The sequence below is a fragment of the Podarcis vaucheri genome (genome assembly GCF_965113315.1).
Source record: "Podarcis vaucheri genome assembly, chromosome: 7".
Taxonomy (NCBI): domain Eukaryota; kingdom Metazoa; phylum Chordata; class Lepidosauria; order Squamata; family Lacertidae; genus Podarcis; species Podarcis vaucheri.
Window position 1 is genome coordinate 61723664 of NC_138765.1, and position 130374 is coordinate 61854037.

Sequence of the window (130374 nt, forward strand, 5' to 3'; positions counted from 1 at the left end):
GGATGAGAACAGAAATCGTGCTCCAGCAGCACAGCGGCAGCAGGAGGCCCCATTAACTAAAGTGGTACTTCAGGTTAAGAACAGTTTCAGGTTAAGAACGGACCTCCGGAACGAATTAAGTACTTAACCCGAGGTACCACTGTAATACATTTTATTTATACCCCACCCTCCCCAGCCGAGACCGGGCTCAGGGCGGCTAACACCAGATAAAACAATTGATTGAAATACAACTTAAAAAAACAACATTAAAATACAACATTAAAATGCAGCCTCATTTCAGCAGAAACTCAAAAACTTTTTTGGGGATGAAAACGTCAAGTCTTCACCAAGGCTAACTATCCAGACTGGTCCTACATGGGCCAGACAAAAGCCAGGGAAGTCCCCAAGTAGGAGTTCCATTACAGAAGGAAAAAGGAAAAAAGAAAGAGGGGGAGGGGTCAAGTTAATTCCAAGCCAAAAGCCAGGCTGAACACCTCTGTCTTACAGGAAAGAAATCAGATCCTGCAGGGCCCTGGTCTCATGAGGCATCCCCCCCCCCCCCGGACAGAATGTTTGGGTTGGTATTTCTTTAACAGGAATCAGCACTGCGGAAGGAACTTTGCATGGATGTCGGAATGTTCCTTGCAGGTTCAGAGTGACCGTTGAGCAGGGCAGTTGGAAAGGGAGAAGCTGGTCTGAGCGGAATGACCGAGACAAAAGCTTCCTTCCAGATGGAAGCGAACTAACATGGCAAGCAAGTGAGAAGAGGGACGGAGGGGAAGCCATATTAGAGCACCTTGAAGAGAAGATGGCAGAGCAAGAAAAGAGATAAGTGCTGAACCCACTCTAGCCAAGGGCAAAGCTAGAGATTACAAGGGTGGGCAATGGGGTTCCCCACTTTGTGAAACATTTGCAGGAGGTTGGCTTAAGCAGAGAGTAGCCTGCCCAATAGTTTTCTGTTTCAAGTCCCTCCAAGTAATTGTATTACCTTTATACAGTTTCTCCTGAATGGACACACTTTTATTTCGGAGCCCACCAGGAGGAAAAATCGGTTCAGGGATGGGAGGTATTTGCAGGGGAGAATTGACTGGGGAGGTTTGACTGCTGCGAAGAAAAGCCTGCTGGATCAGGCCAATGGCCCATCTACTCCAGCATCCTGTTCTCACAGTGGCCAACCAGGTGGCTGTGGGGAACCCACAATCAGGGCCTGAGCACGAGAGCCCTCTCCCCTCTTGTGGTTTTCAGCACAGCATGGAGGCAGAGCAACAGCCATCATGGCTGGTAGCCATGGATAGCCCTCTCCTCCATGAATTGGTCACTGCCTGCTGTCAGAGCGAGTTCCATACTTCAGCTACGCACTACCTCCAATCCACCTCTCCTAAGCTCCACCCCCTTTGTGAGAATGACATCCGAAGGGCCACCACACAGGAGGCCATGGATAGTCCTTCAGTCTGGGATTCTGAAATGGCTGTCAGATGAAAAATGGAGCATGCTTGTTTTCTGCTGCCCCATTGCGGGGGGACCCGAGCTAACAGATTCAAATGGCAAGAAAGGAGATTCCAGTTAAACATTCGGAAGAACTTTCTGGTGGTAAGAGCTGTTCACCTGCAGAATGGATTCCCACAGAAGGTGGTGGACTCTCTCTCCTTGAAAGTTTGTAAATAGGGACTCGGTGGCCACCTATCAGGGATTCTTTCAGTGCGATTCCTGCATTTCCAGGATTTGGATTAGATCAGGCTTCCTCAACCTTGGCCCTCCAGATGTTTTGAGACTACAGTTCCCATCATCCCTGACCACTGGTCCTAGCTAGGGTTCATGGGAGTTGTAGGCCAAAAACATCTCGAGGGCTGAGATTGAGGAAGCCTGGATTAGATGATGCTTTGGGTCCCTTCCAACTCTATGATTCTATGATTCTAATTATACTATCCCAAGGAGCAGAAGCAGTACAGTGGTACCCCGCAAGACGAACGCCTCGCAAGACGGAAAACCCGCTAGACGAAAGGGTTTTCCGTTTTGGAGGTGCTTCGCAAAACGAATTTCCCTATGGGCTTGCTTCGCAAGACGAAAGCCCATAGGGAAATCTCCGGGACAGCAGGGGAGCGCAGCGCGTCTTCCCCACTGTCCTCGGACCTCCTCCGAAGGCTGGCGGTGGGGTGGAGAGACCTCCTCCCGCCGCCAGCCTTTGGAAGCCTGCTCCAAAGCCTGGCGGCGGGGCGGAAAGACCTCCTCCCGCCGCCAGCCTTCGGAGCATCCTTCCGAAGGCTGGCGGCGGGAGGAGGTATTTCCGCCCCACCGCCAGCCTTCGGAAGCCTGCTCCAAAGCCTGGCGGTGGGGCGGAAAGACCTCCTCCCACCGCCAGCCTTCGGAAGGATGCTCCGAAGCCTGGCGGCGGGAGGAGGGCTCTCTGCCCCACCGCCAGCCTTTGGAAGGCTGCTCCGAAGGCTGGCGGCAGGAGGAGGTCTTTCTGCCCCATCGCCAGCCTTCAGAAGGCTGTCCTGAAGACTTGCGGTGGGAGGAGGGTTTTCCTTCCCACCGCAAACATTCAGAATGCTGTTCTGAATGTTGGCGGTGGGGAGGAAAAACCCTCCTCCCACCGCAAGCCCCGGGAACAGAGGAGAAGCGCTGCGCCCCTCCCCCTCTGTTCCCATACCTGTCCTGAAGGCTTGCAGTGGGGAGAAAAGCCCTTCTCCGCACCGCCAGCCTGGCAAGCGGTTTCCATAGGAACGCATTAATTGATTTTCAATGCATTCCTATGGGAAACCGTGCTTCGCAAGACGAAAAACTCGCAAGAAGAAAAAACTTGCGGAACGAATTAATTTCGTCTTGCGAGGCACCACTGTAAGCTGGTTAGGATGGAGCTGCTATGCTGGCTTCCCAACAGGTGGGTAACTGTTTCTTCCTGGTAGGGGGCAAGGTGAGGCAATGGAGAGGATGGTGCAGTGCAAATGCAGGAGCTGAACCAGTCTGGTGCTCCTGGTCACCACTATATTTATGCTATGTTGACCTCCCACAGTTTTCTCATTCCCTTTGTTACTCCCTTTGTCACTCCCTTTCCAGGTAAGCAACAGTGAGAGCCTTGTGGCCCCAGCTAGTCTGTCAATGCCTGGGCAATCCCCCATCTGACTTCCATACTCTTTGGGAAGAAAGGATCGTAGCCGAACAGAGCCAATAAATGGTGCCCTGTCAGTTTGGGATCCTTACTTGCTCAAGACCTAACCAACTCTTTCTGCCACCCAAATGAAAATGGTTTCTTGCAGATGGGCTCTCGGAATTGATAGTTGTGGGTATCTTGCCCCACAGCAATGGCAAACAGAGACCTCTCTTGCTCCAATGATAGGAAAGTCAACTAAGTTTTCAAAAAATAAAAGCTAAAGTTGGAAGGCCATGTGGTATGATCCCTGAAGGCACAGGAAACCCAGTGTTACATACACCATCCCTGATAGATAGCCATTGACCTTGTTGTTGTTGTTTAGTCGTGTCCGACTCTTCGTGACCCCATGGACCAGAGCACACTAGGCACTCCTGTCTTCCACTGCCTCCCACAGTTTCGTCAAATTTATGTTAGTGGCTTCGAGAACACTGTCCAACCACCTCGTCCTCTCTCGTCCCTTCTCCTTGTGTTCTCAATCTTTCCCAACAACAGGGTCTTTTCCAGTGAGTCTTCTCTTCTCATGAGGTGGCCAAAGTATTGGAGCCTCAGCTTCAGGATCTGTCCTTCCAGTGAGCACTCAGGGCTGATTTCCTTAAGAATGGATAGGTTTGATCTTCTTGCAGTCCATGGGACTCTCAAGAGTCACCTCCAGCACCATAATTCAAAAGCATCAATTCTTCAGCAATCAACCTTCTTTATGGCCATCAACCTTAGTCACCTCCTAATGATGGATGGTCCACTACTTCAGAAGCAGCCTGTTCCACTCCCTTTTTTCTTTCTCATTGTTAAAGTAATAGACTCTCTCTCTCTCCCTCTCTTTTTACTTCGAAGAGAAATCTGACCGTAAGCGATGAACCATGGGATCTGCAAGCGGGCAAGGTGTATGTGTCGGATTCTTGCTTGAGTCCCGGGTTCAACACAGTCACTGCCAAAAAGTCCTTCCACCAGAAATATTCTCCAAGTTTGGAAACCATGATCCCCATCCGCCTGAAAGCAAGGCAAGTTGTGTGGCATTAGGAAGCTGCCTAACGAGTCGGACCATTGAGTCCATCAAGCTCAATACTGTCAACACAGGCCGGCAGCAGCTCTCCAGGATTTCAGGCCTTACCTGGAGATGCTGGGGACTGAACCGGGGGGGGGGGGGCTCTACTGCAAGCAAGGCAGATGCACAACCACTGAACAACATCCCTTCCCACTGGAATGCAAACAGCTTAACAAAGATTGCTTTGAATAGCATTTGCACCCTCTCGTTCTTCGCTGGAAAAAGGCCAGCAAAAATAAATAAATAAATAAATAAATAAATAAACCTCAAACTTGTGGGTCGGCATAAAACTGTGCACCTTATTTATTTATTTATTTTGAAAGGTGGATTTCTTTTGTGAATTGCTGGGCTGTAAAAATACTCCATCCGTTGAAATGTTAAGGCGTCTCCTTAACACTGATTGATGAGAGACAGACCTTTTGAAAGGATTCTGTTTATGGCTCTCTCTGTTCAATGCAATGTTACCATGATATTGAACAAAAGAAGTCCTATTTTATTCCATTGACGTTTATCCCCCTCCTTTCTATGATAAAACCAGAAACTTCCTGAAGCTAGCAGGTCCAGATCTGGTCAGTGCTTGGCGCTCTAGATATACCATTCCGAGTTCTGCCAAAGTCAAGAAATAAATGAATTATAAATAACACACGGGTGTGCATAAAAAAAAGGGATGCAGGTGGTGCTATGGGTTAAACCACAGAGCCTAGGACTTGCTGATCAGAAGGTCAGCGGTTCGAATCCCTGCAAGGGGGTGAGCTCCTGTTGTTCAGTCCCAGCTCCTGCCAACCTAGCAGTTCTAGAGCATGTCAAAGTGCAAGTAGATAAATAGGTACCACTCCAGCGGGAAGGTAAACAGCGTTTCCGTACACTGCTCTGGTTCGCCAGAAGCGGCTTAGTCATGTTGGCTACATGACCTGGAAGCTGTATGCCGGCTCCCTCTGCCAATAAAGCGAGATGAGCGCCGCAACCCCAGAGTCGGCCATGACTGGACCTAATGGTCAGGGGTCCCTTTACCTGTACCTTATGCATAAAAAAGCCATTTGCAGAAGAGATGGTGACCCTCATTATGTTTCTTGCACTCCAACTCCCATCAGCCTCAGCCAATGGTCAAGGATGATGGGAATTGTAGTCCAACAACATCTGGAGGGCCACACCTTTTCCACCCTTGGTTTTTCATGATCTGGGTCTGTGCTAACAAGCATATTTGCAAGTAGAAATATAGGGGAGAAAGAGTATATGTACATATGAACAGTGGAATGATCTGCGTAAGCAACAAAAGGATAGCAAATAAGAAGTGCCCAATTCTTTTGGCGACCTTCAGCTGGGGTGTGACTTCCCGTATTAAAAAGCAGAAACTTTAACTTATCTTATCGCTTTCAGAGCTACTTCCTTTTGGCCACATTTATTTGTATTTAGCTAATTATTGGTTAGGGACGCGGGTGGCGCTGTGGGCTAAAGCCTCAGCGCCTAGGGCTTGCCGATCGAAAGGTCGGCGGTTCGAATCCCCGCGGCGGGGTGCGCTCCCGCTGCTCGGTCCCAGCGCCTGCCAACCTAGCAGTTCGAAAGCACCCCCGGGGGCAAGTAGATAAATAGGTACCGCTTACCAGCGGAAAGGTAAACGGCGTTCCGTGTGCGGCTCTGGCTCGCCAGAGCAGCGTTGTCACGCTGGCCACGTGACCCGGAAGTGTCTCCGGACAGCGCTGGCCCCCGGCCAATAAATGTGAGATGGGCGCACAAACCCCAGAGTCTGGCAAGACTGGCCCGTTTGGGCAGGGGTACCTTTACCTTTACCTTTAATTATTGGTAATAGCTATTGATTTCTTTATGAATTAGTTACGGCACATCTGTGGCAGGTGAAGGTTTGTACATATTTGGTAAGTAGCTATCTATAAATAGCTTGTGCTTCATATTTCCTTTACCTTTATGTTTTCTTTAGTTAAGAATGTGTTTAAAATATATATATATATATCATGCAGTTACTGGTTTCACTAGATCAACTTCATCAACTTTGTCAAATTAATTAAGCTGAATAGTTTTAAATGGATTTTGAATTAATGTGCAATTAATTGTTACTGTTCTGAATGATGTTTTTCATAGGATAGAGGGCATTGGGGATACGTTTATGGAACCAAGGGGCTGTGACCCTAGAAAATTTGCAAACCACTCAGTTAGACATTAGGAGAAAACCCATGAGAGTTTTTGAGTTTGGATGGACAAACTGCCTGATGCAGCAGAAGGCAGCTTGCTAGCAATGCAATAGCTTTTTGTTTTATTTTACTCTCTCCCCTCTCCCGGGCAGGTCAGCTGTGAATCCAATAGACAACGCAGGGCTGCTCTCATTTGCGACATTTTCTTGGCTCTCGTACCTCATGCTCCGAGGATTCAAGCACAAACTCAGCATGGACTCCTTGCCTCCTCTCTCTCCCCTTGATAGCTCAGAACCAAACACCAAAAGGTAGCAGGGTCATACCTCGCTTTATGTTTGCTTCATGTTACGTTCTTTCAGGTTATGTCCCGCGGTGACCCGGAAGTACTGGAAAGGTTTACTTCTGGGTTTCGCTGCTCGCGCATGCGCAGAAATACAAAAAGACGCCACGCGCATGTGCAGAAGCGCCGAATCGCAACCAATGCGTGTGCAGACGCGCCACTGTGGGTTGCGCTCTTTTCATGTTGCGAACGGGCCTTGGGAACGGTTCCCGTTCACAACCAGAGGTACCACTGTATATCTAAGAGCGTTTTCTGCATGCAGGGAACGATCATTTGCATGTCCTCATGCCCATCTCTGCTCTCGAGAACTTGAGTATAATAGGCAGTTCTTAGCTAGGAAATAACACTATTTGCAGCTTCTTGCTCCTCCACTCATGTAAAGTTCAGGGGAACAGGATGGAAGGCCACTGTCCCCCCCCCCCCCCGATCTTTTGTTGTGCATGCAATGTTATGATCCTGATTTCATCCAGTCTCCCTGCAATTTTTCCGTGCAGAGTCACCTTATGAGCAGGGCTGGTGCCATGACCTGGCATCTGTGAACACCCAAACCCAGGCACCCCAGTAAGGCCTGTTCCTCATTCTTTAGTTCAGGAAGGCTTAACACAGGAATACAAGAAGGGTCCAGCTGCTGCATCAGGCCAAAAAGACCCAGCTGCTCCAGCATCCTGTTCTTACAGTGGCCAGCCAGGTGGGAAGCTTGGAAGTAGGAACCTGAGCACCATGGTGCTCTTCCCACTTGCGATTCCCAGCAAAGTGGCATTCAGAGGGCATGCCGCCTCCGAAGGGAAGACCTCTTAGCTAGTAGCCAAGCTGAAAGGCCTCTGCATCTGCTCAGAGGTACGGTCTTCCTGCTGCTTCACATATCATTGGAAGGAGGAGCATCATGTGCTGACAAGGAAAGTAGCCATAGCCTTGTGTTCTTCCATCCCTATTTATCTTGTGAACCACTGTGAGATATTTTGGTATATAAATCCAAGATTAATTCATGAATACATGCCATAGAATTGATAGCTCTGTCCTCCAGCCACGTTGGCCATCAGCATGGCATCTTTTGCCTTGACACTGGATATTAGAATTCTTAGTGGAGCATTTGCTTCAGCGTTGATACAGGTCAAAATGAGAGCTTATATTTGAGCTGGAGGTGCCTTCTGAACTATCAGCGAGGCCCTGATCTAGGCAGGTGCCTACATATGCCTCCCCCTTCCTCCCAGGTAGTATCACTCATGCCTGAACTTCCTCCCTGGCTCACTGTCCCCTTTACTCCTATGACCCCAGAGGCAGGGGCATAGGAAGGGGTGGGGGGGGCGGCACGCCCCGGGTGTCATCCCGGAGGGGGGTGACAAAATCCCCCCTGGCCTGATCGTGCCACCACACTGTGATAAACCCTCTGCCAGGAGGATAGTGCTACCACACCGTGATTGCCCCCCCACCAGGAGGATCGTGCCACTGCAATTGGCTCCCCACTGGGAGGATCACGCTGCCATGCCACGATCACCCCCCCTGCCGAGAGGATCGCACCACTGTGCTGTTATCGGCCCATGGGCTGATTGTCCCGCCCCTGGGTGCACAGCACATGCCGCTCTGGCGCTCGCTTTCCTCCGAGTCCCCGCCTGGCACAGAGCCGTTACCTTCGGCCATGGGGTGGCTTCTCACCCTCAGAAGCGCAAAAGGGAAGGGGCACCTCTCTGAGGGAAAAGCAGCCCAGCAAAGCTGCTCCATCCGTCCCTCGCTCCCTCCCTCAGCCCGGCAATACAGAAGCCGGCTCCACCGTCCTTCCTGCCAGTTAAGAATACAGAGGAAGAGGCAAAGAATTCAGTCAGGTGTCCTAGGCACTTCGGTGGGCAGCATCTCCCTCAGCGCAGCTCTTGCCTCAACCGCTAAAAACACACACATTAGCAGCAACCCCAAACACGCACACACACACAGAAAAAGTTTTATTGTTGTTGGTGTGACATTGCGGCCCCAAATGCACACAGAAAAAATGGCAGCAGGGCAAAAGTCTCTGCTCCTGAGGAGCTTACAGTGTAAATGTGTCTTTGGAGAGATGAAGGTGAGCGGTAAGCGGCATTTCACTTTAAAATGTGTGCCTGCATACCTGGAAGCCCATTAAATGTGTGGAATTAAATGTGTTTTTAGCTAGCAGCAGCACTTTTAACATGCTCAGAGTAACTAACTTGTGCAAGGAATTACTCCCATAGAATTGCAAAGGTCATCTGTTCAGCACTGACTTTGTAGCTAGCCATAAGAAGTGGGTCTCTTCCAACCAGCTTGCGAGTGGAGGAAATGTGCAGTGCTGTTGTTTGCCTTTGACAGACTGCAACACCTTTGGGAAGAAGAGCTGGCCAAAGTCGGTCCCAATAAAGCTTCCTTACGCAGAGTGGTGTTTAAATTTCAAAGGACCCGGATTCTGGTAGACATATCGGCTAACATCATTTCAGTTATTATTGGTGCTTTGGGCCCGGTGAGTAGCATGGAAATACAATTTATAAACACGCTTGAAATGTGTGTTTTGAAGGTGGGTGGGGGGATTGTCGGGCGGCATTTGCCAACCTGGCTCTCTCCCGAAGTGTTTGAACTGCTGCTCCCATCATCCTCAGCCAGCATACCTTCCATTTGGCAGATTATCTCCCCACCCTGAAAAGTAACCGAGAAACTCTTTTGCAGACAGTGATCATCCACAACATCCTGGCGCACAGTGAAGACGACTCCTGGGACGTCATCCATGGGATTGGCCTCTGCATAGCCCTTTTCATCACAGAGTTTTCCAAAATCTTCTTCTGGTCAATGGCCTGGGCCATCAACTACCGCACCGCTATCCGATTAAAAGTTGCCGTGTCGACCCTGACATTTGAGAAGCTGCTGTCATTTAAGACTTTGGCACGCATCTCTGTCAGCGAAGTAAGTTGGCTTTATTTTATCTGTAGCTCACCTTTCCTCCAAGGAGCTGAAGGTGGTGGACATGGTTATCTTCCTCCCATTTTTAAAATCCTCACAACAATCCCACAAGGTAGGTTACAATGAGGGATGGTGACTGCCCAAGATCAGCAAGCAAGTTTCATGGCTAAGCAGGCATTTGAACACTGCTCTTCTAGCACTCTGGCCACATACATTCAGGGGTGAGGAATCTCAGACATGAGGACCATATGTGGTCCACCAGGCCACACCCCTCTCCTCAGGCCACACCGTCCACTGCTCCTGCTGCACACTCTCCTCTATCTGGAATGCTCCCTTGAAATGTGATAATGCCTCTTGCATGCCTAGGTGGTGTGTGTGTATATATAGAAACCGGAATGACTAGCATGTAACTTCCTGTCAAATTCATTGCCCCACCCATTTTCCCTCTGTCCCCACCCACTACAGCCATACAGCCCTTAAAATATTTCTCATGTGGGAACATGGCCTTCCAGCTGAAAATATTTCCTTCCCCCTGCTCTCATTAACTTACCTCCTAGGAGGCATTTGATTGGTAAAACTTCTTTGATGAAAGGTTTAGAAAGGATTGTTCTGATCACTGGGCAGGGGTGCCGGCTATAGAGGGCCCTGAGGGCCACGAGCACACACAAAAATTTTGTTGAGGGATGCTCAGTACCCACACCGCAGGACCCCCAATGTCACTTCCGGTGCCTCGCGAAGCACCGGAAGTCACGACCGAGGCCTCTTGAGACCTCAAAGATGCTGCCCGAGGCCTTGCAAGACCTCAGAATCTGACTTCCAGTGCCACCTAAAGTCAGGTTCTGAGGCTGTGGGGTGCATGACATCATGACGTCACGTCACATGTGCTGGGCACCTACTGCATTGGCCCAAATATAAGCCACACTTTCCCTCCAAATTCTGACAGCTAAAAGTTAAAGTGTGGCTTATATTCACGACCTTCCCTTTCCCCCAACAGCTCCGTGGAGGCTAGGGAGCAGCAGGTGGGCTGCACGCCGTTGCCCCATGCTCCCAGGCTGCTCTCTGGGGAGGGGGGAGTAGCACCGCTTTGCTGGCCATCGGGAGGAAAGGGAAGGCCACCGGCAAAGCGGTGTGGCTTCTCCCCCCCCCCCGAGAACAGCCTGGGAGCACGGGGCAATGGTGTACAGCCCTCCCACTGCTCCTAAGCCTCCCTCAAGCCACTGGAAAGAGGGAAGGGAGGGAGGCTGCTGGCGGACCGGGGGTGCGGGAAAATGTTTTTTTTTCTCCCCACCCCTTGAATTTTGAAATTGCGGGTTATTTGTGAGTGCAGTTTATATTTGGGCCAATACAGTATAACCTGGGGCCCAAGTTGGCGTCCCTGTCACTGGATAAGGCTATGAGTGACTGCAAGTCATGATGGACCAGATGTTTCCTCCAGGTCTAGAGCCAGCTATTGGTGGGGGACAACAGTGGGAGAGGGCCATTGCCCTCCTGTGTTACTTGCAGACTTCTGTTTAGTCCTGCTGGGCAGCAGAACGCTGGACTAGGTAGGCCTTCAGGAAGATCCAGAACAGCAGGCTGGCATTAAAAACCATGTGGTTATACATCAGCCGATTCAGGTGTTATACATGCCTTGACAATGAATTGAAAACCTTTGATTACAAGATCACTTCTGACTAGAGACAGACAAATTTGTCGACTTTGATTCTCTGAGTTTCTAATTTTTCCAGTCTGCATTTCCACAACACTCTTCTAATTTTTTTAACGCCCTCATGAAAACTTGACATATTAGTGCAAATTTATCTTAACAGATGTAAGCAGTTTAAACTAATAACACACATTTTTGCAAGCCATTTCCTCAAGATAATGCATTTTTTGTATATTTTTATTAGTGTGAGATTTCTGTGCACATGTACCTTTATTATATGCATTTTGGTACACATTACACGTACAGGAGAACTTCATTGCAAAATTCAGAAAAGTGGAAACTTCAAGGATGGCTCGCACATTGTTTAAGAAAGTACAAATTTAGTAGGTTCATCTTTAAATGTGAACCAAACTGAATTTCTCCCTCATTCTTCCTTCTGACTAGTTGGTCACAGCATCATTCTTGGTTCCTTTGTATCTTTCAGATGATCAATTTGCTAAGCAATGACGGCTATCGAGTATTTGACGCTGCTTTAGTTTGTCCCCTGCCGCTTGCTGTACCTCTGCTGATGATCATCGGCACAATCTATTCCTGCATCATCCTTGGTCCCTCGGCACTCCTAGGGCTGGTTCTTTATATTATATTCATACCTGTACAGGTAACACAGTTATGTCCTACATAATAATGGTACTATTTAGTGGGAAGAAACTCCAATGAAAATCCTCGTTATTACATATTTTTTACATGGCTGTTTATCTGTATATATTTGAAATTTTTATATATGAATGTTTTATGATCGCCTATATTTGTAATGCCTAATAAAGGTTTGGCGAGGTAAGTTTATGTCAATAACTGTTTTAGAAAAAAGGTCCCTAGATGGGTGGGCATTTTTGGTGGGTATATTCTGCAACATGTCATTGGCCTCATTCACACCATACATTTAAAGCACTCTGGTCCTGCTTTAAACAGTCATGACTTCCTCCAAAGAATCCTGGGAGCTGAAGTTTGTTACAGGTGCTGAGAGTTGTTAGGAGAACCCCTCTCTTCCCCTCTTAGAGCTACCATTTCCCAGAGTTCCCTCAGCATAGTTAAACCACACTGGGAACAGCCGCTCTGGGAGGGGAGTAGAGGGGTCTCCTAACAACTCTTTTGTTAAGTACCCTTAACAAAAGACAGCTCCCAGAATCCTTTAGGATAAGCCACGGCCATTTAAAATGGTGCTTTAAATGCCTAGCGTGTCAATACGGCCCCTGATGCAATAATAGTGGTAGATTTATCCCTGGGCATCCGCACACCACTCCCCTTTATTAGTTGTTCTGTGATGCTTCCCCAATATTATTGTGTTACTGCCGCCTGGGGCGTCACCCTATAGTACAACATTCGTACAGCACAACCTGGAACATTGGTAGCGTGAAATGTCACAGGATTTCAGCAGGAAGCTACAGGAGTGGATATGAAGCGGTATGTCCTTCTCAAAACTTTTTCAGGTGCAAACAGGGCTGAAAGCAAGATCGTGTGTAATGGTCCCCATACCATCATGAGCCCAAATAATTCTGAACGCATCGTGTCTAGAAGGGCCCATAGTCTATTCACTGGATGACACTGGACTTATTTGTACTCACCACTGTCATGTTCTTGTTGAGGGTCAGGAAGTTGAACAAGAACTTTCTGACTGGTGTGTCCTCTAAGCCAGAGGTTCCCTTTTTTTTTTCAGGCCACAGCCCCCTTGGTTCCATAAACCCATTCCTCTGTGTGCCCTACTCAGCCCTACGAAAAGCATTATTCAGAACAGTGGTTTGCACTGCACACTAAGAAAGATCATGGCACAATAAAGTTCATAACCGTAACAATCAATTGCACATTTATTCAAAATCCAGTTAAAACTACAGTGAAACCTCGGGTTGCGAACGTGATCCGTGAGGGAGGCACGTTCGCAACCCACAGCATTCACAACCCACAGCGCCGCGTCTGCGCACGTGTGGGTCACAATTTGGCGCTTCTGCGCATGCACAAAGGCTGATTGCTGAAACCCAGAAGTAACCTGTTCTGGTACTTCTGGGTTCGGCTCGGTGTGCAATCCGAAAATGCGTAACCTGAAGCATCCATAACCTGAGGTACCACTGTATTTAGTTTAATTGATTCAACAAAATTGATGAACTTGATCCAGTCATACAAGCTTTCCAAAGTCTGATAGTAATTTAAACCCCCAGCGTCCCCTGCCACCCTCTTGCCTCATAGTCCCTGCCCAAGTAATCCCACTGCCCTTTAGCGGCACTACCGGGCTACTTCGTAGGGGGAGAGGCACCTTCTCTGCAAAGCGTGTGCTCTACCACTGAGCTACTTGGACCTTCCCCAACACTGAAAGGGCTTTAAAAAAAAAACAACAGGCCTGTTAGTATTTGTCTCTTATATTGTTTGCTCTCTTCGCATTTTGCCTATTTGCTGTAGATGCTCATAGCCAAGATAACATCTGTATTCCGAAGAGCCGCCATTCTGAAGACGGATAAGCGTGTACGAGTAATGTCTGAGATTTTAACATGCATCAAGCTGATTAAAATGTATGCTTGGGAGAAATCTTTTGCGAATACCATCAAAGGTATGGGGCATGGCGGGGGAAGAGTTCTTTTGCATCTCAGCTGAGTTCCTTAAGTGGATTGTTACCTGCAATTGTCTTTGTTTCAGTGGTCATCCGAGATTATAATTTGCAAAATAGCATTCCATTGTCTAGAACAAGTGGTGTGGCCAAAAGTGGATGTCGCTGCTGCACACCTGCCATGTGGCAAGTACAAGCACACAGCCCTCCTTCTCCGCTGATCCATGCAGGTCTGCATGGGAGGGGCATTATATACAAATGACGACAGCCAATGTTCAGATGCCCCACAGTGAAATATGCCACTATTTGGAATTATTAGTAGCTCTTCAGCTTCAAGGGAGAATATAGGATCCCCAAGGAGAACATCCTGATACCTAAAGACAGAACAAAGCTTTAAAAAGGACAGGTCACAAGCCTCCAATCCCAATAATTATTCTTCCCAGGGATTGTGAATGCGGCAACCTGAATTTGTACCTTTTCCGTAGGTTTGCTTTTCGTTCAGTTCTCTCTACTGTATTTCTTATATGTTATCAAATTATATGTTTTTGATAAAATAAATGCAGATAAATACATTTCAAAATATGATTTTCAAACTGATGACTGGGGAAGGAGTGATCTGCTTCCCCATGAGGGCACCTAGGCTTGGAAAAGGGGTTTAAACCCATTCAACCCAGCTCTGTTAGCGGAAGGGTTACCACTGCCTCCAAAATCAGTGGGGTCTTGTCATTTGCTTGCAGTGGGGTAGCTCATCTAGGGTATTGGCATTCCTAGCCTAGAAGGTTCTGTGGTTTACCACTTTGCTAAAATCATAACAGCTTGATATATGTATTTTGCACTCCCCAGGCACCAGAAAAAAGGAAAGGATAATGCTGGAAAAAGCCGGATATGTACAGAGCATGAATTCTGCCCTAACTCCAATCGTGTCCACCACGGCGATTGTCTTGACATTCACCTTCCACATTCTTCTGAAGCAAGAGCTAACAGCCTCTGTTGTAAGGCTTAGCCCCAATTTACATTTTGTCAATGATCATTTTGTCAGTTTCATATTTTGACCCTGATGATGTTGACATTACTTTTCTGCCACCCTAAAACTTAGGGTCAAACTAACATTATTCCAGCTTTGTATGTGGTTACTCATCTGTTCACCATGTAGTTCACCATGGATGACCAGACATTCTGTGATGGTGAGTGCATTGCATTCCTTGGAGGTAAGAGTGAGAAGTTCAGTGGAGGAAAAATAGATCACTCCATCCCTTGTCTACCAGCCTGCTTTGTTTCCATGCTAGATGTGGAAGAAGAAAAGTCTCTTCATCCACAACCTGCACACAAAACAAGCATGGGGGGTAGAGATGAGAAAGATCACTCCATCCCTCCTCCAGTAGTCCACTTGATCGAATGCCTTTTTAAAAAAATATAACCCCCCCCCAACATTCTAAGAGGTTAGCTGGAAACCTCTTAGAGGGGGGCACACAGAGAAGGACCTCGGATGCTGATTGTAGGGTCTGGGTAAGTTCATACCTGGAAAGGCAGCCCTTGGAAACCTTGGGGTATTGGGGTCCTGTGTTGTGCAAGGCTTTATAGGTCAAAACCAGTATTTGGAGTTGGTCCTTTTGTCTACATACCTGTGCTGATGAGCTGGATTTCTGGTTTACCTCCTTCCACAGCAAATTCAGAAGGGCCATAGATCAGTGGTAGGCACCTGGTTTGTATGCAGAATTATTATTATTATTAAGAATACCATGCCCATCTGGCTGGATTTCTGCAGCCATTCTGGGCAGCTTACAGCATGAACAGAATGTCTCAGATCCAATCCCTGGCATCTCCAGGTTGTGCTGGGAAATTCCTCTGTCTGAAATACTGACAAGCCACTGCTGCTCAGTGTAGACAAAGCTAGATGGACCAAACGGTCTGACTCAGTAGGCAACTTCCTATGTTCCTATGAGAGCTGCTGCTAGACCCTGTAAACAATACTAAGCTAGACGGACGAGCACTTTGACGATAAGTATAATGCAGCTCCTTATGTTCTATATCAGTGTTCCCCAACCTTGGGCCTCCAGCTGTTTTTGGACTACAACTCCCATCATCCCTCGCTAGCAAGACCAGTGGTCAAGGATGATGGGAATTGTAGTCCAAAAATAGCTGGAGGCCCAAGGTTGGGGAACACTGTTCTATATGGCAAAAGAGCTGGAGAAGGAGTGGGAACAGGAAAAACTGTGTCTCCCAAGCCTCCATCAGAGAAATTCAGTGCAGCATCAAAATTCATATTGCAACCTGGCAGCTTTAGTCCATGTTGCCATTGTCAAGGTGGTGTAGCGGTTGGAATGTTGGGCTCGGACTGCAGGGAGCGAGGTTTAAAGTCCCCGTCTGCCATGATACCAGCTGCCTTTTAACTCCTTTCCCTTTTCAGGCCTTCAGCATGATTGCTATGTTTAACGTCATGAGGTTTTCACTTGCCATTCTGCCGTTTTCTGTGAAAGCCTTTGCGGAAGCAAATGTCGCTATTAAAAGAATGGAGGTAAAACAACAACAACACAAATGTTTTAGGTTTGTTCAGCGGGAGCATGAGAAACAATGGCCTAGGCTGAGGTTCCTGGGCTGCACCACACTTTTGCTGTAGCAATGTGCACTTTAATCTATTATTACACCGGAGGCTGCTTGCTGGGGAAATTACAGGAAACTGTACAAGTAATTTTACTCTGTTCATAACCCTTTGCTCTTGATTTTTTTTAAAATTATGTTAGTTCTGACATTCAGGCTAGTTCCCAGAGTTTATTTATCCAGTGACTAGACACACAGCTTCTGGACATCCCATTTTACTCCAAGCATACCTCTGCCACAATCACATAAGGAGTTAATTCTGTGCATTACTTTATTGGGTGCCATCCTTGACCTGCCTCTCTCCTTTTTTTTCCTTTAGAAAATTCTGCTCACCAAAACTCCCCCTGCCTATGTGATGGCACTGGAGGACCCCCGGAATGCTGTCGTCCTGAAAAACGCCACTTTGTCCTGGGTGAATTTGCCTAGTGAAAGCACCACTAGAAGTAATAAGGAGAATGTCCTGAAAGTGAAAAGTGCACGCAAGCCCCAATCCACGACTGGAGTCGCCACGTCTCACTCTCAGATATCAAGTTCTGGGAAGGAGTGCAGTAGTAGCAATGTCCTGTCCAACATCAGTTTTATGGTGAAGAAAGTAGGTATACCTGAATGATAATTTGCAGAAGAGTAGCTGTTTTAAGTCCAGCAAGGAAGAGCTGTGTGGCACCTTGAAGACTGACATGTTTCTATGGCATAAGCTTTTGTGGGCTGGTGTCTGTCAGATGTATGAAATGTTACCCCGAGTTGCTGATACATGCACAGAACACAGGTTATACCCAGTGCTATCTTTACTCAAAGCAGACCCATTGAAATTGATGGGCATGACTAACTTAGGTAGATTAATTTCAGTGGGTCTACTCTGATTAAAACTTAGTTGGCTATGGCCCGTGGTTGGGTGAGGGAACGGTAAAAATTTGAGATCAGAGGGAGATTAAAGTGTCATCTGCACTGTATATCTATTGCATCCCATTGAACAGTCATAGCTTCTCCCAAGGAAAACAGAAAACAAGGACCAAAAGAATTGTTTCTCACAGGAAGGAAACAAATCACAGATTTCTCATGTCTTACACACAATTTGTGCATAAAGTTTTAGACACGGCGATGTTATTGATGGGCCTTTCTCTGAAAGTCTAGTTTTCATGGATGTCAGAACTTAATGGGCCAATGTTATCCATGATGCAGAAAATAGTATGTCCCAGAATCCTTTGGGAAAAGCCATGACTATTTAAAATGGTATGATACTGCTTTAAATATATAGTACAGATGGGGCCTAGATCAGGCATCCCCAAACTCAGCCCTCTAGATGTTTTGGAACTACAGTTCCCATCATCCCTGACCACTGGTCCTGTTAGCTAGGGATGATGGGAGTTGTAGTCCCAAAACATCTGGAGGGCCAAGTTTGGGGATGCCTGGCCTAGATGAAGTAAAGTAGACAGTGATAGCCAGTGCTTTTTTCTGGGAGGACGCAGGGGTACACATACCCCTAAACATTTTGTGAATCTTTGTACTTTTGTCCATTCACTGTATTTATTTCCCCCAATTTGAACTATAAAATGGTAATTTTCTTGAGTCAAAATGAGAGTACCCCTAAACATTTTTTTTTTTTAGAAAAAAGCACTGGTGATAGCTATGCACTTAACTGGGGTAATTCATTCTATTTCTAATAAATATTTTCTAACATTTCTTTCTGACTTCGATGTGTTACGTTTAAGAGTTAAGCAATCACTCTGTGCATGTTCACGTGGCATACCAGTTGGGGAAAAATGCACAATTGCTGTTTCAAAATAAATTTTCTTCGTAGGGCAAGGTTTTAGGGATTTGCGGACACGTTGGAAGTGGAAAGAGCTCGATCATGTCAGCGATATTGGGGCAGGTATGCTACCTTTTAAACATTTTGCAGAAAACGCACACTATCTAGTGGAGTTGCTTGTAATGTTGTACATTTTTCTGTATTAAATTATTCTGTGGTTGTATTGGTCGAATAAGAATATCAACCTCAGCACTTGCAAAGTACAGGCGTCATGTGTTGTGCAGTGTCTAAAGTGTCAGCCTAGGACCTGGGAGATCAGGGTTCAAAACTCCACTCAGCTTCTGGCAATAGGCAGGGAGTTCCAAAGTGTAGGTGTTGCCACACTAAAATATTGATTTGTTGCAAGTGAAGAACAAGTATCCCATGGCACCTGTAACAGTGCAAGTTTCACAGAATGGAGTGGCCGAATGGGCACATAGAGGGTAAGGGAAAGGTAACATGTTGGTAACAACCAGTGCAGATCTCTGAGAGAAGTGTTACATGTCAGCAACCATGCTACAACATTGTATTATTATTATTATTATTATTATTATTATTATTATTATTATTATTACTACCCCACCCATCTGTCTGGGTTTCCCTAGCCACTCTGGGCGGCTCCAACAGAATATTAAAATCACAATAAAACACCAAACATTAAAAACTTCCCTAAACAGGTCTGCCTTCAGATGTCTTCTAAAAGTCAGATAATTGTTTATTTCCTTGACATCTGATGGGCGGGTGTTCCACAGGGTGGGCACCACTACCAAGAAGACCATCTGCCTGGCTCCCTGGAACCTCAATTCTCACAGTGAGGGAACCACCAGAAGGCCCTCGGTGCTGGACCTCAGTGTTTGGGCTGAATGATGGGGGTGGAGATGCTCCTTCGGGTATACTGGGCCATTTAGGGCTTGAAAGGTCAGCACCAACACTTTGAATTGTGCTCGGAAATGTACTGGGAGCCAGTGTAGGTCTTTCAGGACCAGTGTTATATGGTTTCAGCGGCCGCTCCCAGTCACCAGTCTAGCTGCCGCATTCTGCACTAACTGCAGCTTCCAGGTCAAGCACAAACGGAAGCCCTACAATACAATGCATTTCAGTAATCCAATCTTGGAGCCACCAGTGCTTGAACAGCTGTGGTCAAGCTCTCCTGATCCATTCTGGGAGAAAGGCCGACATATTTATTAATAGCTGTGGCTAGCAGACAAGCTCCTCCCTTCCTCTTGCATGCCTTGCCCACCAAAACTAACAATCCACTTCTGTTTCACTTAACATTTTAGCCTGTCCCCAAATGCAGCCCCAAACTGCACTGAACTCTCCAGGTGAACGCAGAGCACATGGTGATGCTTTATATAAACAACTGAAAATTGTGCTTGCTTTCTGAGGCCCATTTTCCTTATTACAAATGTTTGCACCTTCTTCTTTATTTAGTATACACTGCTTAAGTTTCTCTAGACTGGCGGTGGGGAATGTGCTGTCCTCCAAATGTTGTTGGATTCCAACTCCCGTGAGCCCCAGCTAGCTTTGCTCATGGGGGGGGGGATTGTGATCCTTTGGCACCTGGAGGGCCACACGACCCCACTTCTGCCCTGGGCGGGAAGGATTGCCTATAAAATATGGAAATTCAGAAATGCATGCCACTGAATTAGGAGCAAGAGGAAGAAAAGGAAGCAGGCAGCTAATCTGCTCTTGAAGCTGCTCTCCGCCACTATTACAAAATCTGTGTCACTCACTTAGCACTCAATTTCAATTAGATGTAATCAGGGCACCTCTCTATGCATTTGATTTTCTGTAATGGAGTGATTAGGAGGATCCAGACTAAACACCAGCAGTGCAACAGTGTCCTCTGAAGCTGTGCTTTTCAGGGTGAGTAGCATGTGCTGTAGACATCAGGCAGTTTTTGCAAGGCAGTCTCTCAAGTTTGCAGTCGTACGGGCACTTACTTGCAGGTAAATGCCACTCAGCTCAGCTGGCGCTTCCGAGTAAGCGTGCATAGGATGCAGAAGATCACCCTCTTCTTATCCTGAATTGTTTGATCCTGCTCCTAGGTTTATTGCCAAGGTAGGGACCCCCCTTTTTTCAGCCCAAGGGCTCTCCCATGAAACCTTCTGAGGGCCACATTCCAGTGGTGGGCAGGACCAGAAGCCAAAGTGCGTGGAACAATAAATATGAATTTTATTTTTGCACAGCAGGCTAGTTGCTGCAGCCACAAATGCGCCTGTCTGTCCTCCAGCCAGGCAATCAAGGAGCGTTATCAGAGTTCAAGGACACATTTTAGCCCTGCAAAAACTATCAAGGAGGGTGGGAAGCAGGGCCAAAGAGGGGGGTGACCTGGGGAGAATAGGTGTGGCTAGGAAGAGTCTCAAGGGTCAGAGAGAAAGGCCAGGGAGAGCCGCACCCAGACCTGAAGTTCTCAACCCTTGGTTTAAAGTCTGAAACTTATTTTTGTAGCCTGAGCTGGGATTTTTTTTATTTTAATGACATTTGCTGATTCTATTGTAACCATCTATTCTTCAATGATACGTAATTTTAACTTTGTGTAATCCATTTTGAGCTGGTTCTGCTTAAAAAAAGGGGGGGTTAAGCAAGACAGAACGTTTTTAGCTGATAAAATAATTATGCACTCTGCTTTTTTCAGATGTACCTCCATGAGGGGACTGTTGCGGTGGGTGGGACTTTGGCATACGTGTCTCAGCAGGCATGGATATTTCACGGGAGCATCAGAGACAACGTTCTTTTTGGAGAAGCATACGATGAGCAGAAGTAAATATTAAATTAGACAAGAGGATAATGAGGTTGTCACCGTGTGTGTGTGTGTGTGTGTGTGTGTGTGTACCTGCCTCAGAAACATTGCAGGTTCCTTCCTAAACATTAGCTTTCTCTGGTCATTTTATGTGAAGTGTGCAGGCAGGTTTCTACCCAACATATTACTAACATATTACAACTTAAATAACTATAAGGCTGTGATCTTATGGTGTGTCACAGCTCATTCTAGGTGGCCACATGTTTATTTTGGGATCTTCTTCTCCCAAGGAGCAGGGAGAGGCACCCACCCTTAGAAAGGTCAACCTGACTTTGTCAGCCAGGGGGTCACAATTTTTTTTGCAGCCCATGGGCTCACTTGGAATTTTGAGGAAGTGGCTGCCCCATGTGTGGCATGGCATAAAATGGCTTCCCCGTCTAAAAGAGTGAAAGGAGAGGCAGAGCCACAGAATGGGGTGAATATACCAGCCATCAAAATGTGGTAAAGGCACCTACCTCAGCCACTGTTGCCATCATCCATGGAGAGAAAGTCTTTGCACCTTTCCTTTGTTCAGAACAGGCAGCAGGCCTCTGTGGACATTTTGTGACTGGTGGTCAGGGATTGACCTCAGAAGCACCCTGGAAGGCCCATTCCCTCACAGGCTTTTAAACTCAGGGGGAGAATTCCACCTCACACATCAGTGGATCTTGGGGAAGTGTGGGGTTTGTGTGTTCATACCAGAGAAAGACTGCTGCTATAGTTCTTAGTCTGGTTTGTCTTCTCAGCTGGGTGCTTCTCATTCCAGCGATCCGACATAGCGGTCCTCATGTTTCAATTATCACCCCCCCCCCGTTTGTATTGTCGTGTGGTGTGTGTCAGATTCCAACTGCCATGGGTTGTGCTTTGAAAGTGTAGAATAAGAGGGAAATAATAATAATAACGATTCGTAACTCTGAATGTGTTAAGTCTGCCACTGGCTCACCAACAGAGGCATCCCTCAAAAATCAAAAACAGCAGCTAATGAGACATGGCATTGCTAATTAGTGTCATTTCAGTCTATGCATATTGCTTTTTAATTTGGGGAGATTAATTAAAGCCAGCTTTTTAAACGGAGCAAACTGCCTTGTGGTGAGTGACACCCATCCATCTAGCCCAGGGGCAGGCAACTTTTCTTCCTCACCCCACTATCGATGGCCACATTTCACCCAGCATTGTCTTATCAGGAGTTCCAGGCACCCAGAGCACCTTCAGCACCTTGGAGAGCTCCTAGGCTTCTGCTGAGCTAGCTTTGCAAGTTGTTGTCTCAGCAAGTGCCCAGCTCCAACTGAAGCCTTATATAGGCTGGCTGGACCATAAAGCAGCAAGTGTTGCTTACTGCTGCAATTCTAACCCCACTGACCTCAGAGCATGTCCCATTGAATCCAGCATACTTCTGAGTAGACATGGTTAGGATAGCCTTAATCTATTTTATACAATAAAACCCAGAGCAGAATAGCAACGAGGGAGACAGACTTCAAACCAAGCTAAAAGCTAGCCAATTTACAGTTCATCTAAAGTTGAAGAGATGGGTCAATGTCTGGTTCCACAATTGGGGTGCCACCCTGACCATTTGGGCCTCTGCAAGGGGCAGGGTGCTTGGCAGGACTTCTGATGCTGTGGGAAATGGGTGAGCAGAGCAAATGGGAGGTGGTGGTCCTTCAACTATCCTGATCCCATACTACTTAGAGCAGTGCAGGTAAAAACCAGAGGAAGAGCCATAGCTCAGTGGTAAGGCATCTGCCTTGCATACAGAAGGTCCCAAGTTCAAGCCCTGGCATCTCCAGGTAAGCTTGAGAATGTGTCCTGTCTGAAATCCTGGAGAGCCCCTACCATTCCATATAGACATGATGGAGCTAAATTGACCTAAGGTGGCTTCCAACATTATGTTAGTTCCACTTTGAATTTTGCCTGGGAGCGAACTGAAAGCCAGCGTGCTATTAGTGATTTTTATGTATTAGTATACACTTAGTTCATATCTACAAAACTAGCACAGGGTCTCTTGCTTGGAAAGAAATAGTGATTTGCAAGAGTCTGAATGCTCCATTTTTTAAAAAGGTACAATTATGCCATTGAAGTCTGCAGCCTGAAGTCAGATATGGACCTTCTTCCAAACGGAGATATGACTGAAGTAAGTGTCTCAATACAAGCTGCATTTAACTTGGCCATTCAGCGCATGCTATCGAGCGCCATTTTCTGACAAATGCCCTCCTGTAAGGGCTTTAATTCATAGTAAAACAGCTTTCCTATTCTTACCCTATTTGTCAAGGCATTGTCAAATTAATCTTGCCAAGTCCCTTTTTATTTCACGGGCTGGGGCTGGGGGCTGGGGAGGTGCATGAAAGCACACAAGGGCAACAATCAATCTTGCCTCAGTGTACACTTCCTGACATGTACAATAAATTGCTATGTGGATTAGACGTCCCTTACGGGGAGTGCCAGGGTGGCAACCGTGGCACACATCTGCCTGCAGAGGCCTTCTCTAGTCCACTCCTGCTGTTGAATGAAGCATTTTGTTGTAGCCAGTAGACTAGGTTGCTCTCTGTGTTTCCCCACAACAGTTTCTCTGGTTTACAAATTGGCCCGCAGGCCCAAAATGGTCAGTGACCACTTGTGACGTGTCACTCAGCCTGTGACATGACCATCAGGACATAAGAATATAAGAGGATTCCCTACTGGATCAGGCCAATGGCCCATCTAATCCAGCATCCTGTTTTCACAGTGACCAGCCGGATGCCTGTGGGAAACCCGCAAGCAGGAGCTGAGCGCAAGAGCACTTTCCCCTCCTGTGGTTTCCAGCAACTAGGATGCAGAAGCATTACTGCATCCAGTTGTGGAAGCAGAGCATAGCCATTGATAGCCTTGTTCTCCATGAATTCGTTTAGTCCTCTTTTTAGAGTCATCCAATTTGGTACAGATCTCTGCCTCCTGTGGGAGCAAGTTCCATAGTTTAACTATTTTCAGGTAGCCATGTTGGTCTGACGCAGTCGGGGGGGGGGGAGTCCAGTAGCACCTTAGAGACCAGCTAAGTTTGTTCTGGATATAAGCTTTCACGTGCATGCACACTTCTTCAGTTCAACTATGTGTTGCATGAAGGAACACTTCCTTTTATTTGTCTTGAATCTTCCAGCATTAATCTTCTTTCCTTATGCCCTTCTAGTGTTATGGGGTAGGGGAACCAACCACTTCTCTACTCACTTTCTCCATGCCATGCTTCATTTTATAATTTTTTTTCATGCCTCCACTTACCTTATTCTGCAAACTAAAAAAAACCCTCTAATACCACAACCTGTCCTAAGACTTGTTAGCTAGCAACCCAGGGTGTGGGTGGGTCCTTCCCACCTTTCAAGGCAGCCTTATGATTGAAGATGAGACTCTAATTTGTCTCAAGGCCAAGACACCCTTTGCATGTTTTGTCTTGGACAATTTAACGGGAGCAGAATAGGAAAGCTCCGTCTGGATCTGTTTTATTTTTTAAGCGCCTCACCTAATTTTCAAAAGAGCCACAAAAGCAGCAAACAAAAATCCCAGGGTCTTCCTGTTCCATTTCCATCTGGATTGCTCTGTTTTTCCCTGTGACTGATTACAATGAAAGCAGGTCCATATTTAGGGAAGGGAGTAGGGGGTTGGGAGGATAGAAACAGTACAATAATGGATTTTGGCACTGTGTCCCCCACAGGCCACCTTGTCAGTTTAAATTTATATTAAGGGCACTCTGTACCTGGGATTATTATTATGTGTAATCTACCTCGGAACTCAATCGCATTTGAGCTATTTCTGTACTGCCGTGGCAGATATTTGAAAAAGACACCAGGTGCCTCATTGGAGTGTGTGTCTGCAGATCTGTCCAAGTGTCTGCCATGGGACATATCCCCAGAAGAATAATCTGGAGAAGCACACATGCAAGCTCCCTTTATAGACATCCCCCTATAAATAGATCTCCTCTTCCATCTGAGCTGCTATTCGCTGCAGAAATGTAGAGGTATAAGAATGTGTATTTATATAGTTGCACACTACCCCATTCTCCAAGCCGTGAAAGTCTCCAGGGGTTCCTGTGCTTATCCAGGGTTCAGTTTCCTTGGAATGAAGGTCAGTTGAGACTGTGGTGGTGTTAGGATACACATCTATGCAACCTCTGCATACGATGAAGGGCTCACAGCAATAATACCCCACCAGACCTTGCTTCTCCATTCTTCAAGCACAGAGCAAACATGTCTCTGTGTATCCAGCTTCCAGCCTGCATCCAGCTCAGCTCACGCAGACCACTCTAGCTGCTGTTCTCCTACCCAGCAGCTGCAAGGGACGGTGAGAGAGGAAGGCGCATCCATTTGCTCTGTAGCACAGAGCAACTTATCTGGTTATGCTGGTTGCGGTGCTTAACTAGTTGGCCAAAGCCACTACGTAGGCAAAATGGACTGGTTTGGCAAGCTGGCTCTTGGTTAGCGGGCAGAATGGTTTTAATGTTGCACAACAGAGGAATCCATTGCAGCAGTTGCTCTCGTGGAAGCACGTTGCACAACACCCTGTGCATTCCATTGTGCAACAAAGTAACCAGCTTGCTTATGCATTCCCTTGTGCAACAGAGTTCCAAGGGTGCAAAACAGTTCCTAGCGGAATAAGGATGCTGCTAAGGGACTTTATCTAAGCACTACGTTGGATGCATAGGAGCGAACTCCTAGGGGCCGAGGTCCCTTCAGCCCCCCTCTCAATAAAATATTTAAGGGAGCCAGCCCCCCCCCATGATGGGCATTGCCATCAAATGGTGTTTTTATGTGTCACATCTTGGGATTGATTATGCATGGGGAGGGCCTTTTATTTTATTGATTATGCATGGGGAGGGCCTTTTATTTTATTTGATTATGCATGGGGAGGGCCTTTTATTTTATTGAAGTTGGCACCCCTGATTGCATACAACACATTGTATATATATATTGAATATGGCAATTCTTCCCTTTTAAAGATAGGGGAAAGGGGGCTCAACCTTTCTGGAGGCCAGAAGCAGCGAATCAGCTTAGCTCGTGCTGTGTACGCCAACAGAGATATTTACTTATTGGATGATCCCTTGTCAGCGGTTGATGCACATGTTGGCAAGTATATTTTTGAAGCATGCATCAAAGAAGCGCTACGAAGGAAGACTATCCTCCTCGTTACTCACCAGCTGCAGGTAATGGAAATGGAAGGGAATGGGTTTCAATAGCTTAGCATATGAATTTGTTTTTAAGTCTTACATAGGACAGACCCAGCGGCTGGAACAGAGGAAGCTGCCTTATAAGAGGTAGGCGATTGGTCCATGTAGCTCAGTCGTTTCCAAACTCACTGCCAACATTTCTCTGGGGTTTCAGGCAAGGTTGTCTCCCAGCCCTACCTGGAGACGCCGGGGATTGAACCTGAGACCTTCTGTATGCAAGGCAGATGCTCTGTTTCGTTGTTTCATTGTTACTCTCCTGCCACCAGCTTGATAAAAATGAAATAACAGCAATACACCAGCAGGGGGCACAAGAGCCACAGCTCAAAGCTTAAGGGGCTCAGCTTTAAAAAAAAAAAAAATCCAGAAGAGAAGGAAAGGTATTTCTTCTCAGCGATGCTGGAAATTTGCTGTTGCTTGACATAGATGGAGCCATTCTACGCACAAAATATGTGTGCAGTTCAAGCTAAACACACCCTTAGACTTCCCCCCTTCAGTAATATTTAGTTCATCTGCTGCAGACAGGTGTGGGAGCAGGGCCGGCCCTAACATTAGGAAGAGTGAGGCAGACACCACAGGTGGCACATGCTGAGGAGTGAAAGTGCTGAAGGGACAGTGCAGTGTGCTACATGTGTCCAGTCTCTGGTTGGACCACAACTTGCATTTATTCCAGATCATTGGCTGAGCATACTGGGAATGATGGGAATTGTACCCCAGCAGCTTCTGGGGCCTCAAAATTGAGGAGTGTTGCCCTAAACTAGCCTCAGGTCCAAGTAGACAATATTGCCTCATCATCTGCATTGTTGATAGTAAGGCCCCCATCTGCACTGTACATTTAAAGCAGTATCATAGCATTTTAAAGAATAATGGCTGCTGAATTTTCATGATTTGAATAGTGCAGACAGGTGTGGGAATGTGGAGGACTGAATTTAATTCTGGAAAAACGAGAAATGGAGGGAAACCAAAACTGGCAGATTCATTCATCCCTAGGCAGAACCCAGCAACAGCCTGCTGTCTCCTTGCAGTTTGCACCAAACTCAAAGTACTTTTCTACCTTTATTGTTCCTGAAGCATTGCAGTCTTTACACGTCTCTAACAACTTTGGGAGGGAGGGAGAATTGGGACGCGCTCTCTTCCTTGCTTTGCCTGGTGTGCAGAATGTAGCATTTTTTCTATAAACTATAATTATTATCCACAACAAGGGTGCACGACGGCAGAACATTTGATGTTTTCTGAACTACAAACTGAAACTTGTCTTTATTCTGAAAATGCGTTTTGCAGTGCGTTTTCCCTTCAGCTCATTTCCCGCTTAACCAATTTTCTTTCTATCCCCCCCCCACTCCCCATTGCCTTTAAACACACACTCCAGTACTTAGAATTTTGTGATGAAATCATATTGCTCGAAGGCGGAGGAATATGCGAGAGTGGTACCCACGCAGCGCTGATGGCTGCGAAGGGGCGTTACGCTCATCTCATTGAAAACCTGCACTTGGAGGAAACGCCGGTGAGTTCCAGTCCTCAACGCTGACATACCAGGACAAACAACAAGAGGAAGCGGTTGTGTGCCAGATTTTTACAGGGGCCATCTTGCTGATGTCTGTCAGTCACCAGAGGCTGGGTTTGCTGAGCCTTTAAAGGACTCAGGGAGGGAGGACAGGGCTGCCCAGAGAAACTAACCATGATGGCTATGGTCTGCTTCTGTGGTCAGAGGCAGCAGGCCTTCTGAAAACCTGTTGCCGGAAACCACAGAAAGCTGGGCTCCTGCTCATAGGCCTCCCATTGGGGCATGTGAATGGCTGCTGTGAGTACAGAATGCTGGGCTTTCGCCTGATCCAGCTGGCTCTTTGTATGTTGTTATGACTCTTCTTCCTTATATACTTAACAGCTAGAATAAGAGTGGGGGGCCTTTGTTCAGCCCGGGGGGCGCATTCCCATGGGGGAATCTTCCAAGGGCCAATGCTAGTGGTGGACGAGGTCCGGTGGGGGAAAAACACAGAGCAATGGAATGGATGTGACTCTTACTTTTTGTATAGCTACATTTCAAAGGTCTCCCTCTTTCACACACACACACACACACACACACACACACACGGCCCTCTCCATCTTCCATGCAGGGAAGCGAGAGGCACAATTATAGTTCAAGAACACATTTCTAGCCAGGAACAATTATATAGATTTGAGATGCAAAGCAGGGCTTGGGGGGAGTCTGAAGCGCCAGATAGAGTGACCTGTTGGGAGAGGGGAATGCTTGGTACCTAGGCCTGAGTTTTCCCCATCCCTGCCTGATAGAACCATCATTTATTATTTCAAATGCCTAATCGGACCTTTCTCAGGGGAGGGCAGCTCATCATAATAAAACAACAACACAAAAACAGTTTAATGCACCATAATGCCCTGCAGACAACAAAATGAGTCGTGTAAGAACTCCAGGAGACTATTGTCCAAAAGCCTAGACAATTTAAAAATAATAATATTGGCATGTTTCCTGAATGCATGCGTATGGACTGTTTGATTTCTCTGGGGAAGGAGTTAACAACCATTTCCAGTAGCCATTGATAACCTTCTCCTGCATGGACTTGTCTAATCTCCTTTAAAAGTCACCCACGCTGTTGGCCATCACTGCCTCCTGTGGGAGAGAGTTCCATATTTTAACTTCTGTGTGCTTCCCTTTGCCTGTCTTGAATCTTCCAACATTCAGCTTCATTGCATGGCCCTGAGGGCCAGGGTTATGAGAGTGCATGAAAAATGACTCCCCTTTTCTCCACACAACACATAATTTAAACACCTCTATGGTGTCACTTGGACTTAAGCTAATAGAAGGGATTGCCTTCACAACCTGTTTCAAGGGGAAGCTTCCCACCATCGGAAACTGGATGCTGGGTTACAGGTGACCCTGGTTTGCTCCAGCCGGGCTTCTCTTGCAAAACATTCACTCCATGTAGTTCTCTATTTCAGGTTCCACACGATGCTCTTCTTTATTCAGACACGGTGGATGTACGTGTGGAGGAGGATCAGGAGGACGTCCCCGAAATCTCTTACATAGGAACCGAAAATCCCGGTGAGATCATTTAGTATCGTAATCTTCTTTTCGAAATGGCTTTGACTGCTCGCCTGACAGTTCTCTCGCATCCCCCAGCTTTTGGCATTTCTGACGAGCCGAGCCAGGAATCCAGGAGCGACCACAAAATGAGAAGAGACACAGGTACTTTGTGCAATCTCTTGCTAATTGGTTTAAATCGATTAGGAATTTAAATGGGTATCGCTGTAATGCTTGCGGGGGGGGGGCTTGAGCTGGGGGTGGGTGGTTCCTATGCACCCAAAAGCTTTCAAGGGGTCTGGAACTGCCAGGGTTCGGTTTACATGGATGGCTACATGCGTGCTGTACACGCGAAGGCCCCATCACTACAGAATCTAGCCCTAGCTGAATTATACTGACATTTTTCCATGCCACGGATTTCAGAAAGGAGCATGTACCTGCTTTGCTTTGCCCCGGACTTTTAAGTTCAGTGCAGGATCCTTCTCTTCCTGCTCCTCCTCATTATTGTTACAGAATCGCACAGAATCACAGAGTTGGAAAGAACCACGAGGGTCATCTAGTCCAACCCCCCACAACGCAGGAATCTTTTTGCCCAGCGTGGGACTTGAACCCATAACCCTGAGATTAAGAGTCTCATGCTCTACCAACTGAGCTATCCCAGGTTAATTTGTTTTGTTTCTTGCCATTCGCCATTACGTTCCAGAGCAGGCAGCAGCCATTTGAAATTCAGTGCTGGAAACAGTTTAAAACCAACTGCAGTCTCAGGAATAGGGTGGGTCCTATTATATATAAATATGCTACTGGTGTCAAAGGCCGGGATGAAGAGGTGTGCCTTTAGCATATAACTGCAACTGTATAATGAAGGTTCCAGGTGCACCTCTGTGGACATGGAATTTCACAACCTAGGACTTGCCACAGAGAATGCCCTTTCCCAGGTTGCCTGCCCCCAAAAGTCTGAGGGCCGTGGAGAGAGCTCCCTCTGCTGATCTTAACACCCAAGAGGGTATGCAGAGAAGGGGGCGGTCTATCTGATGTTTGGGACCTTAATCGTTTAGGGATGGGAGTTAAGCAAAGTTCTGGCCTAGGGTGTTGCCTGAACTAAGGGTCGTGCTGATGGCTTCTCTTCCTTAACTACAAGCTTCTAGATTCAGGTAGGTAGCCGTGTTGGTCTGACACAGTCGAAATATATACAAAAAATAAGAAAATTGTCCAGTAGCACCTTAGAGACCAACTAAGTTTGTTCCTGGTATAAGCTTATACCAAGAACAAACTTAGTTGGTCTCTAAGGTGCTACTGGACAATTGTTTATACACACACACACACACACACACACACACACACACTACAAGCTGTAAGCCTACAGCAAACCTTGGGCTACACAGACAAATGATCTGGCTTGGTATATGGCAAGTCCTTCTGTTGAATGTTCAGCCTGTGTCCTTGATTCTCCACCCTCCAACTTTTACTGCTTGGAGAGACTGGAAAATATGGCTCATCTCTTATACTCAATGTATTTCCTCCCCTAAAACATTCTCAGACAAAAAGTGTGCTGAAGATGCTTTTCGAGCTGAACAAAAGTTATGGGAACACTGTAAAAACTTCAGAATGAAGAAAAATAATTGACAGCGATGTCCCTGTTTCACATGAACAGCTTCGTAACAAAACCATGCTGGAGTGAAAAAGAGAAAGTGATCCCTTCGCTGAATGTTTTCCTTTTTCCTTTTTTGGGAAAAAAAGCTGGGTAAAAAACAAGGGTATCTTGGAGCAAAAAACACCATGGTGGTTGTCACCCATGGAGGCCATGAGTGTAAAAAAGGTCAAAATGGGAAACGATTGGGCAACATAAAAGGAAATCCTGTGTGAGGAAGAAAACCAATTGAAACTTAAGAACTTTGACGAGATAAAAAATAAGGTGTCAAGCTGGCTAGAATAGCACCAAGTATATGAGTTATTTAAACAAGACAAAAAGAGGGGTTTCGGGAAAGAGTGTTCAAGATTTGAGCAAGATCTATTGTATAGCAACCAGAAAACCCTATCTAAAATGTATAAAATCTTATTAGAGTGGTCAGTAAAGGATGAGGACATGAAGGCAGTTATGGTAGAGTGGACAGTGGACTTAGGAGGCAATATACAGCTGTCAGAATGGGCGAAATTATGAAAGGAGTTTTGGGATCTAATTCATAACGAATGAAAAAGGATGTTTAAAATCTCATTCCCCCGCAAACCAGAAGCATTTCTTTTAGGGATTGTGGGAAATGAGATGCCAAAAGATTTAAAGAAAGTATTCATGTACGCCACCACCGCAGCAAGGGTTGTGTTTGCCAGAACTGGAAAAGGGAATGTTTACTGACCCAAAAAGATTGGTTGACCAAATTAATGGAGTACATGAAGATGGACATGTTGACTGGGCAGATAAGAGATCAAACAAAACAATTTTTTAAAAAAGATTGGAACATATTCAAAACAATATTTGAAAGACTATTATTGGGAAATTGAAATTTTGACAGGTTTAGAATTACTTCTGTAAGAAAAAAATAATCCTAAAATATAGTGGAGAAACAGGAAAACAGACTCATAGACATGTTAAGAGAGGCATTCAAATAAATGAAACAGAGGACCCAAGTAAGAAGGGGAGGGAAGTCAAGTATAAAAGAAATATGAATGAATCAAGCAATTAAGCACAAATTTTTGTTTTTGTTTTCTTTATTATTATTTAGAAATACATGCTTAGCCATAGGAGAACTAAGATGTTATAACGTGATTCTACGAATGTAAATTAAAAGAAACCAATAAAGATGATTTGCAAAAAAGAAAAAGAGAAAAAGAAACTGGTCCCTTTGCTGAATGTTTTCATTTTTCCTCTTTTTTTTGGAAAAAAAGCTTTATATTTGATCAGAAAGGAGAACAAGCACATCAATAAGGTTTTTCATTCAAAGGCTGGGGAATATTGATCACTTTTCCGTCAAATCAATGCCCTTTCACTTTTTTAATTCCAGTCACGGATTCCAATTCATTCGACAGCCATTAGGAAAACAGAGGTAGAATTTACCATATGGTTTCATCTGGGGGAACCTGGCAGTGAGAGAGCATTTCGCTGAGGCTCCTGTGAAGCCTCAAATGTTTATTTTAGTTGATAGACTCGAGTGACGTCCAATTTTACTTAAAATGCATGAGATTTGTCAGTGCTGGATAACATTACAGCGTGAATAAATGCTCGATGGTTTCCGCTCCAGCTCCTGCAAATCAACTCGTTCAGAAAGAGGAGAAGCAAGAAGGCTCTGTTAGATGGAAAACCTACCACGCTTACATTAAGGCATCTGGAGGTATATCCTGCAACAAGCTTCTTTTCCCCCCAAATAAAACCTTTATTTTGTTATTGTAGATTTCTGATAAAATGGAACCTCTTAAAGTATGTAAATATGTAAGTGGGGAACTACTCAGGAATCAATCCTGCCCAGAAAATCCACTCTTGATTTTATGTATATGTTGGGACTGGCTCCCTAACTACTAAGCACTGAGGGCAATGTACTCAGCACATGCTCAGAGGCTATTGAGAATATCTCCTGTACAAATTGGTACAGACTTCTATGTCCCCCTCCCCAAGAATCCTGGGAACTATAGCTGATAAGAGTGCAATACATGATCTGTTAAAGATCCATAGCCCCCCTTCCTCTCCTAGAGAACTACAGTTCTCAAGGTTCCCTGGAAGACAGAATTACCATGTGAAGACAATTAGGTTGGCAGACACAGGGAATAAACCCCCTCTTGATGGTTGCTGCACAGTTGTGAAATTCGGTGCGAAATCAGGCAAGCCCTGTCCCCCCAGTATCACCAAATGAGACTTAAAGATCCATTGTTCTTTTTTTGCTGTGGCTTTCAGTGACTAATTATAAACCGAGATTCAGAAGCAGTGCTGTGGTCTGGTTTTAGAATGTCTGAGTTTATGTTGTGTGTGTGTGGTTTGTGTGTGTGTGTGTGTGTGTGTGCTGGCCTTTAAGTAGACATGGATGCTTTAAATGTTCACACATCTGGGGGACAGAGCTAGCATGAAACTAGTTCTGCCTGTCGTGGGCCCTGGCTCCACTTAACCCCGGGTCGCCCTGCCTTCCCCTCCACCAGTCTCAATGGGCACCAGCTCCTCCTGTCCCTTTTTAAAGGAAATGTGCAGCAAATTCCCATGCATTTTTCAAGTTTCACTGACGTTCGTGGGACTTTGCGCCTAAGGAAAATGCCTATCTGATTTCAGCCCTGAATGGGCACTCACCAGTGCATTGTGTTCACTCATTCCCTGTTTACTAACTTGGCCTGATGGTCCCTTTTTAGGATTCATTCTTTGGTTCTTCATTGTGCTTCTCTTTGTTCTGATGATCAGTTGTTCAGCCTTCAGCAACTGGTGGTTGAGTTACTGGTTAAGGCAGGGCTTACGGGTAAGCACACCTTTCAGCATTATAATGTGTTTTATTTGTATACATTTATCTATTACATAAGGGACACGGGTGGCACTGTGGGGTAAACCACAGAGCCTAGGGCTTGCCGATCAGAAGGTCGGTGGTTTGAATCCCCGCGACAGGGTGAGCTCCCGTTGCTCGGTCCCTGCTCCTGCCAACCTAGCAGTTCGAAAGCACATCAAAGTGCAAGTAGAGAAATAGGTACTGCTCTGGCGGGAAGGTAAATGGCATTTCCGTGCTCTGCTCTGGTTCGCCAGAAGTGGCTTAGTCATGCTGGCCACATGACCCGGAAGCTGTATGCCGGCTCCCTCAGCCAATAAAGCGAGATGAGCGCCGCAACCCCAGAGTCGGTCACGACTGTACCTAATGGTCAAGGGTCCCTTTACCCTTTACCTATTTATTACATATAAAGCCCACCTTTCCTTCAAAGAGCAGAAGGTGGCAAAAACAGTTCTTCTCCCTGATTTGTCCTCACAACAACTCTGAGGTTGGTTAGGCTAAGAGGTGGTGATAGGCCCCAAGTCATCCAGTTGGCTTCATGGCCTGCAGGGATTTGAACCCTTGTCTTCCACTTTAAATTATCTACAGTTTAGTGTTACACCCAAACCATAAACTGAGGTTCATCGTTAACTACAGTTTCTTGAAACAAGCCAGCTTCTTAAATTGTGGCTTGGAGTTGCTTTGTTTAAGCAAATCACAGCTATGATTCATCATGGCCTGTTGGGTTCAGACAACCTGTGGTTGATCTAAAATGAAAATTGAAGATTTCAAAGTCCTCCCTGTGGCTATGCTGGTGAGGAAGTGGGTGAGTCCAAGCTTGTTCTTGTTGTGCTAAACTATTACCGTATATAGACATTATGTCTGAACTGGTCCGATCTCAGACTACGCATAGAAATAGGAATGTATATTTTAATGGAAGTGCTGCCCAAGTTCACACAAAGAATACGAAGATGGTTATATCGGTAAACAAGAGTTCCTACTCTGCCAAATATTTTAAATGTTTACTGCAAAACTGTTGGGTTGTGTTCTGTTTGGCGAAATCACTAACTTTCCTGTTGGAGTCTTATCTCATTATATAGTCCAGATAATGGCCCCTTGTTCCTGTGTCTCAATATGTCATTATTTTAGAGAGAGAAAAGTAATCTGCTCTCAATTAGTTTTCTTTGAAAATCCATTCCTTAAAGGCAAACTACAGCTTCTACCAACTCATCTATGGCATGAGCATCGTTTCCATGATTATCCTGAGCTTCATCAAAGGCTTTGTTTTCACTAAGACAACATTGCGGGCGTCATCGAGACTACACGACACCATGTTTCACAAGGTATCGCAAATCTCCAGCTGGCAAACAGGGTTGTTGCATATTTAACAAGCTGGCTTGATTTTTATCGTCCAATTATGTGCTGTCAGAAAGTCACGGGTCACTCTTTTTACCTAGAAATTATGAAAGGTGTGCTTTCAGAACAGCACTGCATTTTAGCATGCAACCCAAAAATGGAGAAAAATCGACACATAGGTGGCAAATGGCAAGCCTGGATTTTGGCAGTATTGGGGGTCAGCCCGAAACTACAATTTTTCACAGAGCTTGGGGTCTTGAACTGGAGCACATGCCTGGATGGAAGATGGAGAGACATCTGTGATAGCTCCTTGGGATGATCACTGGGAAGCCGAGAGGGAGAAGGAAAGCGGGTGCCATAAATAGAGAGGTGTTGGGCACATGTTATTGCTAAACAGAATGGTGGCATCTAGGCGCTCTGTTGAGCTATCCGTGGACCCCATCAGTTACCTGACCATAATGACCATTAATGCTGGGCCTGGGCAAACAACCAATAAAGCTACATGAACAGAGGCAGTCCTGCTTCTGAATACCAGTTGGTGAAAACCGCAGGAGGGGAGAATGATCTTGTGCTCCCATCCTGCTTTCAAGTTTCCAGAGAGCCGGTGTGGTGCAGTGGTTAAGAGCGGTAGATTCGTAATCTGGGGAACCGGGTTCGCTTCCCCACTCCCCCACATGCAGCTGCTGGGTGACCTTGGGCCAGTCACACTTCTCTGAAGTCTCTCAGCCCCACTCACCTCACAGAGTGTTTGTTGTGGGGGAGGAAGGGAAAGGAGAATGTTAGCCGCCTTGAGACTCCTTAGGGTAGTGATAAAGCAGGATATTAGATCCAAACTCTTCCAAAAGGGCATCTAGTTGGCCACTGTAAGAAATGGACGCTGGACTAGATGGGCCCTTGGTCTGATCAAACAGGCTCTTCTTCTGCTCCTACGTTCAGTGGAGAGAGTTGCCTGGGAGAGGAGAGACTCAGTGAAAGTTTCAGGGCCAGATAGAGAATCTTAGAGGACCTCACCTGCCCCCTGGTTTCCCCTGCACCCTAATGCAGTTTGCTGAAGCGCCTGGTCATGCTTGGACTGCATGAGCTCCCACCATGGGTTTCTCTGCCATTTTACATTTCATTACGGCAAGGATTCCTCCCATTTTGAAACCATTCCCATTCTGAACAGAATTGTTTTACATCCCCACTATCGCAATTGCAGTGCTGAGATTCTCGTGCACGCTTCGTTTCCCCCCCTTAACTGTTGTGGTGGCGATGGTGAGAAATGAAACCACGATTTGTGCTTGTCCTTTCAAGACTGATTTACAAAGAAGACCCCACCACTACCACCCCAGCCGCCAAACGAAAACAACAGCCCAGTACTGTATTCACACCACAGCTCACATTAAGCTGGCACAGAGCTGCGACCCCAAACACCGAGTGCCACAAAAGATATGTCTGCCATCCCAATTTGTTGTTGTCATTTTACCGCACCCTCCCCTCTTATCCGCAGATCTTATGGAGCCCCATGAGTTTCTTTGATACGACTCCCACTGGCAGAGTAATGAACCGCTTCTCTAAAGATATGGACGAACTGGATGTGCGGCTTCCGTTTCATGCCGAAATGTTTCTGCAGCAGCTTTTCATGGTCCTCTCCATCATTGTCATCGTCGCCATTGTGTTTCCTTACCTCCTAATTGGAATCGCTGTCCTAATGATTCTTTTCATTCTACTCTTCCAGTAAGTTGGACGTTCCCACCCCCTCTCTCTGGTATGTGGTTGTTTTTCCTACCCTAGAATTTCTTTTGAAAATAACAACAACCCTGCAGTGTGTATTTGATCTGTGTGCTCATTGTGCCCATTGCAAGTTAAGGGGACCCACTGGTCTCTAATTCTACCCTCCCCTCCTGTCAGTTTGTAGTTCCCCCCTTCCTTTCCAGAACACAGTCTCTAAGGGACAGATTCCATTTTGGGCTCCTCTAATTCCCCAAATATCTCCTTTATCCCAACTACAATGGTACCTTGGTTCTCAAACACCTTGGCTTCCTGAATGCCGATAACCCAGAAGTGTTTAGGTTTTTGAACTTTTCTTCGGAAGCTAAACGTCCAATGCAGCTGTCGGCTATTATTTCTGGGGCACCTGTACCAATCAGAAGCTGTGCCTTGGTTTTCAAACATTTCGGAAGTCAAATGGACTTCTGGAAAGGGTTACGTCTGGTGCTTTTGTTTTTGTTATTGATTTTGCATTTTTGTTTTTGAGGCTTTTTCAGTTAATTTGTTTTTGTGACTCTGTGGAACCCAGTTCAGCTACTGATTGGTTGATTGTGTGACCCTGGAAATGGATAAAAGCCCCCCATCCAAATAATGGCTATAATCAGTGCAGATAAGATTTTTTTTTAAAAAAAAAAAAATAACATCTACAATACTGTCTTATTTATTTTATAGCACAGTACATTGATTATTGCTTTCATTTTATGGATCAATGGTCTCATTAGATAGCAAAATTGATGTTAAATTGCTGTTTTAGGGGTTGCTTTTAAAAGTCTGGAACGGATTAATTCATTTTGCATTACTTTCTATGGGAAAACACGACTTGGTTTTGGAACACTTTGGTTTTGGAACGGACTTCCGTAATGGATTAAGTTTGAGAACCAAGATACCACTGCAATTGAACTTCTTCGATGCTGAGGTCAGCAGAGTCAGCTCTCTTGGCATTCCTGCCACCCACAGTGAGGAATGACAGCCTGAGAGGGGCATCCTCTGAAGTGTAGAAGTCCCTCCCCACAAAGGTGCCTCTAGGATCTCCATTTTGTAGCTTCCACTTTATTTGCTTAGCTTCTTGCAGTTCAGGTATGCTTCAAAGACCCACCTCAGCCTGCTTTCTGTAACCCATTGCATGCTGCTTCCTTTTTGAATCATTTCCCTTGTTTTCACAAATGCACAATGCTATCCTGACCCGCCCAGAAACCTTATGTACAGGATAAATTCATTATCCTACAGATAATTATCTTACAGATAATTAAAATAGATCTGGCCTAAGTCTACAATCCTACACCCACTCTCCTGGAGAAATCCCCATGGAGCCCACGGCTGATCCACACTTTAGCTTAACCTGTATTTTGATTGTATTGTATACTAATTCAATTCCCCTGGTTCCAAGAACTTCTCTCGTTGTTCCGCAGCGATGCCTTGCGAAAATCCCGGTGAACTGAATCTCAGTTAAGCAGAATCTCTCTTTCTGCATATCTGATAGGATCTGATTTAGCGGATAAGATTGGATTTCCGTAAGGCTCCGATATGGAACAAGAAGAAAAGCTCTCAAACCCAGAGGAATCAATTGGTACACAATATGTTCAAAACACAGGGTGAAGCCCAAGTGTGGATGAACCCTCTATGGGACATACTTCTGAGACAGGTCTGAGGTTGCACTGTAAAACTTCTCTTGGATGTGGTGGCCAACTGCTTCAAATTTGGAAATCCAGAATACTCATTAGGAATATTCATTAGGAAGGGATTCCAAGTCCCCTTCCAAAGCCAGGATCTAACTCTGTGCAATCTTACCTGCATTTTGCTGCAGGATTTTCCAGAGCACCATCCGAGAGCTCAAGCGATTCGAAAACATGAGCAAGTCTCCATGGCTTTCCATGATCATGTCCACTGTCCCAGGCCTTAGCACAATCCACGCATACAATAAGAAGGAAAGCTACAGCATTCGGTAAGTTGCCTGGCCCCAAAGTCACATTCTTTCTGTCTCAGTCCCTCGGATGGTGCGGATCAAGCTGTGTCGTTCTTCTTCTCTTGACCACCAATCCTGCATCTTTCCCACCTGCCGGGCCATAGATGAAGCCGCTCCATAAGCACTGGCGTCCTGTGGCTTTTCATTTGCGGGAAATGACAAGCTGTGGGGAAGCTTTCCAGATTACGTCACAAATTCTTAGCATTGTCTCGAAGAAAATTGTTACATGTGCAGCCAAGTGATAACCTCATTTGCACCCTTTATAACCCTCCCCATCCACACAAAGCATGAAGCTATTGGCAAGACCTGGTTTTTAAATCGCAATTATTCAACACGTCCATGAGTCTTCTTCCAGTTCCCTTGTAACCTGGAGTCTACCAGCAGAAGGAGGGCACCTAACCATCCCAGTTTCCAAATCCTTTCTTCCCCGAGCTGGTGGAATTTACAAAATGGGTCCAAAGAGAAGAGAAGGTTCGGTGATTACCTGTTCAAGTCGGCCTGCAAAATCCTTACACCCAGAAGCTGGAGTGCATGGGTTTGGAGGGCTCTTAGTCAATGGCTATCAATGGCTACCATCCATGATGGCTATGTTCTACTTCCTGTGATGGAGGCAGTTTGCCTCTGCATATCTGTTTCTGGGAATAACAAATAGGGAGAGTGCTGCTGAGCTCAGGCCCTGCCTGCAGGCTTTCCATAGGCATTCATTTGGCCACTGTGATACAGGATGCCGGACCAGATTATTTATTGCAATTGTTAAGAGTAAATTTCTGTTTAATTATTATTTGCTGATATTTATTTTTATTGTGTGCTATTATGTTCTAATAGATTAATGAATATTACTTTATTTGATATAAGTTGTTTCTTTTAAAGTTATGTTTTTAATTATGACATTTTTGTATTGGATCAAATCAAGGTGTGCAATCTTTTCTTCCGCTTGTAAACCACACTTTGTACATAGGAAGGCGGCATACAAATTGATATAGGAAGGCGGCATACAAATCCAAAGTGAAATGAAACGAGACGGGATGGGCTTTTGGGGGCTGATCCTCAGGACTCCTATGATGTCCTTATGTCTGTTCCTGACCGCAAGATGTTGTGGCCACAAACGTGGACAGATTCAGAGGGGGAATAAAACAAATTCATGGAGGATAAAGTTTTCAGTGGCTGCTATTCACAATGGTTGTACACAGCCCCCAGTATCAGAGGCAATGTGCACCAGTTGCTGGGATCATGAGTTGAAGAGTACTGTTGTGCTCATGTCCTGATTAAGGGCTTCACATAGGCATCTGGTTGGCTTTTGTGAGAGCAGGACGTTGGACTAGATGGGTATTTGGCCTGTCAAACAAGGCTCCTCCTATTTTTAAGCCAGGGGTTGAAGTTGGTTTGCAAACCACAGTTTGCCCTTTGTTCTCTCTCTCTCTCTCTCTCTCTCTCTCTCTCTCTCTCGGAAATGATAAGAAAAAATAATAGAGGATAAGACCCTCAAGTGCTACTAATCCCAATGGTTGCATGCTCTTGTGCTCATGTTCTGTGTGAACTGACTAGAGAAAGCTTTTATTTCATAAAATTCATATGCTGCTCGATTATTATTTTGTTAAGAACCTCAAAGCAGTTTACAAAAAAGCTAAAACAACAAAATTACCAAAAAGAAGAACCGACGACAACGATTTCAGGCTTCCGAAAAGCCAAAACAGCAGTAGACTAAAAACAGATCCAAACTCAGGCCAACTTTCTAAGTACTATCCCTGATTTTGGTTCCAGTTTTAGAAAGCTGAACGACGAGAGCTCCAGTCACTTCATGCTGTTCAACTATGCGCTGCGGTGGTTTGCGTTGAGGACGGACATGCTCATGACCGTCATGACTTTGATCGTCGCCCTCTTTGTCGTCCTCAGCCCTTCTTCCATCAGCACTGCGGAAAAAGGCTTGGCTTTGTCTTACACTATCCAGGTAAGTGAATCGCCCGGATAACTCAGGCTTCATTCCGACACACTCCAAATCAGACCTGAAGTGGCCCATTGCACCAACCTTGAGTTCAGTTCTCCATGTTTCCCCATTAGTTTGCAATTATTATTATTTTTAAAAAGTCCTCGTGAATATTCACCAGCATTTTAATGCAAATTTCTCCTCTTAACATAAACATTCCTCTATGTGTTTTTCGCCTAATGTACACAGTTTTCCAAACCAATTTCCCCCTACCATAGCGTGTTTTATATATTTTCCCACTAATTTATTTGTTTATTTTATTATCATTGATTTAATTGCCTTCTAAACAACTGTCTTGAGCCAATTTGCCCACAAGATTATTTTAAAAACATCTTAAAACATCAAATAAATTTGAAACAAGACCGAAACCCTAACAAGTAGACACTCGTGGCAAAGACCCATTTATCTAGCTGGGAAAGCCTTTTGGAACAAAGTGTCACCAATTGTTTCCAGAAAGTGCAGATAGTGTGTACTTTTTGCACACTTTGCCCTAGTGTATACATTTTCCTACATGTTCCTTGACTGGACAACTGCACTAAAATTTTTGGAGAAGGGATAGCTGTGTTTCGGTTTATGCATTGCTCTGGAAAGCGTGCATTAGAAAGCTTTGCCTTTAAATAAATGCAAACAGAGGCCCTTGTGGTAAACAACCATGAAAGAACCTGCCCTCCAACTGTACCGCTTTAATAGGCACAGAGCATGTTTTCTCGCTGTATTTGTAAGCCCAGCTGCTGGAACCCTTCAAATACATCCGGTTGAGTTAGCTTTGCAATCTAACCCCTTTTTGCTAATGTCAAGCACGGATTGAAATGCTAAACACATTGTTTTGGGGGAGCTAGTTTGTTGCTCTTCCAAAATGTACAGATTTGTGGTATTCGTTTGCCATGGTAAATGGGGCAATTTGTGCCTCTGTGCATTTTCTTGAGTTTTCGGCAGCTGTTAAAAGTGTGAAAAGGAGGCATGTGTTAGCAAAAAAACACAGGAGATCCACGCTGAAGGAGATGCAGACAACTGGGGATCTTGCCACCTGCCTGCTTACCGTTTGCCCTCCAGTGCTTTGAAATGTGTCGCCGTTTTACTTTATGTGGTGTCCACCCTGCCACATAAAATGGTGAAGTGGACCTGAGTCCATGCATTGGAAGATGCAAATCTGAAGATGGCGGAGAATGGCCCATTGGGACAAATAAGTCACTGCCCCACCACTCTCCTCATGCCTGCCTCCTTCTTCCAGGGCCGCAGCTTCCTTCCCCTCAGTCTCAGTGTTGCCTTTGTATTTTTTTTTAAATGATATTTATTAGAAGTTTTAAAATTACAGAAAAAGAAGAAAACAACAAAAAATTTAAAAAGGAAAAACATAAAAAACAATACAACAATACAGCAAAAAAGAACAATAACATTAAAACACCCATCCAATATTCCATATCATTATCTTTCATTTACTTGTTTCATTGGCCTCCTCACACCTCCTTTTTTGTATTCTAGTTTAATTAATTGTTTCAGCAAATTCTTTCCATCTTTCTCAATTTTTGTTGTATAACGGTCTAACCTATTAATTAACTCAGCAAATCCTTTCCATTTTTCACTATATTCTGTCATTAAATTTACCTTAATTTATTTTAACCTTTTCTTACCATAAAAAGCCTTAAAACTTAAAACTTAATACTTATTTGTACATAACTCCTTATATCATTTCTACTAAAGCCAAATAGTTTCATTCCAACATTTTTCCTAACACTCATTAATTTTACACTAATTCTCAAAATAAATTTTTTAAAACTTTCTTCCAATCTTCATCCAACGTCTCTTCTTCCTGGTCTCGGGTTATGTCAGTCCTTTCTATCCATTCCATCTAGTCCATCAACCTGGTGATCTTGTGTCCGAGGCTCTTAAGTCTTTTCCATGTCCCTTCTGCAGATCTTCTTCTTGTTTATACCTGCACTTTACTTTGTCTTTTGTTGATCTTTTTCTTAATTTCTTTCCTTTCTAATTGAGGAGTAGATCTCGGGGAGACTCCAACCCAACAATATCTCCGTCCCCCCTCGACAGGTCAGCCCATTCTCCACAGTCAGCACTGTAATCCAGAAAGTATTTAAAAGCATGTTTCAAAGTCCCTCCAAAGTTAAGAGCCCCCACAACTCCAGACCCGCCCTGGCCCAAAACCAAATCCTAAAAGCCAAAACGTCCCTGCCTAGGGGGATCCAACCAACTTCCCATCTCCAAGCCAAACAATACCCCCTCTCTCCAAATCTGACTTTCTCCAGGTTCAGTCTTCAAAAACAGCAGCTTATGCTCCTGCAGGGCCTCGGGTTTCTCCATTTGTGTTACTTGAGGTTCAACAGCAACCTCCTCCATTATCTTCTGCACTTGCCCTGTCAAAACAGATTCCTGGGTTGGTTCCTGAATGGTTTCTATGTGAGTATTCACTGTTTGTCCAAAATTATTGACTGCAACAGTCATCAAATCCATCTTCTCATGCAGCTGCTCCAACAAAGCGCTTGTCTTGCAAAGAGCAAGCACCAAAACTTCTTCTAAACACATTCTTATCCAAGGTCAGAGTCTGATCTCACGATCCTTAATCTCCACAGCTGTGAAATTCCCCAGATCGACTCCAGCAACAGTTTAACAAGTTCCCTCTAGAGGAGAGAATTTCAATTTGTATCCATCTTTTGAAAGCAGGTCCAACAAAAAAAAGTTACTTTCATTTTTCAAATATTTTGTTTCTTTTGGATGCAAAAGGCAACATTGGGATCAATATGTTTCTCTTTTTTAACTATCTGTCAAAAGACGTTCCATTCACAGTCAATGAACTTCCCCAAAAATTTCTGTCTCTGACACCCTGTTCCCAGGTTTGAGACAGTGGAAATTTATCTTTCTTTACTCTCTCTCCTGCAGGCTTAAACAATCTAAGATCCCCCCCCCTTCTCCTGCTTCCAAGAGGGGTTTTGGTGGTTTTAACTGAAGGAAATTTAGTCCTTTATATACGACTTTCCAGACTTTAGCTTGCAAAATTTTTGCTTCAATCTATTTACAAAAGCGGAAGGCGGACTTCCTGTTTAGAACCTTCCCGCTTCGGTGCCAAATTAAAATGTTTCGTAGTCCAATTTTCCGTTCTACTCATGGGTACTTGTTTAGAGTCCAATTGTCCACAGGAAAAAGTCAGCGCTCTCCGGCAATGGCTGTGCGGATTCACTCCGTAAAAGTAGCAGTCGATTCAAAACACCGCGCCACTCACCCCACTTCGCTTCGGATCCCCGAAAAAGGGTTTCCCTGCGAGTAGGGGAGGTGCTCTTGGTGTCAGCCGAATCCCACGTTCCCAGGCTTCCTCCGCCTGGGATTTTTGAGGGGTCTCTGCCTTCGCCACGGCGGCAAGACCCGATTTTCGCGGAGCGGGTTCCTCTCGGTCAGAGGAACTCCACCATTGCCGATGGCGCTAACCCGGAAGTCAGTGTTGCCTTTGTAGAACTTGGAAGAGGACATGGATGAAACCAGAATTACAGGCAACTCCCAATTTACACAGGGGTTACGTTCCAAGGCACTGCACGTTTATATGAGATCTCTTATATTTGAAACACCATTAGAAAAGCCTGCAAACACCCTCTAAACCTCTGGAAACCCTTGGGAATACCAGCAGCATTTACCAGTTGTCAAACTCTGCCAAATTCCACCACAATGGCTCTTTCCAAATTTCCTTGACTAAACTCCAACTCTTCACAGTCCTCAACGGTCAGTGCAAGAGCTCCTGGAATTGCACTTGCAAAGGCTTGTGGGATTGCTAGGGGCTGTTTCTGCTCCTTTTTTTGCCCTGTCTAGCTCTTTTAAGGCTGTTTCTGCCATTTGAAAAGCTTCCAGATTCAGCATGATGCGTCAAGTGGACTCATGTAAATTGGCTGTTGCCTATAGTTGGCTTTGCCTGCCATAGGCTTCTCTGGCTCCACCTACTGTTGGTCTCCCTTCCACTCCCCCTACCAGTCCCAAGAGGAATCAGCCACCACTATCTGTAGATAAAAAGCCTTCTTACTAAGGCACACCATTGGTTCATCTAGTCCAGTGTTGCTTTACTCTGACTGACAGCAGTTCTTCAGAGACTCAAATAGAGGTCCTTTGCATCACCTGCCACCTGATCCTCTCTGAACCAGAGATGCCAGGATCTGAACCTGGGACCTTCTAAGTGCAAAGCATGTGTTCGGCCACCGAACCGCCGCCCTTCCTCACATGATGTCAGTGGTCCAAAGTTTGTGGCATCCATAGAAGCAGTCGCAACAGTTGAGTGACAGATGTGGAGCAAGTGATTGATTCTTACAGAATAATCCGAGTAGTCTGGAAAACAGCCATGGTGGGGGATCCATCTTCCACAACCCTCCAGAAATTTGTGTGAACCGAACCTCAGGAATGGAGGGCTGAGGATGGGGGCTCCTTGGAATGCCTGAAGTCAGTGACCTTCCATTTATTTTCTTTTTTAAAAAAGGTTTCTTTCCCCCCCAGGTTCTACAAAACCTTTCTTTGGGGCAAAGAAATGCAGTAGGATCTTCCTTCTGTGATTTTCATCTTACATGGCGATCGATATGTTATTTTCTTAAGTCATCTTAAGCATCCTTATCGCGAAACACTCATCATATGCTCCCCCACCCCTATTCTCCATCCTTAACCTTTACACTCTCAGACTAGTGATGGAAATACATTTCCAGTTGTAATGGATCTCTCAGAGGCAACAAATGGTTGCCTGTATTTGTTGGCTTAACCTTTCCTCGTCCTGACTCAGAAACTCTGTTCCTGACATTTAAGCTTCTATACAGTGAATGCAAGGAGCCATCTGTTATTATCGCAGGATTAATGATGTGTCGCTCATGTCTATGCTTTATGCACGTTAGCACATAGGGAGAAAGACAGATTTAGCTTAAAGTGGTGCTGTTTTCCCTAAAGTGTGAGGCATTTTTATTTTTATTTTGGTCATGGTAAATTGCAAGTCCCTTTATTCAATTCACTTTCCGAAAGGACAGCTCTTTCCTGGGAGTCAGCAAAGCTGCCAGCAAAGCATAGGCCCCTCAAGTCAAATTGTGAACGATATATATATATATATATATATATATATATAGAGAGAGAGAGAGAGAGAGAGAGAGAGAGACTGTAGTTAGTCATTCTCCACGGGCAGTTGTTAACTAGTTCTGAAATGGCCTCGGGGGTTCATCGTTCGAGAGTGTTGCTGCCGGGCCTGTGACTCACTCTCTTTTCCTTAGCCTCCTTTTCACTTTGAATATTTCCTGCACTTTGCTTTACCCAGTAGCCATCCATGAGAGCAGATGAAGAGGGGCTTCCCAGAAGCTGTAGACAGGAGCGTAGGAAGAGGGGGTGGGGGGTGGCGACCAACCCCGGGTGTCTTCCCTGAGGGGTGTGTGAAAAAAACTTCCCTGAGAGGATCGCCGTGCCGCCCTCCTGGGCGCAGATCGTTCCCCTGGATGCCAACTGCTGCACCAACCACCCCCAATGGGTGCCGATCACCCCCAAGTGCCAATTGCTGCGCTGGTCACCCCCCTCAGCAGCTTGCCCTGCCCCCTGGGTGCATGGCATGTGCGCCGCTCTGGGTGCCTGAGCGGTTAGCTCCACCGCTGGCTGTAGAGCCAAATTTGGATAAGCAACAGGTTGTGAGATGATGAGTAAACACACCTATTTGGGAATGAACGATATGAGCTGATTGTCAGTATTTTCATCCCTCCCATTGCAAGGATCACCGGACTTTTATCCCTTCCAGACTTCTATCCCTAGTACAGTGTGGCTTTTTCTTTGATCTGTCTAGAGACAAGATGGCAGTATGAGAGAGCTGTTTCTCTCGTACATGTTTGTTATTGAAATATACTCAGAGTCGAGAGTGGATTTCATTCTCTTTATTCAGCTCATAGTGGTAAGGAGGAATGCAATTTCCCCCAGAATGTCTGCTTTATATACATTATTTACACAATGGGCCCCACGTGATTGGCTAATTCTGGGATTCTCCTGTAGGCCAATCAGGTTGCGGATTCACTTCTACTGTGAGCTGGATTAGGTGGCTCCTGTGGACCAATCAGACTGCTGCATTCTGAATCCTATTGTTCTAGGACCAATCAGACTGCTGCATTCTGAATCCTATTGTCTAGGACCAATCAGAGTGCTGCATTTTGGATCCTATTGTCTAGGACCAATCAGACTGCTGCATTTTGGATCCTATTCAACTCAGTACATAACAGTTATGTTCTTTTATTTGTTTAATTAGAAGAAATAAATTAGGTATGCGACAAAACCTCCACAGCTTTGCTTCCGTTACTCTGCTGTTTTGAGGTGCTCACATGAGCAAATGTGAGTCCACTGCACCAGGACTTATTCCTCGGGAATGCTGTGCTGCTGTTCCTACGTTCCTTTGACCGGAAGGTCAGAGAAGGTGTTCCCGAGAGCCAGCCCATGCAGGCGCTGAAGACGTGGGCTGTACATGGGTGTACGGAAACTGATCCCATATGTCATGGACCGGTTGGCCACAGAAGAATGGTGGGAGGAGCCAGCTGAGGAACCCCCACAAGAAAAGAAGGCCCAGAGCCTGGGAATTGGTGGTGGGACAACGATGAGTGGTCAGAGGGAGGGGAAGGAGAAAACAAGGAGGAGTTGTCGGTAGCTGAAGAGGTAACAGGGCTTAGTGAGGGGGGGGGGAGTCCGTGGCATCAGAGGTAGAAGCTGAAGTAGGGAAATGGGATGAGGGAGGTCAAGAGGCAGGGATAACTCTTTCCATGGAGGCAATAGCAGGCAGTGTGGTGGTGGCACTCACCTGACCGCTGGCTGGTCATGCTACTGCCAATACAGGAAAGGCGGTGAGGTGCAGACACACCAGTGGGAGGACCAAATTGGCTCCACAAGTGCGTTTGCACCATGCCAACCTCACACCCAGTACTTCCCGGGAATCAGCAGCAACAGTGTGGTGGGGCGGTGGAGCTCACCTGACCTCTCAAAACTGGCGCTGACTCCGGCAGATTCCCAGGTTCCCGTGTGGGAGAATAAGATTCTGGTATATCCTGCAGCGACTGCAATGAATAGAACTGAATTCTTTCTGCTTTTCTGTTTGGCGCACAGGTAGCTAAATATCCCCCTGCATAGCTTCCTGATCTTTCCCCTTCCTCTCTTCCCCTCCTTCATAGTTGAGTGGACTTCTGCAAGTGTGTGTGAGAACGGGATCTGAGACAGAAGCTCGATTTACACATGTCGAGCAAATTATGGAATATATCACGGTAAGAAGGGCCCCTGGTGAGAGTATTTAAAGCAATTCTAGCTAGGCCCTATCTGTACTAAAGCAGTTTGACACCACATGGAACAGCCCCCAAAGAATCCTGGGTAGTGTAGTTTGTTAAGGGTGCTGGGAGTTGTTAGGAGGCACCTAGGTAAAGGTAAAAGGTATTCCCCTCTCAGAGCTACAGTTCCCAGAGTATCATGGGAAGAAGATTGGCTGTTAAACTACTCAGAATTGTAACTCTGTGAGGAAAATGAGGTGCCAGCACTCTAAGTCCCAGGATTATTGTGGGGGGTGAGCCACTACTGTTTAAAGTTTTTAATGACTAATGTTTTAATGTACAGTGGTACCTCGGGTTGTGAATGGGATCCGTTCCGGAGACCTGGTCGCATCCCGAACAGAACGTAAGACGTGACAGCGCGTCTGCACATGCGTGTGTCACTTTTGCCGCTTCCTCGCATGCTCGTGACGTCATTTTGCCCGTCTGCGCAATCGTGAGCGGCGAAACCCGGAAGTAACACACTCCGTTACTTCCGGGTCGCCGTGGAGCGCAACCCGAAATCGCTCAACCTGAAGCGTATTTATCCCAAGGTATGACTGTATTTTTTTATCTTTTGTTGGAAGCCGGCCAGAGTGGCTGGGGAAACCCAGCCAGATGGGAGGGGTATAGGGGTATAAATTATTATTATTATTATTATTATTATTATTATTATTATTATTATTATTAAGGTGCTGCTTTAAGTGTATAGTGCAAACTGTAGATAGACCCACATTAGTTTGACCTACCAGTGCAGTGCAGTGCAGCGTTATGAGGGATGCTGAGAGGAAAGTCAGATCAGAAGTGACATTCTCAACAATCACCACAGCCCTTGAGGTGTTGGTCCATTATTTCCAGTGTATATTGACTTCCACGCGAACACAAACGCACCCCCTCATTATCACAGCTCAGTGACCCCTTCCTGCCTGGCAATAGCACTTGAGGTACAGTGCAGTTGGTAAGGATTGTGGCTTGAGGAGAGGGGTGTGTGACCAGTGTGGAGTTGAGTTCTGGGGGCTGGAGAGGGCTGCGCGTGCACACACACACACACACACACACACAGTGGGCCCCCATCAGTAACTGGGACTGCACTTGCCTTGATAGCTGGTTACGGAAAACGTTTGCACCTCTTTAAAAAAAGCCCAGTCCTTGACCCAAGTTGTTGTGATAGCAGATGAATCCCATCAGCCCCCTGCTCTGCTTTCTTCCAGAAATGTGTTCCTGAAGCAGCAGAGGGCAAGGCAGTTGCTGTCCCTCCCCCAAACTGGCCTTCTCAGGGTGAAATTACCTTCAAGAACTACCAGATGAAATACAGAGAAGACAGCCCCTTGGTGCTTCATGACCTAAACATGAACATTCACGGCAAGGAAAAAATCGGGATTGTTGGCCGGACGGGCTCTGGTGCGTTACTTTTAGTTCAGTCCTGCTGATTTATTTGCTTACTTTGTGGCTGGGGAGGGTGAGTGAAAGGAGGGCTTCTGTATTTCCCTGACTCTGCATAAATGCTCCAGATAGACCATTGGGTCCTGATCAACCTAGGCCAGGCCACCCACCATATCAGCAGCACAGGGCAAAAGTATTGCCCCTCTTGCAATGTTTTCCCGAAGTGGTTATTATGCAAGTAAATGGGTATGTTAAGAGTCATTATCTGAGATGGAGCTCAGCCTGCCCTGTTCGCTTCCATCCCCTACCAGATAAAGTATCTGTTTTGAAGGGTTTTTCACCGTCCTTTTTAGCCATGTCCCAGACTGCAGTCCCTTGATCCCATCCCATCAAATCCAATGGGAGTCACTGAGAAGGAAGCATGTCCCTATTTGCATAGTCCCACCCCTTCATCTGCATAGCTAAACTCTGAGTTCTGTTTCTTGGTGCAATGCTGTGTTCCATGACGGGATCTTGGCGACACAAGTGTGATGGAATATTTGCTTCTTAAGATTCTAACGGTCTTACTCAGATTAGACCCAATGAAATTAATAGATTTCGGTGAGCCATGTCCATTGACTTTAATGAGTCTACTTTGAGTTGGACTCTCATTAGGTAACACCCTAAACAAGAGACAAACTGTTTGAAACTGCTTAATATATATTATGTAACATGAAACTCCACCAACCATCCAGCTAATCATGGGAGTCATTGTCCCTATCTGCATAGTCCCACCCCTTCATCTACATAATTCAGTCCAATGTTCCATTTCTTGGTCTGATGTTGTACTGTGGTGGAATATGGGCTTAAGAAATGGAAAAAGCGTTGAAAGTATAATATGTTTTGTTGTATGCATTTGTGGAATATGGATAGGATGGGCAAACCCAGGGGTATAGGAAGGGGGGCAGTGGGGGCGGTCCGCCCCACGTGTCATCCCTGAGGGGGGTGACAAAATCCCCCTGGGTGGATTGCCACACCCCCAGGTGCCGATCGCCGCACCAATAGCCCCCAATGGGTGCCAATGGGAGCGCCGATCGCCCCGCTGTGCACCAATCACAATGGGCACTGACCGCCCCCTGCACACCGATTGCTGCACCGATTGCCCCCAATGGTCACCAATCACCATGCCAATCGCCCCCTGGGTGGCTCGCCCTGCCCGCCTGCGTGGCTTACCCCACCCTCCAGGTGCACGGCATGTGTGCCGCTCCAGGTGCCCGGGTGGCTAGTTTCGCCACTGGGCAAGCCGTGCTGGGCTCATTTTGGATTGCCTTGGATTAAATAATTTGCCTCCCACCCAGAATCAGGAAATAACTTGGCTTAATCTGAAAGCATCAGACTCCATTTGGATCCCATTGTGATTTCAGTTCATTACATGATGGAATCCAATCTTCATCCCATGGTCCTCCAGCCAAGCCCCTCACTAATCTCCAGGTTTCTGGAGGGAAATGCTGGTCTACCCTCAGAAATCGCCATCCTGCACACTTGATCTAGAACTTTTTTAGTAGGATGAAAATCCGTGCATTTGGTTTTTTAAATGCTGCATTCTTCTTTCAGGAAAATCATCCTTAGGGGTCGCCTTGTTCAGACTAGCGGAACCAACTGCTGGCACCATCCTCATTGACAATGTTGATATCCTCACTATTAGTTTGGAGTCTCTAAGGACCAAGTTGTCGGTCATTCCTCAAGATCCCGTTCTGTTTGTAGGTACAGTAAGGTAGCTGTTGTGACGATTATCAAATTAACCTTTGCTGCAAAAGTGAAAGCTAATCAACTAGTGCTGGTTTCAAAATCGCTCTGTAAGGGAAGGGGAAGAGCATTAACATGATTTGCCCTCTGCTGCAGACCGGAGGTTGAGAGAAAGTAGTTTGCATAAAGTAACCCAGTAAGTTATTGGCTCGGGTTGGGTCATAGAGGAAGCGGGGGAAGGTACAGTGATGCAGAACCTGAACTTCTGGTAAACAAGCGAAAGGCAGACCCTGTGAACATCAAGTGGCATCTCTATGGTATATGTACTTTGCATTGGAAGTTAGAACGGAAAACCAATTTAAGAAATTATTTTATTGATTTATTTATTTAGGGCATTTGTAGCATACTTTTTAGCCAAAAAGGCTCCTGGAGTGGCTAATGTGCAGTTTAAAAAAGACAGTCTGTGTCTGCAGGCTTACAGTCTTTAAAAAAAAGACACCTGTTTTACAGGTAATTAAGGACCATTATACAATGGTCATGCAGTACAATGTTATCAGGATTTCTTTTCTCTCTGGACTCCATTGGTGTTATTTAAATGATCTTGCTAACACCAATAATGTTGGTATTTTGGTTAATAAATTGGCTTAAAATAGTAGAATGAGAATTCCCTGGATGCCGGTTTGGGGCAAGTACTTGTTGTTGAGAAAGCCCCAGCAAAGATTTAAAATCACAAAACATGCAGCAAAGTAAAGTGTGGAAATATAGGCTGTTAGACCTTTAAAATATCCCCTTCTAAGTTTATTCCAAAGCTCCCCTTTAGCATAAAAAGAGACCACACTGTTTGGTAAGTTAAAAACGGTTTACTTACAAACTCTTCAAAGGTCAGATTCATGTGCTTTTCCATACAGCAGCAGCAACAAAAGACAGGCAGTTTAACTTAGCTTCAAAACTGGTAAATGTTTCTAAATTATTTGTATAAAAACACAAATATGGCTTGCTAAACCCACACAGTCTGGCTTGGAGTGATTAGCCCAGACATCCTTTCTCGTTGTTTTCATGATGGAAAAGAGAGAGAACAAAGGTTTTGGTAGGTAACACTTCCTCCCAAGGTGAGGGGGTGTAACCTAGCTAAGCCTGGCAGGACAGTTTACTCTATGATCTTAATCCTTTCATGCCTTAACTAGAGCTATGCGTGCTGTTTATATAAGAGTGATATATCCCACAGATAACTTCTTAAGAGCATAGATGTTGCCTTTCTCAAACAAACCAAAGCCCATCTAGTCCAGCATTCTGTTCCAAACAATCAGATATCTCCAGAAGCTCACAAACAGGACATAGCAACAATGTCCCTCCATCTTTCTTGTCCTCAGTCTCACCTGTGCAATAATAATGACTCCAAGGGTCTAGTCCACAAGAACTGCAGCAGCAGGCAATGTTTTCTTTCGCAGGGGCAATGTGTTTCTTTCATTCTCATTTCTACCTTACAGGTACAACTTAGATCCATTTTCAGACCACACAGACGATCAAATTTGGCAAGCTCTGAGCAGAACATTTATGAAAAACACAGTATGTTTTATATATATATATATATATATGCATTTCTTTGTTTTCCCAATCTAATCTATTATTGCCAGATGTAAAATGACAGCATATGAAAAATTTTGATTCCCTGTTAACCATGCATCATTAATCACAAGATACCAAAACAGTAGTGAGAATAATGTGGCTAATATTCAGTCCCATTTAAGATTTGAACAATTAATGTTCACTAATTACATTCTTAATTGTCCTTTTTATTTTTTTTTAAGGCAGAAATAATTGATGGCTGCAGAATGGCATTGCAAAATTCGGAGAAGTGTAGATTTTGAAGCATGGCTGTGTTTTGGTTCTTGTATTGTTTCAGAAAGCGCAAATACGTGTGTGTGTGTGTGTGTGTGTGTGTGTGTGTGTGTTAGGGTTGTGTCTTCAGTTGTACAAATGCAGCCCCCATGTTGCAAAGAGACAGTTCTGCCTATTCCCAACTCCCTTACTGCCACCCTACCATTTACACCTATTGGTGACCACTCAAACTACAGCAAGACAACTTTTCCCCTTGTAAAAAAAATTACATAGTATGAGATGTATACCTCATAACTCTACATGAAATAAACTCTACCTCATAGTGTTCATAAGGCTGTCAGGTTCAAAAGGCAGGGATCTGGTAGCTCGGGACAGGTAATGAGTAGGCAGAATACCGAAAAGGGAGGAAAATGGGGAATTTAGCTGATTTAGAAGATTTAGAAAGAAGTGGAATAGAACATGTCCTCTAGAGTCAATCAATTCCTGGGTCAGCAGGACTATGGGCACTTGCCCAAGTATCCCAGCTTGAGTTACCTGCAATTTCTCCTCCAACCAGAAGCATGGGATGAGCAAAGAATTGCTTGGAGGCAGTAGCACCTGTCAAAGCCTTAGAGCAGCTCTAATAAAATTGGCTCCCCCGCCACCCCACCTTGATTTTAATTGTAAAACTATAAATGTTTACACAAGCTGCTCTGAGCATTTGCCCAGGTGCCGGAGGATTTCAATTTGTTGTTCTGCTTTGCCACCAGTGCTCCATGTGAGAGGAGGGAAATCCAAACAGATTAAGCTGGGATATTGACTCAGCAGCCAATAATCCTCTGGGTCCAGGTCAGGGATGGGGAAACCTCCTGATGTGGTTGGACTCCAGCCAGCATGGCCAGTGTTGACCAATTATGGGAGCTGTAGTTAGGAATGGAGGAGAAGTTGAATTTGGTTTGCATTTAGAAATGAACCGGTTTAATTTGCACTTTCTGAAAAAATACAAGAACCAGAACACAGCCGTCCTTCAAAATCTACACTTCTCTGAATTTTGCAATGCCATTTTCTAGCCAGGTAAATTTTACAAAAATGAAAATACTGGGGTAAAGGCTGTATATAAATACACATATATTCATGGAAATAGCATACAAAGATGCATTATATTAAAGGAAATCGCTTCACAAAAAAATTGTGTGTTAGACAAAATTGCAAACAAACTGTCTATATTAGAAGAAATTCACACTTAAATGCTGATGGATTTCCATGAGGACTTTCACTTTTTTTAAAAAAATGCAAACTCATGTGGAAATGTGCAAAACTGAGAGAGAGATACAGAGATTCACCCCAACTTGTACTTCAACTGCATCTGGAGTACCACAGGTGTTCTCCATCCTTTGGGAAGCAAATCATGTTGAAACCAGAAAGAGAGGTTAGGGAGGGAGAGAGAGAGTCAATCTATTGGCTGGTAGTTAGTTTTACATACATACGCGTGGAAGAAATACGATTTCTAATTTTTTCATTTATTCCTTTATTTATTTCAACAGTTTGTATACCTCTTAATCACATTCATTTCTAAGCGATGTTCAAGAGACCCAATATAACAGGGCTAAAAATGAGTTAAAACTACAGAATCCAAGAGTTCAATTAAAAAGCCTGATGGAATAAAAATATAATAAAGTATTCATTCCCTAAGCACCAGATGTTCAACAGAGAGGGGCCCGCTCTGTAAAATTGGTCCCACTATATGGGACACATGGCTCCTTGTGGGTGTAAGTCGTGCAACTGAGCCATGGGGACCACTAACAGCGATTTCCCCCAAAGACCTCAATGATAGAGCAAGGATATAAGAGATCAGGTGGTCCCTGAGCCACCCTGGACCCAAGTTGTTAAGGGCCTTGTAAAATAACACAAGAACCTTGAGCCTGGCCGGGTGGTGTATGTTTTCCATACGGTATCACCACTGTGCAGTGATTGTTTGCTCAAGACAGAATCTGGTGGCCATCCCAAAACGTCTCCATGCCAGATCTTTTATTCACATCACTCCTTCGTCGTTCTGCCTCCCCTTCAGTTGCTTCCCCCCTCTCTCACCCTTGCCTGCCACCTTTAAACATTCAAGCAGCTTTTGCCTCTTCCCTCTTGCACACCCATCTCCTCCTACTTTACAGGGTTCAGTGATGTTGTGTCAAAGATGGTTTCCTGCCCTGTTGTTGTTGTTGTGTGTGCAACAAATAATAAAATGTGTAATCATGGTGGTGTTTCTCTTGTATCCTAGGTTTCAAAACTGCCAGGAAAGTTAGAAGCAGGGGTGGTTGAAAATGGAGAGAACTTCTCCGTGGGGCAACGGCAGCTGCTCTGTATGGCGAGGGCGCTCCTCCGAAATTCAAAAGTGAGTTCCCGGAGCGGTCGCTGTTTCTCGACTGCTCCAGAATGCATAAGGCACCTTTGGTCCTAAAAACACACTTCTTCCTGCATTTCTCCTTCTTTGCATTCGTTTCTAAAGGGAAGGGCTGTAGCTCCATGGTAGAGCATCTCCCTTGCATGCAGAAGGTCACAGGTTCAATCCCCAATTGCATCTCCTGTTAGGGCTGGGAGAGACTCCCCATCTGGAACCCTGCAGAGCCCCTGCCAAGTCAGCGTAGACAATACTGCAACGCAGGAACACTGACCACCATGAGAACAGGATTCTGGACTAGATGGGCCCTTGGGCTGATCCAGCAGGGCTCTTCTTGAGCTCTTGCTTTCAGTGGGAAGCCTGCTAGCAGGACCTGAGCACAACAGCACTCTTGTGATTACCAACAGCACTCTTGTGATTACCAACAAATGCTGTTGTTGTCTAGTCATTTAGTCGTGTCCGACTCTTCGTGACCCCATGGACCAGAGCACGCCAGGCACGCCAGGGGTCTAGCCAGGACAGAATTGTTATTGTTGTTTAGTTGTTTAGTCGTGTCCAACCCTGCGTGACCCCATGGACCAGAGCACGCCAGGCACTCCTGTCTTCCACTGCCTCCCGCAGTTTGGTCAGACTCATGCTGGTAGCTTTGAGAACACTGTCCAACCATCTCGTCCTCTGTCGTCCCCTTCTTCTTGTGCCCTCCATCTTTCCCAACATTAGGGTCTTTTCCAGGGAGTCTTCTCTTCTCATGAGGTGGCCAAAGTATTGGAGTCTCAGCTTCAGGATCTGTCCTTCCAGTGAGCACTCAGGGCTGATTTCCTTCAGAATGGATAGGTTTGATCTTCTTGCAGTCCATGGGACTCTCAAGAGTCTCCTCCAGCACCGTAATTCAAAAGCATCAATTCTTCGGCAATCAGCCTTCTTTATGGTCCAGCTCTCACTTTCATACATCACTACTGGGAAGACCATGGCTTTAACTATACGGACCTTTGTTGGCAAGGTGATGTCTCTGTTTTTTTAAGAAATGGTACCCAGGGACATTTACTGCCTCTGACAGCAGAGCTGCTTGCAGGGATGAGTGAGAGAGACCTGGTTCCTTTGAAATCCTGCTGGTGGCCTTCCCAGAAGCATCTGCTGGAAACAGGATGCTGAACCTAGATGGACCTTCGACATGATCCAGCCAGGGTTCTTTTTTACATTCTGTTCCTGAGCTTGCCAGAGCCCCCAGAGCCGATTTCAATAACTTTCTGTTATTGGACCTCATTCAAATGTTCTTCCCATTCATTCCTCCCCTGCTGTGTTGATACCTCCACCCCGCTTTATTTGTGCTGCTGCGCTGATTTATGTTGCCTCATTAATATGACAAACTGCTGAAATTATAGCACAGTTCAAGAGCTATAATAATAAATTTGGGGCACATTTCACGTTCATCATGATGACACACCACCATCATGGAACTTGTCAAAGCAACTGCAAATATTTGCAAATGTTTCAGAGGGTCTGGTGTGGGTGGGTCCTGCTTCCTTCTCTATTGGTGCTGCTACCTGAGCAGCCATCCTTACCCTAAGAACAAGGTGGTGCTATTGCTTTAGATGACTAGCACACCCTCTTGTCCTTTCCCCCTCCTCGAAAAGATGTTGCCTTTGTCTGCCCTAGCTAATAATGAACCCCAGGATTGGTTTAAGTGGATCTTAAGGGATACTGAGGGGACGCGGGTGGCGCTGTGGGCTAAAGCCTCAGCGCCTAGGGCTTGCCGATCGAAAGGTCGGCGGTTCGAATCCCCGCGGCGGGGTGCGCTCCCGTTGCTCGGTCCCAGCGCCTGCCCACCTAGCAGTTCGAAAGCACCCCCGGGGGCAAGTAGATAAATAGGTACCGCTTACCAGCGGGAAGGTAAACGGCGTTCCGTGTGCGGCTCTGGCTCGCCAGAGCAGCGTTGTCACGCTGGCCACGTGACCCGGAAGTGTCTTCGGACAGCGCTGGCCCCCGGCCAATAGATGTGAGATGGGCGCACAAACCCCAGAGTCTGTCAAGACTGGCCCGTTCGGGCAGGGGTACCTTTACCTTTTTAAGGGATACTGAGCTTAGGCTCTACCATGGCAATCACAGTTTATGGTACCAGATCCTCCTAAATGCTAAAAAACTTCACCACGTCCCTCCTTCAAACAGTGGGAAGCCATGATTTGTTTGAAACCTGTAAACCAAATTATTAGCTAGCACTGGGTGTTCACCAGCTGCACTGCCTCTTGGCTTGTTTCTGGGTCCCAGTCCTGATGCCTCTAACACAGTTCAGAACAACAGCAGTTTCTGTATACCAAGTTGGTCCATTGGTCTATCTAGTGTTGCCCACACTCACTGGCAGCAGCTCTCAGGGTTTCATATCTACCTGGAGATGCCAGGGATTGAACCTGGGACCTTCTGCATGCAAGGCAAATGCTCTACCACCAAGGCGTGGCTCTTTCCCAAGCACAGGTGGCACATATTTCATTCTGTTACAGAATGAAGTTGCAGAATGACCAAGCAAGATGGCTGTTGGTGGAGGCAGTTCAGGGCAGAACCAAATGGCAGCTGGATTCTTCCTGTGCTGCAGCTAGACTAAGCTGGTCCCGACTGAGCCTATGGGCAGAGCCTCTCTGTCTCATTCTCCCTCTGCTGTGGCCAGATGAAGCAGACATAGATGGGGCCTGTTCACGAAGGGGAGGAGTCAAATGGCAGCTGGTCTCCCTCTGATGAAGGCCATAACTGCTATTCGCACTGAGCTCCTGTTTACACACATTGCAAAGGGAGCGTGAGAGTCAGGACTCTTTTATGCCTGCTGAGTCCTAAATAACTATAATAACACAATAAACATGCAGAAGGGAGAATGTCTGCTTTTGGCAGGTGAAGTGTGTCATGCAGGGGAGAGGAGAGGTGCACCTGTTGAGATTTCAGCGACGCACACCTTAAGGTGTGTGAAATTTGCACACCCCCACATCAGTTTCACCAGGTGGTTCTGTGCTGGGAAGCTGTAATTGGTTGCCAGTTTCCAACGGGTGTCTGTTAGTCCTTGCGAAGTCTGTGTCCACGGCAGTGTCTCTCTGCCATTTGGGAATGTTTATGTGTATCGCTTGCTACTCCCACCATTGTTAAAGGGCAGTATCTGGTTTCCCAAGCAGAGACACCACTGGCTTTCTATCATTACGTTATGTCTGGAAAATTGAGCTGAAAGGCATCAAATTTTTATTTTCTTTTTAATGGTATATGAGAACGAAGACCTTAGCAGACCCACTGAGAGAGGCTGTTTTGGACTGAAATGTGTTTGGATGTTTATTGTATATGAAACAACTCCTTTTATTTTATTCAACTTCAAATTTGTTATACATTTCTCTTATAATTTGACTTCCCACACTCCCTTCCATGTTGTTTTTATACCCATCCCTTTTATATAGGGCATAATACCATACTTTTCATCTAATACACATTTCTCCATTACATCACACATCTTATCTAATATATGTTCCTCTGTTTCATATATTGCCATTTCTTCTCGTATATGAAACAACTTCTGATTATATGCCCTAGGGCAGCGTTTCCCAAACTTACAATAACCTCATATCCCCTTTTTGAGAGTTCCGTTTTACTACCATGCCCCTTTTCAAGCAAAAGTAATTTGGGGGTGCTTCTAATAATACTATTTTTAATTGCTTTGTGTAGCTAAAAACAACTATGGTCAAGTAAAATAAAATAAAAATTCTGCCTTATGCCCTTTGAAACCCTTTTGTGTACCCCCAGAAGAATGCACAACACACTTTGGGAAACGCTAACCTGGAATGACTATTATCAACTGCAGGTTTTCTATGAGGTGTTTTACGTAAATTTGTCTTAGAAACACCCCCCCCCAATGGTCACTCTTTCTTTGTTGCTATGAAATGTATCGGGGGATTTTCAAAGCCCTGTCTGACCTCTGGAACATCTGAATGGGATTTACACATTCAGATGTTCCAGAATGGTACATATTTACACATGGCTAGGTGTGCCCCATGGTGTGGGAAGAGCGATGGTAAATTTAGCCCTGTGACATTTCGCCTGCGAAAATGTGATGGTCCCCACTTTCCAGCCTTCTGCAATGCTTGCTGGGGTGTATGTGTGGCTATATTCTAAAATTCAAACATCATTACTCCTGCAGATAATACTTCTCGACGAGGCAACTGCATCCATCGATTCCGAGACGGATGTGCAGATTCAGCAGACCATCCGGGAAGCTTTTGCCGACTGCACCGTCTTGACCATTGCTCATCGTATGAACACCATCCAGGAGTGTGACCGTGTGTTGGTGATGGATAAGGGGAAGGTACTTAGCCATAGAAGTAAATAATAATAATGATAATTGTCAGGGAACTGCCAACAGCTCAGAGGCAAGAGGTGGAAGGGCAGTTGTGTTACAGGGAGCCTCCGAAGATTTTGCAAAGCAGTTCCTCCTCTGGCGAGGAGGGAAGCCCCACCTCCAGTAGGGAGGGGGTGCAGGGACTAGAAGATGCTAGGGAGAGCCTCAACATTGAGCCTGAGCAAAGCAGAGGGGAGGCAAGTCCCCCTTTACCAGCGCCCACTCTGCGCAGTAGGTTTGGGCACAGAGAGGGGAGGAGAAGGATGGGGGTCACACGACTGTTATGCTGGGGAAGGTATAAGGACCTCCCACTCCCAGATTCTGCTAGTGACTGAGCAAACATGGACGTGCGACGCTCTGCACTGTAAATAGTTTGTACTAATAATAAAGCCCAGAAAAGACAGGTTGGAGTTTTGCCTGTTTGCTCTTGAGCAACCACACCAACACCTGGCAAGAATGAGAATGATAATAAGTTTCATAGCTCCTACCGAGGACCAATAAAATTGGTCTGGAATTGAGCTATCTTCTAAACATAGTTTCTAAAGCTTTTGCAAGAGTCTCATAGCTCTTCTCAGGCAGACAATATCAGCGGACCTTTGCTCTTGCATCTCTTGGTGGAGAAGGCTGTTGGGTGCTCCAGGGGAGGTGTGGCAAACTGCTGGCCTCCTAATGTTCAGGGATGATGACTGGAATTGTAGTCCAGCAATATAGGGTGGGGGCACAGATTAGGCACCCCTGCCCCAGGGGAACAGTGTCGTAACATGTCCTCTCCCTTGCCCTTTCATTGCTCTTGTTGCCTCTCCAGATCTGCAGTGGCCATAGGGGAGCAGCCATCCTGCCCTGGAAGTCTATTGCTAAGCACCAGGCCCAAATTATGCAAAACCTGAGTGTCCAAAGAGGACAAGGACATTTTTTTTTAATATAAAGAAATTGATGTTATTGGTGGGATATAATAGAGACAATCTTTCACATAAGCAGCATGGACTGATACAATGGGTTACCAGTATTTTAAATGGGAGGCACCAATTGCAGATGAGGCAAGGAAGATTGTTAATTTCCTGGTGGCAGCAAATATGGTTTTAGCCCAGCTTTAGAAATCAGCATGACACCTGAAACCTCACAGAGGGAGCTGGGATGGCCCAATACATTTTTCTTCTTGAGGCAAAGGATAAGATGGTGCCCACCCCACCCACAGCATTCCATGTGCAGAGGCTGAATGGAATTTCTCTCCCATCCCCTTTCAATGCTGGCATTGGGATATTTTCCTCCAGCAAACCTGAGTGCAGAGGCCGGCATGGTGGCATAGCTCTGTGCTCTAACACCTTGCTGCCTGTTGCTTCATCTTGTCTAAGGCAGAAAAACATACAAGTTTAGCACATCAAAGAAATAGCCTTCTAAGGCAATGTGCTTATTTTCAGGAATAGTAAGTAAGTCTTTGTGCTTACTTTGGGGTAAGTGATGCTACCAAAAGGCTGAACATATTTTTTTTTTAAGGTGTAGGCGCGCGCACACACACACACACACACACACACACACACACACACACGTATTCATCAGTAATGTAGACTGGGGGACATTAAACCAAAGGATCTAAAGGAACTGAAAGCTGTAGGCAAACTGCACACTCCACAATTAATTTTAGAAATCCTACTACAGACAACTGGAAACCAGGGCAAAGGAAACCCACAATAAAGGAACGGAACTGAGAAAATCCTTTCTTCCCTATTACTATGTATCCCCCCCCCATTGCTATTCTCCTTCCCCAAGGCAATTTTCACATGATAGGATACTCATAAAAAAACGACCCCAACTGCACTGTATTCTTGCTTCATACTTGACATTTGCTAACGCGCCTGACATTTGTTCAATTTCTTTCCCAATGACTTTCAGATAGTGGAGTTTGGCAAACCGGATGAGCTCCTTCAAAAACCCAATTCCGCATTTGCATCACTCCTAGCTGCTACAAGCAACATCGGACCCTAGGACGTGAAAATATTGAATGGTGCTTTCTCTGTGGACTTCAGAAAAGAAGGCTTAATATGGACAGGAAGAACAGAATTCATATCTAACGTCTTGCCAACAAAGAAATATGATAACCTTCACTGAAGGTCACATTTAAGGGCAAACTCTGAAGCTTGATAGAACTAGGGGCAGCTGAAACTAAGAACTAAATAAGGGGAGCAAGAAGAACTTTGCAAAAACACATGGCATTGGACTGCTGATTTTGGAATTCATTCAAAAATGTAGCCCATCTGCAGGGAAACCTGTTAACATGGTGTGTTGGATCAGCACATTTTCAGAGGGTGCTAACATGATTGGCAGACTTACCAGAGGGTATTCACCCTTAGCATCCCACAACAGTTAAACATTGTACGTTCCATACAACCTTTAAAGGCAAATGATGTAGACCTGATCACTGCATAGTCACAATGGCTGCAACTCAGCCAAGGTAGGATGTGACTGAGCCCCACCAAAATCAGTGCAACGAGTTAGTTACAACTAACTCAAGTCCCAGGAATTTCAGTGGAACTTGTGGCAACCAGTCTCTGTTGGATCGGAGCCACCACGTATCACTTAGGCAGCTCAAAAATTCCGGCTGGTTTTTAAAGGAACAATTCATCTATTTGGCTGTCATACTGTAAGCAGATGGGCTTCTTCAATTCCATTGACTACAGTGGGATTTAAGGAGCCTAGCTGGGTACAGCTTCTGCCTTTAGCTTGTACCTGGTGCTTGCAAGGAAAATGCACGGCAGTGTTTGGGTAAAAGGAGCCCATGCAAACCAGCCTGTTGAGCACCTGAATGGTCCAATAGATTTCAACCGGAACAGCGTAAGTATATGCTTATCTCACCAATTGGAATCAATCGTCAAAAAGCAAAACAGAACACCAGACACTTACCTTTGGCTGCATTGTGCCCAGCACTTCTCTGCATACCATGTGATCTGTTTTCCAAGAAGAGAAGAAAAGAGAAAAAGATACATAGGCTCCAATGGAGGAAGCACTCTTGTAGTTTGTCATTGAAGTATGCAGTAAAGAATACCATCCACTGTAATGTCACTTGTTAATTCATTTTTCTTGCAGTTATAGGTTTTGGAATTATCACCTACCAATTTCTTATTTTCAACAGACATATTTCATGTTGGCACATGCCCGCTGTTGCAAACATATGCTTTTGTTCTCTGCACAGTACTACAAGCAAAAGCATTAATATTGCATTATTATTATATTATATTATATTATATTATATTATATTATATTATATTATATTATATTATATTATGATCTGTACTGCCTTTCTCCCAAGCTGGGATTCAAGGCAGCTTAAGACATTTAAAAACATTATATAATACAAACTAATAAAAACAAGCTAGTGAAAAGCAATAGTTAAAATACCTCAGAACCCAACACAATTAAAACCAGCAATTAATACAGTTTCCCCTGACAGCAGCCCAGCGATAGGCAACACCTGCACCTCAGTTTTCAAGTATCCATCTTAACAGGGAGGTCTTAACCTGCCAGTGGAAGGACAGCAAAGAGGGACCTCTTCTGGGAGGGAGTTGGCCAAAAAACAGCTCAACTGTGTCCAGATTTTTATGGCAACCTTAATAATATGGGAGAAGAAAAGTCTCTCTATCACCATCAGCTGTGCTTCCTATGTTGGTGGGACTGAGAGAAGGTGCTCACTGCCATGTGGCCTCCAAAAGGTTGCCCAGAAGGGAATGTGGCCCTCTGGCCGAAAAATGTTCCACATCTTGATGTATGACTTAACTGCTGGTGCCGCGGTGGCTGTTGCCAGGGTCCTGGGGCTGAGGGCAGCTACCCAAGGATTAGAAAAGTTTTCAGCAGGTGTTTACAAGTTAACACAGAAGGCAGCTGCTGAGACTCTGTCGGCAGGGCAGCCACAGGACGACGGGCACTAAAGACTTCTCATTGTTGTCAAATGAGCCTCGCTAACTGCCATTCCTGCAGATGATCTCAGTGACTGAGCTGGGATATAAGAGTTCAGGGAGCTGGACTGAGGTACCCTAAGCCTAAGTTGCTCAGGGCTTTGTAAATTTATACATCAATACGTTTATAATTTCCATTTTAATAGTGTTACCTCTAGGGGGTAAGTGAATTCCCACACCAGTAAAGACAATCTCAGTGGCTCTTGAGTTATTAAAGACCAGCAAAACTGCAATGCATAGCTACCCTCAGTGAAATTGACATATCTTATGGCTGTTCACATGGGATAAACAGTCTTGTTGGGAAGTCTGAGTATATTAATTTAGTTAATATTTGTCTGTTTCCATGGTTTGAAAGCTCCCAGGTTGCCAGCTCTGTGTGTATCTCTATTACACAAATTGGCTCAGGTTCTATATTAATTCCTGGCTTTGAGTTACCCCAGGTATCTTTTCTCTCTCCCTTTTTTTCCAGTCGTTTCACAAAGCCGTTCTTTTGTTTCTTGCCAGCACTAAGGAGAACAGGAAAAAAGAGCAAAAGCTGTTTCCGAGCAGCCATAAGCGGAGCTCCGGGTGTGAATCTAAAATGCTCCTAATGGATACTGAAGCTCTACATTGCATGCCTAAGGGATAGCGCACAATTGCAACAATGACAAGAGTCTCATCTGGATGCCTTCAGAAGCTGCAGCAGCATCCAGAGCTGAAGGGAGGAGACCAAACCCTCCTCTGCTAAATTGATACTGGCTGCATGACTCATCCACAGAGATGGAAGTTCCCAAGGGAGGGCAGCCCACCAGCCAGGGAAAATGATTCTTTACCAGAGGAGGCAGCCAGGGATGCTGGCTGACAATTTGTTTGTTAGGATAATAGCCCATCAGATGGTCCATCAGTGGGAGAAAATGGCAGGAGATGGCCTCCTGAGAGCTGGAGATATACCCCGAGTGTTTTGAAGGGGACAGTTCTGATGTGCAACAGAAACGTGACAGAGTGGAGTTTACCAGTCCAGGTGCCCAGCCAGTCAGGCACGTCTCCCTTCCCAGGATACTCCATTCTACCCCCACCCTTTTCTGCAAAAGGACTTGGGTTTCTCCAAGCCCACTCATACCTCCCTCAAGTGTGGATGGTGCTGTTTTGGCTACATTTGGAGAGTGAAATTTATCTACTTGCACCCGGGGGTGCTTTCAAACTGCTAGGTTGGCAGGTGCTGGGACCGAACAACGGGAGCGCACCCCACTGCGGGGATTCGAACCGCCGACCTTTCGATCGGCAAGCCCTAGGCGCTGAGGCTTTTACCCACAGCGCCGCCTGCGTCCCTTTTAACTAGCATAGCTAACAGCTAAGTTTCCCCTGAGAAACAGAGCAACAGGCTTTGGCTGCGACAGAGATGAAATAATAAGCAGTCACCGCTCCCTTCCATCCCCAACATGCAGCTCGTACCTCCTGCCTCAGCTCCTGTTCGGCAGTTCGGTGCAGTATACCAACAGAGATTCCCCTTAATGCATTTATTGGCAACCGTCTGCCAGCTTGAACAATGGCTGTCAATACATTGACTAATCTCTCATCATGCCTTGAAATGCCAGCAAAAAAACCCCGACAAACACACATAATCTGCACTGCTGCAAAATGAACTCCATCAAGCCAGCCTGGGATCGTCTCAGCCACCTCCAAGATCACAACATATTCCTGAGCCCTTTAATGTCTTCATAAATTTGTGCAGCCCTAGGAACACGTACTAACAAGTTCTGTGGAACTTGGTGCAACATACTTCCAAAGAGTTCAAGGAGAAGGAAAGTCTATTCGGGGGGGGGGGCACTGAAAGTGTCTTGCGCTTCCCAGAACCTGGTGTCAGCACTAGTTTGTGGAAACTTGCCCACTTGAAACATATGTATGTTTTGCATATACACACAATCTTTCTTGTTGACTGCAACCTTTGAGTCATCTCCATGTGCTGTTCTTTAAGTCTCTAGCACTGCTTGGGGCTCCCAATATTTTGAGCAGAAGAGGCTCAAAATATTGCGCCTGTAACCTCAAGAAACAAAAACTCTCAATGTGGATTTTCCACAACATACATATCTGCAAAAGCTGGAGATATAAGCATGGTAGCAATTACATCTTGCAGATAATTACAGTTTCTACCCAAATATGACACTTAGCTAGTTACTATCCAAGTGAGACCAATCTAGTTTCAATGAAAGAGGCAGCACACACCTGCCCCTCTTGTGTAGAAACCTCTGGATTTTGCACGGATAGCCTTCGGCGCAAAGATAAAAGTCACCCCCAACACTTGAAAGCAGCCCCAGAGAAGATGCCTATGAAGAAATGAGGTCCAAGCACAGGAAGCCTCTCACCTCTTGTGGCTTCCAGCAACTGGCATTCAGAAGCATTGCTGCCTCTGATGGCAGAGGCAGAGCATAGCCTTGACTGCTAGTTGCCATCAATATCAATTTCCTCCATGAATTTCTCTAATCCTTTTTAAAAGCCATCCAAGTTGGGGGCCATCACTACCTCCTATGGGAACGAGTTCCATGGTTTATGTACATGCTATGGGAAGAAGTCTTTACTTTCATCTGTCCTGAATCTTTCAACATTTAGCTTCATCACAATAAATCAATAAACCCTGGAACTGTGGCTTACAGCTTACAGATCTGCAATTCACAGCACCCTTAGCAAACTTCAGCTCTCAGGATTCTTTGTGGGTGAGGGACATGTGCTTTAAATGAGCTTTGGAGACATGGTGCATACACAGTTGGAGCCACCTGGGCCTGGGACAGACTTCGAACATGGGCTTGTAATGATAAGAGCTTAGGATTCAGCGTGGATTTAAATGTGCTTTAAATGTGTGCTGTGCATGCAGCCTCAGCGAACAAAGGTTCACTAATAGGGCAGGAGACAGCTGTAAATTATAGACACTGGGGGGGGCTGTCCTCTGCTCCCCTTTTCCAATTAACTTCCCTCTCCAGGACCCATCCCCATGACCACTGGCGGAGGAAGAGGAGTGGGGGAGAGCGCACCGCCCCCGACAGTGCAATCCCGGTGGGGTGCCATTGTGGCTGCCCCCTGTGCTGGGTGCCACACCATGCCCCCAGGATGCATGCCAGCCCCACCTCCACCTGCTGTCCACCCCTGGTGCCGGAGCATGAAGCTCTGCCACTGCCCATGACATCTCCAAGGACTGCCCTAGGACTCAGGTCTGAGTCCTAAAATCTCAGGATCTGGGTTGTTCCAGACCTGGCAACCTTATTCAGTACTAAGTAAACAGTTCAATTGGTACCTCAATGAAATATTATCCAGGTAGGCATTGACTTCTGGTATTGCCACAGACTAATTCCTTGTTTCAGCGTTTGAAGGTGAGATGATCAGTAGGCAAAACAACCTGCCACTGGCAAGAGGAAGCCCTACCTGAGGGCGAATGGGTGCCAGGCCCAGATATCACCCATGCTACAGGCTCAGGAAGCAAGGGTCGAACGGGTGAAGCAATAGCGAGAAGGGGAAAGCCGATGAGGACCCATAACAGCAGGTTAGTTGCTTGATGCCTGGTTGACATTGACACAAGGGGAGCTGTGCTATCGGATGACAGTGATGTATAGCAGCGATTTCCAAGTCCTGGCAATATGAAGTGAAGATAAAGGATAATAGACGAGGAAATAAAATATGTGAGAAGGAAAACAGGAAAGTGAGTGCAAACAGGGATTGCCAGCTGATTCTCTTTTTTCCCTTTCTCTTAAACTGCGTGGGTGCAAGGCAGTGATGTTTCCCTGGAGCAGATGCCTGATGCTGTAGAAATTCTGGTCCTTGATCAGAATGAAAAACAGGGTCGTTTTAGCAGCTCCAGCAAAGAGGAGGAGGAGGGGGTGGGGGTGGGGGAGGTGGCAGATTGATGTGACAGCAACCATAATTGCAGTATAGCAGAGAGCAAATTCCCCGTAAGGCCCATCAGGAAGCCTGGCATTTCAAGCCGCCGTGAATTTAGCATCCCTGCTTCCCCCACCCCTCCAGCATACAGCTGATGGGTGCCACATTTGCAATGGGGGTGGGGTGAGAGGCGTTTCTGGGTGAGGGTGCAAATGCACACTGGTTTGGCAGACAGAGTGACAGGTCTGACACAGGGAAGCAGAGTTCATCTTAGCACCACACCATTACTCTACATGAAGGCTAAGGGAACTGCGCCTCCTGCCTGATGCTGCTGAACTACAACTCCCATCATCCCTGATCACAGACCGTGTTGGCTGGGGCTGATGGGAGCTGGAATCAGGGGCAGCCTGTCCCATTTCACCACCTGAAGTGAAAGAGAATTGCCACCTCCTGGCCTGCCACACCCTACTTCTGGCACCTCTGCTCCCCAGCTTTAGCCAGTGGTGTGCAGCCAGTGGACTAGGGAACTAGGCTAGTCCCCTAAATGTCCCCCTGCTGCCTCCTTCCCAAAGCCCAGGAGGCTTCTGCCTGGCTTAGGGAGGGAGCCGTGGTGCTCCAACGGGTCCAAGAACTTTGAGGAGGTAAACAAGGGAGGAAAGAGATGATACCTGTTTAAAATCTTATCTGTTCACCCTGGTTTTTTCCCAGCCTGATTGAGCTATGTTGCTGTATTAAGCTGAACCACCGATTCGCAGGGCCTTTTGCATGTGGTTTGATGAATATCATTTTATTGCTGATCTTTCGCCATTCACTAACATGCTATTCTTCTCACCCGTCAATATGGACTTTATAGAAATGTTGACAAGTAAATAAAGAAGACGTGCTCAGAATAGACCCAATGAGATCAATGGACTTGAGTAACGGACATCCATTCATTTCAATGGATCTCCTCTGAATACAGCTTAGTTGGAGATAAGCCATATAAAAAGAGAGATGTTAAATAGGGGATTGGGGAGCTGGGGACTTGGCAGGTCTTAAATTCACAAATGTGTTGGGGAGATGTTAATAGAAAAGGTGAGAAGGGGGAGAAAATGAATTGAAGGAGGGCATCAGCGAAATGGATGAGAGAATTGAATTCACTGTCACAATTCTTACATGCATTTGGTGTTTGTTCTCTGTCAGACACACTCCATCTTTCTTGGGCAAACCTTCTGAGCACTTTCTCACAGTAGTTTTGTTTTATTTTGCTGTCTCCTCCAATGTAGCCAGTTTTTCAAAATAGGTTTTTTTTTTAACCTATTGATGATACCAAAGATATACTAGGTTACACCATTGCCATCCTACAGGGAATAAATAAAACAAACCAATGTTTTCATAGTTTCTGAACAGGTACACATACACCCTCCAAATACTTTAGAAGATAGAATCAGGATTCAAGATGACCTTAACAGCAGAGGCAGTTTTAAGGTAGTATAACCAGTGTGGCTGCACTGAGCATCACACTGCAGGGGGCATCACAACAGTGCTGTAGAACAGAGCGCAAAATGTGTGTTTGTGTGTGAGGTGTGTGTGTGTGTGTGTGTGTGTGTGTGTGTGTGTGTGAATTTTAGCATTGCACAGGGTGCCACTGAAATTTGAAAGCCCCAAGTCCACCACTGTTAACAGGTTGGAGAACTGGACCCAAACTAACAGAATGAATTTCAGTAGGGACAAATGTCAGGTTGTACAGTTACAACAATAAAAAAACAACACGTAGGCTAATAGTTAGTAGAAAATATATAGTAGAATAAGGATATCATTCAGATTATAGGAGTAAGCCAGTCAAAGTTCATATGTACAATATAACAGAGTGGTACAATGTGCTTGCAGGTAGCTCAGTTTTGTTATCATTCATCAGTTGTATGTATTGTATCTTATTTTCAGCTGATGAAGACTATTACGAAACAGTAGTGTCATTCCGGAGACACTGTCCTTTTGGGGCTTTTGAGACGTCTTCCATTGAAACTTTTGACATACTATTGTGAGACTGTCCTTAGACATCTGTTTTGATTGGCTTACTCCTATAATTTTAATGATTATCATTATTCTACTATATATTTTCTACTAACTATTAGCCTACATATTGTGTTTGTATTGTTGTGATTGGTTCTTACTGCAACACAGGGGTTTGTTTTAGGTTCTACAGTTAGGCAGGAAAAAACAAATAACCAAAGGTGCACAAACCAGGAAGCGGGGGGTGGGGGGTGGGGGTGGGAGGGGCACCTGGCTTGGCAGCAAAACTTGTGAAAAGTAACACGCTTGATGTGAGTCAACAGTGTGATGCAGCAGCAAAAAACAACAACTGCTGCAATCCTAGGCTGCATCAATAGTAGTCACGAAATTAAAAGACGCCTGCTTTTTGGGAGAAAAGCAATGATAAACCTAGACAGCATCTTAAAAAGCAGAGATAGCACCTTGCCAACAAAGGTCCGTATAGTTAAAGCTATGGTTTTCCCAGTAGTGATGTATGGAAGTGAGAGCTGGACCATAAAGAAGGCTGATCGCCGAATAATTGATGCTTTTGAATTATGGTGCTGGAGGAGACTCTTGAGAGTCCCATGGACTGCAAGAAGATCAAACCTATCCATTATTAAGGAAATCAGCCCTGAGGGCTCACTGGAAGCACAGATCCTGAAGCTGAGGCTCCAATACTTTGGCCACCTCATGAGAGGAGAAGACTCCCTGGAAAAGACCCTGATGTTGGGAAAGATAGAGGGCACAAGAAGAAGGGGACGACAGAGGACGAGATGGTTGGACAGTGTTCTCGAAGCTACAAACATGAGTCTAACCAAACTGCAGGAGGCAGCGGAAGACAGAAGTGCCTGGCGTGCTCTGGTCCATGGGGTCACGAAGAGTCGGACACGACTAAACAACTAAACAATAACAACAACAAAGTGCTGGTAGAAGAAGAGAGAAGAGTTTGGACTTGATATCCCACCTTTCACTCCCCTTCAGGAGTCTCAAAGCAGCTAACATTCTCCTTTCCCTTCCTCCCCCACAACAAACACTCTGTGAGGTGAATGGGGCTGAGAGACTTCAGAGAAGTGTGACTAGCCCAAGGTCACCCAGCAGCTGCATGTGGAGGAGTGGAGACATGAACCCAGTTCACCAGATTACGAGTACACTGCTCTTAGCCACTACACCACGCTGGCTCCCATGCTGGTAAACAAGTTAAGAGAAGACTCCCTGGAAAAGACCCTGATGTTGGGAAAGATTGAGGGCACAAGGAGAAGAGGACAACAGAGGATGAGGTGGTTGGACAGTGTTCTTGAAGCTACGAACATGAGCTTGACCAAATTGTGAGAGGCAGTGGAAGACAGGAGTCTGTCATGCTCTGGCCCATGGGGTCACAAAGAGTTGGTCACAACTAAACAACAACATTTCTGCCCTGGCCAGACCCCACCTGCAGTCCTGTGTCTAATTCTTGACACAGCAGTTTTGGAAGAATGTTGAGAAGCTGGAGGTGGATAATGAAGATTTTAAAGGGTCTGGAAACCAAGCCTTATGAGGAATGGTTGAGGGAGCTGGGTATGTTTAGCCTGGAGAAGACAAAGCTCAGGCTTTTTGTTCCTTTCTCTATGTTTTATGACAATGCCATTTGGGATTTTTGCCACCACTGTCCCTGTGCTTGGGAGACCGTGAAATGGTTATAAAAATGTTTGCAAATAATAATAATAAACAGATGTCTTTTGCAAAAAAAAAAAAATCTTGTTAATCACAGCTAGAGCTGTATGGGTGAGAAAATGAAAATACTCTCATGTCCGTCTTTGGGGAAATGGCTTTTGAAGGGCCTTTTAATTAGCAGAAACAGACAAGTTGACAGATTTGGTCCATAAGAGAAATGACAGTTCCTAAAATAAAATAAAAAAATGTTTGACAGGTGGTCATACTTTGCAAATTATTGTGAGACGAATCTGAGAAATATTAGGCATGAAAGATGTTTATTTATGTAGATATGGTTTGTGTAAATCTCTAAAATAAAATAATTATAATAATTTTAGATTTCAACCTTCTTTTTTGTGTTTGGCATAACCTTGACTCACGTTCATTCCTACAACTATAATCCTGTGTATACAGAAGAGGTATTTTCATTCTTGACTGTAACTTTTGAACTATGCAATATAGAGCAATGCCATTAACACAAGATTTGCAGAGTTTTTATTTACCCCTAAATTCTTACAGCAACTGATGTTTTTTTTATTTTCTTGCTTTCCCCACTAATGCTGATCTAAGAGTTTCAGCTCTGCAGGTTGCCACATCCAACCCTCTTCCTCTCCCCCACTCCCCACCAAGATCTCCTTGACCAAATTGTCTCAACGGTTAAACACCGCCTTTCATTAGCTAACCTCACTTGAGAAGACTAATTGCCATCAAAATTATACATCTCAGTCTTTAGCTTGCCTTGAATAAACGGGAACGTTTCTCCATGTCAATTAAGTGCAGATCAAGAGTTACAGTTCCGCTACTCAAAATGTAAATTTCCCATCAAATGGAATGCTAAATAAGAGGTTACCCCTTTGCACGGAACAGAAAGATAATATAGAAATCCAGTAGAATCAAAGGGCCAGGGATGCAAGTCGCTTAAGGGGTGGAAATCAACTGAAATGCCTGAAAGAAGAAATGAGCATGCTATGCAAATGAATTTCCCCTGGATTAAGTTAGCCAGTTATATAAAGGAAGGATAGAAGGTTGGGTCCACCACCTTCCTGTCCACCACCATTCTCTAGTCTCAAGAAAGGACTCATTGCATGAATGTAATGGACTTGCTTCTTAAGAACATAAGAAGATGAGAAGAGCCTGATGGATTGGGCCAGTGGTCCATCTAGTCCAGCATCCTGTTTTCACAGTGGTCAACCAGATGCCTATGGTGGGAAACTAGCAAGCAAGACCCAAGCGCAAGAGCCCTCTTCCCACCTGTGGTTTCCAGTGACTGGTATCTAGAAGCATGTCTGCTTACCAACTTTGGATGCAGAGCATAGCCCTGATGACTATTAGCCATCAACAGTCATCGCCTTCTCTTTCTGTACCCCTCTGCCCAAAAGGTTCCAGAGACACAGGTTTGAACTGATCACTTGCAGATGTGTTTGGACATTTTCCCACTCCACCCACAAGGGGTTTTAGGGGTCTAATATTTTGATATTCCACAGCAAGGATGAATGTGGCCCTCCAGTCCTCCTCATCTGGCCCTTGGATCTCTCCCCAGGCCAGGCCTCTCACTGACCCTGCTCTGTGCCCCTTTCATGTGCTTTCCCTTTGTTAAGATATGTGATAGGATGCCTCTAGCTTGCCTGGATGGAAAGGTTTGTGTGTCTGGAAACCTCTGGTTTGCGCATATCTACAGCATAGCCTGCTATACAAAGGGAGAGTCAGATCCTGTGCTTTTTGTATGGTGCTCACTGGTACTGGTCACTTTATTTGCTCTTGACCAGGGGTCAGCAAAGCTTACCAGGCATGGGCCGGATCACTCCCATGGAGATCCTCTGTGGGTCAGGCCAGTGCAGCGCGGCGCCAGAAATTGCATCTGCACGTGTTTGCGGTGCCAGAAATCACTTCTGTGCATGCCCAGATGCCGAAAATCATGCCTGCGCAGAACCAATTTTTGGCATCTGGGCATGCACAGAAGTGATTTCTGGCACCGCAGACATGCGCAAATGCAATTTCTGGTGTCCGGGCATGTGCAGAAGTGATTTCTGGAGCTGCAAAAGAGAGTCCCCGTGCCATGCTGCGCGGGTTTAGCGCAGAGCGTGGGGACTCGCGAAGCAGGTGGCTCGGTTAGGGGGTGGCTTGTGAGCCGGTTAAACGGCCTTCATGGGCCACTTTCAGCCCACGAGCCTTAGGCTGCCAACCCCTGCTCTTGACCCTGCCCACTGCTGGCATGTGGCTGCTGGAAAGTTCCCCATGAGGGAAAATGTCCTCTGGGCTGGAAAAAAGCTCCCCCACCCCTGTTCTATGGGGGAAGAAGGGAATTCAGTACAGTTGTTTTGTTTCATAGAAGTGTAGAGTTGGGAGAGATCCTAAGGATCATCCAGTCCAACTTCCTTATGCAGCTGACGCATACAAGGATCAAACCTGCAACCTTGGTGCTATAAGCATCACACTCTAACCAACTGAGCTATCAGTTTCTATAGTGGCTAAGAGGAATTTCAAGTGCTTAAGAGAAACTCCAGTTAGCATTTCTCCTGAAACTTACAGAGATACTTTAAACAATTAAAAAAACAGTCAAGGGCTATAAATGTCTGATCAAAACGTTTGCAATTAAGGTGCTTCAGGAGAATATATGTATGCAAATGATGGCGGCTCTTTGCTCATCCATGCTGATCTGGCTGTAAACGCTACGGAATGATTCCATGCATGATCAGAAGCCGTCACACAAGGATGCAGATCAATGGCCCATTTCAGCCTTGGGGTTCTTTTTCATCTGCAATGTGTGCTGCTCTAGTTAGAGCGCCAGAAGAACACCCAGAAATGTTAAGGAGAAAAGGGAGAAACACAAGTGCTTACTTTTTGATGGGAGTAGCTGCTCAGTTTCAAGGTTCTTGGTTCCCAAAGTCCTAAGCTAGGCTGGTTCACACGGGCATGTACTTTAATTGCTTGATGATTGCTTAATTATCCAATAGCCAAGCATGTAAATTGTGGACTCCACCGAAGCATTCTGCTAGGGCAGCAAGGGGGAACCAGTGACTCTCCAGATCTTGTTGAGCTCCATTTCCCATCAGCCCCAGCCAGCAAGGCCAATGGTCAAAGAAGATGGATGCTACAGTGAAACAATATCTGCAGGGCACCACACTGGGTATCCCTGCAGTAGACCAAGTGTCTTATATTGTGTTTATCATTTAAGCTTCTCCATAATTGTATTCATAAAATCTCCAAGACCTTCTGTTCTAACTGAGATCTGAAATGAATAGATACTGTTCTCACAAAGGAACAATGGGATCTATTTGATGCCAGGTCATACAGAAGAAGAAGAGGAGGAGGAGGAGGGGGAGGAGGAGGAGTTTGAGTTTGGATTTGATATCCCGCTTTATCACTACCCTAAGGAGTCCCAAAGCGGCTAACATTCTCCTTTCCCTTCCTCCCCCACAACAAACACTCTGTGAGGTGAGTGAGGCTGAGAGACTTCAGAGAAGTGTGACTGGCCCAAGGTCACCCAGCAGCTGCATGTGGAGGAGAGGAGTCATGAACCCGGTTCACCAGATTACGAGACTACCGCTCTTAACCACTACACCACACTGGCTCCCAGTAGTGTCTCCTCTGACTGGCAAGAGTTCTCTGGGGTTTCAGGCAGGGGTCTTTGACATCATCTGCCACCTCCTTATTGGGAAAGGGCAGAGTATCTGCTGTAGGTGCAGATGGCCCCAGGTTCAAACACCAAGTAGTGTTGGGAATGTCCCCTCTCTGAGACCCTGGAGAACTGCTGCCATTCTGTGCAGACAGCACCAAGCTAGATGGACTAATAGTCAGACATGGTATCAGGCAGTTTCCTGCATTCCTACTAACTGGTGATGCCAGGGATTGAACCTTGGACCTTCGGCATGCAAGGGAGTTACGATCCCACTGAGCTATTGTACCACCTTCATTCCAGACACCAGTTGGAGCTGCCACTTTCCACCTGCTGCTGCTCAACACCACTGTAACGTCTCCAGCTGCCAAGTCCATTGGGTTCTCTGAAAATAAATGAGCAGCCTGCCCAGTTCCCCCACAGCTGAAAAGAGGAAGCACAGCAAGAATTACAGCGCCTGTCTCAGGGCACGCATCTCGGTTTAAATAACCGAAGCAAAGGAAGTGAGTCGTGCCTGAAAGATGGATGCAGGGGCTGCACTGCGAACGATAGCTGCCAAGTCTCCTCTCCAGCAACATAAACATGAAAGGAGGAGAATGTGAGGCTATGGAACTGAAGGTAGCGGTTCCTAACAATGGTAGCATGAGCAAAAGCTGCTTAACATCTTCCACAAGCGAGAGCCAAACACTAGTACGAAAAAGGTGTTAGAAATAATCCAACAGTTTGGCCAGGTAGCTGGATTTAAGTTGAATAAACAAAAAACTAAAGTTCTAGGAAAAAATTTAACAGATATGGAGAAGGAGAAATTTCAAGAGGAGACAGGGTTGACGGTGGTCAAGAAGGTGAAATATCTAGGGGTTTATTTGACAACTAAAAATTTGAATTTGTATAAGGATAATTACGAAAAATGCTGGTCAGAAATCAAAAAAAGATCTAGAAATATGGTCAAATTTGAAATTGTCAATGTTAGGCCGAATTGCAGTGATTAAGATGAACGTATTGCCTAGAATGTTATTCTTGTTTCAGACCTTGCAGATTCTTGACAAGATGGAATGTTTTAAGAGGTGGCAGAAAGATATCTCGAAGTTTGTCTGGCAGGGCAAAAAACCCACAATCAAATTTAAAATATTGACAGACGCTAAAGAAAGAGGGGGCTTTGCCCTGCCGGATTTAAAACTGTACTATGAGGCAGCAGCGTTTTGCTGGCTGAAAGAGTGGATGCTCCTCGAAAACACAGACATTTTGGATCTGGAAGGCTTTAATAATGCATTTGGTTGGCACGCATATTTATGGTATGACAAAATTAAGCTGCATAGCGCCTTTAAAAATCATATTGTTAGAAAAGCATTGTATAATGTTTGGATAAGGTATAAAGATCTGTTGGAAAACAAAACCCCTAGATGGGTGTCTCCAGTGGAAGCTAAAGCAGTGAAGAAACTCAATATGGAGGTCGGATGGCCAAAGTATTGGGAAATTTTGGAACAAAGTGAGATTGCAAAGTTATGAGAAAATGAAACATAAAGTACAAAATTGGCTTCAATATCATCAAATAATGGAGTTTTTCAAACAGGATAGGAAAATTGGCTTTCAGGTGGAAAAATCAAAATTAGAGACTGAGTTGTTAGAACCCAATACTAAGAACTTATCAAGAATGTATAACTTGCTGCTGAAATGGAACACACAAGATGAAACAGTTAAATCGGCTATGATTAAATGGGCACAGGACATTGGTCATAACATTATGTCTGCTGACTGGGAATGGTTATGGAACACTGGTATCAAATTTACGGCATGTAATGCCTTAAAGGAAAACATTATGAAAATGGTTTACAGGTGGTACATGACCCCAGTCAAGCTGGCAAAAATTTATCATTTGCCTGATAATAAGTGTTGGAAATGTAAAGAGACTGAAGGTACCTTTTATCACCTTTGGTGGACATGCCCGAAGATTAAGGCCTTCTGGGAAATGATCTATAATGAAATGAAAAAGGTACTTAAATGTACTTTCTTGAAAAAACCAGAGGCCTTTCTCTTGGGCATTGCTGGCCATTTGGTGTCAAAAAGGGATAGAACTTTTTTTATGTAAGCTACAACAGCAGCAAGAATACTCATCGCAAAGTATTGGAAGACACAAGATCTACCCACTCTGGAAGAATGGCAGACGAAGGTGATGGACTATATGACATTGGCTGAGATGACAGGCAGAATCCGTGACCAGGGAAAAGAGACGGCGGAAGAAGAATGGAGAAAATTCAAAAGTTATCTTAAGGACCATTATAAACTTGATGAATGTTAGAATGTTGTGGTTTTCAGGATAAAGGGATACAGTGACATAAGGTCAGAATAAAGAAAAGACTAAGATGACAGAGGGTAGAAAGGAACAATTGGGAGTTGCTATAAAATTTTGGACATTGGGATGCAGAAAGGGGGGGGTATGGGGGAGTCCCGGAAAAGAGGTTTATGAAAAAATGTTATGAAATTATACGTGTTTGTATGTCTTTTTAAGTGTTTGTTTGTTCTTAAAAAATTCTGTAAAACCAATAAAAAATTTATAAAAAAACAAACAAACAACATCTTCCACAAGCGGCTGCCCCTGAAGATGATCAAGACATTACAGATTGCAAAGCAAAGTATAACCCACATCAAGCCTTCCAGAAGTTGTGGTCAACTCCCACCATTCCTGACCATTGGGTGTTCTAACTTCCCTGCAGGGAAGCTCCCCGCGAAGGAGCAACAGCCTGTACCCCACAGGTTGGAATCCCCTGCTTGCCCCCTATGCAGGGCTGCTTCAGGGGGTGTGGCATCAGGCAGGAAGAAGGAGAGGCCAAGTAAGAAGGAGAGATTCAGTGGGAAAGTTGGCACCCCACATCCAAAGGCATCCACTTCCCCTTCTTTCTGGAAGATGCAGCTGTTGAGGTATGTTGCTCTTCTCTCTCTCTCTCTCTCTCTCTCTCTCTCTCTCTTCGTGTGTGTGTGTGTGGTTTCTTGTTCTCTCCACCAGATGCCTGCCTCTCTTTCATCTCTGATACCCCCTGACAGCCCCAGATCTCTCTAGGCCACCCAACCTGCAGCAATCTGGGGCTATCTCAATCTGGTTCAAGCAATGCCCTTCAGACTGGCCCAATTCAGTTCTGGGACTTCAATGGACGTTTTATATTTTATGTCAACTGCTGAGATTTTTTTTGTTAAAAATTGTTTATGCACCTTACTAAATAAAGTAAATAAAATATATTTGTTGGGTGTGCTGTTTTAACTGTTGCATACATGCACTCCGGAGCACTGATAAAACAGCACCTCTCCTCAAATAATCTTGATGTCATTGCATCACAATTCTCCTCCATCTCTGAGAAACGGAAGCTGCTGCAAAGGGTAGGAAAAAAAGGCTCTCGGGCTTGGGCTGCCTTCTGTGACGTTCCTCTCCCAGCTCACTCAAATGAAAAGTGGCTGCATGAAAGGTAAGATGGAGGAGTGTTGGGAGAGAAGGCCCAGGAGATTTATGAGCAGAAGGGAACAGAGGAAGGAAGAAGGAGGAAAGGACAAAACAGGGAAAGTAAGAGGGAACCTGGAAAGGCAGCAATTCGAGCCAGAACGGAAAGGGGTTTGTTTCTTATTATTGTCCTTGCTTCATAAACATTTGAGCTTTACTGCTTGCTTTCTGCTTGGTGAGTCCATAGACTGAGATATTCTGGGAGCTCTGCTTCCTTCCCAAGGCATTTGCTGTCCTGCCTTCACTGCTAGCGGGCCCTGAAGTGGGTCATCTGTTTGCAACAGATCCTGTGGGGGAAGAGCCACTCAGCCGTTGAATGCGTCCCTTTCTCCAAGAAGCAGCACAACTGTTCAAGGAGAGCAATGGAAAACACACCAGTGGTTTTTTCTTTTAAGTTTTTTTGTAGAAACCAAATGGCCTGTGAGAGAAAGATCAGGAAAATCCGCAACAACACCGAAAAAGAAGCAAATAAATAAATAAATTGGCAGGCTGCAAAAAGAGTGGGGTAAAACATTGGCTAAACACTGATGACCAGGGAAGACAGTCCCTAAGGACAATACACCAGTCACCGGAGGAAACAACCAAATGGCATGCCGCACCACACCACACCCACTTAGAATAAGAACAGAGAATAAAAGAGCAACAAGCCCGAAAAAGCCAAAGCAAAAGGCGAGTAAAAGGGAAAGTGGTAGTAAGCTGATAAGGGAACATTGCAGAATAGCATGGGCAGGTGAGGGAATGACTATGCTATAGAAAATTAGACACAAGTGTAGATAAGAAAGTCCTACACCTTGGAAATAAAAATAGAAAAAGGGGTCCTGTGGTGAAAAAGGCATTTCCAAGCTCTTGCATTAAGTTTCCCACCAGGCAGTCTCTGGGACTAAGGATCCTCAGGACTTAACAAAGAAGCTATCTGACCTTTGGTGGACGTGCCCAAGGATTAAGGCTTTCTGGGAGATGATCTATAATGAAATGAAAAAGGTACTTAAATATACCTTTCTGAAGAAACCAGAGGCCTTTCTCCTGGGCATGGTTGGCCAATTGGTGCCGAAGAAGGATAGAACTTTCTTTATGTATGCTACAACAGCAGCAAGAATACTTATTGCAAAGTATCTGAAGACACAAGATCTACCCACTCTGGAAGAATGGCAGATGAAGGTGATGGACTATATGGAATTGGCAGAAATGACTGGCAGAATCCGAGACCAGGGAGAAGAGTCGGTGGAAGAAGATTGGAAGAAATTTAAAGACTATTTACAGAAATACTGTAAAATTAATGAATGTTAGAATGATGTCGGAATGAAGTTAAGTGGTTTTAGTAGCAATGTTACAAAAGAGTATGTAAAAATTGGATTGTTAACAGGTGAGAATCTAAAGGTATAATATATTAAGATAAAGGATTAAGTTAAAAACAAAGAGGGAAAGGATTTGCTGAATTAACTAACTGAACTGGAATACAAAAAAGGGAGGTGTGAGGAGGTCAGGGAAACAAGTAAATGAAAGACAAGACATGGAAAGATTGATTTGTTTTTAACTGTTTTTAATTTTCTGTATTTTGTATTTTCTTTTTTCTTTTTTTTTCTTTTCTTTTAATTTTTGTAATCTTTTCTGAAACTTTAATAAATATCATTTAAAAAACAAAAAAAACAAAGAAGCTATCTGACAGCTCTCGGTAGAAAATTCCAGGTTTTTTCCCCCCGTTAAAAAATGTTTAAGGGTACTCTCATTTTGACTCAAGAAAATCACCATTTTATGGTTCAAATTGGGGGGAATAAATACAGCAAATGGACAAAAGTACAAAGATTCACAAAATGTTTAGGGGTATGCGTACCCCTGTGTCCCCCCCCCCCCGGAAAAAAAGCACTGGAAAATTCTGAAAGCAAAACACAGAAAACTGGAGAATTCCTAGCACATGACTCCACTTGAGGAACAAGTGTGGCTATTTCAAAATTCCAGAACCCAGTAAGGATTTTTTAAATGAGGCTTTTGGAAGCATCCCTAGGTGTTTCTGACTTCCCAGTTCCCCATCACACCACTCAATCCAAGTTTGCTTTCATAATCAGCCTCTGCAGGCTTGATCAGTGAGAGAGCACCGCAGTCCTGACATCTTGAAATGGATCCAAGTGAACAGTCGCTGGACTTAATGTTGTTCCATTAATGCTCTGGAGGGAGCTGAACATGAACAGCTCTTTGGTCCTGTGTCAAGTGGAAAGAGTGACAGCAGGAAGCACCATAAAGCACAGTTCCTAACTGGCTCTTCCAGTCAATGAATCTCTAAAGATACATAATCAAATGCATATACATGCTATAAATCCTACCTCAGACACTTTGTTTTCATACTGCTCCACCATCTAGCATTTGGTGAAAGATAGGAAGCTACATTATACCAATTCCAATTATTTGTTCACCTAGCCCACATATTATTCTTTTAAGGACATGCATTTGTCTTTACATTTCAGGCACAGCCTGTGAATAGCACGCGTGTAATACTTAGTCATGCACTTACTTTCCCCATTGTTTGCTTTACTGGCCCAAACATGATATGCATTTGGTACCCAATAATTACAATGTATATTTTACTACCTGTCAATGCACTCAAGACAATTTTCATACTTCCATCACTCTGTTACTTAACTCAGCATCTCCTGCTGGGATGCTGTAGTTCTGGAGTGGCCAACGTGGTGCTGTCCAGATGTTGTTGAACTCCAACTCCCATCAGCCCCAGCCAACATGGCCAAAGGTCAGGGATTATGGGTACTGTAATCCAATACTTTCTGGAGCGTACCACAGTAACTACCCCTGACATTTTAGATCCTGAATTGACTGGAGACCAAATTCCCTTCCAGCTCTGAAGTTCTATGACTCTATGAATACTGTATACCAGTAACTGCAGTCCAAAATCAGCTTCTCTGTCTCAGTAATATTTCCCAATTGCTCCACATTTGTAACAAGACTGCTGTTCTCAAAAATTGTATGGCTGAGTCGGTTTGGAAAATATTGTCATTTGTGTATGCCTTGCTAAGTAATCAATATTTGGCAGGTCAGGTCAACACGCAGGATTTCAATGTATCAATTCAGTGTGTTAACAGCAATGGGCACCATTTATTATTATGTGCAGCTTAAATAATGGATTCTCCAAAGTTTCTTATGATTGATAAGTGACCTGGTGTGGCAGATGTATATTTTCTCCCTTTGACAGTTTTGATATCCACAGGAATTCTTATGGCATCATGCTGAAATGACATTTCCTAGCAAGTCCTGTTTGGGTGGCCATTAAACTAGCATCACACAAGCTCTGCAGCCTGCTGGAATCTTACTAAAACCACCAGGGGGTCTTTCAGATACTGACATCCTCATACACATTTGCTATAGAAATATAATAGAGAAAATATTGGGTGTGTATGTTTTAAGATGTGGAAATAGAAAGAAAAGAGTTTTTGAAAGAATAAAGAAATAGCCTTCTTTCTTGTCTTCTTTCTAGTTTAAAGCTGGAAATGATTGACTTTTGAAACACACTAAGCTTCTCCAGCTACAGCCCGTACTGTCAAACTTGCTTTTCCACTCGGCAAAATCCTGTCACGAACCCTAAAGCTTCTCGACTCTGAAAACGCATGGCTTTTTTCTCCCCAGCACTGCACTGATTATTATTTTATTTGCTTCAAACACATTAGCCTTTTGACCAACAGATTCACTCACACACTGGGAGGCCTTTTCCCCCCTTTTCTTTTTTCAGAGGAGCTGCCCACCCATCACCCCCAAGACACAAATAAGTTTTCCCTTTGTTATAGCTGACAGTAGACAATTATTCATATATTCTCATTGGGAAACCATTTTGGGACAAATCTTGTTTTCAAAGCCTCAGAGAGAACAATTCCCCTGCAGTTACATCCTGCTTTCTCCATTGCTCAGAGTTCCTCAGCCAAGATTAGGTGCCAAGTATATGGAATGATACTGTGGGAGACTCCTGGTTGCAGGCTGCTGGTTGTAGTTGCCAAAGGATTGCTACTGGGTGGAACAAGGACTCTCTGGCAAGGCCAGTTCCGTTTGTTGTTGGGATGGGAGTTGGGGTGCTGGTGGGGAGCCTCTTAATGGCACCCCTTCCCAAAATGCACCCATATCCTCCTCCTCCTCACCCATTTCTTTCCTTTTCCCTTCAAGTCCCATTAGCAGCAGCATCTCACAAAATGAAAGGACAACGTGCACCAATATTGTGCCAAAGTTGTCAGCACTGAACCACCCGTGCTTGCTGTTATAGGGACTGATGTGAAAACCAGCATTTTAGCACAAATATCACACCTTTCTATATGTAATCACCTCTTATACAGGGTGAGTCCTTTAAAAGAGGTCCCGTGGATACAGAGTGCACATGTTCCACGGGGCCTCTTTTAAAAGACTCACCCTGTATATGCCAGGAGCTCAACCTACACTTGAGTACGAACCTGGCAGAGACACATGCCCGACTGGCATGTTCTCCCCCTCCTGGTTGATCATTTGGGAGATTCAAAAGCTTTCTTCAGCCCGAACATCACAGCGACCGATGCCAACAGATATCAGCACACTTAGGGATCCACAGAGTATTCACAACTTGCGCGACAGACCTCAGCAACTCAGCATTTTGGCTAATCTACTTTTATTTACCTATAAACACACACGGAGCACTGCAACATGGCTCCCTCTCTCTCTAGCATCAGACAGCAAAGAAAAATGAACAAAGGACAATAGTCTCACTTCACGGAACACAGTAACACAAACATCCTGTCTCCGTCACTTCCCACTCTGTGGAGTCAAAACATACCATGTCATGTGAAAGACAACAGTCCCATGACTACAATAATGGAACAGGAATTCTAACAGTATATACACTCTTTTTTATATGCAAACTTTGCCCCCTCCCCCCACCCACCTATGAGACCAAAGTACTGGGGAAACAGTTCTGTATTACTTGGAGGAACTGCAAACAAAATGAGTCAAAAGATGCCAATCCAGAAAGTATGAGCAGGTGGGGACTTTTGCTAACTCTGGTAGGGAAGCATCCCTCCAGACCCTGGGGCATGTGATAACAACCACAGATTGTGGTTCCCTAGCAAAGGATGGGGGAGTGGGGATGACTCCCTCCTTGCTAGGTGAGCCTTGAATATGAACCCAGCACATGTGCCCAGGCCCTGCTGTCCAGCATTCACCCAAAATAGGCACACCAGGTGTAAAGGGCCAGAGGGGTAGCTCAGTTGGTAGACAATGAGACTCAGTATTAGGGTCGTAGGTTCAAGCCTCATGTTGGGCAAAAGATTCTTGAATTACAAGGGGCTGGTCTTGATGATTCTAGTGGACCCTTCCAACTCCAGGATTCTGTGAAAGGACACCATCCTCCAACAAGTCCTACCAATTATATTATTTATCATTTATTTTGCTTTGCTTATTATCCACCCTTCAGCATAAGGGTCTGCCTTCTGTGTTGAAAGCCAACCACCATGAACTGGCCTTACGAAACTGAGCAACAACCCTGTATGGCAGCAGCTATTGTTAGCTTGGCTTTCCTTCCCGTTCCCAATCCATATAACGCAGAGAGCAACAAACACGTCCTTTCAGAGCCCACACTAATTCTGATAAATTGAGCGGCCATGAGACACGACGGGGCTTTAAGGAGACAATTGATCAAAAGCTGCAAAGTGCTGACTACGTCGTGGGTGGCCAATACGGATCAGCTAGAACATTGGAGTCTCTGGCAGAACTGCAGGGATCAAGAGAAATGCCTACGGAAGCAGAGCCCCATGATGCAGCAGGAGGGGCCTCCCCAAACTCTAGGATATTGAAGGAGACAGTCGCAAGAACAACGAACAAAGGGAACTGCCTTATTCCAAGCCAGACAGACACTCCATCTAGCTCAATACTGTCCACACTGACATGCAGCAGCTCTGCAGGGTCTGGGGTCTTTCTCATATTTATCTGACTATGCCAGGGATGGAACCTGGGACCTTTTGCATGCAAAGCTGGTGCTTTGCAACTGAGCCACAGCCCTTCCCCTGTCAAGCAAAGGGCAACGCAGTGTGTTGCAGACTGTATTGAAGAAGTCATCTTCTGTGTGGATTCAGAGTTGGGAGAAAAGGAAGTTCTACCACCACAAGTTCAGCAGTTATTAGGGGAGCCGAAGGGATGAGCTAAGGAGCCACAAAATTAGGCATTGGAAAATCAGGTGCAGGGGACATTGTTTGCCTAGGAGGGACACATGAAGCCGGTGGGCACTCAGTGGCTTTCATGTGCCTTAAGGTTTAAACTGTGGGTCCTCCATCTATGCTCAACCTGTCTATTTGAAAATGCACCAAATATACAAAACACCGGTACAAGTCTCCAGCTACTTCCTCCCAAAGGGAGCCAAAACCAGTCAAGCACTGGAACCCTGAAAATTCTCCGTGCTTGGGGAACTCTGGTGCATGTAGCATTGGGCTCATCTTTGATCGCTGAGATAAAGTAGTCCTGAACTCCCCCAAATCTGTTTTGTCCCCCCCCCCTGATAAAATACCCAGTGGAGCTCTGAATCCTTACAGCATTTGTTCAGGGGTGGCTTATTGCACAGGATGGGGCACCATTCATTTTCTCACAGAATGATACCATTTCTGCTTCAACAGTTGGCTGGCAGAGTAAAAAAAAAGAAAGTAACTAAATGCAGAGGGTGGTGGGGAACTCTGCAGAAGACAGCGAAGCTGCCCTTACTATTGATTTATCACTACAATTGTAAATTAGATATGTCTGAGCGATGTACAGCATTATGGCATTATTGTCAAATTTGTAGCTAAATTACAGTCTTAACTCATGTAGTAATTTAATTGAGATCTTGCTTGTGCAGTGCTGCTGGACGATGCAGGATTCTTCACTCAGATATTCATTGCAAATAAATATAAATGTGGCTTTCTTCTTCTTAAGCTCTGAGAGAAAAGCTCAGGCTGTATAAATATGCCCTTTATTCCATTAAATTAAATTAGCTACCCTTCTTAGATTAAGAAAAAAAATGCCTTCCATCAGGAGACGGCACAGCAAAGAGGTTATAACAAAGAGCCTCACCGAGCCCAGCTATAAGAGCAGTCATTCCGACAAAGTGACATTTCCAATTTCCTTCTTAGGAGCTGAGCGAGCTTAGAATTTGGAAACACATGTTAACTTACTGCACAAATGCTCAGCCAGTTCGTAACAGGCTGGATTTATAAATGCTTACAAGTCAACTGTCTCAGTTGAATTGGTATGGACTCCCAAGTTTCAAAGGAGTGTGCTATATAGCCCTTGGAGGGGGGGTGTCATCCTGACCTGGAAGAGAGCATCAAAGGCTTCCGGAAGTGGGTAGGGGGCAAAGAGAAAACCAAACATTCCTGACTTAATCTCAGGACTGTGGGCAGTGGTGAGAAGCACAACAGAAAGAACAAGGGTGGCAATGTGAGAACTTACAAACATAGGACGAGCCGTGCTAGAACAGCTAAAGCCAATGGGAATTCTAATTTTGTCTCCATCTTCCTTCCTGCTGATTTTTACAAGGAACAAACCTGAGACTAAAGGAGAAAGCTGACAGCCCTGGCCACCCTCTGGACTGGTAGTAGGCAAGAAGGCAAGCAGGTAGGGGCTGGCTGAGGACTGTGTGGAGTTGGTAGGGCAGTGCCCCGTTTGCCCTCATGGACCAGCCCCCGGTGGTAGGCTACATTCCAGCCATGCAAACACCAGAGGTTTCTCCACCTCCCCATCTTTCCATCCTTCATCCAGGCCAGCGAGAGCCATCTGTTTAAGAGCACATTCCAACCAGTCAAAGGCACTCAAGGATGTGTAGAACCAGTGAAGGGTCTGCTTGGGGCAGAAGCATGACCTGATGTCATGGGTTGTCTGGATGCAGAGGAGTGATGGGAGGAACCAGCTGGGCAACCTTCAAGGGAAGAAGGCTCAGGGCCTGGGGCCTGGTGGTGGGCCAACGATGAGTGGTTGGAGGGAGAAGAGGGAGCAGACTGAGAGGAGGTGTCGGAAGCTGAAGAGGTAACAGGGCTTAGTGAGCGGGGGGAGTCTGTGGTAGAGAGCAGTCCAGCATCAGAGGTAGAAGCTGAAGTAGGAGAGGAGGGAGGCCCGGAAGCAGAGATGAGTCCAGCTTGTGAAGAGGCCTCAGTGTCCCTCCTCCTGTGGCAAACTGCTCTCCCCTCAGTCTCCCAGAACCAGGGGCAGCATGAAGAGGGCAGAGGAGAAGTTAGCTACATGCAGGCACAGTCTCAGATTGCTTGAGGAAAACAATGGAGAGGGGACTTAGTAGATGAGGGATCTTCCGTCCGAGCAACTGCTTCATGGGGGCAAGACTTGATAGCGACGGGTGGCTGTACTCATTAGGCTTGACACCTGAGGAGTATCCCCAGGGCTATACAGAGAGGGCACGTGGGCTGCATTTAGACCCCAGGCCCTAACCCATATCCACATTATTCATTTTCACTCAGCTTCATTAGATGGAAAAGAAGGGGAGAAGAGAAAACCACAACCAAAACAGATTAGAAAACAGCGTCTTCCTCTCTACCCTTCCTGAAGGAGGGAAAAACAGAGGAGGAATCAAATATTGTGCACAACAACAAAAACTGGTAGCCTAATCCCACCACCACGATGCATTTGTGCTTCCACATGTCTGAGATTCACTTTGACCCAGACCTTCACCTCTCATGTTGAAATGCTATTAAAAACTTCCAGATCTATTCTGTTCCCTTCCTCTCACACTGTGTGGCACCATTCCCAACAACTTAATGGCAAAAAGGTGAGAATGGGAGAGGTTGCAGCGCTTTAGTGTGGTTAGACGCAGTGGTTCTTTCCCCCTTGGCCACATACTTCTATTCGTTAGTATTGTTTCCATCACTCCAGCTTGCTCTGAGAGACTCAAAGACAAAACATGTTCCTTTGGTTAGTTTTGTCTAAATTTGGGTTCACAGAATGGGGCAAGAGAGATATACTGCCTGGCCACCATCCTGAGAACTCAAATACATGTCCAGCCTCTGGAACAAAGGCCCATTCATTGTAAGTCTATACAAGTAAGAAGCTCTAACTCCCATAGGATGCTTTGAAGAGCTTTGCCAGTATTAACAGTATCCAGCAGCTATTTCCTAACCTCTGCCTGTTTAATAGAATTCCATCACTATAAGGCAATAAGGCTATGGTGGGTGAACTTCTGCACCAAATGAATTCATCTTTTGGGGGAAATGAAATGGATTTTCCTGACAGTGGCATGTGAAAATCAATAATAAATGTCCCTTTATCTATCATGCTTTCCTTCTTTTTTCCTTTTTTGTCCAATGGCCTCAACAAAACATGAAGTGGCAGCAGTGATTTTTACAGTGCTAGAATTTTGAGGCAAGTGTGAAAATCATAACGCAGAGAGCATCCGTGGCATAGTAGGAGCATACCTGGTTGTGGAGAACAATAAGGATTACTGGGGAAATTTGTGTTGCGAAGTGAACGTTGGGAGGGCTCAGAATTTGTCCTTATCTAAAGATGTTTATTCAATTCTGGCTGAAGAAAAGTAGAGAATTACTAATCGGATCATAGGTTTTTAAAACAATTTTTGTTAAGTTGTGGGTGAACATAGTAGACGACACAGCGATTCTTCAAACAGCTCTTCTTTATTCAGGTGTCAGAACAGAACTAAGCTGAGGAGCTCAGTCAGCCTGCTTATATAGAGCTCCAGAACAGTGTAACTGTTGCCATTTTCTAAAACTATCCAATCACTGAATGTCACTTTTTGATCCTTCATTTGCATAACTATCTACAGTATCCCCCTGCTGGCCCAGGGTGAGAACTTCAGTACATAACAATTTTTATTCTAGAAAATGGAGTTACTCTGACGTAAATGGCATGCCAGTTGCAGCCTCCTCATTTTCCCTACCCCCCAAACTTTCGAAGCTTCTCCTCATTACATCAAACATACAGATGGATGAGAATCTTGTTCTGTCTGCATTTTAAAGCAAGCCTACCAAACCTGCCATTCTGGGATTATACTGTACATATAGATTAGATGAGAGAGAGATTAGATAAAGCAATGGCCTATCAGATTAACTCCTCTGAATTTTGAGATGCAGTTTATGTTCAAATATATACAAACTGCATGCTACTGGAAGGTGTGTGCAACAAAATTGATTTTTTTAGTGGAGCTGCATTGAAAAGCATATAAAACTGCTTTTATATTTATATTTATATTTTATTTGTGTGTCAAATGTCCACTTTTTAAAGTCTTTAAAAGTCTTTATTTATTTATTGCATTTATATCAGGCATAGGCAAACCCCGGCCCTCCAGATGTTTGAGACTACAATTCCCATCACCCCTGACCACTGGTCCTGTTAGCTAGGGATGATGGGAATTGTAGTCCCAAACATCTGGAGGGCCGGAGTTTGCCTATGCCTGATTTATATTCTACCTCCACCCCCCACCCCCCAAGGAGCTCAAAGTGGCATACAGGGTTCTTGTCATCTTCTCCATTTTATCCTCAGAACAACCCTGGGTTAGACTGAGAGGATATGGCTGGCCCAAGGTCACCAAGGAGTTTTATGGCCAGGTAGGGACTTGAACTCTGTTCTTCCAGGTCCTAGTCTGACACTCTAACAACTACACCACACTGGCTCTATGGGATGGAACAGACCTCTGACCCTACACATGCAAAACTAACATTGAATGGAATTAGGTGAATCACTGCATCCCAAATCAAAACCAAATCCATGCAGTAGGTGTGCCCCAGAATTGTTCTCATAACTACAAACACTTACGAAACAACTTTGTTCTTCTCTGTGATAATTAAGGTAGCAGGAGTGGATAAGAAATTAGATTCAGTTTGCATTTAAGGGTGATTTTACATCATTTGCACTTTCCTAAACAAGGTGTAAACCGAAACACAGCCATCCTTTGAAAATTGCACTTCTCCAAATTTTGCAATGCAATTCTCCAGCCCACTGATGTGCACAAAAATGCATGGAACTAGAGTAAAGGGTGCATAGGAAGGCATATATTAGTGAAAATAGGATACACGGATACATTCTAGTAAGAGGAATCCCTTTGCAAAAATGTGTATATTCTGCAGAATTGCGTACAAAGATATGCGTATTAGGAGAAATACGCACTAAAATGATGATGTATTTTCATGATATTATTATTATTATTATTATTATTATTATTATTATTATTATTATTATTGCAAGCTGATGTGGAAATGTGGAGAATGGAACTTGACATTGAAAAAATGGAGGTGTAGGGATAAACTAGCTTGTATGAGGTTCCTCTCGTCACCTAACTGGGGATGAATGACCTAAAATGCTGCAGCAATGTTGATCAAGGATGTTGCAATGTCCTCTCTGACTTGCATAGCTATTTATTTACAAAGACTTATGTTACTCCTATCTCCTGCCAACCTAGCAGTTCAAAAGCACGAAGTGCAAGCAGATAAATAGGTACCGCTCCAGAGGGAAGGTAAAGGGCCTTTCCGTGCACTGCTCTGGTTCGCCAGAAGCGGCTTAGTCATGCTGGCCACATGACCCGGAAGCTGTACGCTGGCTCCCTAAGCCAATAAAGCGAGATGAGCACTGACCTAATGGTCAGGGGTCCCTTTACCTTTACCTTTATGTTACTCCTTTACACCTCAGTTTGGCTAGGTGATGATGATTTATTAACTCATAAAATAATCAGTTTTCTCAAACTGCAGAGTTGCTTTGCATTCAGAATCTCCTTCCCTTGGCATAATTAGATGCTAAACTTGCAATGTCAGAACATGCATCTTTTTATCTGTACTGATTTCCTGTTACATCTAGGCTTAATCTCTTTAGTTAACTTAATGCTACTTATACCGAAATGCTTTCTGAATATTAAAAGCATGCTGGTGGATAAGTTAGTCAGTGTGGTATAGAACGGGCACTGGCAAATTTTATTAATTATTATTATATTATTATTAAATGTGGGCAAGTTTTATTCATTATGATTGCCATTATTAGGAATAATTCAATTTATTGGTTGCTTTTTTTAAAAAAAAAAAAGCCTTGAAACAAGTCGCACAGCGGAAAAATTCATTATAGCACAATTCAACAAATATAACATGAAAATCAATAAGAGCAGATTAAATGTAATCTTCACTAATAAATAATGAATGTGCTGCTTCCCCCCCATACAAGATGATCAACAGAATCCTAAATAAAAGAGCCGCTGATACCATCACAGTATACACTCAAACATTGATTTTAGGCTTACAGAATCTCCTTAACTTGTTTACCAGCATGGGAGCCAGCGTGGTGTAGTGGTTAAGAGCAGTGGACTCGTAATCTGGTGAACTGGGTTCATGTCTCCACTCCTCCACATGCAGCTGCTGGGTGACCTTGGGCCAGTCACACTTCTCTGAAGTCTCTCAGCCCCATTCACCTCACAGAGTGTTTGTTGTGGGGGAGGAAGGGAAAGGAGAATGTTAGCCGCTTTGAGACTCCTGAAGGGGAGTGAAAGGCGGGATATCAAGTCCAAACTCTTCTCTCTTCTTCTACCAGCACTTTGTTGTTGTTATTGTTTAGTTGTTTAGTTGTGTCCAACTCTTCGTGACCCCATGGACCAGAGCACGCCAGGCACTTCTGTCTTCCACTGCCTCCTGCAGTTTGGTCAGACTCATGTTTGTAGCTTCAAGAACACTGTCCAACCATCTCGTCCCCTGTAGTCCCCTTCTCCTTGTGCCCTCAATCTTTCCCAACATCAGGGTCTTTTCCAGGGAGTCTTCTCTTCTCATGAGGTGGCCAAAGTATTGGAGCCTCAGCTTCAGGATCTGTCTTTCCAGTGAGCACTCAGGGCTAATTTCCTTAAGAATGGGTGCATTTGATCTTCTTGCAGTCCATGGGACCCTCAAGAGTCTCCTCCAGCACCATAATTCAAAAGCATCAATTCTTCGGCAATCAGCCTTCTTTATGGTCTAGCTCTCACTTCCATACATCACTACCGGGAAAACCATGGCTTTAACTATACGGACCTTTGTTGGCAAGGTCATCTAAGTGCTACTAGCACTTAGATGTTCACTAAAACCCTATCTGCACCACAAATTTAAGGCAGCATTATATTGCTTTAAGCAGGCATGGCTCCTCCCCAAACAATTCTGGGAGTTGTAGTTAGTTAAGTACAGTGGTACCTCAGGTTACAGACGCTTCAGGTTACAAACGCTTCAGGTTACAGACTCTGCTAACCCAGAAATAGTACCTCGGGCAGTGAGCGGCAGTGGCACAGCAGCAGCAGGAGGCCCCATTAGCTGAAGTGGTACCTCAGGTTAAGAACGGACCTCCAGAATAAATTAAGTTCTTAACCTGAGGTACCACTGTATGCTGAGAGTTGTCAGGGGGTCCCTGTTCCCTTCAAAGAGCTGTCACTTCCAGAGTTCCCTGGGATTGTTAAACTACTCTGCAAAATATAGCTCTGCCAACTTTCCGCACCCTTCACGGACTACATTTTCCAGGATTCTTTGGGAGGGGTGCAGTGGCGTAGCGTGGGGGGTGCCAGGGGTGCCGGCCGCACCGGGCGCAACATCTGGGGGGGGCGCTCGCTGCCTCCGGAGTCGCCGAAGAGCCTCGGGCGCAGGCTGTAGCGGAGCCGCATGTCTCGCGGAACCGACGAGCTGTGCGCGCGTCCGGGCTGAAGGCGCCCGGCAGGCAGCGGCTCTCAGCGCTCGCCGCGGAGGACGCGCCAGGCAGCCCCTCCTCACAGCCCCGCCTCCGCCGGTGCTGCTGCAGCTGCTGGGCCGTTGCATTTTCCTTGCCTCTCTGCCCCCCTCCTCCTCCGGGCAAGCGGCGTCGTTTAGGCGGCAGCGCCAGCGGCAACTCGCAGGTTAGGGGTTAGGGGGGGGCGCAAATTACTTGCCTTGCCCCGGGTTAGGGGGCGCAAATTACTTGCATTGCCCCGGGTGCTGACAACTCACGCTACGCCGCTGGAGGGGTGGGAGCCACAACTGTTTAAAGTGACTTGAGGCTGCTTCAAATGTATAGCATAGATAGGGTCTCTGTGCATATAAATGAGTCCATGCAAATTGAAATGGCAAACTAAACTCAATATTGAATTGTGACCTTTATGACCTCTGGGGGTGTTTTCTGTTTCGTACTGTATAAACGTCGCTGTGGAAATCTACCTGTAACCCGCTCTCTGGGGAACTTTTCTCAGGTGAATAAGATAAAATGAAGATGTTTTCAGCTTTCCCATTCATTCTCTTTGCTGCATTCTGGATGTGATTGGTGGTGATAAAATGCTCCCCAGGGGTTTTCCATCTTTTTTGGGGGTGGGGGAAGGAGACTGTTGCATGTACTGTTTTTAGGGCTTTTGACATTGTGCTTCGAACACTACAAGGCTGGAAGTCAAGGGAATCATATAAGTTTCACTGGCTCTTATTTCATATTAGCCAGCCTGAGATTTTTAAATAAAGGTTTTGATTCTTTGCAGTTTCGTACCTTCATTGGTTATGCAGCAATGATCTATTTGCCTCTGTGTGCTGTTTCTGGAGGCATATCAAAGCTTTCACTTGATGTTTCTTTCAACCCCAAATGAAGATAATTGCTAGCATCGGTTCTGAATTATTTCAGGGAAAGGCCATAGCTATGTGGCACAGCAAGTGTTTTGCATACAGAAGGCCCCAGGTTCCATTCCTGCCTTCTCCAGGTAGGGGGTGGGAGAGAAATCCTGGAGAGCAGCTGGTGGTCAGTGTTATACAGAATACAACGCTAAGATGGATAATGTGAAAAATACTAAAATGCACATAATGATGACATGATTGTTCAGAGAGAACTTAGCTCAGTGGTGGAGCACATGCATGGCGTGTGAGAAGGTTCAGTCCCCAGCATTTACCCGTAAAGCAGTAAGTCATCAAATGATTGGCTGCACCTCTAGGCAGACTATGTAGAGATGCTGGCAACATTGGGCAATACTGGGCCAGATCAGTGACTGTCAATGTGGTGCTCTCCAAATGTTGCTGGACTAAAACTCCCACTATCCCTGACCATCGGCCATGCTGGTTGGGGCTGATGGGAGGATGAGTCCAACAACATCCAGAGGGTACCATGTTGGTTAGCCTTGCACTAGATGACCAAATAGGATGACCTGGTGCATGGCAGGTGTCGTATGTCAGGTGGTGTGTGTGGACCCAATGAAATTTATGAACCTGCTGTGTCTATTAACTTCATTGGTTCTATCTACTCTGAGTAGCACTGGCATTGAATATCACTGTTATTTTTCAAGAAACCCTAAGTGGAACACCAATACCATGCAACTCCCCCAGCTACCAATATATTTATTATTATTATTATTACTACTACTACTACTATTATCACTACTACTATTATTATTTAATTAACCACCCTTCACCAGCCATCTCAGGGCAGGTTACAACAATTTACAATTCAGAATTAAAAACAGTTCAAGCATATTACATTCACATTAATAGGGTGGGTCCTGAAAACACAAATCTCATATGTCAAAGGCCAGGGTAAAGAGGTGTGTCTTCAGCATTTCTCAAAAGCTGTATAATGAAGGTACCAGATGTACCTCTACAACTTAGGGGCTGCAACAGAGAAGGCCCTTCTTCAGGACTGCTGCCACTCCAACCCTCTATGAGAGATGCAGCTATCACTGCTGATCTTAACACCTGGGAGGGTCTGTAGGGATGAAAAGTGCTTTTTTAAATAGAAAAAAGCTGCCATACTCACCATGAAGTTGTTACAGTAAGTACCACACTTTTAACATTTTTTTGTGGGGGGAGGTTCAGGCACTGCATACTCGTGAGTACCCCCAGAAAAAAGCACTGGGGTGGAGATGGACTTTTAAGATATTTGGGGCCTAAGCCATTTAAGGCTTTAAAAACTAACATCAGCACCTTAGATTGGACCCAGAAATTAGCTGGCAGCTAAGACAGTTACTGTAGAAAATTTCTTAAATGAGTTCAAAGGGCATCACCAGCCAGTAACTTGCCCACTGCCTTTTGGACCCATTAAAGTTTCTGAGTCATCTTCAAGGGCAGCTCCATAGAGCATGCATTCCAGGAATCCATTTTGGGATATATGTCATCATCATTTATATACAATCACACTATTTCTGCATTGGAGAAGAAGTGAGCTGTTAAAAGTTGCAGGAGTGGACAGAAAAACTTTCCACCGCAGTTCAATAAGTAGGTAAGCTCCGAAGGCATGCACAAAGCACTGTGTGGAATTTTCCTCCCTCCTGCTGTCTTAACAGAGACCTTCATGTCCCTTAGATGAAATACCTTCACCTCCAGTTACCTTTCAAATAGGCTAAGGGGGAACAAGAGAGAGAGAGGGACAGAGAAAGTGCTGCCTTTGCATTAAAAATCCCCAACTTGGAACAGACTCTATTTGCCGTCGCCATGTGAGCTGAAGATTCGTTTTAAGAAACTTAAAAGAGTCGAAGGAGCAAATATTCCCAGGGTCAGAGAGCTGGCAGGCGAGGCCAATGTTATTTCCTAGGACCATGAAAAACAACGTGAATGTAGGGAATGATATCAAGTGTAACAGATTAGGGACTGGATGCTGTGATGAATCAACAGCTTGGCTACCTTGTACCTTCTTGCACTTCCCCCAGAACTTTCTCCTACTGATGAGTGAGAAGGTGCATATATAAATGCAGAACACCATCACCAAATTCAGACATTTATAGGAGAACATATTTTTAATTGTTAAATAATGTTATATATCACACCAATCTCCCAGTGGTGGGAGACTCCAGGGGTGCCTGCACTTGCTCATGGTTCAGTTTCCTTGGAATGAAGGTCAGCAGAGACTCTGGTGTCATTATGATATACACATATATCATAATGACACCAGATCATTTATTTACACATATATGCAACCTGAGCATTGGATGGAGGAGCTCACAGTATTAGCACTCCAACAGATCTTGGTTCCCCATTAGGTTTCCATGGGATTCCCAGTTCCTGCACAGAGCTGGGCATTCCTCTGTGTCTCCAGATTCCAGTATCAGCCCTACTCACTCACTCACTCACTCACTCACTCACTCACAACTCTCTTCTACACCAGCCTATTGTTCTCCATCCTAGGATGACATGGCATCGAGCCAGGTGAGGTGGGAAAAAGCCTACCCTTTTGTCTCTATGGCAATGGGGCTTGCTCTTTTGAGATGTGAATGAAAGGCACTTAGATGAGCCGCTAAGCTCATTGCCTTGGCAAAGGAACTGGCCTGACTGGTTCAGCAAGCTTTCTCTTATAGTTTCTAGCCTCCCGTACACAGGATTACAGGTTTCAAAGAGGCCCACCATATTCCTGTGGGAATCCAATGACCAATCAGGAATTCAGAAGGGCAGCAAGAGCCTTCTCATTGGCTTTCTCTGGAAGGAATGCAGTTTGGCCTAAGTTAACTAAGCTTCTGATGCTTTCATTTTTCTTTTTCTGCATGAGAAAGAGCAGCAGTTTGCTGCTTGGTAGAGATTTCCATCTAGCTCCTGAACTGAGCTCTTTCAATTTCTTAGAATTAACAAATTATCATCCATTTGCTCCCCGGCCAAGCCAGCAACCAAATTATCCCTTTCGGGGGGACGGGACCACAAACTTTTAGAAAAGTTGGCACGTATCCTTTAATCCCCCCTAATCTTTCCCTCTTAATAATCTTGCTCATATTATTATTATTCTATGCAATCTTCATTTCATTATATCTTTTAAATGCACTTAGCACATTGCATATGCTTGTTAGCTTCACCCCACCCCTGATTTCCATATTTTCTGAGCCTGGATATTTTGGGTGACATGCTAGTCTTAAACCCACTGAAATTCATGGATATGGGTTACTTTCAGTGGGTTTACTCTGAGTAGGACTTAGTTGAATACAACCTAGTGTAACTAAAGTCTGTCTCCATTGGTGTATTCTTTGATTACTTTTTTGAATACTTTTTTGATTATTTTTGTTTTTCTTCACTCACACTGACTTTTTCTGTTTTTGTTATATGTGCTACTGATGTCTTACTCACAACCCTTAGGCAAATGGTAATATTTAGCTAGCAGTTTTCCGCATTGCATCTATGTCTTCTTCAAGCCCGCCTTTGCTTCATCACATACCTTCCTTTCTTCACTCTGACAATTGTACTGAAATGATACATCTCTGCAGCTCGACGTCTTGATTTGAATGGAAATGATACAGCTTTGGGTGTCCCTCTGATGGTTAAGTGAGGACACTCAATCTCTTTCAGGCCATGTAACTCCTGCAGCGCTCTGTCCTGGCATTTGTTGTGATTTGCTTTGATATGGGTCAGCATTTTGTCATATTTCAAGTCATTAAAGCAAATGACTCATAATGGGCTTGCCTATTGATTTAATGTCGTTTCTGTAGGAGAGTGTTCGTGGAGGCACTGACTGCTTTCTCCTCTGCATAAAAATTAAGGGGGTGCCAGAAGCAGCTCTTGCAAAATATTGCTTGCTAATTCTTTTCCTCTTACATTTCTTCTTTAAAAATCCCCCCAAAAAAACCACTGGCAAATTGTTCATAAAGAATATCAGAGTTACTCTGCTGAATCAAAGCACTTGCCTATATATTTCTGTTAGGGATGAGTAGGTGTGTCGATTTCAATTTCTTTCACTTTTGCATTTTTCCAATCTTAAATTCAGTTCTTCGTGTTCCACATCAGTTTGCATTTTTTTAAAAAAAGCCCTCATGAAAATTCTTCAGCATTTAAGTGTGAATATCTCCCAATAATAGACATTTTTGTATGCAAGTTCCCCCAATGCACATATTATTTGCAAGACAATTTTGCCCAATATAAGGCATTATGTTATTTTCTCCAATATATGCATTTAGATACAAACTTTACCATAGTATATGCATTTCTGTACACAATATTTGGCTGGGGAACAGCATTACAAAATCCAGATAAATGCAGATTCCAAAGGGTGGATGAATTTAGGTTTACGTGTTATTTTAGAAACAGTTAATTTGGCAGATTTCTATCCCACAACTAATTCCAGCATCCTGTCTCTCACAGTGGTCAACCAGATGTTTCTGAGAAGCCCCAAAGGAGGATATGAAGCTGTCACAGAAATATGGGAAGTTTAATTGATAGAAAATGCCCATAATGTTTCAGGGCCAAAAGCTGCACACGCATTGGTTGCTGTGCACCAATTGGACACATGCAAAATGGCCGCCGCTTGCACTCAGGGTCTTCAGTTGGAGTTAGCTGGTGAAGTCCTTGCTGGAGGGTAGAAAGGGAGATTTCTGATTCCAGATCAGCTCTGGCTGGCACCCACTGAGACTGGAAGGTCCAAAGACAGGGAGGCTAACACTAGGTGGAGCCAGAGAGTCAATGGCAGGCAGAAACAGAGCAATGATTGGTGGAGCCAACTAATTCTTGTTCTGTCCCCATCCTTCTGCTGAATTCTACAAGGGCGAAACCTGGCACCTTCTGTATGCAAAGCAAGAATGAGGGCACGTTCTGCGCGATTCACATTACAACTCTGTCCAATAACATAACTACATAAACACATTTTTTTAAAGAAAGTATCTACAAGGGTGAAAAAGAATCTGGGCTACAGTATTTCAGCTCTATGGGTATTTTTAAACATTTCTTTCATCTGCAGCCTATACTGGAGTGTGAACAATTCTTTTGATTAGGTTCGGGGAGCCAGGCTTTTCTTCCCAGCTTTGCTTGTTTGTTAATATGGAGAGGTGACTAGAAGGTGCCAACACAGCCTCCCCTGACATCTCTCTGAAGGAGGTTTCAGCGAATTTGCAAAGCTATGAGAGTCTGCCATTGATTTGGCTTTTATTCCAGATTTCCTAGGTGACCCAGTTGCCCTCTTTTGCCTCCTGTAAAATGCAGATAATACTGTATGTTCCTACTAGCTTGAGGATGTTGAGAGAATTAATTAATGCTGGCAACGTTCCTTGAGACCCTGGGAATGAAAGGTACTGAATGAAGTCATAAGTGTGATTAGCATCTAAGACTCGAGTTGTAGGACTGTCATTTTTTACTTTTCCTGCTACAAATCTACATAAGCTCACCTATGCTGTCCTTATACAGCACTAAGATGGTGTTGTCGAATACTCAGCATGCATGATTATTTCCTCCTTTTCATATTTCTTGGCTGCTTTTTAAAAAAACTAAAGAGACCTTCAGAACTAGCTTTCATAAATATTGAGATATTATAAACGATATTCATTTTTAAAAAGTTGAGTGACCAGCAATAAAAATGTCAAGGGCAACATCAAGAAGAAATAATAATTCTAAAGCAGGGATGGTGCATCTGTGGCCCTTCAGATTCTGTTGGGCTCCGACTCCCATCACCCTCAGCTGTTGGCCATAATGGCTGGAGCTGATGGGAGTTGTAGTCCAGCAACATCTTGAGGGCCACAGGTTCCCTACCACTCTTGTAAACCAAAGGCAAAAGTAGGTCCTGCAGTTCAAGGTCCAAGGAAATCTTCCAAGAAAGGAAGCCTTCACTGGTACCTTCAAGATGGTCAACTTTCATCATCCCTGACTTTTAGCCATGCTAAAAAGTGCTTCCTCATGCAATTCACAGACTATGGAACTCCCTCCCACAGGAAGCAGTGATGGCTGCCAACTAAGTCGGCATTAGAAGATTGGACAAATTCAAGGCTACTAGCCAGAATGACAATGCTCTGTCTCTGTGGTTCTGTGGTCAGAAGAAGTAATCTTCTGGGTATCAGTTGCTTCTTATGTTCATAAGTTCAGTTCTCTAAATTTCCACATCAGTCTGCAATTGTCCTCATGAAAATTCACCAGCATTTTAGCACAAATTTCTCCAAACATACACATTTTTGTAGACAATGTTTTTCTTCACATAATGCATTTTTGGTACATTATTTTCTCTAATATATGCATATATATTTTTTACATTGCTGTATGCATTTTTGTACATGTCACTTGGTTAGAGAATTCAGAGAAGTATGTTGCAAAATTCAGAGAAGTATGAATGTCAATGCATGGCTGTGTTTTGATTTGCTTATCATGGTGGCTTTAAATGCAAAGTGAATCAAGGATCTCCCCCATGCCTAGCCTTGATGTAACTGTATGTCCAGTTGCCTCAAAATCCTTTCCTGCATGATGCTTCTACTCATGTGGTAGAGGGGACATGTTCAACCATCAGTGGAGAATTGCTCTAATATAATTATCAATGAAGAAATGGCTCCAGTTTTCCCCCCACCCCCATTTCCCAAAGCAGCTTCTTTTGGCTCTAAATTCATCTTGATGCAGAGTTTTCTACAGGCACGTCACACTGCAGCGGTAAAGACTTTGTGATAGTTCTCAGGATCTCTTTTCCTCTTCAAACGATGAACAGAACTAAAAAAAAAAAGACCCCTGGGGTTTGCCTTTGCAAAGGAAGACTCCCATCCTTTTGAAGAGAACTCCTTAAGCAGTTCATTCATTAGGTTCTGAAAGAAGCCCATCAAGAGAAACTTTTGCCTGATTGGAAATAAATGACTAAAATCACGCCGCATGAGCACATTTTTGCAATAGTCAGATAACAATAAAGAAAGTGGGGACTTTCCCCCAGGTCGACTTTTGATGTACACTCCCCTGTTGTGGACTTGGCTCAACTTGGCAAGTTGCGAGGGGGTTTATGGAATGAGTTGCTGTCCTTTACATACCCATCTCATGTGTTCATAGATGTGAGTGCCCCCCCCCTCACAAGGATATAAGCCACTCAGACCATAAGAAGAGTCTGCTGGATCAGGCCAATGCCCATCTAGTCCAGGATCCTGTTCTAACAGTGGCCAACCGGATGCCTGTGGGAAACTCTCAAGTGGGGCTGGAGCACAAGATCACTCATATCTCCTGTGGCTTCTACAACCCTCATCATCTCTGACCACTGACTATGCTGGCTGGAGATGATGGGGGTTGTAGGCCAGCAAGGTAAGAGGACCCAAGGCTGAAGAACATTGCCATACACATTTAGAAAGATAAGGAAATGCTAGCTTCTGAGACTTTCCTCCAGGTCCTGCCTCTGAGGAAGGCTCAGAGGGTGGGCCTTTTTAGTTGTAGCCCCACATCTGTAAGACACTCTCTTCTTTTTGGCACCAAGTAAAGGAGCCTTTTGATGCACTCAGATGATGCTGTTTTGTTACTAGTGCATTGCCAAAACTTTCCATGGGGGTTGCCTTGTTTCATTTTTATGGTATAATGTATTTGTATTTATGCTTTTAAATGTGTCGTAAGTGGCTTGGAGCCTTTCATGTGGCCATTGACTAATAAGTCTAAAAACAACAGCAGCACTGGGCGCACACACACACATACATCCCTTTCTTGTTTGATACAGCTGCTGTCTTTTCCACTGCAGAAATTAGTGGGGGGGAGGGGTGAAAAGAAAAGAAAAGAGCCAAAGCAGTCAGAGCTGCTGTGCAGTCCTTCAGGACACTAAATCATCTATTCACATCTATTACCAATGACGCGAGTCACGATTCAGCCAAGCTGGGGACCCTTTCTAGCAGAGAGGGCCCAGATTTCAAGTGAGGGTTTGCCTTGGTCTAAATGTTCCAGAATCTTGCAAATTACTATCTTGTGGGAGAGAAGAATCTGGTATCGCATGATTAATGGGAGAAACGGAAGCCTTCCCTGCTGCCAAAGGTAGGCATCGAGGCTTCTCTCCCCCACTTCTTCCTCTCCTCTCCTCTCCTCCTTCTCATTTTCACTTCATTTGCTATTTTCAAAAGCTAGGATGAAGGCTGTGCACTGAATCTGGCTGGATCCCAAGCCAAATAGGGCTGATTGGGGGCCAGTTTGGGGATTTGGCTGGATCAGACTGGATTGGATCTACACGGAGTGATATTTGGCTGTCAAAAGAAGATGGTCTGGCGTCTTGCCTTGGAGCGAGTGGGAACGGCACCTTCTCCAATTTCTGGCGACTTTCCTATTCAAAACGTTCAGATTCATTGCATGCCAACTATCCTCCAACCATCTCCTCACAATGATCTACCACTGAGGCAGCATCAACTGACCATTCCGAGCAATTAGAAAGCAATCTCCCCAACAAAGGAAAGTTCACCCAGCAGCCTGTAACTGTGTGCTGAGGACTGTGGCTGCGAGTCTAGTTTGAAATTAAGTTGTTCTGGCCATTACTGCGTGGCTTGTCTGCTAATTGTACTTATTCTGTTTCTCCTACACAATATGTGCAACATCACTGGGTTTTGCTGAGCATCCAGCTGGTAACAACCTCTTCAGAAATGCGCTGGCACAAATGAGTAGTGACATGGCATGCCTATTTTTAAACAATCCAAGCGACGCTCCCTTAATTGTATGCTAAGGCATGCCCAGCTGTGGGGGATTCTAGCATCTAGTGGCATGATCACTGTTGCAATGGCAGGATAATGTTCAGATAATTAGCACAGGGCATTAGATGGACCTGGGATGCTTTCACATTCAGCTGCTGAAGCTTGAGCTTGGTAGAATTACAAAGAGTTGCTGCTACACTCATACAGCTCTTGCATCATATTACTTCTCTCAGTCATAAGAACATAGGAAGAGCCTGATGAATCAGGCCAGTGGCCCATCTAGTCCAACACCCTGTTCTCACAGTGGCCAACTATGGGATGCCTGTGGGAAATCCACAAACAGGACCTGGGTGCAACAGCACTCTCCCCTCCTGCAGTCCCTAGCAACTGGTATTCAGAAGCATTGCTACCTGTTACACCAGGGGAAGAACATAGCCATCATGCCTAGTAGTCATGGATTGTCTTGTCCTCCAAGAATTTGTCTGATCCTCTTTTAAAGCTATCCAAATTGGTGACCATAACTGGCTTCTGTGGGAGCAAATTCCATAGTTTATCTATGCCATATGAAACAGCTGCTACACATATGATGTGGTCTGTGCCAACTCAAGTGCAAGGTCATATTCATAGCATTACTTTCACCTACAAGTAAAAATAAGATCCTTTCAACTCTGGAACTGCTCTGGATTTAACTGCATGCAATTGGTGTGCCCGAACTCTGAGCAACAGCCCTTTTAGAAATGTGGGCAATGCAACAGAGCTTAAGGAACCTCATGGAAAATTCAGGCACCTGGTTGGCCACTGTGAGAACAGGATCCCAGACTAGATGGGCCACTGACAGGCTCTTCTTATGTCCTTATTGCACACTGCTTGGAAAGTATGGTGTTAAACAATACATAAATCATTGAACTAGGTAAATAGATCATCCACAGCATGGCCTGCTGAAGGGAACTGCTGTTACTTCTTCCATGAGGGTGCGATTCCACCAGGACACTTTTCTATTGAATGCGCCTCTTGCATGAGCAGTTTACTTCCATGACTAGGCCAGCAAATATAGTAACTTGAACCAGCTCACTGCAGCATTCCCAATACTTCCTAGTGGTCCCCTGTCTCTTCATATATCTGAATTATCATCTGAAGCAGGATCTTGTTTTTGACTTGCTTAGATAAATCCTTGTTCCTTTACATGTGTTTGGCAAGTGCTCGTTCCAGCTTTGCATTTCACATTAATCTTTCTACTCTATCTGGAAGTCTCTTGATAGTCTGCCTTGGCGTATCACTTAGCTCATTTTTCTGCATGACTTCAGAATATGATGGAGGCTTGGTGCCTCATTAGCAGGGATGAAGCGCTATCTTAGCTTGGTAATTGATACAGCCGACGTCCATAATATGCCAATGATTACTGCGTAATGGCACCTGAGAGAGGACTGCTGGGGTCACCGCTTCCGATGTGTTGCTTCCCTGTTTGTTCTGGTGGAAACTTCCTTCCCACCACGAGGCAATACAGTCCTCTTCCCTGATATTCCTCCAACAGACAGTGGCCACACAGGTGTCTCAGTGGGAAACCTGCAAGCAGAATCTGAGCACAAATGCACTCTGCCCTCCTGTGGTTTCTAGAACCTGGAGTATGAAAACGCTACTGTCTTGGACTATAGAGGCAGAGCATAGCCATCATGCATATTTTCCAGTCTTCTTTTAAAGCCATCTAGGTTGGTGGCTTTCACTGCCTCCTGTGGGAATGAGTTCCACAGCTTAACTGTGAACTGCATGAAGAAGTACTTTATTTTACCTGCCCTGAGTCTTCCAACATTCAGCTTCATTGCATGTCAGCTGAGATCACAACTCAACCAATTCTACCAACTTTTGCAGACATTTCATGCATGCTTAACTCACTAAGGTGAAGCTGCAGGGCCTAGGTCAATAAGAAAACAAAAGACAAAAAAATGACATGGGAGATTTGTAATAATAATAATGATGATAATTTATTATTTATACCCCGCACATCTGGCTGGGTTTCCCCAGCCACTCTGGGCAGCTTTCAACAGAATATTAAAAGACAATAGTCTATTAAACATTAAAAGCTCCCCTGAACAGGGCTGCCTTCAGATGTCTTCTAAAAGTCTGGAAGTTGTTTTTCTCTTTGACATCTGCTGGAAGGGCATTCCACAGGGTGGGTGCCACTACTGAGAAGGCCCTCTGCCTGGTTCCCTGTAACTTGGCTTCTCACAGCGAGGGAACTGCCAGAAGGCCCTCAGCGCTGGACTTCAGTGTCTGGGCCTGAATTGTAGGGATGGAGACACTCCTTCAGGTATACTGGACCAAGGTTGTTTGGGGCTTAAAAGGTCAGCACCAACACTTTTAATTGTGCTCGGAAACGTACTGGGAGCTCCTGCCTCCTTCCCCCCTTTTAAATTAGCCAGTGGAAGGAAGGCAGTTAGATTTTCCCTATATCCATTTTGCCTTCACCTTCCCTTGTTATTAACCCCAGGCATTCTAAGTGAGGATGTGGCATGAGGATAAAAGGTTAGACATTTATATTGATTTTCCCATGTTATGTAGAGTTGATATGTATTTTATGTTAGCTGCTTTGAGCGCTGAAACAGAAAGCCAAGATATAAACTCTAATGAATAATGATAATTTTTTTTATAAAAAAAACCAAGCTAGTCCTGCTGCTGCTGCAAGAGATAGGGAGCCACAGAGAGGCAGCTTTTAGAGGACCGAACAAGAACAACAAGAGATCTTATCAGAACGTCACAGTGCCACAGCTGTTGGGGAGCGAAAATCAGGAATCAGCACTGGACAGTTCCCCAGAAAGCCCACAGTTTGCTATAGGGCTAGGGAACCAGATGCTATTGGGCTCCCATTAGCCTCAGCCGCTATGACCAATGAACAACAATGACAGGAGGTGCAAGAACATGGGAAGAGCTTGCTGGATAGCCAATGTAGTCCAGCATCCTGTTCTCACAGTGGCCAATCAAATGCCTGTGGGAAACCCCCAAGCAGAACCCTTGTGCAAGAGCACTCTCTGCTCCTGTGGTTTCCAGAAACTGGTATTCAGAAGCATCACTGCCTCCAGTTGTGCAAACAGAACATAGCCACGATGACTGGTAGCCATCAATAGCTTTCTCCTCCATGAGTTTGTCCTCTTTTAAAACCATCTAGATTAGTGACCATCAGGGCCTCCCGTGGGAGCAAGTTTCACAGTTTAACTATGCACTTCTTTTTGTCTGTTCTGGATCTTCCACCATTCAGCTTCACTGGATGTCCACAAGTTCTAGTGTTAGAAGAGAGGGAGAGGGGCTTTTCTCTACCCACTTTCTTCATGCCATGCACAAGAGCGAGGGTCATAGATTTCCCCACCACAGCAGCAGCGTGGCAATTTTCAATACATAATTTTGGAGGGCTGGCTATATGTCAAATGCCAACAGCAGGTACCTCAATGCAGATTCAGTTTCAGTGCAGTCACAGCTCCTTTCTATAGCCAATGCTTGAAGACACTGAGCATTTAACTGCTGATCTAAACTGACAGACAGGGGCGGGTAAGCTTTCATATTTCATATTCCAGTCCAAACTCCAATGCAGATGCACTGGAGAGAGAGAGAGAGAGAGAGAGAGAGAGAGAGAGAGAGAGAGAGAGAGAGACCTTCTGTGCCCAATATCCCTAATGCATTTTCCTCTTGGTCATGGTGCAGAGAAAGGACTATTATTATGCAGTGGGCAGCAGCATGAAAGTGAGTAAAACATACTCTTAGCTTCTCAAAATGTATTCTCTACAACGCCCCCTGGGATTTGCTGGGTATTTTGGGTTGGTTTTTTTAAATATTGATCACTATGCAGAGTGGGGCTTTCACTCTGCAAAATAAGACAGTCATTTCTTGTAGGAGGACGGAGGAAGCGAAGCTCCAGTTTTCTCAGCTGCTGTACGTCAGGTGCCAGCAAACATTTTGGCACAGGCAAAAGTATAGGCATGCCTTTCTCTGAAAGGAAATGAAAAGTAAGGTTACCTTAAGGCTGTAGTTACAACAGAGGAGTCAAGAAAGTGGAAAATCCATTCTTTACTATCCAGGTATTTTGAGCAGAGACATTAAATTTGCTCAGAACTTCGGAAGGCACAAAGTTACGTGGAAGTGGGAAGTCTTGATTTGATGGAAGTCAGAAGCTAATGGGCCAAATCTGTCCAGGATGCGGAAAATATTATCTGCAGGGCCACCCTTTTCCCAAGGAATGCAGCTGGAAATTAATAGACCCCCATTGCCCCCACAGAAGCACAATTCCCAGAATGGTGCAACCATTGATTCCCCCTTCCCAGGGAACTCTGGAAATTGTAGCTCTGTGAGGGGGAATAGGGATATCGTAAGCACTCTCAGCCCCCTTAACAGACTACAGTTCCTGGGATTCTTTGGTGGAAGCTATGACTGTTTTTAAGTGGTATGGTACTCCTTTACATGTATAGTGCAGAGTCAGAGTAGACTCACATTATCCATTCCATTCATTTCAGTGTCCATCCCTTCACTCCCCCCCCCCCACTGACAGAAAGTCAATACCCTGCTTGGTTTTCAAAGTTTTAAATTTAAAACTTAATGACTACCACCTTTGCCTTGAGTCCTGAGGTGTCACTGGACACAGGTGTGGAGTGGCAGGCCGAAATAGTTTGGAGTGGGGCAGGAGGAGGATGGCCGGGGGTGGGGGCTGAGACAGGAAAAGCTCTGAGGGAAACAGAGGTCTCCTAACAACTCCCAGAACCCTTAGCAAACTACAGTTCCCAGTATTCTTTGAGGGAAGCCATATTTAGAGTGGCATGATACCACTTTAAATGCATAGTGCAGACTCCCTATGAGGCAGGTTAGACTGGGAGGGGCCTCGTTCACACCACACATTTAAAGCACTATAAGGCCACTTTAAGCAGTCTGGATTCCCCCAAGAATCCCGGGAGCTGTGGTTTGCTAAGGGTGCTGAGAGTTGTTAGGAAATCCCTATTCCCCCTCACTGAGCTACAGTTCCCAGCATGGTTTAACAAACTACAGCTCCCAGAATCCTTTAAAGGAATCCATGTCTATTTAAAGCAGCATCATAAAAGCACTTTAAATGAATAGTGTGAAGGTGGCCAGAGTGTGGCTGGTCCAAAGTTACCCTGTGAGTGTCATGGCCGAGTGGGGACTTGAACCCTGGTCTGTCAGGGTCGATGGAGCCTCTTAAACGACATTAGCTCCCAAATTTGCACAGGGACACCCTGCCTTTAGATAATTGTTGAGGCTGCAATCTCCCTCCTAAGTTACTATCACTACACCAGGCAGCCTGATGGCTGTAAAGACAGCTGAATGAGACCAGCCCGGCGATGCTGTTGTGAGAATCAGCTTCAAAATTATATTCATGAGTAGGCACACAGAGCTATCAAGCCCTCAGACAGAAGTGTACGCCTTGAGGCGCGGTGAGGGGGCAGAAGCCAGAACACCCTGTCATCCACTGTTCACATTACAACGACTTTGACAACGAAATAATTGGGAATTTGCGGGCCACCGAGACTCTGGATAGGCCTGTCTTATAATTAAATCCACACTGTTCTGAGAGCTGGTGCCCAGGCTGTGGGGAGACTTTGAGGTTAATAAGAACATTTTTAAAAATCAATCTGTTATTTCATAGGTAGCCTGTGCAGAGATTGGAAGGAGAAAGAGAGGGAGAGAGAGAATATGTGCTTTCTTGCATGAAATACGGCGCTGGCAGCAGGAGAAATTTTGCACAAGCAGAATCCTTAATAATCAAGCTGCTTGATAGAACAGTGAGCAGGCCTTGCGGTTATCTAATCTGGAGAAGATAAAGGCATGAATGAGCTTTGTAGGGAGATTGGTGAGGAATACATACAAGGGAAGCACATGCATTTGTCAGCGGGGGGATTGGAAGGCTGTTTTATTTCTTCCTTTAGAGAAAGTCTCTTAAGTCTCTGTGAATTTGGATGGCAGCGCAAAGGATGGTTCCTATTCCTGTGATGCAGCTGAAAAATATTCACCTCCATATTGCTCAGTAATTCGTTCTCAGAAGTAAGAGATGGGGGAAAGAGGTGGTGGTGGGGAGGAGGAGGACTTTGGTCTGCCTGCAAGAAAAGAAAAAAGATCCTCTGACCCTGAAGCCCTTCTTCCTCATCTCAGAATATGTGTAAGTGAGTTGGAAATGTTCTTTGCCAGTGCTCAAAGGCATTCTCTGCTACCTCTGATGTGCACAGGCTGTCAGCTTTGATGCCTTCTCAGCTAATTCTTTAAAGGATTGGGTTGGAAGGACCACTGCTCCCATATTAATCTGCCCTCTTTAAAAGATCTGCGATGGAGGACCATTTCTGGCTTCCAACATGTTTAGAAGTCATAGGGGTGATGACTTTATACAAGGCCTTATTGAAGGTGGCCCCCTGATTATACCTGTGAGGGAGAGCTCTGGGTACTGAAATCACCCCAGGAGATGTCGCTCAGCCAAGAGCCTCAATGAGAGAGAAGCCCCAGATGCTACCTTTGCAGCCTGAAGATGTCATTCTGCCCTCCCCTCCTGAAGACTCCATCTCTGAACTCTTGGCCTTGAAGAATGTGTACAGTTCTGGTTACCTCACCTCAAAAAGGACATTGCAGAGTTCAGGAAAAAGCAACCCAAATGATCAAGAGGGTGGAGCAACTTCCCCTTTGAGGAAAGGTTGCAACCTTTGGGTTCTTTTTAGTTTACAGAAAAGGCAAGTAAGAGACAACATAATAGAAGTTTATAAAATTATGCATGAAGAAAGTAGATAGAGAAAAAAATTTCTCCCTCTCTCTTGACACAAGAACTCATGGACATCCAATGAAACTGAATGATGGAAGATTCAGGACAGATAACAAAAGGTACTTACTTGTATAGCATATAGAAAAACTATGGAACTTGCTTCCACAGGAAGCAGTGATGGCCAGAAACTTGGATAGTTTTAAAAGGGGAAGCCACAGTTAGAGGAAGCCACAGGAGCAGAGAGCGCTAGTGTGCCCAGGTCCAACTTGCAGGCTTCTGGTTGGCCTGTGAGAACAGGATGCTGGACTACATGGGCAATTGACCTGATCCAACAGGCTCTTCTTATGTTGTTAGAAGCCTCATCACCAACTGCATTGGAGCCCACACCTGAAGATTTGAGCAGGGCCCCTGAAACACCAAGAGCTTCCCCAGAAGTAGGAGAACCATGGCCTATTTAAACTCAACATAGGATTCAGAACTTTGCTGGAGCAACACCCTGTACGCCTGGTCATGAGTGCCTCTATCCAGCCTGAACTTTTCCTAGCTCCACTTGGAACTGTTTATGGACCTAAGCTGAACTCATCTCCCAGTTGCTGTTGTTTTGGTTCTCCCTCCAGTCACCATGACAGGACTGCATCATGTACCTCCATGAACATTTGGTCTTTGGAAAACCTCAGAAAGACGACAATACCAATGATTAGAAGAAATGGCCACCTCTGTCCATGACCTTGTTACTACTAAAGGAGACAATTGTGCAGGATGCATGAGGGCCATGAAATGAAAAGCTTGGTAAGCAGAATCAAGAGAAAGACTACAGTAAGACTGATTTATAGCTCTGTCAAAATCAAGTTAGAAACTCACTTGTTTAGCCCACATTTGACTCAAGCTTTGCCGAATTTGCAGATTCCCTGTCACGACTGAATAGATGTCTGCCCACTGCAGTTCAATATAGTGATGCTTTGTCTGACTGGTTTCCTTCCCTCCAGTTCCATTGTTCTTCTCTGTATCCCACTTGCGGCATGTGCATGTTTAGTTGGAATGAGAAAAAGGAGTCTTTGTTTTTATTTATGTTGTTCATCCCATTGATTTGAATTTATTCAATGCTCGGTACCTTAGAAAAGTAAAACAATACAAATACAAATACAAATGTAATACACTTTGGAACTCCCTGGCAATTGACATCAGGCTTGGACCTTTGCTGTACTCTTTCTGGCTCCTGCTTAAAACATTTTTGTTTCAGCAAGCCTATCAGACACAGAGATGCTGACATGCTTTTAAATTTTTTTAACCATTTTTAAATGTTTTGGATTGTTTTAAACTTTGTTTTTTGATCATTTTAACATTTCTTGTAAGCCTCCAAGAGGCTTATACATAAATTAGGGCTGCCATATTTCAAGAAATAAAAATCCGGACAGGAAAAGTTGTTGTGCTTACTTTGGGAAACTTGTTGTTGAGCTTTTTGGGGGGCGTATGACAACCCTAACATAAATACAAATAAATAATAAAGCAATACAAATCTCAAAAATCTAGCATAAAACAGTACCAACATGAAAGTCCTAAAATGCAAGACAGCCCCATGGTCTGTTTCCCTTGTTGATTCAGCATCTTTCCCCTACCACAACAATCTTCTTTTCACTTGGTCATTTTTAGTTCTATCCAGTTGAGAAAGGAGAAGGAAGAAAGTTCTGCTCTTCTGATGAAAGAAGACTACCTGAGCTGTAAGGTGACCTGCTACAGGGGAAGAAGACAATAAGAACTGACTGCCTGGGTTACCCTAGAGCCATCTGGTCTAGCATGTTGCTTCCAACAGTGGGCAGCTGAATGCCTCTATGGGCTTCCTCATCCTACAAGTGCAAGTGCAATGTAAGTTCTCTCCTACAGTCCTTCATATCATAAAGCAACCAGGTTTAAGCTGCAATTCAGAGGTGCAAATCTATTTACACAACCAACCATTCACACCAGACATATTCCACAGGCTTCCCTTTCAGCAGCTGCTCCCACCAGCAGTGTAGTTGCTTTCCATGTTGGCATGGTAAAGGCTATAAAGCTGGGTGGGGGACCTCAGGGTCACCTGCAGCCCGCTAAGCCTCTCTAACTGGCCAATGGGACTCTCAACAGGCCACTCACACTCATTCAGGCCACACCCACCACTGGCTCCACTTTGCACCTTTCATGAGGGCTTTTTCCTGGCTGGAATGTCTCCTTGAACTCTGATCATGCTTCTTCCTTGCTTGGAGGACACAGAGGGGTGTGTGAGTGCATTGAAACTAGCCTACTGTACAAAGGTAAATTTTACATTAATTGTGCTGCCTACTTTTGCCCCTGGCCACACCGACCACTTGCATGTGGCCCCCAGATTTCCCAGATGGTAATGTGGCCCCTAGGCTGGAAAGTACCTCCCAAATACTCAGGATAACTGCCATAAGAAGAGCCTTTTGGCTCAGGCTAATGGCCCATCTAGTCCAGCATCCTGTTCTCACCGTTGTCAACCAGATATCTATATGGGAAACCCACAAACAGGACCTGAGCACAAGAGCATTTGACTCACCTGTGATTCCCAGCAACAGGTGTGGTGCCTCTGATAGTGGAGGTAGAACATAGCAAAGGAGTCTGGTAGCCGTTGATAGCAATCCAAGTTGGCTCCTCCATCTGGTTTCAGTATATCATAAATACCAGAGCTGGTTCTCACATCACTTTAATGTATGATGAGAAGTGTGGACCAAAACATCTGGAGGGCACTAGGTTGCGGAAGGCTTCTCTTCTGCCATTTGTTAAGGTAAAATTTAACATCCGGTCTGCAGAACTGAAGGCAAGGAGATAAATTAAGTTGTAGAACATTTTTTCCACAAGAACTCTAATTTTGGTAACCCGACGTAAAGAATGCATCTCTTGATAGTAGGAGCCAGAGGAAAAGCCACTCAGAGTGTAAGAAATCTTGCAGATGGCACAGCAATGACTTTGACATGTAATCCAACACAGCATAAAACTAAATGAGTTCTGTGGGACTTTGAAATTATACTTCCATATGGCTGCTGTTAGACTGAGACACCAGAGACTGCCTTCAAGTTTTGTCGAACACTGCTTATAATAAAAGTTTATCATCTAAGAGAGAAAAGTAGATTACTACAATAATCTTTGAAAGGGAGGTGGAGTCTATTATCAAAGGAGTTCGGTTAAATATCCCTTGTTACCAATTGCCACTCAGCTGGAGACCCGGCCTTTGTGTCATGCAAATCTAGTTGTTAGTAGCAGCAGGTGGCAAAATTTGATCAAAGGACAACAGAGGGGCAGCTGTAGACAAAATAATGCAAAAATCAGCAGCAGCAGGAGGAGGACACTGATCTGCAAAGTGTGCTAGTTCTGGCAAAGAGGGTCTGGCATCTGGATGCAATCTGTCTGGGAGATGCACCTCTTTGCCACCCTAAAATGAGACACCATCCAAGCACAGACGGGTGTTCTTTGCAGTATGGCAGCAGTAGGAAATTAAATCTTACTGGCAGCTGGATTCTAACTTCCCCCACTCCAGAATTTGCAACCTCACAAATTCCATTATGAGAGGGATTGAGGGTTGCATGTTGCCTTTATTTCCCTTCTTCAAAAATTCCCTTCAGAACTTCAGGAAGAGTGTATCCAGCTACTCACAGCCTGAGCAGCTAGTGTGCAGGACTTCTTTTCACTGCACCTATTGATACATATAGATCACTGCTGTTTACAATGGAGGCGCCATGGTTTTATTATGTACATTTCCCCCAGGAGCTATGGAATGCCATCAGGTCTCCTTGCTCCAAGGAGACTTGTTCCATGGGATGGCAAGAAGCCCCATATGCTAGCCACTATGGCTGACTGGAAGGGGAACAGAGACAATGTAAGCATTTTCAATTATCTTTTAAATGTGTGTTTCCTGGCGGATTTTCATAGGTTTTCCATTAAATACCCACCTGGAAATTGGATGGACTTATTTCTGTCCCCTCTGAGAACTTGAATGGGTCCATCCCACCCTCCCCTGGACAGACTCTAGTTTATCAACAGCCTTCTTAATATGTGGTGCCTATAACTGGGCACAGTTTAAAATGGGAGGTTGTAAAATCACAGTAAATGCTGCTGTCCTTGAACCCATGGCCTTGCCAATAATGCCACCAGGACAGGTCTTTAGGACAGAAGCCCAGGGCCCAACTCAGCAGTATGAGCAGGAAGGTCCCCAAATGAAGCAGTGCTTACCACATTTTAAAGTAAGGCAAGTAATACACATTACCATCCAGAGAACCTCTTCCCCTCTTTGGTTAAGCCATAAAGTCCAGAGTCTAAAATGACCTACCTGCACCACAGGATCAAGCAAACAGACAGTGGGGATGGAAGACCTGTGACAAAGGAAAAGGCGGTGGTCTCCATTTGATATACAGAAGCCAATTGGGTTACTAGTTAACATGGGTGATGGGGCAGTGTCCTTCATTGCAACAGGCTAACCTAGGGGTGTAGGGAAGAGCGCATGGCAAATACAGCTCAGTCCTTGCTCACCACTCCGCCTGGTGGCTGAAGTAGCACTGGCATGAATCACAAGAGTGCATCCATGCATAGGCACACAAGATGCCTGATGGTGTTTGTAGCCTGGACTGGCTGTCTCTCTGTCTTGTTTCCTAATGTCTTTGACATGTTAAGGGAAGGCAATTAGGTGAGGTAGCCAGACAACCTAGACCAACAACAAATAAGCATCACCAACACCTGGGTGCTGGTTCAGGAGATTAGGAATGGCAGGTGCAGAGGCTCAGGGGAACCACTGGGGAAATTGCTACTGTTACCCCACCCATCAGCACCCCCTAACTAAGGCAGACACTCAATATACTGTGCAATCACTAGGGATGTAATTTCATAAAGCATTCATTGTATGCAGCGCTGTTTCCATTCTGGTGCAGCTTGTCTTCCATCAAAACCTACATTATTCCTCTGTGACTAAATTGCATATAACCTACGTAATTAACTATGTAAGTTACTTTGTCATTACCAATATGTTTTCCCATCCCATTCATTTCAATTCAATGAAAGCACAATGCAAATGGAGAGAGGGGATGTGTTGTCAATTACACATTGTTTGTATTCACTAGGCTAATTTCCATTCTGGACATGGGATGAATAAGTGCACATTGGCAATTTCTGCTTCCATTTCCGTCAGTATTCACCGGCATCCCAAGTGATCACTGTAAATGGCGGCACCAAAAGCAACATTTGAATGGCTTCTCCTCCTCCTTTGCTACCCACTGGGAGGCCGAAAATAAACTGGCATGTGAAGCTGTATTTCAGCAGGTGACCTCCTGTGCCCCCCTTTGGCTTAAAAACCCACCGGCAAAGAAAAAGAACATTGACTGCTGCAATCAGCTGAAACATTTCCAACGATAAAAAGTAATTATTCTCTATCAACTGGGAAGTGTAACTTTAGACAGCCGAGGACTTTACAGACCACCCTCTTATAATTGAAACACAGGGAAAGGGAGCCATCATGATGATTAATATAAATTCCTGCCAGAGGGACTCAGAAGAACTCCGCATGGGGTCAGGGACAAATTTTTATACCCAGAGCAATCGCAACGCTGTGAATGTTCATTTTGAACTTTGCAAGCTGAGCCTACAGATCTCTTTTATTGCCACTCAGCCGTTCCTTCTGCAAGAGTTTTGCATGGGTGTGTGTGTGTGTATCCACCTGTATTGCAAATCAGACAAAGGGCAAAATACAAAATAAGTGTAAGGTGCCTAGTGGTTCTCAAGATTCTTTTTGGTACTCCTGCAAACTTTGGTGTTTTGCCATGCCTCACAATACCACCCTCTTGTGCATGGAAGGCACTGTTTGGGCTGCTTAAGCAATGACACTCACCCTGAGCATTGTAAATAGGCTGTTATGGTTGGGCCCAGAAGCTGCAGTGGATTAAGAGAAGCAAAACTATTCTGCATTTCCAAATGCTTACAAGGCCGCTGGAGAATAGTGAGCCTATCCTGGCAGTTATTGCTGTGGCATGCTAACAGCAGGCCACGTGTCATGGGACTGAAGAATACCATCAAATTTTAAATATCTCTACAGTCATATCTCTAGAGAGTCTGGCACTGTTTTCATTTCTGCAGACCTTCCTTTGACTTCGCAGTAACAAGAGGCTGGGATTCTCAGGGGAGCAATTGCTTCTTAAATGTCTGCCATTTCCAAATCTTCTCTGGATGGTAGTTTGTATTTAGCTAATTAATTTAGAGTTTGCACAGAACAAAACCCTGATCTCTGCTGCACCTTCGAGCATCCTCGGGAAGAATTGCGAACACAGTCCTTTCCCCCCACCCCTTAAAACCATCATTCAACTTGCAGAAAGCAGCATAGAAGAAAATAAAGCACAGACAGCTCTGATAGTAAGGGAGATAAAGCAGCTCCTTAAACTCAACGGAAACCATCAATTTTGCAAAATCATCAGAATTTGTTTTAACACAGTTGTCGCGCGTGCATTATATATAGCAAATTGCAAACCTGATACGATATCGGGGAAAGCATATTGCTCTCTGCTCAGATAAACACATGAAATGATAACCCTTTTCATCAGGGAGGCAAATAAATACAGTGTGTGTATCTCTCAAACCATAAATCCAGTTATTGACTAGGAATTATCAACAGCAGGTTATTTGTCCCAGAGGATCTCACAAAGCTTCCTTAGGGAGACTGTCCAGTTAGGGAACAGCCATAGTTCAGTTCTAGAGCTCATGTTTTGCTTGCAGAATGCACCAAATCAAATCCTCCACATCTCCACTTTTTAAAAAAGAAAGGAAACATTTAAAAAATAAAGGAGTAGGTATCAGTAACAGCAGCCAGAGCAAAAAGGAAGCACTTGTAGCCAGGAAGTCAAAGAGGCATATGACAGTAGACTGAGGTTCATCTAACAGAAAATACTCCTCTGGGCCTACTGGGCACTGTCATGATCATTACACCCCCCAGATGACTGCTGGAGTTGTAAAGAGCCACAAACAAACACAACCCACCTACTATGAAGGTGCCCAGTTGTCAAAACCTTCTGGAAGGGCGTACAGACTAGAATTAATTTGGTCCTGGAGTATTGCATCCAGTTCTGGGCACCAGAGTTTAATAAGGGTATTGATATGTGCAGAGGAGGGTGACCAAGATGATAAAGGGTCTGGAAATCAAGCCTTATGAGGGAAAGTTGAGGGAGTTGGGTATATTCAGCCTTGAGAAGAGAAGACTGAGAGGTGATGACTATCATATCAAGTATCTGAAGGGCCGTCACATGGAAGCTGCAGCAAGCTTGTTTTCTGCTGCTCCAGAGGCCAGGACACAAACCAATGAATTCTAATTGCAAAAACAGGAGATTCTGACAGTAAAACCCAATAAGAACTTTCTGGTGGTAAGAACAGTTTAACAGTGGAATGGACTCCCTCAGAAGGTGAACTCTTCTTCCTTGGAGGTTTTCAAGCAGTGGTTGGATAGCCACCTGTCAGGGACTCTTTAGACCAGGCATCCCCAAACTCAGCCCTCCAGCTGTTTTGGGACTACAATTCCCATCATCCCTGACCACTGGTCCTGTTAGCTCGGGATGATGGGGGTTGTAGTCCCAAAACAGCTGGAGGGTAAGGTTTGGGAATGCCTTCTTTAGACATTGCATGTAAATGTTTACCCTCAACATCGACTATGTTCATGCCTGTAAATCTAGGTTCTTCACAGAAACAAGTATACCTACGGAAATGTGTATGGAGAGAAATATGTCTACAACCCAAAGGCAGCAACTATGCAGGCATATTTCTCCCAAGTCACTAAAGCAGTTAATTAGTCATAACACTAAATCATTAATGTATTCATTACCTCAAAAGTCAGGGGAATGATATCGGTGATGGTAAGGGTCATTTTGTATGCAAGTCATTAACCCAAGCTAGACTCAGGTCAAAAGGCCATCTCTTTCCATCTCTTTCTAAAGTCCTTGGCCCAAATGCTTATCTGGAACATGGTCCAACAGTGGCAAGCAAAGAGCTTTCATATTCCACCTCACTGTTTGCTGTTGTTATTCCCATATGTAGGTTCTGTAATTCCACATATACTTACCCAGGCCCTAATATTGTCATCTGAGGCCCTTATTCAGTTACCTCTGTCAAAATGAAAACCACTATGTGGCTAGAACAGAGAAGGCCTTTTCAGTGTTGGCCCCGCAGTAATGGAACACTCCCCCCAGAGAAGATCACCTGGCTTTTCCATTCTTAAATATTTTAGTACTTGCTAGACCTGTTGTAATGATGCTATGGATTTATTCTGCTTTCACCCTGTTGCTGATTTTAGATTTTATTTTTATTTTCTATGGTTCGATTTTTATTTTTATTGTACTTGTAAACTGCTTAGAAAACATTTGTAACTGGGTGGTATCAAATGATTGGACACATGGAAAAGCATACCCTCCAACATTTGTCTGATGAAAACAGGGACATTCGATTCCATAATGATAATCTTACTATTTATACTCCACACATCTTACTGGGTTGCCTCAGCCACTTTGGGCAGCTACCAACATATATAAAAACATAATAAAACATTTAAAAGAAACTTCCCTATATAGGATTGCCTTCAGATGGCTTTAGGGTCGGATAACTCCATACCCTCCAACATTTCTTCAATGAAAATAGGGAAGGAAAAGCAGGACATTCTGGGATCAAATCAGAAACCAGGGTGGCTTCTCTAAATCAGGGTCATCCCTGGAAAATAGGGAAACTTGGAGGGTCTGTCAAAGCCTGTCAGAAGAAAAACGTCCTCCAAATGTTTCTGGAAAGTGCAGCTAGTGGGTGTCTGTCATTTCTTGACAGGGATGCTATTCCACAGAATGGGCCAGCCACACTAAAAGTCCTGCTCCAAGTTGTTAGGGAGTGGGCTTCTGAAATCTGTGGCATGTGCAGAACAAGCTCTTTCACAGACTGCAGCGATCTTCTTAGTGTACAAGGCACTCAAGTATCATTATAGTTATTGTTGTTGATGCTAATAATATAATAGGTAGATGCTACATCCTTTCAGTTTGAATTTAGAACACCAGACAGCAAGGAGGGTAATAAAAAGAGAGAAAAAGGGCTGGAGTATAAGCATGGAGGTTATTAGATGAAAAGCTTCCTTTGAAACAAATTATAACTTACAGCTTAGGCTCAACCCCAAATTATTGCCCTTTGCTAGAAGACAGTCTGTAAATGCAAGATGGGCCACCACCTCTGGAACAACCTGGCAATCAGTAAGATTGCTGTTCAGCTGTAATAAGCAGGCTGCATCACACTGGGATACGGGAGGGTACATGGATTAGTCATCGGACGTGATGGGGAGAACCACCCCCATACGGATTTTATTTTTCCACTTTCCTAACAAGCATGCACCCCATCAGATCCTGAGCGTGCAAGCGACTCTCAAAGAAATATTTGGGGTTGTAGCAGACAGCTTGATGAAGATGTTGACCCAGTGTGTGGCAGCTGTGAAAAAAGGCAAATTCCATTCCATGCTAGGGATCATTAGGAACGGAATTGAAAATACAGCTATTGATATCATAATGCAGTTATACAGCTCTGTGGTGCGACTGCACTTGGAACACTAGAATATTTGGAGTTTTGGCTGCCTCATCTCATTATGTTCTTATGTTTAATTCTTAAGACAGACCAGTCTGTCCAGTTCCTTTCTTTAGAAGGGCAGGGTTAAATCCTACCTTGGCTGTGTGTGCCTGTTTTCAGTAGGGAACAGGGGTGCACAGCCAAAGCAGCAGAATTTAACCCTACTGATCAGCTTGTAAGCGGGGGTTAAAACAGTCTGGCAGTATTCCATGAAAACACCAGCTAAAAAATGCTCCTCACCTACATTTTAGTAGGACTTTGCAGGACCTTCAATGAAGGGGGAAAACATTTGTTTTAGGAGTACCTTGCACCTGACCTCCCTATGACATCAAGTGAGTAGCAGGCTGACGGCTCTGTCTACCTGTCAGATATGGCCCACAGGACCAGTCCTGATAAGGATCTGGCCCAGGGATACAAACAGGTTCCCTGCCTCCAATTCAGACTTATTCGTTTATTTCCTAGAATTTATATACTGCTTGTAAAAAAAAGCCTCACAGCAATTTACAATAAAGATAATGCAATAAACAATAAAATTACCAAGAAGAATTCACAACAATAATTTAAGACTTCCAGAAAGTTAAAACAACAATAAACTAAAAACAGATTAAAATGTGCAATACAATGAAAGCGCCTCCCTGACATCAACAGGCAGGGAATTCTGAAGTATAGATGCTTCCACACTAGAAGACTTAAGTTCTTACAAATGCAGAACAGGTATTATGTGGTAAAAGGTAAAGGGACCCCTGACCATTAGCTCCAGTCGCGGATAATTCTGGGGTTGCGGCGCTCATCTTGCTTTACTGGCCGAGGGAGCCGGCATACAGCTTCCGGGTCATGTGGCCAGTACGATCGGCAAGCCCTAGGCTCTGTAGTTTAGACCACATTGCCGCCCGCGTCCCATGTGGTAGCAATCTCCAAAAATCCTAAGACCTGCAGCCTTCACTTGGAAACAGCAGGGAGCCAAAGCCACTCTGCTAGCAACCAGGCATTTCAGGTCCTGCTTGAACATTGCTTCCACTGGCATGTGTTTAATCAACACTGCGTTGGGTTTCCCCATTCTTGTCTCATCATTTTATAAAGTAATGTCAAACAGCAAGCCCTCGGATGCTTGGCAGAAGCTCTAAGCTAGACCCTATTAGAGATGTGGGAGAGGGGGAGCAGTTCTCAACCCTCCTGCTACTACATAAACCACAACAGGGAGTATTAACACAGGTAGCAAATGTGTGAGCACAGCCAGAATGTAGGGGATCATTACCGGAGAAACACAAACAAGCATGAGTCATGTTTCCAGAGCAACCGGAAGACGTGGGGAGAAGCTGATGGTTCATCATGGCAGGTGATAATCGACTAGAATTTCCTCTTTGCTGGGTCTCCTCTTTCAGGAGGTGGTGCATTGCTCAGAATTGACTGTCTGAACCCTGATACATCTTTGGTAGGAATGCCCCAAAGTTCAGGGGGTTTGACTCACTGTGTTTTCAATTATATCTGAGATTTTTGCAACAGGATAGAGGCTGGGCTTACCTTCCTTTCCGATTCCAAAGGGCGAAATAAAGATCTTCCATGCAAGACACTTGTCTGACACCTTCTGACTGTCACAAGCATGGGAATAGCACTTGACTGGAAGGCTACAGAGGGATGTAATGTATAAACGGTACGACAGAGTGTGGAACCTGGCATTGGCCGACAAGCTTAAGCAAAAATCTAGAATGGTGAAACTACCAAAGACACATTGGAGACTGATTGGTTCTTCTTTATTTCTTTTATTAAATTCCAATCCAAGGAGTCCAGGCCTCCTGCTATTCAAAAGTCCTTCTGGAGGGGCTCTGTGGCTTGAAGAAGTCACGTATAAGACATGGAAGAAAGGAGAAATTACGAAGGAAGGGTATATATGAGTAGTCAACAGTTGAAGGGAAAATGTCAGGTGGGCCTAAGCTCAGAATGAACGCAGGCTTGCAAAAGAGGTCAAAAATATTATTAAAAGTTTTCTTCAGCTATGTTCGAAGCAAGCTGGAGAGCAAGCAAGTACTAGGTCCCTTGCGTGGAGAAGATGGAGAAATGCTATTGGGTGACAGAGAGAAGGTGGAACTGCTCAACCCTGACTTTGCCTCCGTCTTCACTAAAAAGGAAAGGGATATCCAACCTGGTGATATTGGAATAAATGGTGTAAGAAGGGAGCTGCAGCCCAAGTTAGGAAAAGAGGTAGTAAGGGAACACCTATCTACTTTAAATGAATTCAAATCTCCAGGGCCTGATGAGCTGCATCCAAGGGCGCTAAAGGAGCTTGTGGATGTAATCTCAGAGCCTTTGTCTGTGATCTTTGGGAATTCTTGGAGAACAGATCAGGTCCCAGCAGACTGGAGGCAGGCAACTGTTGTCCCCATCTTCAAAAAGAGGAGAAAAGAAGACCCAGGTAACTACTGTGCACTTGACATTGATACAAGGATATGTCCTACAATTCCAGGTTCAGGTTTCTGCTCAGCTCTGAATTTCAGTGGTTGGCTTTGGGCCAGTCGCTGTTAGCTCAACATAGTTTTACCTTAGACTAACCTACTTGTCTGGGCTGTTGTGAGCATAAACCGAAGCTTGGAAGAATGGTGAAACACTAGAGCAAGAAAATAATAATTTAAAAAAACTTGTAGAAAGGATGCCCACCATTGAGCACCAGTGTGCCATTCATTTCGGGGATGGCAGGGAAGCTTTCACAGGAATCCCAAAAGAAAGCAATGACAACGATTCACAGATTTAGTCAAGCAGGTTAGTACAGGTAGGATACATAAATAAACAGAACAAAAACTGAAGGAGGCATAAGATAAATCATGCACTCTGAAAGTCGTGAGCCAGCCAGGAAGCATGAAATGCAGAGGAGAATTAAAGAATGAGGGTGGGGTGGGCTTCTGCTATGGTCTGGCTGCTGATCTTTGATCTATGAATTTCTGGCAAGGGTAGAAGTAATTATCTGAAGCTAGAATCAAATTTCATTTCTGATCCAAAGGTGGCAGTGCCTGCTAACGTGATGGGAATCCCTAATGAGCAGCCCATCAGGTTATGGAAGGTATTATCTTGTGGAACGATCTTCTCCTTGGGTAAATCCAATCAGTGACAAGACCATTTTGTCACTGGAAGTGTGTTATGGAGACCGACGGAGAGAAAATGCAATGTTCCAGATTCTAGTACAAAATCACAGGAGCTGACATCTGTGTAATAGGGGTGTTTTTATTTTAAAAACAAGTAGAACTTCCAAAAGAAGTAATAAAAATTGAATTTTAAATTCACTTTTTAGTCTGTCCACAAAGTGGAAATCAGAAAGGAACTTACTGTAAGTGCTATAAAGAAGAAAAATGTTTATGGGTGCATGAATTTGGGGGATGGGGTGATGATAACCTGGCATAGATACAACAGATCTATTTGTCATGCATTCTTTGCAATGACCAAGAGATCTGGAGAGTGAAAGGGAGCAGGAAGGGATGTGGGTACCAGCACCATCCCAGAATTTTAGAGTTGGAAGTGCCCAGGGAGGACATTTAGTCTAGACTCCTACTCAATGCAGGAATCTTGCAAACCACAAAGTACAGTCGGTTGCCTCACCTTAAAAAGGATATTGCGGAGGTGGAAGAAGGTTCAGAAAAGGGAAACCAAAATGATCCAGGAGATGGAGTATCTTCACTTTGAGGAAAAGTCACAACTTTTTTAGTTTAAAGAAAAACTAAGTAAGAGACGACATGTTCAAAGTGTGTATAATTATGTATGGTATGGAGAAAGTGGATAGAGGAAAGTCCCTCCCCCAGCACTGGAACTCATGGACATCCAATGAAACTGAATGTTGGAAGATTCTGGGCAGAGAAAAGGAGGTACTTCATCCCCCGGCACATAGTTCAGCTATGGAACTCATCCCTCCAGGAGGCAGGATAGCCCCTGACATGGTTGGTTTTAAAAGAGGGTTAGACAAATTCATGGAGGGAAAGACTATTGATGGCTATGAGCCATGATGGCTATGTCGGAATCTCTGCTCGACCAAGCTACTCTTCCGGTCGAGTCTTCGGAATCTCCTCCGACAGTGATTAATGACCTAAGCCTTTGATGAGGCTCCAGGCACGTTCCCATTACGCAGAGTATACAAACAGCAGCAGAAGGATGAGAAATGTGTGCTACATCGCTATGATTTATTTCTAACTACAGTGGTGCCTTGCAAGACGAAATTAATTCGTTCCGCAAGTTTTTTCTTCTTGCGAGTTTTTCATCTTGCGAAGCATGGTTTCCCATAGGAATGCATTGAAAATCAATCAATGCGTTCCTATGGAGACCGTCCGGGGACAGAGGGGAAGCGCCGCTCTGTCCCCTCTTTTGAAGCAAGGGGCTGCGGGGAGAAGATCGCTTCTCCCCACCGCCCCTTGCTTCAAAAGAAGTCCGGAGAGCCAGTGTGGTGTAGTGGTTAAGAGCGGTAATCTCGTAATCTGGGGAACCGGGTAGGCGTCTCCGCTCCTCCACATGCAGCTGCTGGGTGACCTTGGGCCAGTCACACTTCTTTGAAGTCTCTCAGCCCCACTCACCTCACAGAGTGTTTGTTGTGGGGGAGGAAGGGAAAGGAGATTGTTAGCCGCTTTGAGACTCCTTAAAGGGAGTGAAAGGCGGGATATCAAATCCAAACTCTTCTCTTCTTCTTCTCCCCGCAGCTCCAGGTCCGGGGACAGCGGGAAGCGCTGTGCTTCCCGCTGTCCCCGGACCTCTTTTGAAGCAAGGGGCGGTGGGGAGAAGCGATCTTTTCCCCGCAGCCCCAGGTCCGGGGACAGCGGGAAGCGCTGCACTTCCCGCTGTCCCCAGACCTCTTTTGAAGCAAGGGGCGGTGGGGAGAAGCGATCTTTTCCCCGCAGCCCCAGGTCCGGGGACAGCGGGAAGCGCTGCACTTCCCGCTGTCCCCAGACCTCTTTTGAAGCAAGGGGCGGCGGGGAGAAGCGATCTCCCCGCAGCCCCTTGCTTCAAAAGAGGTCCGGGGACAGTGGGGAAGACGCGCTGCGCTTCCCGCTGTCCCCGGACCTCTTTTGAAGCAAGGGGCTGCGGGGAGAAGCGATCTTCTCCCCGCAGCCCCAGGTCCGGGGACAGCGGGAAGTGCAGCGCGTCTTCCCCACTGTCCCCGGACCTCTTTTGAAGCAAGGGGCTGCGGGGAGAAGCGATCTTCTCCCCGCAGCCCCAGGTCCGGGGACAGCGGGAAGCGCAGCGCGTCTTCCCCGCTGTCCCCGGACCTCTTTTGAAGCAAGGGGCAGCGGGGAGAAGCGATCTTCTCCCCACAGCCCCAGATCCGGGGACAGCGGGGAAGACGCGCTGCGTTTCCCGCTGTCCCCGGAGTTTGCGGGGCAAGCTTCGTTTTGCGAAGCAAGCCCATAGGGAAATTCGTCTTGCGAGGCAAACCTTTCGTTTTGCGAGTTTTTCGTCTTGCGAGGCGTTTGTCTTGTGGGGCACCACTGTATGCAGACAGAAAAGAATATACATCCTCTCTCTGTGAAAGGCAGACAGTATGCGGGGCACCACTGTATGCAGACAGAAAAGAATATACATCCTCTCTCTGTGAAAGGCAGAGAGCAACTGGAACAAAGAAAACAGGAAACCAGTAACATCAACATCCGTCTCCCGTGTGACTCCCAACAGTCTGGAATGTAAACAGAGTCTTGTGACTCCAAGCACTGCACAGTGGCATAACAGAAACCTAACAGACTATGCTCTGCCTCCACAGTTGGAGGCATGAAAGCTTCTGAATTCCCACAGTTTCTGGGAATTAGAAGTGGGGATGAACTCAGGACCTGTTTGAATGTTTCTCACAGGCATCTGGTTGGCCACTGTGAGAACGGGATGTTGGACCAGATGGGCCACTGGCTCATCATGTTCTTCTTATATTAGGTTCTTAATACTTTTTGCAGGTGGCCAGCCAGCCTTTGCTCAAATACCTCCAGCTGAGGAGAGCACACCACCTCAAGATACCACAATATGCATGGGAACAAAAAGACGATGATCTGCTGTGAGACGAAGGAGCACTGATCCTGCCATCTGCCTGATCAACCATCAAACCTGATGGGAGACAAACCTAGGCTGAAGTAGTCGTTATCTGACTACTACAGGGACTGGATGCTTTGAAACCATCTGCCCAATGAGCCAGGCAGCTATGCTCTAATTGGCACATATTTCTTTCCATTAAAGCCCGCTCCCTAAGTTTAAAAACGAGTCCTGGTTCCCCTTGAAATATGCAAGACTCTTGTCGCTGCACTTGGGGAAAACTATAAGGACGTCATTGCACACGGACCAACACTCTTGCTGTGTTGCTAACTGGAGATGTTAATTAGGTATGTCTTTTTTTTTTTTGCATACATTATTGATAATAACAAAATTAAGCTGTTGGAAGCAGATGCCTTATCCAGCCCCAGCAAGTGTAGCAGTTCCTAAAGATATGTGGGTCTCCTTCCTGCCAAGATATTTATAATCACATTTTTTTGATCTTTATGACAGTTTTTCAACAAAATACCAAATTGGTTTAGAGGAGGCTGGGAGCAGATGCCCACATTGCATCCTTAAATGAATGCTGTTTTGATAAAAATGTTTTATCTTCCTGACCCAGAAACACATGCATGTCCTGTACCAAGATAAGGAGTTGTGTTGTCAAGGGGCCTACTTGCAAATCTCTTACAGAAGCAGGAACTGACTGCTTGACAATCAGCTGCAGGAACACAAGGATAATCCGGGGGTAAACTGAGGAGGGCGGGTGATCTAACAATAAAGCATCAAGGTAATTGCTCTTCCCCTTCTGTTTGCAATCCCTGGCACACAGTCAGGGCTTGTCTGAGCACCTCACACCTTGGGCAGCTTCTGGATTCCTTGTGTCATGTCTCTGCTAGAAGAGTCCTCAGCAGAGGACCCAGCCTTTCACCAAGTCCTGGAAGAAGCTCCATCTGGGGGTGAGAAGCCAGGATGAGGCCAAGATTTTCCACTTGATTTTTAAAGCACTGCCTTTCCCTCAAACTTGGAAACCATTGCCCTCGATGTCAAAGGCTGAACTGACCCTGGGTATAGACACTGACTCCTCAGACACTCTCTCCTCAGAGAGCCAGTGTGGTGTAGTGGTTAAGAGCGGTGGACTTATAATCTGGTGAACCGGGTTCGCTTCCCCGCTCCTCCACATGCAGCTGCTGGGTGACCTTGGGCTAGTCACACTTCTTTGAAGTCTCTCAACCCCACTTGCCTCACAGAGTGTTTGTTGTGGGGGAGGAAGGGAAAATGAGAATGTTAGCCAGTTTGAGACTCCTTAGGGTAGTGATAAAGCAGGATATCAAATCCAAACTCCTCCTCCTCCTCCTCTTCTTCTTCTTCTCAGTCTGTTTGCAGGATCCTGGCTCCATGCCCCCAGATGGATCTTGCTGTAAGGCCAGAGCTTCCTCTGACAAGTGATTGGAGAGAGAGGTTTGGAAGAGAGATTCTTACACTTTCATAGCACAGCTAAGCACAATGGTGATTGCTACCGAACACATTTAGACTTGGTTAGATTTGTATCTGCCCTCATCCACCTCGAAACAAAAATTCCCCACATAAAATACTTAGACTAGAATAAATCACAGACATTTAGCTTTGCAAATAAGTGACTGCTTTACTCACAGAGTTTCTAGACGTTACAACAAACAAGTCTTCATCTGCTGGCAGTAAAACGAAGATGAAAAAGCTTCCAAATGATTTAAAAACAAAAGTGCCTGGTTTCCTTGGAAAAGGATCACGCAACCTTTGGTTTAGCAAAGATGCAGGCTTTAAAATCTCATTTTAGAGGGATTCAGTTCACTTTCAGGGCTTGTTTCAGGAAGTGCAAAGAGTAAAAGTCTCAGAAGTGGGGGAATGGGTTGGGGGAACAGAGACTGCTGTGAGCCTGCCAAGCCACACCCACTCTGGTAACTTGAGCTCAGGGCTCAAGTTAACCCTTTCATGCATGCAAGGTTGAGTCAGTAATTGCATATTACAACAACGAGGACTTGCCCAGGTGAGTCATGACACAAAATAACTATATCCTGCTCTTTCCCAGTATTCAGAGGCACCCTGCCTACTAGTAATTGCATAGAATCATCAGGACCAGTAGCCACTGATAGCTTTGTCCTTCATACATTTGGCAAATTCCATTTGAAATACCAACTAAGCTGGTGGGAAATCGCAACACCTTGTGATGTTGTGATTCTGGAAACCTATTCCAGAAGTTTATAATGCACTATGTCAGATGCAGGGAACTTTTGTTCCTTCAGTTGTTGCTGCACAACTCCAATCATCCCCAGCCATTGGCCATGCTTATAGCTTGTGGTTCAGCAACTTCTGGAGGACCAAAGATTTCCTGTTCCTGCACTATATGAAGAAGTATTTTCTCTGATCTGCCCTGCATCTCCTGCTAATCAGCTCCACTGGATGTTCCCTTTGAACATTAGAACATAAGAAGAGCCTGCTGGATCAGGCCAATAACCCATGTAGTCTAGCATCTTGTTCTCACAGCGGCCAACCAGATGCATGTGGGAAACCAGCAGTCAGGACACTCTCCCCTCCTGTGTTTTCCAGAAACTGGTAAGTAGAAGTGTTATTTCCTCCAGCTGCGGAAGTAAAGCATAGCCATCATGCCTAGTAAACACAGATAGTCCTGGTTGCTATTTACTTGGGCAAAATTGTGTGTGTGTGTACACATACTCTCTAACACACACGTCCCTATTTTTGGATGCTGCTTGTGGGTGTAGATATGGGTGTTGTCAGGATGACCTTCCACACTTCAGCTGCACTGGCTCCCGGTGGAGTACAGGATCAGGTTTAAGGTGCTGGTTTTAACCTTTAAAACCCTATACGGCCTAGGACCCTCGTACCTACGGGACCGCCTCTCCTGGTATGCCCCACGGAGGACCTTATGGTCTTCAAACAAAAACATCTTGGAGATCCCGGGCCACAGGGAGGTCAAGCTGGCCTCAACCAGAGCCAGGGCTTTTTCGGCTGTGGCTCCAATCTGGTGGAACGCTCTGTCACAAGAGACTAGGGCCCTGAGGGACTTGACATCTTTCTGCAGGGCCTGCAAGACAGAGCTGTTCCACCAGGCCTTTGGCCAAGGTACAGTCTTACCCCCTCTCTCCTTCTGTAATCCTCATAGAACTCTAGCCCAATGGTTGCCATTAATTTGATTCTGAATTGATTTTAGAATGTATTTTAATTAATTGACTGTGATTTCATGTACACTGTGCTATTTTTACTTGTTGTTAGCCGCTCTGAGTCCGGCTTTGGCCGGGGAGGGCAGGATATAAATATTTTATTATTATTATTATTAGAAAAAATTACCCTTTCTCAATTTTTATTTTTCCTGCTTTGCTTATGAGGAATAGATTCAAATATAATGCTTGAGATCTTTATTCACAACATCCAATCATATTCCCAGCATATATATTTTTCTGCCTCTTTCTTCACCCCATTCCTTCCCAACTACTGGGACATGCTAAGGACAAACTTCCTAAACATAAACTCCTAATAACAGAATGCAACCCAAATGCTTCGTGGATTTTGTCTGTCCTTTGCAACACTAAAGAGGTTACTCCCCTAAGACTCTAAGCCCTCTGCTCCTAATTATCACCTTGCTAATTAGAATCATAATTCAATGACATGTCATCTGCCAATCCTAGTTGATGCAGTCCAAATCTGGTACTTTGCTTACCAAGGGAGAAGGAGAGTTGGCCCTGTGGTTTGCCCAAACTTGCCTCCTCCATTTCTCTGGGATCTGACAACATTAGCAACCAAACTGACATTTCCTTTCATGCTTTGGCAAGCTTGAATATTTCATGGAAATAATAAACTAGGTAGGCCATTTGCAAGGGAATATGATAAGAAAAGCAAGCACTCAGTGAAGAGAATCGTAATTTCTGACAGTAATGTGTATTGCAATGAAAACACTCCTATTTCCGACAAGCGGGGGGGGGAGGGGGGACCCTTCTTATGAATCTTCGTAAATGAGAAATATTTCATGCATGACAGAATTCATTCTATGCAGATTGTATTAAAAACACTGCCTTCTATTCTTTTTTTATTTTTGTGACATGGGAAGCAATAAAAGCAAATTTTAAAAATATGATTTGCTATTAGGGGCTAACGGCAAGATTGTCAACACATCAAATCATCTCCTTCCCGTTTTTAAAGCATGTTGTTGGGTGGTGTGCAGATGTCAATGTGCATAATAGCACATGGCATTTAACCCCAGCTGAAGAGCTGGCTTGTAGTTATTTTATTGTGATAGTGAAAGAGAGGGGTTGGAGGAATTCTTGCATTCAACAACAGTATTGCGCTATGGACGTTCTTTCCCAGTTCCAAAATCGGTTAGAAAGGAATTTTCTGTCAAAGAAATATATATACACATACACAATTTTTCATTGTTTTTTTAACAAACGTAATAACCATTAAACACTTATCCAGCAACACATCTAATGATGTTTGTTTTACCCATTTTCTCCAGATATACTTTTGTTATATTTGTAATTGTCTTTGTGTGTGTGTTGTAAGCCTCCTTGAGCATGGTTTGAATTATGGGAAGGCAACATACAAATAAAACGATGTGTGTGCATGCATGTAGGCAAGGCAGTCATGCTCAGCTGTCTTATTCTGAGTCATATCACTGGTCCATCCAGCAACATTATTTAGCAGAAGCCTTCCAGGGCTTTAGACCAGATTCCTTCTCTGCCTATGCTATAGACTGGACCTGAAACCTTCTGCATGCAAAGGATGTCTTGTGGCCCCCTCATACAAACAAGCATAGTGGACTTTGCATGGAGCAGGCATTTGTAATTTAACCACATCATACAAAATCCTGGTGTGCCATGAGGACAGCATGGGTATGTTATGATTAACATTTTATTACTAATAATATCATTATTAATGTGGTTATTATTTGCCCACACTTTACCCCAAGGTCCCAGGGTCAGGTTGCAACAATTAAAACACAACATTAAAAACAGGACAAAACACTATACAATCATATAACAGACCCTCCAAGTGTCCCTATTTTCAAGGGATGTCTTTGATTTAGAGAAACCATCCCGGTTTCTGATTTGATCCCGGCATATCCTGCTTTTCCTTAGGACGTCCCTATTTTCATTGGAGAAATGCTGGAGGATATGGCGTTATTCAACTCCCAAGCTGTCTGAAGGCAATCCCTGTATAGGGGCAACCCAGTAAGCTGTGTGGGGTATAAATAATAAAATTATCATTTATGGAATGGGACGTCCCTATTTTTATCGGAGAAATGTTGGAGGGTATGATATGAATAAGGTGGATCCTAAAAATATACATCTCAGGTGTCAAAGGCCATGGTGTCTTCAGCATTCATAATGTATAATGAAGGTGTCAGATGGACCTCTGTGAGGGCGGAGTTACAAAACTTAGGGGCTGCCACAGAGAAGGCCCTCTCCTGGGATGTCTCTATCTTCCTAGCTTCTGAGGGTGGTAGAACAACAAAGATGGCCTCCTCCGCCTAGTCTCCAAGATGGTTTGTAGGCAATTGGGCCCCCCACCCCATATACCGTATTTTTCGCTCTATAGGACGCACCTGACCATGGGACGCACCTTGTTTTAGAGGGGGAGAACGAGAAAAAAAATCTCCCCCTCTTTGCTCAGCGCCCCTTCAGCGAAGCGGCAGGAGAAACGGAGCTCCTTCCATTTCTCCTCCCGCTTGGCTGAAGGGGCGCTGCACAGCTCTCCCTCTCTGCTGAAGCCAGGACAGTCTTGCTCTCCAGGCTTCAGCGAAAGCAACGCGAAGCCTCCAGAGTGTGGAGGGAACGCTCCCTCAGCGCTTCGGAGGCTTCACGGTGCTATCGCTGAAGCCAAGGAGCCTGCATTCACTCCATAGGACACACACACATTTCCCCTTAGTTTTTGGAGGGGAAAAAGTGCATCCTATAGAGTGAAAAATACGGTAATAAGGGATCGTGCCATATTTCAATGCAAAATGCTATGTACTGTATCGACTCAATACAGGGTGCAGTTTGTCCACTTTGCTGTGTTCTCTCATGCTCTCTCACTCCCCCACCCTTGTGGACAAGTTAGGGATCCTATCAAAATGCCCTGAGACATTTAGGACCAACTGAAGTGTTTTCATGAGGAATAAATGCAGATTCAGCCTAGGAGGTGGATCAAAAAACTCCCAGACACCGGTGATGACATAAACTGCATCCTAGCTTGCGTCTAATCTAATTACATTTGTGACAGTCATAAAACGGAGAATAACCTGAGCTGAATTTTGGTTTTAACAACACTTTGGCGCCGGCAATAAACGCTTTTTTATTGGCACAGTTCCTGCTCTTTGATGGCTACTCATACAATACTGATGAGGCTCCCAATAAAAATATGATACGCAAATGGCACTTTTATCCATGGAAATGGCAATTAATAGGATTAAGATATTGCTCATGACGACAGTTTACCCAGTAAATCTGTAGCGGATGTAAACTCTTGCGCTTTATGGATTATAAATGTAGAGATAATAGAGTCAAGTAAAGTTAAGCCGAACCTCATTAACATTTGAAACTACAAAACATGCATGTCAGTTCAGCTCAATCTGGAGAACG

The 130374-nt window shown here is 44.9% G+C and overlaps 1 protein-coding gene and 1 long non-coding RNA gene across 6 annotated transcripts; one reads left to right on the forward strand and one right to left on the reverse strand.

Moving 5' to 3' along the window:
* The first annotated feature begins 632 nt into the window (after positions 1 to 632).
* Positions 633 to 62663, forward strand: LOC309537789 (ATP-binding cassette sub-family C member 12-like). Of its 5 annotated transcripts, none has more exons than XM_082232852.1 (30): positions 633 to 807; positions 3955 to 4128; positions 6469 to 6624; positions 8970 to 9117; positions 9321 to 9554; positions 11681 to 11854; positions 13645 to 13792; positions 14633 to 14781; positions 16197 to 16304; positions 16707 to 16979; positions 18186 to 18257; positions 20812 to 20936; positions 23011 to 23083; positions 25913 to 26116; positions 27507 to 27651; positions 29121 to 29195; positions 29274 to 29339; positions 32408 to 32497; positions 33498 to 33601; positions 34807 to 34944; positions 36447 to 36673; positions 38511 to 38648; positions 40431 to 40617; positions 47808 to 47897; positions 49145 to 49334; positions 50910 to 51069; positions 52529 to 52607; positions 55132 to 55245; positions 59414 to 59578; positions 61502 to 62663. In XM_082232852.1, the coding sequence occupies exons 1-30, from the start codon at positions 788 to 790 to the stop codon at positions 61592 to 61594; spliced, it is 4119 nt and encodes a 1372-aa protein (XP_082088978.1). In that variant the 5' UTR covers positions 633 to 787; the 3' UTR covers positions 61595 to 62663. The 5 variants fall into 5 exon arrangements, 4 of the variants coding, with proteins under 4 accessions (XP_082088978.1, XP_082088977.1, XP_082088979.1 ...); XM_082232851.1 differs by having other exon boundaries at positions 27507 to 27641; positions 29093 to 29195; XR_014222014.1 differs by lacking the exon at positions 61502 to 62663 and having other exon boundaries at positions 27507 to 27641; positions 29093 to 29195; positions 50910 to 51055; positions 59414 to 59553.
* A 46382-nt stretch (positions 62664 to 109045) lies between these two features.
* On the reverse strand, positions 109046 to 125597 carry LOC309536683. The gene is made up of 3 exons (XR_014221697.1): positions 125414 to 125597; positions 110727 to 110981; positions 109046 to 109289 (listed from the first exon to the last, which is right to left on the reverse strand). It is a non-coding gene; the product is annotated as an uncharacterized lncRNA (long non-coding RNA).
* Positions 125598 to 130374: the final 4777 nt, after the last annotated feature.

Excerpts from the sequence above, each read along its gene's own strand:
- LOC309537789 (XM_082232851.1), top strand. The coding sequence starts at position 788 with ATGGCAGAGCAAGAAAAGAG. Across the intron at positions 13,793-14,632 it reads TTTTGCGAATACCATCAAAG|GCACCAGAAAAAAGGAAAGG; the intron begins GTATGGGGCATG and ends TGCACTCCCCAG. Across the intron at positions 38,649-40,430 it reads AAGGAAAGCTACAGCATTCG|TTTTAGAAAGCTGAACGACG; the intron begins GTAAGTTGCCTG and ends TTTTGGTTCCAG.